The sequence below is a fragment of the Mesoplodon densirostris genome, chromosome 8 (assembly GCF_025265405.1).
Source record: "Mesoplodon densirostris isolate mMesDen1 chromosome 8, mMesDen1 primary haplotype, whole genome shotgun sequence".
NCBI classification, from domain to species: domain Eukaryota; kingdom Metazoa; phylum Chordata; class Mammalia; order Artiodactyla; family Ziphiidae; genus Mesoplodon; species Mesoplodon densirostris.
The window spans coordinates 57,229,749-57,373,927 of NC_082668.1; the positions used below are offsets into that span (position 1 = coordinate 57,229,749).

Sequence of the window (144,179 nt, forward strand, 5' to 3'; positions counted from 1 at the left end):
GCAAAAAAAATCATTATTTTATATTAAATTATAATTTTAACAATTGCAAGTAATACATATTCAGAGGGATATGGATAAATAAAGGCAGAGGGATACAGATAAAAGACAATAAAAACCACCCCAAACTGTATCACACAGAAATATTATTGGTTAATATTTTGATAAATATTGGGTCGGCCAAAAGGTTCGTTCAGTTTTTTCCGTGAGATGGCTCTAGTAGCACTTAGGTGTCTTTAACTTCATTCGAAACAATTTTGTTAGATTGTATGTGACAGCTGTCATATCAGCATGCATTTAAAAAAAGACTTATCAGAATTGGTGATTTTTTTTTTTTTTTTTTTTTTGGCTACGTTGGGTCTTCGTTGGTGCACATGGGCTTTCTCTAGTTGCAGCGAGTGGGGGCTACTCTTCATTGCGGTGCGCGGGCTTCTCATTGCGGTGGCTTCTCTTGTTGCAGAGCACGGACTCTAGGGCACAGGCTCAGTAGTTGTGGTGCAGGGGCTTAGTTGCTCTGCGGCATGTGGGATCTTCCTGGACCAGGGCTCAAACCTGTGTCCCCTGCATTGGCAGGCGGATTCTTAAACACTGCGCTACCAGAGAAGTCCTCACAATTGGTGAATTTTTGTGTAGCCATTTTAATATTGAAGACGGAAGAAAAAAGCAAAATTTTTGGCATATTATGCTTTATTATTTCAAGAAAGGTAAAAACGCAACTGAAACGCAAAAAAAAGATTTGTACAATATATGGAGAAGGTGTTGTGACTGATCGAACATGTCAAAAGTGGTTTGCGAAGTTTCTTGCTGGAGATTTGCTGGACGATGCGCCACGGTCGGGTAGACCAGTTGAAGTTGATAGCGCTCAAATCGAGACATTAATTGAGAACAATTTATGTTATACCACTCGGGAGATAGCTGACATACTCAGAATGTGCAAATCAAGTGTTGAAAATCATTTGCACCAGCTTGGTTATGTGAATCGCTTTGATGTTTGGGTTCCATTCAAGTTAAGTGAAAAAAACCTTCTTGACTGTATTTCTGCATGCGATTCTCTACTTAAATGTAATGAAAATTTTCCAGTTTTAAAACAAATTGTGACGGGCTATGAAAAGTGGATACTGTACAACAATGTGGAACGGAAGAGATCATGGGGCAAGTGCAATGAACCACCACCAACCACGCCAAAGGCTGGTCTTCATCCAAAGAAGGAGATGTTGTGTATATGATGGGATTGGAAGGGAGTCCTCTATTATGAGCTCCTTCCGGAAAACTTAATTCCAACAAGTTCTGCTCCCAATTAGACCAACTGAAAGCAGCACTTGACTAAAAGCATCCAGAATTAGTTAACAGAAAATGCATAATCTTCCATCAGGATAATGCAAGACCGCACGTTTCTTTGATGACCAGGCAAAAACTGTTACAGCTTAGCTGGGAAATTCTGCTTCATCCACCGTATTCACCAGACATTGCATCTTCGGATTTCCATTTATTTAGGTCTTTACAAAATTCTATTAATGGAAAAAATTTCAATTCTGTAGAAGACTGTAAAAGGCACCTGGAACAGTTCTTTGCTCAAAAAGATAAAAAGTTTTGGGAAGATGGAATTATGAAGTTGCCTGAAAAATGGCAGAAGGCAGTGGAACAAAAGGGTGAATACGTTGTTCAATAAAGTTCTTGGTGAAAATGAAAAATGTCTTTTATTTTTACTTAAAAACCGAAGGCACTTTTTGGCCAACCCAATATATTTCAGTATTATTTTAATGGCTATCTAGATTACTATAAAGTCCACCCATGTAGTATATTTTTACAAATTTAATTTAAATCTTTAGATAATGTTTTTGAGGAATTAATGAGTCAAAGGGGAAAGCATTTTAATACTCTTGGTATGTGTTTTCAAACTGTCCTCCAGAAAAATGATACACTCTCTCCAGCATTGTGGTAGTACCATTGCCATTTTTTCCCTCCTTGCCAATTTAATAAGAAAAAATGAGACCACATTTAGTTTTTACATGTATTCTAACGATTTTCTGGGGAACCTCACCAGCTTTCAATAAATACAGTTCAATGGATTGCACTAAATCTGGATTTCTTTGATTGTTCCATTGTGGCTTATACAAGGGTATGCTCTCCTGTTGCATTTCACACAGAGGGTGAAACTCTGAGACTACATCTTCCTCATTGTCTTAGTCCTTAGAAATGGACTCTGAGACAGAGATTTCTGTGCAGGAGATTTACGGGGGAGTGCTCTTGGGATCAATACCTAGTGGAGTTAGGGAAAGCACAACCCGGTAGAGGGAGAAATTGAACTGTGATGCAGTTGCAACAGAGACCTCAGCTGATCCCACAGATAGCCCCGGAGGTCAGATGGCCCCTCAGAGTTTTCCCACATCAAGGCAGGGGACTGGGCCTTTGACCCCAGCATCAAGCAGTCATTGGATGCAGGATGCCCTTGGGGAGGAAGTGTAACTTTAGGTGGAGCACCTTCCTTCGGTCAAGGGCAATTCCTAGAAAGGGATATGGCTGTGAGTTTTCAACAGCCAGCACTCCTGTGGCTGGTGGTGAATGAGGTCCTGAAGAGGGTGTCTGGGTGGCACATCACAGAATCCACTACAGCCCACGCTTGCACCTCTCAGATCCACTTGCTTCGTATGGTAGGTAACTCTGCATCTGGGAACAGCATCTCCAGGATCCTAGTTGGCTCTTCCTGGAGAAACAAGAGGAAGGTTAGTAGGATGAAAGACAGCCCTTGCAGCTGAAGCTGATCTTGAGGCTACAACTGATACTCATCATGACTCCTCCTCTACCACTCATTCTTGATTCCCCTCACTCTCAGCCAGCACCTTTGCTGTAGGTAGCTTACCTGGTGCAGTGACAGAGAACTTTGTACTTGAGGGACCTAAGTTTTTGGTCACCATACCTTTCTCAGGTCATGGCTAAAACTGGTTAGCAGATGTACGAGGAGAAGCCCTACTGGATTATCTGATGTCAAACATTTTCTTCTGTCCCCGCTGCCCTTCTTCCTGCCAATCAGGAATTGTGTCTACCAATATTGTGTCTCTTCCTTGTCTCCTGCTTTCTGGCATGAGGAACCTGAAGTGGCCAAACAGTTACAGTTTCTAGTTTATGGGGCTCTATTGTGTCTCCTGGTGGAAGTGCTAACTCTCTGGAATCCAGGACCCCTAGATCCACACAGTCTCATTCTGTGGGGAAGAGAGCACTAATTTCCCAGGTGGACCACTGGAAGAGATGGTGAGCAGGGCCACTCCTTACACCTCTTGTATCCCGGACCCCTGTATTCTACCTAATGGGCACCGTGCATCTTGCAGTGGTTGTTGACTTAAGGTGTATAACGTGCTGGAGGTGGTACCCCCTCCTTGTACAGTATATCCACACTGGCACCTTGGTCAAGCATTCAAAAGGTCCCTCTATCCTTCTGTAAGACTTTAAGCTTCTGGGGGCGTGCAGTATGTAATAGATCAGTGTCGGGAGCTCAGCTGAGTTGGGAAAGAGCTAAACTGTCAAGTGTCTGAGTAGCTGATTAATGAAATAAGCCAAAAATGAAAGAGCTAAACTTTTAAGCGCTTATTGCAATGGTGTAAGCAAGAGTCTAAACCCAGAGAAAGCAGATTCCTTTGTTCCTTTTCCCCCATGGAATGATGAGTGGTGGATCCGGGCAGATGTGGGGGTCATCTCATTGTTGAGGGAGCCTTGAACAAAAGGCTATGATAGTTTTAGGATCCTGAGGTGGAGGGTGGGGTCAGAGGGAAGGGCTTGGAGGGAAAAGGTCCTGGGTACTGAGTTGGAATGGGAAAAGACATCTTCAAGGTCCACCCTCCTTCCCCTCAGCCTGCCACTTCCCCCACAACCCATCTTCTATTAGGAGGTCTCAGCAAAGCTGCCTAAAGAAGACTTCTGCCCAAGGCCTCAGATAAAGAGACTTAGGAATGAAGGTGCCTGGGCTAGGGATGTAAATATGTGGAGTATGACCAGCCAAAGGGGTCTGCATCCTTGACTGCATCTCCCTTCAGAGACTGCAATGCATTCACCATGCACCAACTCTGGTGCGGGGAGGGCAGCTTTCTCTGTCAGGTAAAGCTTTTGTAACTGGGTCTGAAAAATCACCCATAGATTTTTAACCAGAAGCCAGACTCCTCAATCAGTAAATCCCATGGTATGGTGCCTAATGCTTTGTTATAAAGTGGGACTCAGTCTGAGTTTTAGTGCGGGATTTCATGTTGGTGGATCAAACTTGGTAAGCCCCTGGACTGCTACTAGATGCCATGTGGGCAGGAAAGGAAAACCCATAACCTGATGTATGCATTGAGGCAACTTAAGGTGAATTGCTGTTCTTTCCAGGGTGGAAAGGTCCAAATGTATTCAGCTTGCTAAAAGTAAAAGGTTGGTTTCCTCAAGATATGGTGCCATACTGTGGCTCAGCATTGATTTCTGTGCTGGCCTAAAGGACATTTAGCAGTGGGAGTAATTAGATCAGCCTTGGTGAGTGGAAACTAATGCTGGGCTCAAAGCCTCTCTCTGCCACCTGGTTACTCTTTCACGAGGCTATTGTGCCAGGCTTGCAATGGCTGACAACAGAGGCTGGCTGACATCAACTGGCCAAGAGATTCTGTCTACTAGTGCCTCTTGTGTGGTGGATATTCTCTAGTGGGCATTAACATGTGTTACTAAGATCTTTACATTTTGTGCGTATGCCCATAGATCTATCCATATGCTTTTTCTATAAGCCTCCTTATTGTCAAATTTCCAGTCTTTTTCCTGGTCTCTGACTAATCAGCCTAGCCATTCACTGATGCCCACAAAGGTTATGTATGGTCTTACATTGGACCACTTCTCTTTCCATACAAAATAGACAGCCAGAGGCACTGTACTGGGCGGGTTTCAAGCCTTCCAAGGCCACCCTTGAGTGGCAGTAGTGCAGCAGCAGCAGCTACTTGCCGAGTCAGCCCAGCCATGAGCCAAACATGGCCCCTTTCCTCCTCTGCCAGCTGGTCTTAAAGAAGTCTCCTTGTCCCCCATACACGGCCATAAGTTTCAGCAAGGAGAAGCACTGAAGCAACAGTGGTGATGACAAGGGACTCTGGGAGTCCTGCCTATCCGGCTTACTTGGGCTCTTTTCTATTCATGCCCAGTCTCAGACATACCAACCACTGTCTTATGATGGATTGCCTTGACCCTTATAATTTGGTGGATCTGATAGAACACATAACGGGAAGGTCCGGCTGCATGATCACTTGATGTCCTATAGTCACATGCTCTATCTCCACCAGGGCCCTGCAGCACGCCAGGGGCTGTTTACTGAATGGTGTATAGTTCTCTGCTGAAGATGGCATAGCCTTGCTTCAAAAGCTTATGGGTCTATGTTGTGATTCTCCTATTTAGGCCTCCTATAAACTCCACGTGGTACCTTTTGTCACCACTGATACTATTACAACCGCAGGTTCTACTACTTGAACCACAGCCTGGACCTGCTTAAGAGCCCTCTCCTGTTCTAGGCACCACTCAAACCTGATAGCATTCCATATAGATGGGTCAGAGCGAAGTGTGAAGTATTCTGTTCTACAGTTATTAGTTCCATGTATACTAGACTTAGAAAGTAAAAATAAATTAGGATATTATTGTTATTATTACACTTTTTGAATGTCTTATAAAAAGTGGGGCAAACATAAAAATGTTATGGAGGGGCTTCCCTGGTGGCGCAGTGGTTGAGAGTCTGCCTGTCGATGCAGGGGACACGGGTTCGTGCCCCGGTCGGGGAAGATCCCACATGCTGCGGAACGGCTGGGCCCGTGAGCCATGGCCGCTGAGCCTGCACGTCCGGAGCCTGTGCTCCGCAGCGGGAGAGGCCACAACAGTGAGAGGCCCGCGTACCGCAAAAAAAAAAAAAAAAAAAAAAAATGTTATGGAGGAAATATCTCTTTAATCTACAATCATAAAACCAGCATGGTGCATTCTGCAAGTACTGCTGTGTAAACTGTCAGGGCAAAGGGAAGGAATTCCAGGGAACAGATCTTCTTTTAGGATGCTCTTCTATGATAGGTTTCTTTCTTTCTCTTTTTTTTTTTTTTTTTTTTCTGCTGCACTGGGTCTTCGTTTCTGCACGTGGACTTTCTCTAGTTGTGGTGAGCGGGGGCTACTCTCCGTTGCAGTGCACGGGCTTCTCATTGTGGTGGCTTCTCTTGTTGCGGAGCGCGGGCTCTAGGCACGTGGGCTTCAGTAATTGTGGCACGTGGGCTTCAGTAGTTGTGGCACGTGGGCTCAGTAGTTGTGGCTCACGGGCTTAGTTGCTCCATGGCATGTGGGATCTTCCCGGATCAGGTATCGAACCTGTGTCCCCTGCACTGGCAGGCGGATTCTTAACCACTGGACCACCAGGGAAGTCCCTATGATAGGTTTCTTTAAAAACATTCAAGAAATGTTTTACTTTCTCATCACCTAAAATAAAAATTAAAAAAAGACCCAAACACACAGAACCTTCAGCATTTCGAATAATAAAGTCACACAGGCATTTTCAAAATCCATTTTGTGTATATGTTTAGCCCCAGCATGTCTGCTTTGCCTTTTTAAATATTCTAGTGACAGTAATTAGAAAACAAAAGAACTTTGGAATTAGCATTTTAATGCTTCTCACAGGTGGAAAATTCAATTACGTCTGGTTCTGAAGGAAATATTAAGTTGGATATATGGAGGCTGTGGCTAATAACCAGTCAGAGCAGCAATAAAGCTATGTGTGCATGTCTACGGTTTTCCTGCAAATTGGAACATGTTAGCTATCCCAAATTAGATCCAGTCACAGCCCAGGTGCAGGAGTCTGTAAGGGCATAAAGCATATTCTGAGTTACCCTATTTAAGAGAACGGACAACTAATCTCATTTAATTCCTAAAACTTGTCTCTGTTCAGCAATTTCTTAATATGAATTGCTGCATGATCAGCTCTTCTTTGTTAGAACAGCTTTAAAGAACACTCATACAAAGATATGTCTGGCTGAGTATGTTAAAAAAAAGTAGAGTGGTTAATTTGGAAACTTGTATAAAGATTTGACTAAATTAGAGAAGTGAATAACTATTTTGAAGCTCATATAATCCATTAATACATGTAATCCACTTATTGTTAAAAGCAGACAGGAAAAAGGCAAAGGGCTAAAAACAATGTTATGTTTATATCCTTTCAGACCTCTCTCGGAGTGCATATACATATTTGGATATGTACATATAGTTTTCCACAAACAGTGTGACGTGGTATCTAGGTTAGGGTCCTGGTGGGAAACATGGCACACTCAGGAGGAGTATGCTTGAAGAGAGTTTTGTGAAGAGGCCATAAACAAAGGTTTGGGAAGCTTTAAAGGAAACCAGGAAGGGATAGTGAAGCACCCAAGAGCCAGCAACCATAGGAAGCTATTACCCCCTTTAGGCCTGAAGGGGCAAAGAGAAGGAGCAGCAATGGGACCTGAGAAGAAGCTGTGGTTGTAGGGAGGAAGCTGTGACCTTCTGCTCCATGGAAGCTGTAGCCTTCAGGAGAGGAGAACAGCCAAGGCCAAAATGTGGCCCAGCAGAGAAGGAAAATAAATATCCTGATCTTTCTCTTCTCCCTCCACCTGATCTCTTGTTGGTGGCTTCCAATGACCAAACCCAATTAGAAGACATTGGACGGGTTACCTGGTTGATGTAGTCCATAGAAGTTGGCTTCCCTGGGCACACAGCAGAGAGGAGAAGGGGCAAATAATGTCCAGCTCACAAGAAGAGTTTTCAATGACAATGAATACACATATATGTAGTCCTAGCTTTGCATGGTTCTGATACGTATGATTTTCAGTTTCAACCATCTTGTTAAATCACACCAGTCCCCTAACAACATGGTTCAAATTTCAGTTACCTTAAAATACAAACATGATTACTAGCTCTTTAGTCCACATATCACTCCGTAAATAACAGATGTTTGTCATGATCTGTGACCAATCATGTCACTTCTTTCAAAGTTTGTCAGTGACTGATCACTGCTCATGTTATTCAGTTCATACAGAGAGCAAAGCACGGTGGTTATGTTGTCTCCTACTGATGAACCCATGTGATATTTCACAAAAATAGATAATTGAAAGTGGGAATTGTCTAACAAAAATAAAAATGTAGCAAAGAAACAGAGTAAAATTTGAATCAAACATAAATGACTTTATAGAGGAAATAAGAACATGGGAGTGTTGACACTGCCACCATTTGAGAAACTCCGGATATGCAGCTAGATGAACTTCTTGACATAAACAAAGAAAGTGGCTATGATGGAGAGGATGAAGATTTTTCAGATGAAGTGACAACAGCAAAAAACTTCACAGTAAAACAACTCTTGGAGATATTTCATGACATTGAAAGTACAAAGGGTAAGGTGTCAGAAGCTTATCTGAATTTAAGAAGTAGTATGACAATTCACCAAAACATAAGAGAGATGGCCACTCCATACTAAACAAGAAGACGGGAAACACTGTCCAAATTACTCTTAATAGATTTTTTTTTGCAAAGGACTAAAATTTTAATTCTTAATGTTTCTAATATTTTAAATTATAGTGTATAATTAAGTAAATATTAATTTTACTATTTTTTAATTTCCCTATACACTTGTAACTAACACTAAGAGAATTTTTAATGCTTGACAAATTTTTAAGGTCACAGAACAATCATATTTTCCCCCTTTGATTTTTGACATTGCTTTGCACAGTTTGGGTTTGTATGGTCATTTTTAGGGTCCTGCACAACTATGCAAAGCAAGGACTGCCCGTATTGTGCTTTTCAATGACTGATTAACATTCTATAATATGGATAAAACATTATTTAATGACCTATGAATGGAAATTTAGGTTGATAACAATTTTTTCCCACTGGTATAAACAATGCTGCTGTAAATATTCTTATAACATCTTTTTTGAGTACCTGTACTCTTAGGATAAATTCTAAGAGTGAAGGTTTACAGGGTCAAAGGCAGTGCACATTCACATTTTGATACATACGGCTGAACTGCCTTCCGGAAAGGCAGGCTGAGGGCCAGTTTACACTCCACCAACAATGCCTCAAAGTTCCCAATTCTCCATCCTGTTGCAAACAGTAAGCATGTCTTATCATCACTACCAGTTTGATATCTCACTGGTGTTTCAATTTGATTGCCAGGGAAGTTGAACATCTTTAAGAGATAAGGTTTTAAAAAGTTATCTGGAAAAAGAATTCCCTAAAGACTACATTGAAAGTAGACAGAGGATTTACTTGCTCTAGGGACATAATGACATCTTAATCTATAAAAAACAGCGGCAGCCACTAGTCCAACTTTCTGGGCAGCAATTAAGAGTCTGGCTCATTTTAATTAAGCAAGGTACAAACAAACAATGATTTGAAGAGAGAGTATACTAAAAAAATGGCAAGACTTCGCAAACTGGTGACTACCACTCTTACCTAGATGGCTTGTTTTAATTTTTTTAAATTTATTTTTTATTAAAATTTTTTTTCTTAGAAAAGGTTTCCTTTTATTTGCTTAAGGAATACTACCCATTCCAGTTCTTATGAACGCTGGCCTGAACCTCAGATGCATTTTGAAATTCAGTAGTCTTTAGGCAACAGAAATTTTTAAAATTAAGCCATTACAAACTGGAAGAAAATAAAGGCAATTTAACTGGTCTCTAGATGGAAAAATGCATTCTAGCTATAAAGTAATAGGAGATTGTATAATATATATGTACATATGTATACATATTCCTTACACACATATATATATAAGAAAATATATATCTATATATTAGACTACATAAAAATTTAAAACTCATGTCAAAATATAAACAAAATTAAATAAGTAAGTTTGTGATATTAACTCTTCGGTGTTTTTGTTGCAATATGAGAGACAACAAATATGACAAAACACTGTTCTTATCATATAACAAACCCATAAAAATCATGAAGAAAAATACTAAAATTTGAATTTAAAATACGCAAAAGACACACACACACACACAAACATCAAGAAGGAACTATAAATGTCTGTGGTGTATTTTCCAAGAAATCTTTCCCAATATGATATGGTGTCTGGTTTGTAAGGACCCACGTGAAGACTCTCTCCCAGGTCTCTGCTTTTTCTGAGCAAATTTCTCTGTGAATTGTATACTGTCCTTGTGTCCTTGTTTTCAGCAATTACTGGGAAGGTCAAAAACCATCCTTAGCATGGGTAAAAGATCTTAATACCACACAGTTTGTATATCCCTGGTTTTCCTTTCTTTTCTTTTCACCAAGTTTCTCACTTATTATTATTTTGATATATGATTTTATTTTGTAAACTACCTCAAATACATTTGGAATGACATAGGTTTTAAGTAAATCATTACATTTTACAACTTCTGCACATATTGCATAGCATCCCTCTGCAGTTTACCTTTGTAATTCTCTTGATTCTGTACACCTGAGTTGTAAACAGTCATAGGTATAAAGAGCCAGCCTCACTCCCATTGTCCCCTCCACTGCTTCCCTTTCCTAGTCCAGCTTGGGGTTCAGAATGAAAACTCAGCTGCTCCTGTTTAGTGGCACCACCTGGTGGCCAGTTTGGGGGACTCTTTCGGCTATTCTGATTCTTCCTCACAAGTAGCAGATGTCAGCTTCTAGGTGCCAGCACGAGTGCAGCTAATCCAGTCCTCCCACCAACTTTCTGGGCTGTGCATTATTATCTCCATTTACAGACAGGAAAACAAAGAGATAAAGTAACTTGTCCACAATCACAAATTGAAGAGAGGACAAAGCTAAGATTTGAATCCAAGTCAGCTAGTGTATTAGTTTTTTTCTATTACATAACAGATTATGACAAATTTAGGGACTTAAAACAACATCCACTTGTTAGCTCACCATTCTGTAGATCATAAATCTGGGGGGCTCAGATGGATGCTCTGCTTAGTGTCTCATAAGGCTGAAATCAAGATACCAACCAAGCTGGCCTCTTCTCTGAAAACCCTTGGAGAGGCATCTACCTTGAAGCTTCCCCAGGTTTTTGGAAGAAATCACTTCCTTGTGGTTATAGGAGTAAGGTCCCCATTTTCTTGCTCCCTGTCATAGATGGCTTATTTTATTTTTTATTTTTTTTTAATTTTTTGCTGTACATGGGCCTCTCACTCTTGTGGCCTCTCCCGTTGCAGAGCACAGGCTCCAGACGCGCAGGCTCAGCGGTCATGGCTCACGGGCCTAGCCACTCCGCGGCATGTGGGATCCTCCCAGACCGGGACACAAACTCGTGTCCCCTGCATCGGCAGGCGGACTCTCAACCATTGCGCCACCAGGGAAGCCCTTAGATGGCTTATTTTTAAAGAAGGCCTTTGGGTCATACTTTGGTGTTTTAACTAAATATATATATACATTTTCACATTTAAATGAATACAATACACTGTTAGAGGTGAATATAAAAGTAAAACTCCTGTGTAAAACTCCTCTTTATCCTGGGTTAATTATTAACATCTTCTTTCCTGAATTGTCAAAATTAACCAGCCAATTTATAACTAATATCAGGCACATGTCATTTTGGGGGGCAGGGGTAGGGCAAGGAATAGTGATTTTATTTGGAAAGTCTTCTCAGCAGACTGAGAAGATGGTGGACTAGTGTCCCAAAGAACGATCTTCCCTGAGTTAGAATTCAGGCTTCTTTTATACTAAAAGGGGAGGTGGTAAAGTCCTGGAGGGGATATGCTAATTTCTTCCTTCCTGCAGCCATTCACAGGCGAGCCTGGTCAGGATGTTTCCTGTGAGCCCAGCTAACCTGACGGATGAGTGCCTGGTAAGTAACATTATGTGTCCCTCTTGCAGTCAGCTGAAGTTCAGGCCCTTGTTCTCTCCTGGTTTTAAGGAGGACTTGGTCTCTGGGTTGGGAAGGATGTAAGGCTACTTCAATTGGATAGGCAGACCATACTGTAATGAGCCTGTTGGTCTATTCCTTGCTCCAACTGCTAAACACTGGGGCAACTGGTGTCACTTTGGGGAATTTTGAAGGAAAGATCCTCAGGACAAGCTGTCCTGGCAGCTGCTAGCACCTTACCCCCAAAGTTCCCCAGCCAGAGCTGGCTGGCTACGAGCAGCAAGCCTCCTGGCTGACCTGGGAGCTGAGTCCAAGCTTGCACTGCTCATTGCATGACAGGCCAATAAATCGAGAGACAAGTTGTTCTAGCAAGGAATAGCGATTTTATTTGGAAAGCCAGCAGACAGAGAAGATGGTGGACTAGTGTCCCAAAGAACCAAGCTCTGAATATGGGGCTACAGAAAGGTTAAGACCAGGTGCCTGCCCTTAGCATTAACAACAATACCTGTTTAGTGAATACAATTTATATCTTGGATCAGTAAAAGACCTTTTACCAATGTGTCTCATTTAATCCTCACAATTCTGCAAGGTAGGCATTAACTCCACAGTTCAGATGAGGAGATCTGAGACTCAGAATTATTGTCCAGCCATTTTTTGACTCCACATCGCTACACCAAATTGTTTAAAAAATCTAGTAGAAGAAACAGCAGGAATGAAGGGTAACAGGAATTTTAGAGAAAAATTAAGTGCAAATCCATGTGGTCTTGAGAGTAAGAAAATATAGTTTTCTTTTGGTTGAATACCCTGCAGTATAGTCAATTGGCTAGATCAATATGTATGTATGTATGTATGTATGTATGTATATATCTACCTATTAATTTATTTATTGGCCGAAACATCTATCTATCTATCTATCTATTTATTGGCCGAACCACACAGCATGCTGCATCTTAGTTCCCTGACCAGGGATTAAACCCGTGACCCCTGCAGTGGAAGAGTAGAGTCCTAACCACTGGACCACCAGGGAATTCCTGATAGATCAATGTTTATTATTATTTTTTTTTTATTGGGGTATAGTTGCTTTACAATGTTGTATTAGTTTCTGCTGTACAATGTAGTGAATCAGCTACATGTATACATATATCCCTTCTTTTTTTGGATTTCCTTCCTATTTAGGTCACCATAGAGCATTGAGTAGAGTTCCCTGTGCTATACAGCAGATTCTCATTAGTTATCTATTTTATACATAGTAGTGTATATATGTCAATCCCAATCTCCCAATTCATCCCACCCCCCTTTCCCCCCTTGGTGTCCATGTTTGTTCTCTATGTCTGTCTCTATTTCTGCTTTGCAAATAGGTTCATCTGTACCATTTTTCTACATTCCACATATGTGTGTTAATATATTTGTTTTTCTCTTTCTGACTTACTTCACTCTGTATGACAGTCTCTAGGTCCATCCACATCTCTACAAATGACCCAATTTCATTCCTTTTTACGGCTGAGTAATATTCCATTGTATATATGTACCACACCTTCTTTATCCATTCATCTATTGATGGACATTTAGGTTGTTGCTATTTCCTGGCTATGGAAAATACTGCTGCAATGAAAACTGGGGTACATGTTTTTTGAATTATGGTTTTCTCAGGGTATATGCCCAGTAGTGGGATTGCTGGGTCATATGGTAGTTCTATTTTTAGTTTTTTAAGGAACCTCCATACTGTTCTCCATAGTGGCTGTATCAATTTACATTCCCACCAACAGTGCAAGAGGTTTCCCTTTTCTCCACACCATCTCCAGCATTTATTGTTTGTAGATTTTTTGGTGATGGTCACTCTGACCAGTGTGAGGTGATACCTCATTGTAGTTTTGATTTGCATTTGCTAATAATTAGTGATGTTGAGCATCTTTTCATGTGCCTCTTGGCCATCTGTATGTCTTCTTTGGAAAAATGTCCACTTAGGTCTTCTGCCCATTTTTTGATTGGGTGGTTGGCTTTTTGATATTGAGCTACATGAGATATTTGTATATTTTGGAGATTAATCCTTTGTCAGTTGCTTCATTTGCAAATATTTTCTCCCATTCTGAGGGTTGTCTTTTCGTCTTGTTAATGGTTTCCTTTGCTGTGCAGAAGCTTTTAAGTTTAATTAGGTCCCATTTGTTTATTTTTGTTTTTATTTTCATTACTCTAGGAGGTGGATCAAAAAAGAACTTGCTGTTATTTATGTCAAAGAGTGTTCTTCCTATGTTTTCCTCTAAGAGTTTTATAGTGTCTGGTCTTACATTTAGGTCTTTCATCCATTTTGAGTTTATTTCTGTTTATGAGGTTAGGGAGTGTTCTAATTTCATTCTTTTACATGTTGTTGTCCAGTTTTTCCAGTACCATTTATCGAAGAGGCTGTATTTTCTCCATTGTATATTCTTGCCTCCTTTGTCATAGATTAGGTGACCATAGGTGCATGGGTTTATCTCTGGGCTTTCTGTCCTGTACCATTGATCTATATTTCTGGCTTTGTGCCAGTACCATATTGTCTTGATTACTGTAGCTTTGTAGTATAATCTGAAGTCAGGGAGCCTGATTCCTCCAGCTCCATTTTTCTTTCTCGAGATTGCTTTGGCTATTCGGGGTCTTTTGTGTTTCCATACAAATTGTGAAATTTTTTGTTCTAATTCTGTGAAAAATGCCATTGGTAATTTGATAGGGATTGCATTGAATCTATAGATTGCTTTGGGTAGTATAGTCATTTTCACAATATTGATTCTTCCAATCCAAAAACATGGTGTATCTCTCCATCTGTTTGTGTCATCTTTGACTTCTTTCATCAGTAACTTATAGTTTTCTGAGTACAGGCCTTTTGTCTCCTTAGGTAGGTTTATTCCTAGGTATTTTATTCATTTTGTTGGAATGGTAATTGGGATTGTTTCCTTAATTTGTCTTTCTGATCTTTTGTTGTTAGTGTATAGAAATGCAAGAGATTTCTGTGCATTAATTTTGTATCCTGCAAGTTTACCAAATTCATTGATTAGCTCCAGTAATTTTCTGGTGGCATCTTTAGGATTTTCTATGTATAGTATCATGTCATCTGCAAACAGTGACAGTTTTACTTCTTCTTTTCCAATTTGTATCCCTTTTATTTCTTTTTCTTCTCTGATTGCCGTGGCTAGGACTTCCAAAACTATGTTAAATAAGAGTGGTGAGAGTGGACATCCTTGTCTTGTTCCTGATCTTAGAGGAAATGCTTTCAGTTTTTCACTACTGAGAATGATGTTTGCTGTGGGTCTGTTGTATATGGCCTTTATTATGTTGAGGTAGTTTCCCTCTATGCCCACTTTCTGGAGAGTATTTAAATCATAAATGGGTGTTGAATTTTGTCAAAAGCTTTTTCTGCCTCTATTGAGGTGATCATGTGGCTTATTCTTCATCATGTTATTATGGTGTATCACATTGATTGATTTGCATATATTGAAGAATCCTTGCATCCCTGAGGTAAATCCCACTTGATCATGGTGTGTGATCCTTTTAATGTGCTGTTGGGTACTGTTTGCTAGTATTGAGGATTTTTGCATCTATGTTCATCAGTGATATTGGGCTGTAATTTTCTTTTTTGTGTGATATCTTTGCCAGGTTTTGGTATCAGGGTGATGGTGGTCTTGTAGAGCGAGTTTGGGAGTGTTCCTCCATCTGCAATTTTTTGGAAGAGTTTGAGAAGGATAGGTGTTAGCTCTTTGCTAAATGTTTGATAGAATTCACCTGTGAAGCCATCTGGTCCTGGACTTTTGTTGGAAGGTTTTAAATTACAGTTTCAGTTTCATTACTTGTGATTGATTTGTTTACATTTTGTATTTCCTTCCTGGTTCAGTCTTGGAAGGTTGTACCTTTCCAAGAATTTGTTCATTTCTTCCAGGTTGTCCATTTTATTGGCATATAGTTGCTTGTAGTAGTCTCTTATCATCCTCTGTAATTCTGTGGTGTCAGTTGTAATTTCTCCTTTTTCATTTCTAATTGTATTGATTTGAGTTCTTTCCTTTTTTTCTTGATGAGTCTGGCTAATGGTTTATCAATTTTGTTTATGTTCTCAAAGAACCACCTTTTAGTTTTATTGATCTTTGCTATTGTTTCTTTCATTTCTTTTCCACTTATTTCTGCTCTGATATTTATGATTTCTTTCCTTCTACTAACTTTGGGTTTTCTTTGTTCTTCTTTCTCTAGTTGCTTTAGGTGTAAGCTTAGATTGTTTGAGATTTTTCTTGTTTCTTGAGGTGAGACTGAATTGCTATAAACTTCCCTCTTAGAACTGCTTTTGCTGTGTCCCATAGGTTTTGGGTCGTCATGATATCATTGTCACTTGTTTCTATGTACTTTTTTATTTCCTCTTTTTTTTTCTTCAGTGATCTCTTGGTTATTTAGCAGTGCACTGTTTAGCCTCCATGTATTTGTGCTTTTTAGTTTTTTTTTCCTGTAACTGATTTCTAATCTCATAGCATTGTGGTCGGAAAAGATGCTTGATGAGATTTCAATTTTCTTAAATTTACTGAGGCTTGATTTGTGACAGAAGATGTGATCTATCCTGGAGAATGTTCCATGTGCACTTGAGAAGAAAGTGTATTCTGCTTTCAGATGGAATGTCCTATAAGTATCAATTAAATCTATCTGGTCTATTTTGTCATTTAAAGCTTGTGTTTCCTTATTAATTTTCTGTCTGGATGATCTGTCCTTTGGTGTAAGTGGGGTGTTAAAAGTCCCCCACTATTACTGTGTTACTGTTGGTTTCCCCTTTTATGGCTGTTAGCATTTGCCTTATATATTGAGGTGCTCCTATGTTGGGTGCATAAATATTTATAATTGTTATATCTTCTTGGATTGAGCCCTTGATCATTATGTAGTGCCCTTCCTTGTCTCTTGTAAAGGTCTTTATTTTAAAGTCTATTTCATTTGATAATGAGTATTGCTACTCAAGCTTTCTTTTGATTTCCATTTGCATGGAGTATCTTTTTCCATCCCCTCACTTTCAGTCTGTATGTGTCCCTAGGTCTGAAGTGGGTCTCTTATAGACAGCATATATACGGGTCTTGTTTTTGTATCCATTCAGCCTGTGTCTTTTTGGTTGGAGCATTTAATGCATTCACATTTAAGGTAATTGATATGCATGTTCCTATTACCATTTGCTTAATTGTTTTGGGTTTGTTGTTGTAGGTCTTTTTCTTCTCTTGTGTTGCCCGCCTAGAGAAGTTCCTTAAGCATTTATTATAAAGCTGGTTTGGTGGTGCTGAATTTTCTTAACTGTTGCTTGTCAGTAAAGCTTTTGATTTCTCCGTCAAATGTGAATGAGATCCTTGCTGGGTAGATTAATCTTGGTTATAGGTTTTTCCCTTTCAACACTTTAAATATATCCTTCCACTCCCTTCTGACCTGCAGAGTTTCTGCTGAAAAATCAGCTGATAATCTCATTTGGATTCCCTTGTATGTTGTTTTTTTGCTTTTCCCTTGCTGCTTTTAATATTTTTTCTTTGAATTTAACTTTTGTTACTTTGATTAATATGTCTTGGCGTGTTCCTTCTTGGGTTTATCCTGTATGGGACTCTCTGTGCTTCCTGGACTTGGGTGGCTATTTCCTTTCCCACGTTAAGGAAGTTTCGACTAATCTCTTCAAATATTTTCTCAGACCCTTTCTCTTTCTCTTCTTCTGGGATCCCTATCATTCGAGTGTTGGTGTGTTTAGTGTTGTCCCAGAAGTCTCAGACTGTCCTCTTTTTTTTTTTTCTTTATTCTGCTCCTTGGCAGTTATTTCCACCATTCTATCTTCCAGCTCACTTATTCTTTCTTGTCTCAGTTATTCTGCTATTGATTCCTTCTAGTGTATTTTTCATTTCATATATTGTGTTGGTCATCACTATTTGTTTGTTCTTTAGTTCTTTTGGGTCCTTGTTAAACATTTCTTGTATTTTCTTGATCCTTGCCTCCATTCTATTTCCGAGATGTTGGATCATCTTTACTCTCATTACTCTGAATTCTTTTTCAGGTAGGTTGCCTGTTTCCTCTTCATTTATTTGGTCTTGTAGGTTTTTACCTTGCTCTGTCGTCTGTAACATATTTTTTTGTTGTCTTTTTTTTTTTTGATGGGTGGGGCTGGGCTCCTGTCTTGCTGGTTGTTTGGCCTGAGACGTCCAGCACTAGAATTAGCAGGCAGTTGGGTGGAGCCAGGCCTTGGTGCTGAGAGGAGGACCTCTGGGAGAACTCACTCCTATTAATATTCCCTGGGCCTGAAGTTCTCTGTGAGTCCAGTGGCTTGGACTCGGTGCTCCCACCATAGCAGCCCAGGCCCGACTCCTGGCCTGGGAGTGAATATCCTGCAAGCCATGTGGCGTGGAAAGAAAAGGCGGGGGTGGGGGTGGGGGGCGTGCAGAACAATAATAAAAAATAAAATAAAATTAGAGAAATTTTAAAGATTAGAAAAAATAAAAATATGAATGAAACAACAATAAGGTAAAACAGGACTACAACAGCAAAAAAAAAAAAGCTTTTGACAAAATCCAACATCCATTTATGATAAAAACGCTGAATGAAGTGGGTAGAGAGAATATACCTCAACATAGTGCTATATATGACAAACTTACAGCCAACATCATATTCAGTGGTGAAAAAAGCATTTCCTCTAAGATCAGGAACAAGCCAAGGTTGCCCACTTTCACCAATTTTATTCAACATAGTACTGGAAGCTCTAGCCATAGCAATCAGATAAGAAAAATAAATAAAAGGAATTCAAATTAGAAGGACAGAAGTAAAACTGTCACTGTGTGCAGATGACACGATATTATATACAGAAAATCCTAAAGACACCACCAAAAAAACTATTAGAATTGAATTCAGTAAAGCTGCAAAATTAATACACCGATATCTGTTGTATTTTTACACACTAACAATTAACTATCAGAAAGAGAAATTAAGAAAACAATTCTACTTATAATTGCATAAAAAAAGAATACCCAGGAATAAATCTAACCAAGGAGGTAAAAGACCTGTACTTAGAACACTATAAGAAACTGATGAAAGAAACGGAAGATTACACAAACAAACAGAGAAATATACTGTGCTCATGGATTGGAAGAATTAATATTGTTAAAATGACCATACTTCTCAAGGAAATCCACAGAATCAGTGCAATCCCTAGCAAAAGACCAATGGCATTTTTCACAGAACTAGAACAAATAATTCTAAAATTTGTATGGAAACACAAGAGACCTGAATAGCCAAAAGAATCTTAAGAGGTGGAGTTACCATGCGTCCTGATTTCAAACTATACTACAAAGCTACATCATCAAAACAGTATGGCATTGGCAGAAAAACAGATACGCAGATCAATGGAATGAACAGAGAATTCAGAAATAAATCCACACTTACATGGTCAATTAATTTATAACAAAGGAGGCCAGAACATACAATGGGGAAAAGACAGCCTCTTCAATAAATGGTGGTCGGAAAACTAGACAGCTACATCCAAAAGAATCAAACTGAACTATTTTCTCACACCATATGCAAAAATAAACTCAAAATGGATTAAAGACTTAAATGCAAGACCTGAATCCATAACTCCTAGAAGAAAACATAGGCAGTCTGCTCTTTTACATTGACCTTAGCAATATTTTTTTGATATGTCTCCTCAGGCAAGGGAAAGAAAAATAAACAGATGGGACTACATCAAACTAAAAAGTGTTGCACAGAATAGGAAACTATTAACAAAATGGAAATGCCATCTACTGAATGGGAAAAGATATTTGCAAACAATTTATCTGATAAGGGGTTAATATCTAAAATATACAACGAACTCATATAACTCAATATCAAAAAAACAAACCCAATTAAAAAATGGGCAGAGGATCTGAATAGACATTTTTCTAAGAAAGATATACAGATGGCCAACAGACACATGGAAAGATGCTCAACATTGCTAATCATCAGGGAAATACAAATGAAAACCACAATGAGATACCTCATACCTGTCAGATGACTACTATTAAAAAGCCAACAAATAACAAGTGTTGGCAAGGATGTGGAGGAAAGGGAACCCTTGTGTACTGTTGGTAGGAATGTAAACTAATATAGCCACTATGGAAAGTATGGAGGTTCCTCAAAAAATTAAAAATAGAACTACCACAATCCAGCAATTCTACTCCTATTTTTCCAAAGAAAATAAAAATACCAATTTGAAGAGATATATGCACCTCTTTGTTTACTGCAGCATTATTTATAATAAGGAAGATATGGAAGCAACCTGCATCCATCAATAGATGAATGGATAAATAGGATTTGGTATATATATAAAATGGAATACTACTCAGCCAGAAAAAGGAATAAAATCTTGCCCTTCATGACGAGTACCTAGAAGATATTATGCTAAGTGAAATAAGTGAAAGAGAGAAAGACAAATACCATATGATTTCACTTATATGTGGAATCTAAAAAGCAAAACAAATGAACAAACAAAACAGAAACATAGACAGAACAAACTGGTGGTTGCCAGAGGTAAGAGCGGGGGAGATGAGTGAAACAGGTGAGGGAGATTAAGAGGTACAAACTTCCAGTTGTAAAGTCAGTCATGGGGATGAAATGTACAGCATCAGGATATAGTCAATAATATTATAATAACTTTTTATGGTGACAGACGGTAACTAGACTTATGTTGGTGATCATTTTGTAATGTATAAAAATATCAAGTCAGTACATTGTACATCTGAATCTAGTATTATAAGTCAATTATTAATCAAAAAGTTAAAAATTAAAATTAAAATTTTAATTAAAAAAGAAGGCTGACCCATGGGCAAGACAACTGTAATGGTCTAAATACTTCCAGATATGTCAATTATATCTCAATAAAGCTGGTAAAAAGTGAAAACAAACAAAAACCCCCAAACCTTCCAGAGCTTACAGGAGCTTCTGTGCTGAAAAATATATTCCTATCTGATCCATCTATACAGTAACATACTGTATATAACAGTCACTTAAAGGAAAAATATTTTTTAAAAGTCTTAAACATGTTTCAGCTTGAGTTAACAAAGTTTGACTTCAGAAAGTACTGTTACAATAAATAAGTTAAAGAGAAAAAGAAAAATATCTGAAATGCAGGAAGTCATGCAATACAAGAGATGGGTCTATGACAAAAGCCTCATTACAAATTTGACTCTACTCTAGCAGAACCCTTTGTGCTCCATGCAACAGCTAGACAGAACTTCCTCAGCCACTGCAAATGTCAACTGGTAACAACTTAGTACAAAAACTACTGTGCCAGGAGACAGCACCTACTCATTGTTTAAGCATTATTTTCTTCTTTCATATTATAGTCATCTTGCTCAAGATGGTCCAGTGAGTTTACATGTGATAACCCCTTCTATGTGAACACGTCAAGAAGAGACAAAAACAAAATTAGACATAGGCAAAAATATTTTGTAGTACAATGTAAAAAAAAACTGAAAGACACAAATGATGGCATAACTGTCACCAAAGAATGTATGAACAAAAACAGACATAAATGAGATAAAAACTAATTAGAAACTTTAGACGTGAAAAATATAGTCATTGAAATAAAAAAATACAACAAATGAGGTTAATTTTAGACAAGGCATATTTGAAGAATAATTAAATACATCAGAAGACAGGACCAAGGAATTCATCCATACACAGAATAGAGACAAAGATGAAAAATATGAGACAATAGCATGGTTAGAGGCCCAAATTTAGCTGTTTAGAGTTTCAAAAAAAAATGGAGAAAATGGTAAAGAAGCAGTATTTGAAGAGAGACTTGCTAAGAATTTTCCGTAATTGAAAACAGATATGGGTCCTAGACAAAAGGCACACTGAATACTGAACAAGATGAATAACTGTCAAACAGATCATAAGGAATTATTAAAATATCAAAGATAAAGAGGCAACTTAGATGCTACCAAGGAAAGAGGCCAGATTATCTACAAAGGAAAAACAACTATATGGTACTGACAGCAAACTGTTTGTAGGCAACAAGAGGATTTAATGGTGTAAAAAAAAAAAAACTTAAAGAAAGCAGAAAGAAGAAAAATGATACGAGCAGAAATTAATGAATTAAAATACAAAAAATAGAGAGGATCAATAAAATCAAATGTTAAAAATGTCAGCTGAAGAGATTTTAAAAATAGGTAATTGTCTAATAAGACAATAATTTTAAAAAGTTAGAGAGAAAAGGCACAAAAAGATGAGATTAATTTTTTTAAAAACCATGAGGGGCTTCCCTGGTGGTGCAGTGGTTGGGAGTCTGCCTGCCGATGCAGGGGACGCGGGTTTGTGCCCCGGTCGGGGAGGATCCCGCATGCCGCGGAGCGGTTGGGCCCATGAGCCATGGCCGTTGAGCCTGTGCATCCGGAGCCTGTGCTCCGCGGCGGGAGAGGCCACAACGGTGAGAGGCCCGCATACCGCAAAAAAAAACCCCAAAAACAAAAAAACCCCATGAGAATACTATGAACATTATCCCATTAAATATAAAACTCTCTCTTGGGAATTCCCTGGCGGTCAAGTGGTTAGGGCTCCGTGCTTCCACTGCAGGGGGCCTGGGTTCGATTCCTGATTGGGGGAACTAAGATCCCGCAAGCCATGTGGCCTGGCCAAAATCAAAATAAAACAAAAACAACTCTCTCTTAAACAAACTATTTCAAAAATCAGAGACTGATATGCCATAGACATCCAAACTGAAAGAGAACAACATGAAAAAGAACACAGATATAAACATAGATATAAAATCTTTAAATATAAAATTAGCAACTATTAAGTGGACTGTAAATGTTAAGAATGTATATTATAATTATTAGAGCAGTCACTAAAAAAAAATACAAATAAGTTTACTTAAAATGCCAGGAAAACTAAAGTGAAATTCTAAAACTATTGAAATAGTCATTAAAAAAAAAGACAGGAGGAGCTTCCCTGGTGGCGCAGTGGTTGAGAGTCCGCCTGCCGATGCAGGGGACATGGGTTCGTGCCCCGGCCTGGGAAGATCCCACATGCCGTGGAGCGGCTAGGCCCGTGAGCCATGGCCGCTGAGCCAGCGCATCTGGGGCTTGTGCTCCGCAACGGGAGAGGCCACAACAGTGAGAGGCCCGCGTACCGAGAAAAAAAAAAAAAAAAGACAGGAAAGGAAACATAGATGATAAAAAAAAAACAAGAGGCAAGGAGGAAACAAAAAATGGTAGATACAAATCTAACCATATAAATAACTACATTAAACCTTTTGGGATAAACTCTCCAATTAAAATGTAGATTGTTAGAATGGATAAACAAGATCCAACTATATGCTGTCTATAAGAAACATTAAATATAAAGACAGAGGTGGGCTGAAGGTAAATTATGGAAAAAGATGTACCATGTAAACAATAACCACAGGAAGATGGGAATGGCTATATTAATATCAGATAACACAGATTTCAGGAGGGAGCATTACTGGAGTTATAAAGTGGCATTTCATTAGATAAAAGGGCCAATTAATCAGGAAGACACAACAATCATATAAGTGTATATTCCTAATAACAAAGCTTCAAAATACATGAATCAAACATTTACAGAGTTACAGGGAGAAATAAGACAATTCCAAAATCATGTCTGATTTCAGCAACTGAAAGAACTAGACAAAAAACCCAGTAATACTTTTTATAAACACTCTATCACTACACTCAACAAGGACAGAATATACATTCTTTCCAAAAGCACATGGTTAGATTTACAAAGAGGTAAGATAAACTAGTACACAGAACTAGTACACTGAAAACTAAAAAAAAATATTACAAAAGGAAATTAAAGAAGACCTAAAAAAAAAATGGAATGTTTTATATTCATGGATTGGAAGACTCAATACTGTTAAGATGGCAATTTTCCCCAAACTGATCTATAGAGTCAGTGCCATACAAATCAAAACCTCAGCAGGCTTTTCTGAAGAAATTGATGATATAAAAATTTAAATGGGAAGGCACAGGACCTAGAATAGTTAAAATAATCCTGAAAAAGAAACAAGGCTGGTGGACTTAAACTCTCTGATTTCAAGATTTACTTAAAACTGCAAAAATCAGGCTTCCCTGGTGGAGCAGTGGTTGAGAGTCCGCCTGCCGATGCAGGGGACACGGGTTCGTGCCCCAGTCTGGGAAGATCCCACATGCTGCGGAGCGGCTGGGCCTGTGAGCCATGGCCGCTGAGCCTGTGCGTCCGGAGCCTGTGCTCCGCAACGGGAGAGGCCACAACAGTGAGAGGCCCGCATACCGCAAAAAAAATAAATAAATAAAAAACTGCAAAAATCATGACACTGTGGTTTTGGTGCAAGAACAGACACATAGATCAATGGAATAGAACAGAGTTTAGAAATAGACCCATATTTATATGGTTAACTCTTCCACAAAGGTGCCAAGTTAATTCAACAGGGAAAGGATAGTCTTTTCAACAAATGGTCTGGATCAACTAAATATCTACATGAAGGGGTGGGGGGGAAGAACCTTAACCCTTACAAATACTGTAGACAAAAATTAACTCGAAATGGAAAACAGATGTAAACGTTAGAGCTCAAATTACTAAAATTATAGAAGAAAACGTGACAAAAAATACACATGACGTTGGGTTAGTTAGAGATTTCTTAAACAGACCACAGGAGCACAACTATAAAATCAAAAACTTCTGCTCTTTGAAAGGAAACTAAGGAAAAAAAGAAAAGGCAAGCTTCAGACTGGGAGAAGCTAGTTGCCAAACATATCTGACAAAGCACTTATATTCAGAATATATAAAGAGCCCTTATCAAGTAGAAGACAACCCAATAAAAGAAACAAGCAAAAGATATGAAGACACTTCACCAAAGAAGATATACAAACGGCCAATAAGGACATGAAAAGATGCTCAACATCATTAATCACGAGGGAAATGAAAATTAAAGCCACAATGAGATACTACTATACAACCACTAGAATAGCTTAAGTTAAAAAGACTGACATTTCTGGGACTTCCCTGGTGGCGCAGTGGTTAAGAATCCGCCTGCCAATGCAGGAACATGGGTTTGATCCCTGGTCCAGGAAGATCTCACATGCCATGGAGCAACTAAGCCCATGTGCCACAACTACTGAGCCTGTGAGCCACAACTACTGAGCCTGCACACCGCTACTGAAGCTTGCGCAATCTAGCGCCTGCGTGCTTCAACTACTGAAGCCCGTGTACCTAGAGCCCATGCTGCACAAGAAAAGCCACCACAATGAGAAGCCTGTACACCACAACGAAGAGTAGCCCCTGCTCGCCACAACTAGAGAGAGCCCACTCACAGCAGTGAAGACCCAATGCAGCCAAAAAAAAAAAAAAAAAAAAGACTGACATTCCTAAGTGTTGGTGATGATGTGGAGCAGCTTAAACTCTCATTCACTGCTGGCAGAAATGTAAGATGCTACAGCTACTTTGGAAAATGTATGGCAGTATCTTATAAAGCTAAATATACCTTCTTATAGTTTGCAGAAATTTCACTCCTAGGTATCTACTTAATAGAAATGAAAATAGGCCTATAAAAAGACTTGCAAGCAAATGTTCATACCATCATTATTCACTACAGATGAAAAACTGGATGCTACTTATATGTATATCAACTGGTAAACAGATAAGCAACTTAAGGCATATCCATCCTATGGGATACTACTGATCAATAAAAAGAAGTACACTATTAATATATGCAACAACATGGATGAATCTCAAAAACATCATGCTTAAAGAAAGAAGTCAAACACGTAAGACTATATATTGTTCCATTTATATGAAACTCTAGAAAAGATCTTTGTTGCCAGAGGTGGCAACTATAAAGATGCACTGTGGAACTTTCTAGGGTAATGGAAATGTTCTGTAGTTTGATTAAGGTGGAGGTTACCTGACTATATAAAATTACCAAAATACATCAAACTACACACTTAAGATGAGTGAATTTTGTTGTATATATTGGCAAGTCGAATTCAGTAGTACATACACAAAATAAGACATCATAATCAAGTACTATTTATTCGAGAAAAATATCAGGAATTTGTATTACTATCATCTGTCATATTCAAAACTAAAGGAAAAAAAATTGCAGCAAGTACAGAAAAAGTATTTGACAAATTCAAGACTCATTCTTTTTTTTTTTTTTTTTTTGCAGTACGCGGGCCTCTCACTGCTGTGGCCTCTCCTGTTGCGGAGCACAGGCCCCGGTCGCGCAGGCCCAGCGGCCATGGCTCATGGGCCCAGCTGCTCTGCGGCATGCGGGATCCTCCTGGACCGGGGCACGAACCCGCGTCCCCTGAATTGGCAGGCAGACTCTCAACCACTGCGCCACCAGGAAAGCCCTCAAGACTCATTCTTAACAGAAACTCATTAACCTGATAAAGGGTACCATACACTGCAACGAAGAGTAGCCCGTGCTCACTGCAACTAGAGAAAGCCCATGTGCAGCAACGAAGACGCAACACAGCCAAAGAAAAAAAATAAATTAATAAAAGAACATGGATCCCAGCTTCAACTTTAAAAAAAAAATTAATTCAGAAACAAGAAAAGCACACCCACATCACTGCTTTTATTCAACATTCTACTGAAGGGCTTAACTAATACAATAAGTAAATACGACACAAGAATTAGACAGGAAGAGCTAAAACTCTCTTTATTTGCCAGACACTATTCTATGCCCCAGGTGTTGTTCTAAGAGTTTCATGCTTTTTAATTCCCACAGTAGTCCCATGAGATATGATTATGAAAGTTGAGGATAAGCAAGTTACCCAAGGTTACATAGCTAGTAAACAGCAAAATCAGGATCTTAACCCTAACCCTAATCCAAGCAGTATAGCCACAGAATCCATACTTTTTACTACTATGCTATCCTTCCTCGCATCTGGTTGTCCACTTTGAAAATACAAGACACTCAATAGAAACTATAGAACTAATAAGAGTTCAGGGATGTTGCTGCATAAAAAAAGTAACAAATAAAAACTGATAACCGATAGTGTTCTTATGCCTAACAATTTAAAAATGAAAGAGAAAAAAAAGGTCCCATTTCCAACAGAAAAATATGGTAAGGTTTTCTAGCATAAATAAAAAATTAAAAAGTAATTTAATTTTATTAAGTGATTTATTTTTGGCTGTGCCGTGCAGCTTGTGGGATTTTAGTTCCCTGACCAGGGATCGAATCCGGGCCCTGGGCAGTGAGAGCATGGGGTCCTAACCGCTGGACCGCCAGGGAATTCCCAATTAAAAAGTAATTTTGAAAGATACTAAAGAACATCACAATTAAAGAAAAAATACCAAAAAAGGAAGGAATATACCATGTTCACTCATTAGTAGACTGAATAGATGAAAATTCCAAGTCTTTTCAATTTATTTATAAATTCAAGGTAACTCCATCAAAATCCCAGAATACACGTATCAAATAAATCTGCAAAATAATACTAGACAATGTTTATAGAAACAAATATTTAGTTAAAATATAAAAACATGGAAAAGAGTTTTAAAAAAACCTCTGAATTGATATAGTAGTTACCACTAGGTAGGAAGGAATAGGATCAGGGTGGGTAAATGGGAAACCTTAACTGTATCCACTACTTTTTCTCTAAAAAAGAAAATAAAATATCTGAAGCAAATATGACAATGTTAAGATTTGATAAAGCCTGGTGGCAAGTATAGGGCTGTCCTTTTTATCATGCTCTAATCTGGTTGAATTGTTTGAAATACTTTATAAAAAAACAATTACATACAAAGATTACATCATTCTAAGACATTATAAACCATTTATTTTGAAAGAAGCTATAATTCTATGAACTGAGAAGAATAGCTCTAGGGCTGTTATTATTATACTATTTTGCGGCTTGGGGATTATGCAATACAGAAAAGAATAGGTATAGTTCATTTTATTCTTGGTGTAGCTTAAATGTATTTAACACTTCTGGGGTGCCTACCAAACTCAAGATACTTTGGTAGGTTATGAAAGAAAGATATAAAAATTGGGTCTCTACTCTCAAAGAGCTCATAATCTAGATGGTGAAATAAATTAACTTTAAAAAATAATGGGGAGGGCTGCCCTGGTGGCACAGTGGTTGAGAGTCTGCCTGCCAATGCAGGGGACACGGGTTCGAGCCCTGGTCTGGGAAGATCCCACACGCAGCGGAGCAATTAGGCCCATGAGCCACAATTACTGAGCCTGCGCATCTGGAGCCTGTGCTCCGCAACAAGAGAGGCCACAATAGTGAGAGGCCCATGCACCGCGATGAAGAGTGGCCTCCGCTTGCTGCAACTAGAGAAATCCCTGGCACAGAAACAAAGACCCAACACAGCCATGAATGAATGAATGAATGAATGAATGAATAAATAAAATAATGGGCAGATATTTATGATCCAAGGGTAATGTTCTACCCTTCTGACCCTCTTACTTTTTCTGTATTATTTTTCCTTTTCCTGTAGGAAATATCTGCATTACATTATTTTGTTCCTCACCATTATGTGTGGTTCACCATAAAATTAACATTAGCATCAACATATTTAAAAATCTAGAGGAAAAGTGTTTCTAACTGTAATTCTTAAACAGAAATTTCATTTTGGGAGGGAAGTGGGAGTGCATTTTAGTGACATTCACTAAATGCCAGTATCAGTTAAAAACAAAAACCGAAAATTCTGCAGTATTTTTAAAATTAAAAAAAAATTTTTTTTTTGTGGTACACGGGCCTCTCACCGTTGTGGCCTCTCCCGTTGCGGAGCACAGGCTCCGGATGCGCAGGCTCAGCGGCCATGGCTCACGGGCCTAGCCACTCCGTGGCATGTGGGATCTTCCCAGACCGGGGCACGAACCCATGTCCCCTGCATCGGCAGGTGGACTCTCAACCACTGAGCCACCAGGGAAGCCCCTCTGCAATATTTTTTACTCTATGTGAAATAAACTATAAAAGCAAGCCAAGCTTTCAGCTTTAAGAACTGTATCCTTACACCCATCTGAATTTACCTCTTGATTAATACATGTTATGCATATATCAGTTTTCATTTGCTTTTAAGCATTTACATAAACAGGATGTCTATTTTTTTCTTCTCCCAAATTATAAATGCCAAGAACCAGTTATAAAATCACACTGCCATGAAGTTACACAGAAACAACTATAATTAGCTTTAAAATTTTATTGAAATTCAGGTTTAGATTATTTAACAATTTAATATATTATATTGTATATTTTCTAACCAGTATTCTCACCTGCTTTACATGATTTCTGAGCACAATTTTTAAGAGTTGACATTTTCTGCCTAATTTTCCATGATATGCCAATTATACATTCATTAAAATCTCAGATACTCCCATAAAATTGTTCTTACCTCAATGTCAGAATTTAAAAAAATAAGACCAAATATTGAAAATGTAAGACATTAATAGTAGCCACTGCAATATAGAAAAGAAAATTTACACAATATTAACTGTTTAAAATTGCTGTTAACATTTATTGTAGTAATGTAATATATGAACGTTTAACATAACAATATGAATTTTTCATTAAAATGTTCAACCATTTCCTACTGAAGCATGTCCAAAGTTATAAAAATCTTCTCTTTTAAAGTAACCTATACTGAATTAGTCCAAAAGTAATTGTGGCACTTTGGATAAGACATTTATTTTATTGCATATTTTAAGTACCTAAGGTACAGCCTGATTAATAGCAGGTACTGGAAAGAATAAAAAGCAACTGTTTCCTTAAGGAGTAAGTCGTTTGGGATCACGGGGAAACATTGAGGTCTGACGAACATTGTGCAAGCCCAAAAACAGCATAGTCACTCGTTCCAACCCTGGAGAAAACAAAATAATCATTAATTCATTTTCTGAAAATCTCCCAGGGTCTTACCTATTGAAAACTACCAAAACAATATCACTGATCAACAAAATGCTTTTCCTTGTTAGGAAGAAAAATGACTTCTATTATTTTGAGTTTAAAATGGAATATTTTGGGTCTGATTCAGAAACAGATGATGCTGTATGTGGGAAGGACTAAATGAGATATTCTTAAGCTGTATGGATTCTGTGAAGTGTGAACTACAAAAATCTATGTAAATATCCAAAATTTATGATCTAAACAAACAAAAAATATTTTATAAGCCTATTATTATGTTTTCAAATGAGGCCAGATTTTAATTATGTAATCCAGGCTATCAGTGTAAGATGAAAGTCATAAACTTGTTCACGGAAATTTGATTCAATGGAAGTTACCAGAAATTTATTATAATTCAATACACATGAAACATGGAGGTTCCTAGCATAAAAGACTCTATAATACATTATTGTACTAAATGTTTTGAATGTAGAAGAGTCTGATTTTGACATGTGACTTAAATACTATATTACTGACAAAAATTAAGAACAAGTATCACCTAAGAAACACAGCAAAACTAGCAAATGAAACTTTTTGTGTGCAATATGATATATCTAGTTCACTGAATTTTAGCAGGCTAATACATCCCACAAAGAAGGCAAGGTCAAAGAATACTTTTATATATCAACAACTTTTAAGTTTAATATGTTTAACATCTAAAAGTAATATAAATAAAAGAATTAATATTTTTATTTCTATTCCTTACTCAAAAACATCTGCAGACGTAAATTTGAACCTTATATTATAGTAACCTAACACTAATCAAAAAAAAATCACCATATCCCATCTTCCACTCAAATATTAATTAACAAAAATAGGTAGTATTTTGATAACCATTCAAGTGTCTTTCTTCACAAGCATGATGAATATTTACATTGTCAGTTACAAAAGTTTGAAAAATATCATGCAAAATGCACATCATTCAATATTCTAAGAGAAAATAGCCATAAATTTCCCATTGAAATTTAAACTATGTATATATTCAATGTAGCATTGTTTGTAATAACAAAAGGCTGGTAATACCCTACATGCCTATCAATAGGAAGCTGGTTAACAAGATTACCATGCACCCTTTCAATGGATTCTATGTAGTGATTAAAAATGAATGAAAAAGCTCAAGTATTGATAAGGAACAACTTACAAAATATAGTAAGTGAAAAATGCAAGGTATTGAATGGTTTAGTATACTACAATTTGTATAAAAAATGTATTTTAAAAAGTGCACGTAGCTTTGCATATGTAAAGACTATCTTTGCAAAGGCAAAGAGGAAACTAGAAATAATAGTTTTCTGTAGGGAGGTGAATGTACACTCTTCTATATGCTTTGAATTTGAAATTTTTTTAAGTATATTACCTGTTTACCAAAAACCCCAAAACAAACAACAGAAAACTTAAAAGTTTTTGATACGGACATCCAAAAGTTGAGTAAGTTAAATATTTACTCATTTTCAATCACAGAGCAGCATCCACTCTAGAAGTGGTTCTAAAAGCCAATGAAATGTTACATTTCAACAAAAACATTTAGCAGCAATATGAACTAACCTGAGGGAGAGCTTTAATCTGGCCTAACCTGAATGAACTCATGGGTACAGAAAGAAAAGAGGATACTCAAAATCAAATTTTCATTTAGTCGTAACTCACTTAAAAAATTCTTATAATTCAAATTTGTATTATACTTAGCACTTATGAACTTATTTGTAAGCAATAACAATATACAGAATTTACTCTTTGGAGTCTAATGCTGAAGAAATTTTGTTAGAAATGAATGAACACTTTGACAAATGAAATCTGGGTTGGAAATATTGTCATAATACAAAGAAATATTACCAATGCCTCCACCAGCATGAGGAGGGGCTCCAAAGCGGAAGGAATCAATGTATGCCTTAATTTTCTCCAAATCTACAAAACAAACATAAAAAAAACCCCACATAATTTATCATCTTATTTAGCTTAAAAAAATTGCAAAAGCAATTACTGTACAATGAAGATTAAAACAAATGACTGTTTCTGAAAAGTCTTTAAAGGGTTTTAAAATTTACTGTTTTCAGAATATACATGGCCCTCCTCAATATATTTAAGTTGTTTACCAATTCCATGATGTAAGGCTCTCTCTGTTAGCAGCTGAGGATCATGTATTCTTTGAGCTCCTGACAGTATTTCTTCTCCTCTCATGAACATATCGTAAGAGTTGGACTGTTTCTGCAGGAAAAACAAAAAAATACCACTCAAGTGGCTATCACCCTATCACACATATGTGGAAAAACACCCTTTGTTGCATGAAGAGCAAGTCCATTTTTTCCTACAATTAATGATGGAACCTGCTCCAATAAACATGATTTGTTTCTCTAAAACAGGATTAAACTAGTGAGGGTTGAATAATAAGTTCTTCCTTGCCTCTATCAGATTTTATGTTCCCCTTCTCCCACACCTTCCAACAACAAATCAGAACATTATATCTTCTTTTAAGCAGTAGTGCTGATTCTTATTTCACTTTATCATCTGAAATTTTTTAAGTGTGATATGATTTTGAGATCACTTTTGGAACTTCAAATTATCAACAGGTGTTAGTTTTTTTAACTTTTAAAACGCCATTATTTTAAGGAAAGTAAATTGAACATCAATTTACCATAGCTCAAACAATTCCTTATCAGGTTTTAACTTCTTTCCTTGTCTTTCAATAAACCAATGGTTCTCAAAGTGTGATTCCTGGACTGGTAGCTTCAGTATTACCTTATCAGAAATACCAATTATCAAGCTCCACCCCAGACCAACTAATCAGAAAGTCTGGTGATGGGGCCCACCAATCTGTGGTTTAAAAGCCCTCCAAGTGATTCTGATGCCCACTAAAGTTGGGGAACCAGTGCAGAGGAAAAACAATGAAAAGCCACAAGACATTATTTAGATTAACTACCAGGACAGAATGTGAATTCTTAGTTCAAGATCAATAATAAAATGATTTGGTAAAGTCTTCAAATCTATTAATACTACTTGTTGTTTATATAGTGTTACTTCCTCATATATCTTTAAAAATGACATGAGGGGGCTTCCCTGGTGGCGCGGTGGTTGGGGGTCCGCCTGCCGATGCAGGGGACACGGGTTCATGCCCCGGTCCGGGAGGATCCCACATGCCGTGGAGTGGCTGGGCCCGTGAGCCATGGCCGCTGAGTCTGCACGTATGGAGCCTGTGCTCCGCAACGGGAGAGGCCACAACAGTGAGAGGCCCGCGTACCACAAAAAAAAAAAAAAAAAAAAAAAAAAAAAATGACATGAGGAACTTCCCTGGTGGCGCAGTGGTTAAGAATCCGCCTGCCAATGCAGGGGACACGGGTTCGAGCCCTGGTCTGGGAATATCCCACATGCCGCGGAGCAACTAAGCCTGTGTGCCACAACTACTGAGCACCTGCGCCACAGCTACTGAAGCCCGCGTGCCTAGAGCCCGTGTTCTGCAAAAAGAGAAGCTACCACAATGAGAAGCCCACGCAGTGCCACAGAGTACCCCCCGCTCGCTGCAACTAGAGAAAAGCCCGCGCACAGCAAAGAAGACCCAACACAGCCTCCCACAAAAATAATAATAATAAATTAAAAAAAGAAACACATGAAAATTATTTTTAATACACGTTCTGGGGACTAATTTGCTAGAATATTCAAATTTCACAGTATCATTTTGACCTGACAGAAACTAGTAGCAATACGTATAAAAACGTGTCCATCAAAATTGCAAGTTACTAATGAAAACCATTATTCCCATTGTACAACTTGACACGGTGACAATAAAGTTTTCCATCTTCCCCCAAACAGGTTATTTAAAATCAAATTACTTACAGGATTTCTTGGGTCAGGCATGGTATAGAAAGGTCTTACAGCCAATGGATATTTATCAAGAATATAAAAATCTGTATCATACTAGAAAAAGAATAAATATGATTAAAACAGATTTTTAAGAAGTTTAATGAAAGTAAAAAGAAGGCTACCATTTCAATTAACTCTTTTTTTATACATAAGTTTTGTTCTTCAAAATTACTGTACACTCTACATACAATAACTATTCTGCTTCTTTCAAGTAACACCTGTATCCTACAGTATTTTGCCATGATGTTATAAATTCTTCCAATATACTTAATTTTTAGGAGTTGTTGACTATTCGATCATAGTTCAAATATGCATTTTTCATTTTCTTTTTTTGGACATGTAATATCTTTACAATTTCTCCTCCATTGAAAATTATGCTGTGATAAACTTCTTTGATTTTCATTTTTTTGCATTGCAATTCTAGCTCATTTAGTTTTTCAGATGTATTTTATAACTATTTTTGTTAAATTATCCCAAATCTCATTGGGTTTTACAAAAACTACATTAAATCTATAAATTATTTTGGGAAAAACTGACGTATTTTACTATATTCATCTTAAAAAAACCTTGATTATTCCCCCCAATAATTTAAATTTTCACTTAGATATCTAATATTTTAGATACTAATTTGGTAGTCTTTCTTAGATGAAAACTACAATTGAAATAAATAACATTAACATGAAATTATGACACTTTTGTTAGAAAGAATATGTGACCTACATTTAGTTAAAAAAAAACCAGTCACGTTTCAAATGTTTTGATGTTAAACATTTTTCCTAAAACTGGAGCACAGAGAGAATGTCAACAGAGCTGACAAATTAGAAATGGCCCTACTGAAACATCATTTTAAAGGTATAAACTCAGTACTATGCAGTTTCACAAACAGGCTAGTTCCCCAGTCAGTTGAACAGTTTTGAATACAACCAGCAGGAGGAGCTCAAGGACTGTTTTTATTCAAATACACAATTTTCTTAATTTCTTTAAAGATCACACTAAGTTTAGCTTTTCTCTTCTTTGGAATTTTAGAAAATGAGATAGGAAAGTAGCTTTCATGTAAGAGGCATAAAGGAAATTCATTCACCCTCTAGTCCCATGAATTAGCAAGGGTAGTCAGGGAAGACCATTTCTAAATAATTTAAAATCATCTTGAGGTCCTCTCTAACTAATCTGACAGACTTAGACATCACTTTTAGAGGTACCTCAGTACAACTTATGCAAAAATCAAATACTGAGCTAATCATACCATTTGGGCAAAGCCTGTCTGAGTACTTTTTATTTTTCTAAGAATTAAAAAAAAATATTATCCCCCTTGGTTTTTATTTATTCTGGAATATTACCATTCTAGGAAGATTAGCCCAGCCCCCCTTGCAACTGTTCTCTAGTTCCAGGGTATGTTTCAAATTTATAAAAAGAAATCCAGCATGTACAAGAGTCCTTACCTTTTCCTTTACCAAACGACCCAACAGTTTTTCATTTGGTGTACTGAAAAAGAAACAGGAAATCAGATGTTTGAAGATCAAACAGCAACTTAAAAGAGTTTTAAGTTAATAAGGAACCTCTTCTATTTGAAGTTCTCAAAGGATAAAAAATTTAGCCAAAATACATAGTTGTCTATTCTGTTCCTTTTTAAAAAGGCAACTACTACTGGAAACCACTTATGAGTGCACCTGGTACAGTTAGTAGGTGCTGCTCAATAATATTTAAATAAATAGAATTTAGCAATTCACTGATTCAGAAATAACATGGATGAAGTAGTTTCCTGCAATTACAGATAATGAAAGTTTACTATACCAACACAGGCTTCTCTTGCCATTAAATGGTTCTACTTCAAAATGGTCTCTCCTTTTTTACTCTTTATCAAAGATTTATAAAACAAAAATCAGTATTTCCAAGTAAAATGTAACAGTGTATATATAAACCAATTACATTTCTATAGCCAGGACTTTGCTACTTTAAGTTCTATCCTATTTAAGAAAAATTTCCAAAATACTTACAAAAATATTATCCAACTTAAACTAATTATAGAATTTATGGTTTTCCTTAAAATGTCATCTAGCAATGTACAGGATGATTAAAACAATATATATACATATGTGTACACACACACATATATATTTGTTAAACAAATAAAGGTAAATGAAGGGTTTTGGGTGAAATATGTTTTTTTAAAAATCCTAAAAATAATAATAACCCTCTCTTCCTTCCTATATTGATATGAATTATTGTGTTGGCTTAAATATTTTAACTAAAGAACCCTTGAATAAAACGTAAGGAGACAGAAATCTCCAATCTTTATTGAACTATATAATTAATTTCAAAATTATAAATTGTTTGATCTGAATTTAGATAATACAGTTATATCAAAGATCAGTGACTTGTGTAACTTTTAGAGATCTTTAAAAGTTTCATACCCTAATCCTGTATGGGGACAGATTTAGGCTGTTGTCTATACCCTCTAACACCACTGATTTAGAAAGAGAGTTCACATATTAGATGATAAAATCACAGGCAAAAGGCCCTATACTTTCTTTAAAGCATTACAAATATGAAGCAGGGGGGAAAATGCACAAAAATGGTGTTTATAAACAAAAATATTGAAGCTTAGGCAAACCACATTAAACATAACATTTTATTTCAGATCACACATTGAACAAAACAAGCATCATACTATCAAAATTAATAAAATTGAAGTTTATCAACTGGGTGAAAAATACATCATTCATCAATATATTTATTCTTTTGTATCTTAAATCTAATTACTAAAGTTTTAAAAATCACAAAGACAAACAAACCTTAGATCTTCTTCATCTCCCATTTCAATTCCGGCTTCCCTAAGCATAGCTAATGCTTCACAATACTCTAGTCTTAAAGTTGGCTCCAAAAATTTGAATGGCTCACATGGGAACTGTTTATTCACCGTCTGAATTTCAGTTTGAAACCTATTTGTACAATGATTAAGAGTTAATAAAAATGTGTGAAATAAATATTTTCCCCACATGAGGTCACTGTGGCAATACATAAATATAAAAAATTTTTTAACCAATACTGGTGAAATAAGGAACATACAGCTTTTTTTCTTCCACACACTCGATACACATTTTCTTCGTAAACAAAGAAGCAACATTTTTAATATTTCATTGGAGTTATTATATGTGCACTGATAAGGAAAGGACAACTTGAACAGGTTCTGGGGTAGAAACATGCCCTTTCCAGCTGAACCTGCTCATTGCCACAGATCTCCTAGCTGTCCCGGGAGCCTGTACTCAAGCGGCCAGTTGACATGGACCCAAGAGCCTATATACTATTAGTTCCATGGTTCCACTGATAACAATTTTGAATTCAGAGACAACTCAAAAGGAAATGCTTTTAGAGCAAAGCTCTTTCATGTAAAATCAGCCTCAGTATAGAAATTGCCTCAGGGACTTCTAGGCTCTTCAGTAGTAGAAACAGCAGCTAAGAAAAAATATCTGGTAGGTATTGAATACCTGTTTATGTCACATAAAATCATTCTTTGAAACAGTGTATGCACCAGAAAAAAACTGTTATCAAGAAATTAAGTTAAATAAGGAAATTTAAATACTTAAAAAATATTTAACACCATTTCTTAATCTCATTTGTCATCACAGTTGCATTAAAGGATAAAAAACTTTATAATTCATATCAGCTCACATTGTTAGAAACATAAAATACCCATTTTATGAGGCATTAAAAAAATCTGACTTTTTAATACTTTAATAACACTTGTTATCATCAAGGAAGACCAAATTAATGAACACTTATCTTCCCCCATTCCCATTATGCCGTAAGTTTGTTTAGGAGAGTGCCTATTTCTTTCTCATTTTAATAATCACTATAGTATGTTTATTGTCTACCTTCTAAACAGGAGGCACAAGACAAATGTTTACTGTACTAAACTGCTGCTGTGGAAGATGGTAAGATTAAAAAGGTATATTTTTACTAAAGTATTTATGGATGAAATGATAGCTGAGGTTTGCTTCAAAATAAGAGGGCAGGGGGGAATGGGTAAAACAAAATTGGCCATGGATTGACAATGGTTGAAATTGGGTGATGAGTATATGGGGTTTCATTAGGCTAGTCTATCTACTTTTGTAAGAGATTTAGAATTTTCCATGGTTAACAGAACTGAAAAAAGTATGTTTACATTCTATGAAAACAGTAGAAATAAAAACACTACTACTTCCTGATTAGTCTTAAAATTTTAATGGAAGTAATAAACTTTAGCCATTGATTTATTCAAATCTTGATATAAGTAGGGTTAAGATGACCCCAATAATTAATTTTTAAATTGCTTTGCTTTGGATATTAACACCTATTCATGTTAATCAATGCTAATACAAAAATATGAATATCAATATTTTAACACATTATTGACCGGAGATGTATTAATACATCTTTTGTTACCTGAATGTCATTGACCAGAGACGTATCAATACGTTTTTAGAGAGTGATACAATTAACATCACCGTGCGAAGTTGTTAGAGCTTAAAACCGATCAAGGACAGCTTATGATTGTCATTATCATTCACATTTTGCTCCATTAGGTTTTTGTTCCAACCTTGTGTATATTATAAATGCAAGTTTATTACCATAAAATTTTCAAAAATGATACATCACGAAATTTTGAGTGAAAAAGAATTTTTCAGTGAATTTTATGCAGATACTTTTTCTGACTGTCCGAGCGACATATATACTAGTGTCTCAGAAGACGACAGTTCTTCAGAATGTAGTTCTGATTTAGACGATGTGAATATCAGACCAACAAAAAGACAAAAAACCTTAGTGATTGATTCTGATAAGGAAAGTGAAAATGAAACTCAAGGTGCTAGAGAATGCTCCTTTGCTGCTACAGAAGAGTGGATTGAAGACAACATTTCACGAAAATTATAACATTTTACAGATGTGTTAGATGTAACTATTAATGTAACATCCCACAAAGTGTTGGTGAAATAACAGAATTAATTTTTGGTAACAACTTTTTCAAGCTGGTCGCTTCTCAAACAAACTTGTATCGTACACAGAATGAAAAATCATATAAAAAGTCTGATAAGGCTTTAAAATGGACAGATGTAACCAATAGTGACATGATGAAGTTTCTTGGATTAATAATTTTGATGGGACAAATAAGAAAGTCACACTGGAAAGAATATTGGTCGACTGATCCCTTACTTGAAACACCTATCTTTCCAAAGATTATGACAAGAAGAAGGTTCGAACAAATAGTGACATTTCTTCACTTTAACAATAACTTGGAAACTCTACTTCCTGCAGACAGAATTTCGAAAGTTAAAACTTTTTTGGATTATTTTCTACCAAAATTTCAATTGATCTATATACCCAAACAAGAGCTATCACTTGAGGAGGCAGTGATAAAGTGGATAGGACGACTCAGATTCAAAACCTATAATCACGGAAAACTTACAAAATATGGAACTCTCGTCAGGATGGTTAGCAAAAGTGAAACTGGATATATATGCAACCTTGCGATTTACATGGGTGAAGGAAAGAAACTGCAAGAAACTATTATCGGTCCTACAATCACCTTGGTTCATGGCACCATATTTACCAAGACAATTATTAAAACAGTGTGTCCACATCTGAAATATTGTTGAAAAATAAAACCAGAGTTTGTGGGATTATAAGAGAGAATCGTGGTCTACCAAACCAATTAAAGGAGAAATCTAAAAATCTACAGGGGGAGAAATAACATTCTTATGGACGGGAGAAGTGATTCTTCTTATGGAAAGACAAGAGGCTAGTCCACAGGGTGAACAACTATTCATGATGCCTCCACAGCATCTACAGGAAAGGAAGACAGGAGGACTGGCCATCAGATAACTAAGCCCACCTGAATATTAGAGTATAATAAATATATTAAAGGAGTTATCAATCCGGTCAGTATCTGGTAAACTTCAATATCCTCTGGAAAACTCAAAAATGGTATAGGAAAGTGGGTTTCTATTTGAGTAATTGTGGTTTACTCAATGCATTTAAAATTAATTGTAGCATTAATGCACAGAATAAAATGACTTACAAGCAATTTTTGTTAGCTGTAGCTAGAGAATGGATAAGTGATCATTCTGGTGAATGTAGTGGTAGTCCTGCACCTGGTCTTTCTTGTGGCATTTCTAAAAGAGCCCCCCACAAAGATCCACCTTGTTGACTATCAGGTAAAAGCACATATTCTAGAGGAAATAATACCCACAGGACTAAAAAAAAAAATGCCCCCAGAAAGTGCAGAGTCTGCTCTTCCAGAGGAAAGTGCAGTGAAACACAGTATATTTGTAATAGATGTTCTGTTCCCCTGCACAGAGTTGACTGCTATACTGCCTATCACACTAATGAAATATTAGAATGCTTTAGTAAGACATGTACAAAGTTTTAAATAAATACATTAAGTGCAGGGCTTCCCTGGTGGCGCAGTGGTTAAGAATCTGCCTGCCAATGCAGGGGACACGAGTTTGAGCCCTGGTCCGGGAAGATCCCACATGCTGAGGAGCAACTAAGCCTGTGTGCCACAACTACTGAGTCTGCGCTCTGAGCCTGAAAGCCACAGCTACTGAAGCCTGCACGCCTAGAGCTCATGCTCCGCAGCAAGAGAAGCCACCGCAGTGAAAAGCCTGTGCACCGCAACGAAGAGTAGCCCCCACTTGCTGCAACTAGAGGAAGCCCGCGCACAGCAACAAAGACCCAACTCGGCCAAAAATAAACAAATAAATAAATAAATTTATTTAAAAAATACATTAAGTGCAAAAAAAGTTGATATTTACTCAAACGTGGGTGTTTCAATATTCACTTACATAATAAATCGCTGGCCACAGGCGTTTGTTTCTGCAAAAATCCCCGAGTCAATGATGTGTTAAAATACATTTGTATATTCTTCTGTGAGAGATAAGTACTAATGATAAACAGGAGAGGGATAGGACAAAAGCCAGATAACCCAGTTTACAACTGACATAGAAACTTAAAATTCCTAAATGCTATATAGAAGACAGAAAGAAGGCTTTTATTTCCAAGTTGCCATGTTAAGTCTACTGAGAAAGCCCAGTGATTATGGTGTCTGAATCTCTAATTTGTAAGTAGAGATTTGATTTTAATCCCAAGGGCCCAATTCATGCTTGGTCTGTTGTTACAAAAACCAAAGTGGAAATTTCATATTCCAGTATTAAGTAGCGAAGATGTCAATACCTAAAATAAACAAGTTTCACAAACCTCCTTGAATTATAAATGTAAAAAGAAAATGAGAAAAGCTCTATTCCTTCATTATAGTTTCAAAAGATATTTTGTTTTATAGGGAAACATCTGTTGTTCTGTTGACTATCTGAATGAAAGTTGCTTAAAATAAACTCTGTTGAAATGTTTCAGAGAACAAAGGTTAAAAGAAAAGGCTGGGAGGACTGGCCAAGATTGCAGAGTAGGAAGACCTGAATTCACCTCCTCCCATGGGCACACCACAACTATTTACAAAGCAACTACCGATGAGAACAACCAGAAGACTAGCAGAAGAGATCTTCTACAACCAAAGATATAAAGAGGAACCACAAAGAGACAGGTAGGAAGGGCAGAGGTGTGGCATAGTCAACAACCATACCCCCAACATAGGCAACCAACAAATGGGAGGATAATCACAACTGCAGAAATTCCCCCCAAGGAGTGAGAGGTCTGAGTCCTATATCGGGTTCCCCAGGCTGAGGATCCTGCACCAGGAAGACAAGCCCGCTAGAATGTCTGGCTTTGAAGGCCAGTGGGGCTTGCATTTGGGAGAACTGAAGCCCCAAAGGAAACAGAAAATCCACTTAAGGGTGCATGTAAAATCTCACATGCTCTGAGACCTGGGGCAGAAGTTGTAATCTGAAAGGAGACAGGGTCAGACCCACTTGCTGATCTTGGAGAGCCTCCTAAACAAGCAGAAGGCAACTGGGACTCACCCTGGGGACACAGATGTTAGCAGCAGCCTTTTTTGGAAGCTCATTCTATCGTGAGGACACTGGTGCTGGCAAGCGCCATTTTGGAATCCTCCCTCTAGCCTATTAGCGCAGGGACCAGGCCCGGCCACCAGCCAGTCAGCACTAGTCCTGGGAAGCCCCAGGCCAAGCAGCCAACCACACAAGGATAAAGCCCCATCAACCAGCAGGCCAGTAGTAGCTGTAGACCCCTTTCCTCCAAAGCCCCCAGCCACCCTAGGATCTGGTCCTGCCCACAAGAGGGCCCAGGATTGGGCCCTACCAAATAGTGGGCCAGCACCAGTCCTGGGACCTGTGCTGCCCACCAGTAACCAGCAGGCTCTGCACTAGGCAGCGCTTGGCAACCAACTGGGCTGGGGGCCAGCCAAGCCTATCAGCATGCCCACAGAAGTCAGCCCTGCCATAACAGAAGGGCCTACGCAGCTCATACCGCAGGCACCCCCTAGAGCATATCGCTCTGGTGAACAGAGGTGAGTGTGCTGCTGGGCCCTATACGATGTCTCCTACATAGGGCCACTTCTCCAAGATCAAGAAACATAATCAACCTACCTAATACATAGAAATAAAAACAGAGAATCAGGCAAAATAAGGTGATACTGGAATATTTTCAAAACAAAGGAACAAGATAAAACCCCAGAAGAAGAGCTAAGTGAAGTGGAGATAAGCAATTTACCCAATAAAGAGTTCAAGGTAGGGAATTCCCTGGTGGTGGTCCAATGGTTAGAACTTGGTGCTTTGACTGTGGGGGCCTGGGTTCAATCCCTGGTTGGGGAGTTAAGATCTCATAAGCCATGCAGCATGACAAAAAAAAAAAATCAAGGTAATGGTCATAAAGATGCTCAATTCACTTGAGAGAAGAATAGATAAACACAATGAGAAGTTTAACAGTTATTAAATATAAGAAGAACCAAACAGAGATGAAGAATATAGTAACAAATAAATACACTAGAAGGAATCAACAGTAGATTAGATGATACAGAGGAACAATTTAGTGAACTGGAAGACAAAGTAGTCTAAACCACTCAAGTTGAACAGAAAAAAAGAATTTAAAAAAATGAGGACAGTTTAAGTGACCTCTGGGACAACATCAAGCAGACTAACATTCACATTATAGGGGTGCCAGAAGGAGAAAAAAGTGGCAGAGAACGCATTTGAAGACACAATAGCAGAAAACTTCCCTAACCTTGGAAAGGAAACAGATATCCAGGTCCACGAAGTACAGAGAGTCCCAAATAAGATCAACCCAAAGAGGTCCACACCAAGTCACAGTGTAATTAGGCAAAAATTAAATACAGAGAATATTAAAATCAGCAAGGGAAAAGTAACTAGATACATACAAAGGAACTCCTATAAAACTGTCGGCTGACTTTTTAGCAGAAACTTTGTAGGCCAGAAGGGAATGGAACCATATATTTAAAGTAATTGAAGTTAATAAACCTACAATCAAGAATACTCTATCTAGGGCCTCCCTGGTGGCGCAAGTGGTTGAGAGTCCGCCTGCCGATGCAGGGGATACGGGTTCGTGCCCCGGTCTGGGAGGATCCCATATGCCGCGGAGTGGCTGGGCCCGTGAGCCATGGCCGCTGAGCCTGCGTGTCCGGAGCCTGCGCTCCGCAACGGGGGAGGCCACAACAGTGAGAGGCCCGCATACCGCAAAAAAAAAAAAAAAAAAAAAAAAAAAAAAAAAAAAAAAAAAAAAAAGAATACTCTATCTGGCAAGGGAGGCTATCATTCAAATTTAAAGGAAAGATAAAGTGTTTTACAGACAAGCAAAAGCTAAGAGTTCAGTACCACAAAACTGGCTTTGTAATAAACGTTAAAGGGACTTCTCAAATGGGGAAAGAAAGGCCACAACTAGGGAATTCTCTGGTGGTCCAGTGGTTAAGACTCCACACTTCCACTGTGGAGGCCGGGTTCAATCCCTGGTCAGGGAAGTAAGGTACCGCAAGCTGCGCAGAGCAGCCAAAAACAAACAATCAGAAGGCCACAACTAGAAATAGGAAAATTACAAAGAAAAATTCTCATTGGTAAAGGCAAATATATGGTAAAAGTAGTAGATCAACCACATATAAGGCTAGCAGGAAGGTTAAAAGACAAAAGTAGTAAAATCATCTATATCCACAATAAGTTAAGAAATACACAAAATAGGGCTTCTCTGGTGGTGCAGTGGTTGGGAGTCCACCTGCCGATGCAGGGGATGCGGGTTCGTGACGCGCGTTCGTGCCCCGGGCTGGGAGGATCCCACATGCCGTGGAGCGGCTGGGCCCATGAGCCATGGCTGCTGAGCCTGCGCATCCAGAGCCTGTGCTCCATAGCGGGAGAGGCCACAGCAGTGAGAGGCCCGCGTACCACTAAAAAATAAATAAATAAATAAAAATACACAAAATAAAAAGACATAAAATATGATGTCAAAAACATTAAATGTGGAGGAGGAGAGTAAAAACACAGGGTTATTGAAATGCATTTGAACTTGAGAGATCAACTTAAAATAATAATGTATGTACATAGGTTGCTATATATAAACCTCATGGTAACCATAAGCCAAAAATCTGTAACAGATACAGACACACAAAAGAGAAAGGAATTCATATTAACACTAAAGATAGTCATCAAATCACAGGGAAGAAGAAAGCAAAAAGAAGAACAAAATAGAAATACAAAAACAACCCAAAAGCAAGTCACAAAATGGCAGTAAAAACATACCTATCAATAATTACTTTGAATGTAAATGGACTAAATGCTCCAAACAAAAGACACAGAGTGGCTGAATGGATAAACAAGACCCACAAATATGCTGCTTCCAAGACTCACTTCACATCTAAAGATATACTCAGACTGAAAGTGAGGGGATGGAAAAAAGTATTCCATGCAAATGGAAATGAGAAGGACATTACATAATGATAAAGGGATCAATCCAACAAGAAGATCTAACAATTATAAATATATATGCATCCAACATAGGAGCACCTAAATACATAAAGCAAGTATTAACAAACATAAGGGAGAAACTGACAATAACACAAAACAGTAGGGGACTTTAACACCCCACTTACATCAGTAGACACATCACCCAGACAGAAAATCAGTAAGTAAACACTGACCTTAAATGACACATCAGACCAAATGGACTTAATAATAGATGTATATATAGAGAGAACATTCCATCCAAAAGTAGCAGAATGCACATTATTTTCAAGTACACATGGAACATTCTCCAGGATAGATCACATGGTAGGCCACAAAACAAGTCTCAATAAATTTAAGAAGATTAAATTCCTATCAAGCATTTTTTCCGACCACATGCAATGAGACTAGAAATCAACTACAAGAAAAAAACCTGCAAAAACCACTAATACATAAAGGCTAAACAATATGGTTCTCAACAACCAATGGGTTACAGAAGATATGAAAGAGGAAATAAAAAAATACCTGGAGACAAATGAAAATGAAAACACATCAATCCAAAATCTACAGAATGCAGCCAAAGTAGTTCTAAGAGGGAAGTTTATAGCGATACAAGCCTATCTCAGGAAATAAGAAAAATCTCAAACAAGCTAAACTTACACATGAAGAAATTAGAAACAAGCAAAACCCAAGGTTACTATATGGAAAAAAGTAATAATGATCAGAGTGAAAAATAAATGAATTAAGAGACTTAAAAAAAAAGGAAAGATCAATGAAATCAAGAAATGGTTCTTTGAAAAGATAAAATTGATAAAACTTTAGCCAGACTCATCAAGAAAAAAAGAGAACCCAAATCAATATCATCAGAAATGAAAAAGAAGTTACAATCGACACCACAGAAATACAAAGGATCATAAGAGATTACTATGAATAGCCATATGCCAATAAAATGAACAACCTAGAAGAAATGGACAAACTCCTAGAGATCCTATAAAATCTCCTATAAAATCTCCCAAGACTGAATCAGGAAGAAACAGAAAACATGAATGGACCAACTATGATGATATTGAATCAGTAATAAAAAAAACTCCCAACAAACAAAAGTCCAAGACCAGATGGCTACACAGGTGAATTCTATCAAACTTTTAAAGAAGAATTAACACATATATTTCTCAACCTATTCAAAAAAAATTCCAGAGGAAGAAACACTTCCAAACTCATTATATAAGGCCAGCATCACACTGACACCAAAACCAGACAAAAAAAGAAAACCATACGCCCATATCCCTGATAAACATAGATGCAAAAATCCTTAAAAACTAGCAAACTGAAGCCAACAATACATGAAAAGGATCATACATCACGATCAAGTGGGATTTATCCCAGGAATGCAAAGATGGTTCAACATCCACAAATCAATCAATGTGATACACCACACCAACAAACTGAGGAATAAAAATCATATTATCATCTCAACAGATACAGAAAACCTTCTGACAAAATTCAATATCCATTTATGATAAAAACTCTCAACAAAGTGTGTACAGAGGGAACATACCTCAACATAAGGCCATAATGACAAGCCCAAAGCTAATATCATACTCAATGGTGAAAAGCTAAAAGTATTTTCTCCAAGATCAGGAACAAGATAAAGGTGCCCACTCTTGCCACTTTAATTCAACACAGAATTGGAAGTCCTAGCCACAGCAATCAGACAAGAAAAAGATATAAAAGGAATCCAAATGGAAAGAAGTAAAACTGTCACCGGTTCAGATGACACGATACTATACATAGAAAATCCTAAAGATGACTCCAGAAAACTATTAGCACTCACCAATGAATTCAGTAAAGTTGCAGGGTACAAAATTAATATACAGAAATCTGTTGTGTTTCTATACAATAATATTTAACTATCAGAAAAAGGAATTAAGAAAACAATCCCATTTACAATTGCATTACAAAGATTAAAATATCTAGGAATAAATCTAACCAAGGAGGTAAAAGACCTGTACTCAGAATACTATAAGACACTGATGAGAGAAAGTGAAGATGATACAAACAAATGGAAAGATATACCATGTTCATGGATTGGAGGAATTAATATTGTTAAAATGACCATACTACTCTAGGCAATCTACAGATTCAATGCAATCCCTAGCAAAATAAAAGTGGCATTTTTCCACAGAACTAGAACAAATAATTCTAAAAGTTGCATGGAAACAGAAAAGACCCGAACAGCCAAAACAATCTTGAATGAAGAACAAAGCTGGAGGTATCATGCTTCCTGACTCAAACTATACTACAAAGATAGCATCATCCAAGCAGTATGGTACTGGTACAAAAACAGACACACAAATCAATGGAAGACAACAGAGAGCTCAGAAATTAACCCCAGAGAGCTCAGAAATTAACCCACACTTATATGGTCAATTAATCTACAACAAAGGAGGCAAGCGTATACAATGGGGAAAAAACAGCCTCTTCAATAAATGGTGGTGGGAAAACTGGATAGCTACTTGTCAAAGAACCAAACTGGACTTTCTCACACCATATACAAAAATAAACTCAAAATGCACTGAAGACCTAAATATAAGACCTGAAGCCATAAAAGTCCTAGAAGAAAACATAGGCATTACGTTCAATGACATTGGCCTTAGCAATATTTTTTTGGATCTGTCTCCTCAGGCAAGGGAAACAAAAGCAATAATAAACAAATGGGACTACATTAAACTAAAGCGCTTTTGCACAGTGAAGGAAACTATTAACAAAATGGAAATGCTGCCTACTGAATGGGAGAAGATATTTGCAAATGATATATCTGATAAGGGGTTGATATCCAAAATATACAAATTACTCATACAACTCAACATCAAAAAACCAAAAAACCCAATTTAAACATGGGCAGAGCATCTGAGTAGACATTTTTACAAAGAAGACACACAGATGGGCAACAGACACATGGAAAGATACTCAGTGTTGCTAATCATCAGGGAAATACAAATCGAAACTGCAATGAGATATCACCTCACACCTGTCAGAATGACTATTATCAAAAAGACAACAAATAATAAGTTCTGGTGAGAATGTGGAGGAAAGGAAACCCTTGTGTACTCTTGGTAGGAATGTAAAGTGATACAGCCATTATAGAGAACAGTATAGAGGTTCCTCAAAAAATTAAAAATAGGTACAATCCAGCAGTTCCAATTCTGGATATTTTTCAGAAGAAATAAAAACACCAATTCAAAAATATATATACACCCCTATGTTTACTCCAGCATTATGATTACAATAGCCAAGATATGGAAGCAACCTAAGTGTCCACTGACAGATGAATAAAGAAGATGTAGTGTATATATACACAGTGGAATATTACTTAGCCATAAAAGGAATGAAATCTTGTCATCTGCAACAACATGGATGAATCTAGAGGGTATTATGCTAAACGAAGTAAGTCAGACAGAGAAAGACAAATACCATATGATTTCATTTATATGGGGAATTTAAAAAACAAAAGAAATTAAGAAAGATAACAAAACAGAAACAGACGCCACAGAGAACTAGCAGACCACAGTGGAAGAAGTGGGTTTGGGGGATGACTGGAATAGGTAAGGGGGATTAAGAAGAATAAATTTCCAGTTCCAAAAAAAAAGTCATGGGGATAAAATCCACAGCATGAGGAATATAGTCAATTGTATTGTAAAAGCTTTGTATGGTGACAGATGGTAACTAGACATATCATGGCGATCATTTTGTAATGTACAGAAATATGGAATCACTGTGGTGTGCACTGGAACTAACATAGTGATGTAGGTCAATTACACCTCAATTTTTAAAAATGCATCAAAATGTTAATGGTGGTTATCTCTGGGGGGTGGGATTATGGGTAATTGTTAATCTTTATGCTTTTACTTCTAGCTGTCTGCAATAAATATGTATTGCTTGTATTAATAAAATCAGAAAGAAAACAATAAATGTCATTAGGGAAAAAAAAGGCTGTATACAATTAACTATTCATCAAAGGTACAACGCAATGAATAGAATGCCTGGAAAATACTGGTGCTATGCTACAGTATTTTTATAAGATCAATGATTAATTTCTATGTTCTTGAAATTACTCATTAGACTTGCAATGGTGTAAAAAAGTTTCAAAATATTTTTGAACTCTTTAAGTATTAATGAAACATATCCAAATACATCAACTAATAGTTAAATCAGTGGTCTTCAAATAGAAATTTCAAATACAGTCCTTTGTCAGCTATCAAAGTGCTAGATAAATCTGTTATATCCAACTTAATACTTGCAGTACTGTCACAAGTATGGCAAAAAGAAAAAAAAAAGACTCTCTTGATCCTAGTTAACCTGCTTTCCATCTTCTTTTCTTATTTTCTCTATTGTAAACATTATCACAAGTAAACAACTTTCAACGTCCTTTTGAGCGAGAAAATATCTGCCAGTTTAGAGAGTGTACCTGAAGTGAAGATTTTACATAATTCAATTTTCTGAACACCCAGAACATGCCTAATAATTTTCTATAAATGTGTCAATTCACCAGGCCCAAATAAGCTGAAAGTCCCTTCAGTATACTAGTTTCTAATCTCTACTGAGCACTCATTGTAAATATTAATTGATCTAAGAATTAACATTCCTGACACAGGCTTAATTTACACAGATTCAGTAAAGATTAGAAACTGAAAGACTAAAGGGACTCTTGACCTCTGAGTTAAGTAGTAATATTATCGTCACTTAAAACAGCAGAGGAAACTGAGGCACAGAGTTAACTTGCACAACGCCCACACAGATAATAGCAGAGTTGGGATTTGATCCCACAACCTGGATCTAGCTGAATCCAAGCTCTGAACCCCACAGTACTTCCCAAATAATAAACTGCTATAAAAGTAACACATGCTCTATTTCTGAGAAATTCAGGATGTCAATATAGAGGAAAAAACAAATATAGTTAGGCAATTCACAATCTGGTAAACTTCTCCACGAAGATTAGGTTAACTAGCTGTAGTCCCAACTGACTAGGATTCAGAAGTTAATATTTCGAGTGTGGATTTTTCCACTAATTAACTGATCAACTAACTGGCAAGTCTTTTTTTTCCTCTTCCCAATAAAAACTTAGTTTACATATTTCAGAACTGCTTTATTTTGAAGAACTTAAGCTGATTTGAAAAATTATATCCATCTAAGGCTATAAAATATATATATTTTTACCTTTCTTGAAGTCCTTTGAATATCTGTACTAAAGTGTCAGCAATTTCTTCCACAACTTCATGGTAATGGTAATTAAAAGCCATTTCAATATCCAAACCAACAAACTCAGTTAGATGTCTGTGGGTATTAGAGTCTTCAGCTCTGAATACTGTAACATTAATAAAAGAAATGCATAGTACATGTTGTTTTAAATTTTGGAGAAATTGGGATTCAAATATCAAATCCTATTTACTAGTACTCCAATGTCACTATTTTCATTATCATTATAGGGTCGGAAAAATCTTTGATAAGATATCTGTTTCAGCATTCTCATGGACGGCAAGATCATTACAAATTCCTACAGTCATGTAAAAGCTGTAACAAATGTAAATTAATAAATGAGGCTCGTGAAAATCCCAAGGGAATGCAAGATCCTGAAGTGCCTTCTCAATAATTAAAATAGATTCAATATAGTGAGTTCTCAATTTTATTAAAACTGGACTCAAGCTAAATGCAATCTGTGCAAATGAAGTAACATTATACACACTCCAGCCATTACCTCAGTCCAGTTCTTATTATCCTCACTGCACTTTCCTCCTTTCCAGCCTTCCTGACTCTAGCTCTGCTCCATTTTTCATACCACTGCAAGACTGATATTCCTATAAAACATCCTTGCTCAGTAACTTACAATGGTTCCCAAATGACTACTGTAATAAGACATAAAATGACAAAATGTCTAAAACCTTTATGCTTTCATAATTTAGTCCTACCCTGTATTTCCCATTTCTTAGTATTAACTAGTCTTATTTTTATTTTCTCCCATGCACTTTACTCATCCTGCTTCCTCTGACTAGAATGTCATCTCCATTGTCTATATCTCCCACTCTGTCCTTAGAACCTACTTCAGTATGAATTCTCTTTTATGGTGACTCTAGCAAATTCCATCTTCTCTCTTTTTTTACACTATCTACACTATATAATTAACGCCAATCTGCTGATTGTACAGCACAATCTGATTTTTTGCTGTGAAAATCACTTGATTACTCCCTGTGACTGCTCTACGAATGCATGTCTCATTCTGTCTTGGAAGCAGGGACAATGTTTATTCCCTTGTCACTCAAAGCATGGTCTGTCTGCAAATCAGCAGCATCAGCAGTACCTGGAAGCTTGTGAGAATTGCAGAATCTCAAGCCTCACCACAGACCTACTGGTCAGAATCTGCATTTTAACAAGGTCCCCAGGTGATTCATGTGCACATTAACATTTGAAAAGTACTGGCTGATTCTCCTTTTATGTACATGGAACCTAGAGCAAGGCTGTATATGCAGCAAGTGTTCAACATATAATTGTTTAATGAATTCAGAAAATTAAGAAACTTAATGATATTTTCAGTTTCTCTATTAGCAGGTATTTAATTTTTATTAAGCTATCAAAAAACTTACATATATAAAGTAATTTGGTAAGTTTTAAAGAATGAAGTAAAGCTAGTTTTTGCTTATAATTAGCTTCATAAAAGAGTTTGCTGGACTTCCCTGGTGGCGCAGTGGTTAAGAATCCGCCTGCCAATACAGGGGACGTAGGTTCAAGCCCTAGTCTGGGAAAGCCCCACATGCCGCGGAGCGGCTGGGCCCATGAGCTACAACTACTGAGCCTGCACTCTAGAGCCCGTGAGCCACAACTACTGAAGCCCATGCACCTACAGCCTGTGCTCTACAACAAAAGAAGCAACCGCAATGAGAAGCCCACATGCACTGCAATGAAGAGTAGCCCCCCTTTGCCGCAACCAGAGAAAGCCCACGCGTAGCAACAAAGACCCAATGCAGCCAATAAATAAATAAATAAATAAATAAATAAATAAATAAATAAAAGAATTTGCCACATGATTATGTGTCCATGTTTGACTTGTCACAACTATATCTTAAAAAACATGTTAATATAATCTATTAAATATGAGACATTTGTAGTAATTTCTAATGGACTTTAGCATATTATCAATACTAAGAACAGTATAAACAGTAATAGTAAAACAGAACAGCTTTGCAATAAAATCGGTAGTGAAGTAAACAGTGGCACATTTGTAAACTTACAACAGTAGTAAAGGAGCTATCAAGGACAACAAAATACATTATTTAGAATGTCTACCTAAGTACCTTGTCATTTTTACCTCCAGGTCTAGTGTTTATGTAGTCAGCATATAAAAGGATTTAAGCTTTCAAAATGTTTTTATGTAAAATGTGTTTCTAAAACCATTACTATGGTACAATTAATGAATTTTGAGAAAACTGTAACTGCCAAAAACCTTACCTGGTCCAATACAGAAAACCTTCTCAAAATCAGCACAAATACACATTTGCTTGTAGAGCTGTGGAGACTGAGCCAGGTATGCATTATTTTTAAAATATGACACAGTAAATACATTGGCTCCTCCTTCACTGGCAGCTGAAATGAAAACACGTTATAATTAACTGTAAGCTTATCAATGCAAACTTCCAGTAAAAAGTTTATACTACTGATTCAAGTACTTCACTAAAACAAAACAAAAAAACCTGGAAAATCAAGAATTGCAGAGAAACCATAATCTATATGTCTTATACCTGATTCTAAACAGTTTATATTTAGGACAGACTTACTTCTTTGGATATATATGCTCTCTTTCTGCATCAATTTCAAATCTATTAAAGCTACTCTGGAGTTGTAAAAAAATTTTTTTAAAGGAAAAAAGATGTGATATTCTTAATAATTTTCTAATTATCAATAATGTAATGTTCAATTTTTAATTTATAATTAAATTATAACATACTTTTTCTTGTTATTTAAGTAAATCTAAAAAGGTTAAATGGTTAAGAATAATTAATGTAAGTTTCTCATGTAACAATGAGAATTAATGAGATTTTCCCATCTGTAGTATTTAGTAATTTTACAATGTAGTTTATACAAAAAACAACTGCAATACCAATTAGAAAGAAACCTACATAAGGAAAGTAGTTTCTGGTGTACCTTACATTAATAAAAATACTGCCTCATGTGTTATTGCCTCATTTTATAATCATTATCACATAATGACTCCTGAAATAAGGGAATTTAGTATTACTGGTGTTAGTGATGTGTGATTGCTGCTATATAGCATAGTCTTCAAAATAGTCTCATGGCAATAAACCTCAAGGGACACTTGGGAGTCTCAAATTAAAAAACCAAAGCCAAAATGAAAACCTAATATGGGGCTTCCCTGGTGGCGCAGTGGTTGAGAGTCCGCCTGCCAATGCAGGGGACGCGGGTTTGTGCCCCAGTCCGGGAGGATCCCACGTGCCACGGAGCGGCTGGGCCCGTGGGCCATGGCCGCTGGGCCTGCGTGTCCGGAGCCTGTGCTCCGCAACGGGAGAGGCCACGGCAGTGAGAGGCCCGCGTACCGCAAAAAAAAAAAAAACAAATAAAAACAAACAAACAAACAAACAAAAAAACCTAATATGAATCAACTTGGGGGAAAGCAATTTATTTTAAAAAACTAAGAGAAATATCTTAAAGCATACCTGAGATGATTTTAGGAGTTTGGATCTCCACAAAACCCTTGTTAATTAAAGTTTCTCGGAAAAGATGGCAGATGCCAGACTGGAAACGGAAGACTGCCTGACTAGTTGACGTCTATAAGACAATAATAAAACCTAATTAAATCAATTTGACACATTAACTGAGATGGAGTATTTTCTAATCAGGCCACCTGCCTGGAAAGTTCATAGAGAAAACAATTCATTATATGAGAGAAAAGTTAGGTTACATGACAATCAATATAAGGATATATCTTGGAATTTTTCATATTATAGAAGGAGAATGCAAATTTTTCCCTTTATTTCCAACCTCTCCAGCTCTTGACTTTGCTAAACTGAGAGTCTATTAAAAAACTGGTTTGGGGCCTCCCTGGTGGCGCAGTGGTTGAGAGTCCGCCTGCCGATGCAGGGGATGCGGGTTTGTGCCCCGGTCTGGGAGGATCCCGTGTGCCGCGGAGCGGCTGGGCCCGTGAGCCATGGCCGCTGGGCCTGCGCGTCCGGAGCCTGTGCTCCGCAACGGGAGAGGCCACAACAGTGAGAGGCCCGCATACCGCAAAAAGAAAAAAAAAAAAAAACAAACAAAAAAAACAACTGGTTTGGGGTTAAATTAGATAGTAGTTTAGACATAATCTAAGGTGTGTAAAAGATTTCAAGTTACTTATGTATAGAATGTTTCCCAAAATGTAAAGTCAAAGTAGGGGTTAAAAAGATGAATGCTTACAAGGGCCAGACAAATAACAAATGGAATGAATGAATGGTACTTCCTGGGTGGTGCAGGGCACGGTAGAGAACAGAATGCTCAATATAGAGTACTAGCTAATTTTGCTATATGGGCCCAGTATTGATGGGTTCACCTCCAACTTTTTAAGAAAAGCCATCTAGATTTAATGCGAAAACCCTCCATTTTTCAATGATGGCAATGAATTTAAATTAAAAAAAAATTGGGGTCAAAGAAAAATACTCTTCAGGCCAAATTCTAGAGGCACAACCAATAACTTGTGTGAGCAAATAGCAAATACAGTAGGATGTCTAAGTACTGTGGCAAAAATTATGAAAAACCTGAGGTTTCTAGGTAGTACCAAAAGGACTTGATTATTGCTAGCCTTTTCTATATACTATAAATTAAAATGGAAAAGGTAAAAGCAGACAAAAAGCAAATAATCAGGGGAAACATGAGCGTACAATAAGGGCAGAAAGGTTGGAAAGAACTCTTAATGTGACAGTGCATTTAAGTTTTAGGTAGATTATTTAAGTAAAGGAGGATGATATGGTCAAACATTAAGAAAGAGAGATGACATTGGTTTTACTACAATGATGAAACCACTGAACTCTTTCACTTGCTACCAAACCAGAAAGGGAAACAGAAGACCTATGAGATTACTATATAAACCACCAGGGCCAACTACTTCTTTGTTATTATTATTAACTCTGTGCTCAGATCAAATTCAAAGAGTTGAGGCATTAACTACTAATCTCCACCTGGTCGTTCTAAAATGTACACATAACTTCTTTCACAATTTTGTAGTGATATTAATGGTTATGTTTTCACTTGTTGACTACCTTGTTTGAAACAGGTACTACCTGGAAGCAAGACCATTTATTAGCTTCGTGTTCCTTTGTCATTTTAACATGAAGCAAGTCAGTATCTTGTGAACTATTACTCAACTGTCCTTGTTGCCTACAATTCTTTTTAGGGGAAGGGTCAGTCAGAAAGGTAAATTACTTCTTGTATTATCATATTACATACAGGCAAATGCTGATTTTTTCTATAAACCTGAGTCAGGTATGGTATCCTTGCCCACCTTGATGTCAGCACAATCATGTCACTAAATAAACAAATGAGGCATACCCTAAGATCAATGACTCTGTTGTCTAATCTTGTATCTTGGTTAACAGTAGCTCTTCCTTCCTAAAAAAAAGATGAAAAAACAGATTTTACTAATTTTTTTAAGGACACAAACAACACTCGCAGAAGCCATGTTAATTTTAAAGTAAGAATAGGTGTGTTCACGTGTGTTCATGTTATACCCCCAAATCAAAGATCCAAGATACAAGAAGTGGAGCCAGAGAGAAGTTATTGTTAAAAGGAAGAGCTAGAAAGAAGAGAAATGAAAATGAACTGAGGTTAATGCTTTTTTTCCACCTGCTGCCCCCAAACCCCTTGATTCATTATTGGGATATCAGAATAATTAACAACTGGCACCTTCATTGATCCCTGGATTTTACCTGCTAGTTGAAGAGTGAAGGAACAGATAAAAGCTGACATAGAACAGTGGTTCTCAAAGTATGTTCAGGGCACCAGTGAAGGTACCCGATACACTTTCAGGGAGTCTGTTAAGTCAAACTTATTTTTCATAATAATACCTTTTCACTCTCATTTTTTCCTGACTATATTGAGAAAGTTTCCAAAGGCTTCATGATGTGTGCTATCACAACAGAATGAATGTAGAGGCAGATATGAAAATCTAATTGTTGTGTATTGAGCCAGATATTACCAACAATGTAGACATGTGACACAATGTCACTCTTGACCCTAAATTATTTTTTGTTTTTGAAAATACTTTTCATAAAATGTTACTGCTGTTTTTATTATTTATGTAGGAATACAGACACATAATCTAATTATATTATTTTTAATAATGTCATAAATATTAAAAATTTTGTTTTAACTTCTAATACTGTAAATATTGATAGGTATACCTACAAAAACGAAAGCTTGTGGGGTCAATTATTTTTAAGAATGTAAAGGAATCCTGAGACCAAAAAGTTTGAGAATTGTTAATGTAAGAGTACGTTTGAATAAAAATGAAGCTCAAATCAATTCATAGGTACCCTTCCTACAAAAGTAGCACATCAAGTTTTCAATGTTTTGCAAACTAAACATACAGAGGAAACACATTATTTCAAAAGTGTAATTTTCACCTCTTCTCCTTCCACCTCAGGACGAACGGCATCATCCAGCTGCAGGGGCAGGCGGGGTTCAGCTGAACTGATCACATAAATCTGAAAGTGAGAGATTACCAAAAATATCAAGAAACACACAAAACCTGTTATCTTTTGTTTAAAAAAAATCTACAGTTGACTTAACATGAGAAACAATGTTTGCATACATCTTTAACTGAAACTACTTGCTAAAATCAAAGATGGTACATGTTTTTTCACCTATAAAATGGAGATAATAATATTTCTTGTGTACATCCCTGGGTTGCTGGAATAGTCAAATGAGATAACATAGGTACAAATACTTTGTAAACTCTAAGGTGCATACCAATGTCTTAAATAAGTAATAACTGGAGTCGAGGGGTCTGGCTTAAGGCCTCTCTTTGTCACATAAAAGTTGTTGTTAGGCAAATCACTTTACCTAGCGCTTCAACAGTCTTCTGTAAAATAAGGTCTGCGGTAGGAATCAAATGGAATAATGAATAAGAAAACACTTTGCTCGTTTGAAAGAGCCATTAACAAATAAGTTATTATAATTATTAATAGCATCTGGCCATTTCTACCACTAGGACCAAAGTCAGCTCAATTCTGCTGTACCTCTCTTTCCTTTCCTCATTCGTTTTCTAAATATCCCTCACTGCTTTCTTTCATCAAGTATGTTATAGCTCATTTCCTGCTGCTCTCCTGGTTGGGAGCTGCTGTAGAAGGTGTTCCTTTATGGTGTTAAAATCCCTAACTCACACTAACTGCACATTTTAGTGCTAAAAAGCAGTTAGGGGGATTCCCTGGTGGTGCAGTGGTTGAGAGACCGCCTGCCGATGCAGGGGACATGGGTTCGGGCCCCAGTCCAGGAAGATCCCACATGCCGCGGAGTGGCTGGGCCCGTGGGCCATGGCCGCTGAGCCTGCGCGTCCAGAGCCTGTGCTCCGCAACGGGAGAGGCCACAACAGTGAGAGGCCCGCGTACCGCAAAAAAAGAAAAAAAAAAAAAGCAGTTAGGTCATAAAGAATGAGCTTGGGATTTTTTAGCCACTCTTAAAAAAACATGTTACCCTATTAGTTATTCCCAACTATGCCTGGAAAACCTGCTAAAGCGCAAGAGGGAAATAGACCTTATTTAGTTAATTCCAGAAAGGAAATTATATTCTTCCAGTTGGTAAATCACATTTAGCATTCAGCTCAGACACTTGAAGAAAAAGTATCAGAAGGATACTCCAGTCCTCTTCATAGCATTAAAATAGAATTATCTGTCACCACCCCCTATACCCAAGTTGTCATGCTTCCCTTTGATGAGTTAACAGAAACTTGATCTCCAATGCAAAGTTGGAGAACTGGACAGCTACCTCTTTCATTTTTCTAACTACTAGAAATTCATCATCTCCTTCATTAGGTCGTGAGCACTTTCATCCCCAGAACTTCACATAGTGCTTGGCACAAAGTATATACTCAGTAACTGCTGGCTGAATAAATAAATGATAAAAGAGAGTCACTGCTTATTACAAAATTCTATTTCGTATACAATATTTTATGCTTTGTGAGATACTTTATAATTATTTTTATTCAGGCAAAATATGTGGGTAAGCTCTTTAGGCTTTATATTTAACGTTTATTAAGGTTAAACCAAACACTAGATAATTAGAATTTTCTTTTTTTTGTGGTACGCGGGCCTCTCCTGTTGCGGAGCACAGGCTCTGGACGTGCAGGCCCAGGGGCCATGGCTCATGGGCCTAGCCGCTCCGCGGCATGTGGGATCTTCCCGGACTGGGGCACGAACCCGTGTCCCCTGCATCGGCAGGCGGACTCTCAACCACTGCGCCACCAGGGAAGCCCCTAATTAGAATATTTTAAAAATACATTTACTTGCTCTACTCACTAAAATCTTATTTATTCAAGTGTTGAAAAACATGTTATTCGAAGATAGGGTTTTTTGGGTTTTTTTTTTTGGTCAGCACACCTTTAGGTCAGTTTGCCTTTACTAGGTTGCAGACTTCATGGAGGGGTTAGTTTGAAATAAGACTTACACAAAGAGAACAAAGTAATTTGGCAAGTTAGGTCGGTAAAAAATGCAAGATTTTCTAAGTCTTGAAGAGCTCCGTGACAGTCAATTTCAATTAAATACAACCTTACTCCCAAATTACTGTGTATGGATGAATCTGCCTTTCTGCATCTGTCTGTCTGTTCTATCCCATATATGTGTGCGTACTCATGCGCACGCCTACACACACACACACACACACAAACACACACACACACAGGGGTAAGGATGGGAAAGGACTACTCTGTAAAAGAAATTCAATGATGAATATTGTAGACATAAACTAGACCTGGATCTGAGACTGCAGGTTCAAAATTGCAGGATTATTTCAATAGTATTAAATACATGCGAGTTCACTTACAAGATTTTAAAAGTCAATGATGGTAAGCATTTTTAGTTTTTATGTCTAAGAAAATGATGTGGGATAAATCTTGTATGAAAAAGTTATTGCTGGAATGTAAGTCCAATATAGTATTGTCTCTTGACTTCTTTATACTGTAAAATAGTAGAAATACAATGATTATAAGGAAATATAATGATTAAGAGTTAGTATAACTAATCAGCCTTCAGAAGTACATCATTAAAAGAAAGTTCACAGCAAAATAGGTTCATAATAGTGAATAAAGCTTTTTAGATGTGTTTTATCCTTTTCCATATGTGACTATGGTAGATGTACCATGTCAACAAGGTTGGGCAAGCCTGCTGGATGAGGAGAGGCCACAGGGAGATGTCCCAGAAATATCAGTGACCCCAGGTAATGTCATGTGGTGCAGATGAGCCATCCCAGATAGGCTGACCTCATTCCCAAATTGCACAGAATCATGAGCAAATAAATGTTTTTGTTGTTTTAAGTCGCTAAGTATTGAGGTGGTTTGTTATATAACAAAAGCTAACTGAGTCAGTAATCAATTTATAAATCTCAATATTTTACATCCACTCTAATTATTAAGAACATATAGGGATTTCCCTGGTGGTACAGTGATTAAGAATCCTCCTGCCAATGCAGGGGACACGGGTTCGAGCCCTGGTCCAGGAAGATCCCACATGCTGTGGAGCAACTAAGCCCGTGTGCCACAACTACTGAGCCTGCGCTCTAGAGCCCGCAAGCCACAACTACTGAGCCCACGTGCCACAACCACTGAAGCCTGCACGCCTAGACTAGAGCCCGTGCTCCACAACAAGAGAAGCCCCCGCAATGAGAAGCCCGTGTACTGTAATGAAGAATAGCCCCCGCTCACTGCAACTAGAGAAAGCCTGTGCACAGCAACGAAGACCCAATGCAGCCAAAAATTAAAAAAGAACATATAGACTTGATGTATCTAGTGATAAGAACTAGTTCATCTATTTCTGTATACAATTTTATATTTTGAAAAAAATTACCTTTTGAACATGTAACTCTACATCTTGCTGCGTACAGCTTCCAATTTTCTGATTCACTTTTCTCACAACACCTTCCACATCTATGATGCTCTCTTTGTTAATGCTGTCGAAAGAAAAAAATGTCCAACTTTAATCATCTCATCAGAGGTGTCAGAATTCATTTGATGTTGCAACAGTAAAGCTGAATATATTAAACTCTTCTTTAACATAGTAAGCCACTTGAGATAAAGCCAGTCTCTTTAACCTATTTACAATAAGCTACTATGTAGCACACCTTGTGAGATTTCTTGAGGAGATGATTTTCCAGATTCCATAATTTAGTTACTATATATAAAATACTCTAGACATCAGGGGTAACAGGACCAGGACTGAACTGTGAAAAAGTCTTTCAATTATTATTTTATTTTATTTTTATTTTAATATTTATTTATTTTATTTGGCTGCGCCGGGTCATAGTTGCAGCACGCAGGACCTTCATTGCCATGTGTGGGATCTAAGTTGTGGCATGTAGATTCTTAGTCGCGGCGTGCATGCGGGATCTAGTTCCCTGACCGGGGAACGAACCCAGGCCCCCTGCATTGGGAGCTTGGAGTCTTAACTGCTGGACCACCAGGGAAGTCCTCAATTATTTATTAAAGAACATTTCCCTGCCTATAGTTGAAATTTACTAAGATCAGCATTTCCTATAAGGAGAAACACTGGCTTCAGTAAATGCAATTACTGGTATGTAATGGAATTAAATAATAGAAGGTCAACTGAAAAGATTTCAAGGTAATAAGAGGACATTAGGGTGCTGCGATTAAATCCTCATTGCCTATAGTTTCTGAGTACACACTGTCATTGGATTTGTGACAGATAGCCTATTGGAATGTGTAATTCTATTTAAGGATATCTATATGAAGCTTAATATATACTAAGAATAAAATAAATGCATCTCCTGACCAGTTTAATTTTATAACAAACTTGAATTTTGAACACCAGACACTCAAATTCTGAGATAATTATTTGTGTCATAGTACATTTGTGGAAAAGGATAAGATTTAACTTTCAGATCTTGGAGACTGATGTCGGTATGATGGCAGCTCAATTGGCCAAAGGCAATTCCCCGTGTAAAACTATTAATTAAAACTTGCAGGGACTTCCCTGGTGGCACAGTGGTTAAGAATCCACCTGCCAATGCAGAGGACACGGGTTGGAGCCCTGGTCTGGGAAGTCCCACATGCCACGGAGCAACTAAGCCCGTGTGCCACAAATACTGAGTCTGCGTGCCACGACTAATGAAGCTCATGCACCTAGAACCTGGACTCTGCAACAAGAGAAGCCAGCGCACCGCAACGAAGACCCAATGCAGCCATAAATAAACAAACAAACAAATAAATAAATTTATTAAAAAAAAAACTCTCAGGTGGTAACTGGAGCTGTAGAAGTGAGTTGAAAAGAGAAGGAAGGAAGAAAAATGCCAAAGTGACAACTGGGAAAGAGTGGATTTCCTGCGGCAGCTGGCATAACAGAAAGGGCAAAAATGGATTAGGAAAATCTGTCCTGGACTCCCTGTTTACCTGCTATCATAAGCCCCAGTTAACTTTTGTGTTATGGTCTCATGGCTCAAGTCCCTACTTAAAATCCTGCAAGATGGATGACCAGAATCTAAACAAAGCAAAGCAACAAGATATAACTTTCCTAAGAAAAAGTCTATTCATTCTGATAAGGAACTGGGTCCTTAGTAGTTGTGGTGTGATTTGACAAGATTCCAGAAATCTAACAATACTTATTTTACACAGGAGAACACTACAATCCACTTCAACAAACATTTGGGTTGGAAAAGGATCATAATGAAGATAATAGGTGAAAAATGGTGAACTAAGACAGAAAAATTTTCACTTTGCTACACTGCCTGGAGTTCTATAACCTCTGTTACCAACTACCTTAAAAAAAAATCAACAGTACACATACTTCTTGCACTCTCATAAATCTTCTGCACTAGACCTATCACCTAATATCTAGCTAAAAATCTTGTGTACTGAAGAAACTCAAAATTTATTATGGTAAAAGAGGTGGTTGGTGAACTAAAATAAGACTCCTCTGAGACATGAGGGGATCAAGGGCTTCAGTTTATTGATAAAAGGGCCTTCTAATACTGGGAATCTGGGGTCATTGAATCTTTCTTCAATATGACTGCCACCTACCATTGCTTCATCTGTTTGCATGGGTAAGCTTGATACCTGAGTATATAATTCAGACCTTGTGAGAATTCTGCTGCTTATCTCACATGTTTCTATGAGGAAGGTTTTCTCTTCCTTACTAATCAGTGTATTGCTTCATGGAGTAACCTGACCTGCCCCTACTAGAGCCCCACCCTGAGACGGTCCGGCTATGTCCCTGACTCACCTGGTTCTCTTACCTCACCCCCTTGGAATCCCTAGTAAGAGGAAGTTACTAGGAAGTTTTTTTCAAGCCGACTTCACGTTAAACATATCTACTCTTAAGGATTGAGCACTAAGCGAGTGTCCTTCCAAAAAGAAGCTGGAATGTGGTCAAATATACTGCCCAAGGCTAGCTGACAAGTCCAATCGAAGAAAACAAAATTTTCTTTTCTTCCTCTCTCAAAAGTAACCAGATGATGCCTTTTATCCAGAACCTGAAACTTGAAACTAAGACTACCTTTAGTTCATTAATTCAATATTATGTGCTAAAATACTTGATCAACTAGACTAGAAAACTACCACTAGTTTAAACATTGTTTCCAGTACTAAACAACTCACAAAAGAACTTCTGAAAACCTGACATACTTCTAAGCTAGGGCCAAAGCTAAACTTCTGCTATCACAAATTGTTCTACTGCATAAAGAAGGTGGGATTAACTAGATATAGAAGATTCCTATAATTAATTTTTTTGCCCTTCTGATCTCAGTATTTTTCCGTATTATTTCTAGCAGCTATATACTATTAATAGAATAGCAGACTTAGATCTTGGTAAAATAATTTAGTTCTAATATCTCTATCTCTATATCCTCATCTATATCTGTCTATCCCTATTGTTGATGTGAATGAATTCAGAAGCAAAAAACATTAAAACAAAATTAAAAAGAGTCAAATTTATGAAAAAGGGTCAGACTAGAACTTGTTAGTTCAAACTAGTAAAAGATTATGCAGGCTTTATGTGTATGTGTGTGTATAATCAGACTCAATTCAAGAGGTATTGGAATACTTGAATAAGCTAACTGCCAATAGAAGGATAAAATTCCACTTTGTAGAAAAAGTCTAACATGATTTTAACTGACACTGTGTGTTAAGATGGCTTAATACTATATTGTATATAGACTACAGGTTGACTGCTGCCATAAAAAGATCCTATTAAAGTCTGCTTTACATTTTGAAACTAATATGTCACTACGTCTTGTTATGTCTAACAGGCAACTAAAAGCCTTCAGTTTTTATAGATGATATGGCAGGAAATAAAAAACAAATCCATGGTGGAAGCTCCTGGGAGCTTCCTGGGAACTACTTTATAGTAGGAGAAATGGATGAAGTAAATTAAAAATATCTTTTCAAGAGCTGAGTCAGCTATTTTTATTATTACCAACACCTCCCAAAACACACTGTCACAGCGTTTTTTTATACCTCTTTCATTTTCCAACCACCCTTTTACCCCCTGCATATAAGGAACCACTCTACAAATAAAATTAGTAGAGCCTTGATATTAAAAATGCCTTAATAAGCACAAAAGATTTTATGTCATCTATTAGGAACTGTCAACCGTTCAATTTCATTTGTTTACTTTGAACATAAACTGCATTTAGGAAAAAAAATTGTAAAAATCTCCATTCTTTATATAAAGTAAATTATAAAAATATTTTGAGTGGGCTATCAAGTTTGTGGGCTTTTTCAATTTTTAAACAAATGATATAATGTATGAATTACTGAAGCAATTATAAAACACACAACTTGGGGCTTCCCTGGTGGCACAGTGGTTAAGAATCTGCCTGCCAATGCAGGGGACACGGGTTCGAGCCCTGGTCTGGGAAGATCCCACATGTCGCGGAGCAACTAGGCCCGTGAGCCACAACTACTGAGCCTGCGCGTCTGGAACCTGTGCTCCGCAACAAGAGAGGCTGCGACAGTGAGAGGCCTGCGCACGGCGACGAACAGTGGCCCCCGCTCGTCGCATCTAGAGAAAGCCCTCGCACAGAAACGAAGACCCAACACAGCCCAAAATAAATAAAATAAATTAAAAAAAACAACATAAAAACCCCATGCAACTTGGGGAAAAAAACAAACAGTACTCGGTAATCTGAAGGAATAAAATGCCATCTTTCCAACATGAGTGCCATACGGTTTACTATTTAGGGCCTCCCTAATAACCACAGGGATACTTCCGTTATCTGTAGTTCTATCAATCTTGATTGTAAGTTTTCATGTCTATATTACGTAAGAAGCAACAAACTAAAAAAAATGTGTTGGAACGATTAGAAGTAGGCACAACTGTTATATTAAGTAACAGCTGACTGCTGAAGAATATATATTAAAAAACAAAGCAAGGGCTTCCCTGGTGGTGCACTGGTTGAGAGTCCGCCTGCCGATGCAGGGGACACAGGTTCGTGCCCCGGTCCAGGAAGATCCCACATGCCGTGGAGCGGCTGGGCCCGTGAGCTATGGCCGCAGAGCCTGCGCGTCCGGAGCCTGTGCTCCGCAACGGGAGAGGCCACAACAGTGAGAGGCCCGCGTACCGCAAAAAACAAAAACAAAAACAAAAACAAACAAAAAAACCCAAAGCAAAACAAACAAAAACATGAAAGTGGCAAACAACACATTATAATCTAGCACAGTAATAGACATTCACAATAGTGGCCTTGTGCCATTAAGGAAAAGGAAGAATGTAAAAAAACAGGCTTCAAAGAGTCTGTTAAAGTTGTCAAAATAGTTTCAGTACTTGAAGGAAGTAAGCTTCACAGTCTAAAATAATGCACTACTGCATACTACCTTATTCTTTAATGTTGTATATCATCACATACACACTGCAAACCTACAGTGGGTATTATGCATTGTAAAGAGATTTAAAAAAAACAGATACACAAAATTTGACTATGAAACATTAGGGTTGATTTCTTATCAAATTCAGCAGAATTTATCCATTTCTTATCAAATACAGCAGAATTTATCCAAAACTGGCCTCTTCAAATGGACTACTCAAGGTAAGGACGTAGGGGTTATAAACACATTTCAAAATCAGCACTGCCTAAAACAATCTTAAAACAACTTATCTGGAATTACTTCTTGGTTTTGTCACACAAATCAGTTTTTGGGGGGCAAATCTCACTTATACCTATTGTTTACTATCCTTCAGAAATGCTGAAGATCATGACAGAACTCTAGGTGGGAGAGAAGAAGAGACTTAAAAAAAAAAACCCCAAAACGAAATGGATGGCATCAGAGGTCCAAGAAAGTAACATGTTTCAAAAAGGAGAGAATACTTAAATATATAAACTATAGGGTTAATAGACAGACATTAACCTCACATATAGGCTTAATAATAATAGCTATAGTTAATATATCAACTATAGGGTTGAGCAGCTATCTACATTTTTGATAATCTGATTTACTTTACCAGTAAAAAAAAATGGGGAGTATGCACCTCAATATGTATATATTTTATTTATTTTAAAATTATATACATGTAATACTAAATGTAAATATTAGCTTTAGGCAAATATAAACTTGGAGATTCATAATTAGCAATAGGAAATCCATACTTCACAGTTTTCCTGATAACGTCTATCTAGCTAGGGGAGTAATGAAATCTTGTCAGATCTGACTGGATTATCATTAAAACACCACCACCACCACCACCACCACCATTTCATAATATGGCTGATACGAAGATCCCACACGGTGTCAGGGTTAGCATTTTCTTGTTGTGCATATGTTTTAAGTTTTACCTTCATTCTATAGTCTCTTGGTAGAAATCCTCTGTCCATTTTCTGAGGGTCAGTCTGTTATTTTAATAAATATAAATAAATATAATCCCCCCAAACCAGTCAGCCAGGCACAGTAAACTTCAATTGGCTACAATATGCAGAAAGTGAACCAGAGGGTTGGGGTACCAGTGTTAGCACCTTTGTGTTACTGGAATCCTGCAGTCTTCCTTGAGAGACCTTACATGCTATAAGTGACATGTGACCTTCTGAAATGCAATCCAAGTGATAGGCCCAGTGTTTATCTATAAATTAACTATTAGAAAAACTCAAAATTTTTCTTACACTTTCAGATCAAAAAGGAAGGAAGGAAAGGAAAGAAACAAGTTTAATTATTTTCTTTCCTTCAGTGGGTAATCTTGAGCAAATCACACTTTGGAGAACACTGGGATAGGGCATAAGAATCACAATGACTGAGAAAAGGCTGTTGGTGAGGGTAGCTGATTTATAGGTGAAAAGGAATTTAACAGTATGGGACTCTAGTCAAAGAGGTCACCATCTTGCATACAAATGGTGGAGAAATAGATCTGGGAAAGAAGTACTTCATCTATTTTGTTGTCACTGGGTCTCAGAGGGAGGTTCTGACTCTGACAAGTCCTCTTGGAGAACAAAGAATAATCACCCCCAATTCACACTACCCCTCACCAGTGAGGAATGGAAAATGGCAAGGTTTGCTCTTATATATATATATATATATTTTAAGAAGATGTTGGGGGTAGGAGTTTATTAATTAATTTATTTATTTTTGCTGTGTTGGGTCTTCATTTCTGTGCTAGGGCTTTCTCTAGTTGTGGCAAGCGGGGGCCACTCTTCATCGTGGTGTGCGGGTCTCTCTTGTTGTGGAGCACAGGCTCCAGACGTGCAGGCTCAGTAGTTGTGGCTCACGGGCCTAGTTGCTCTGCGGCATGTGGGATCCTCCCAGACCAGGGCTAGAACCCGTGTCCCCTGTATTAGCAGGCAGATTCTCAGCCACTGCGCCACCAGGGAAGCCCCTGCTCTTATATCTTTTTTTTTTTTTTTTTTTTTTTTTTTTTTTTTTTTTTTTTGCGGTATGTGGGCCTCTCACTGTTGTGGCCTCCCCCGTTGCGGAGCACAGGCTCCGGATGCGCAGGCCCAGCGGCCATGGCTCACGGGCCCAGCCGCTCCGCGGCATATGGGATCCTCCCAGACCGGGGCACGAACCCGTATCCCCTGCACCGGCAGGCGGACTCTTAACCACTGCGCCACCAGGGAGGCCCTCTTATATCTTTAAGTTATTTCTTAAACAGTGTTTTCTAAACATTATTTCAAAAACTTATTTTTTTATTGTAAAAGAATATACTTTTCTATTGTTAACAATTCCAATGTTAAATAACGTGTAAATTTAAAATTTTAAGTTCCCCATCATATACCCAACCCCTTCTTCCTATAATCATTGTTTACTATACTCCTCCATATTTTTTTCATTTGCAAAAAATATGGAATGCATCATAAATTTTGTGTCATTCTTCTACATTAGTTTTGTTCATGTTCTCCATATTTAAGGTTGAAGAAGCAGTTTTATTTTTACAGCTGAAATGAAACTGATCTTAATATATACAAATACCTAAAGTATTATTATTCCCATGTCACTCTGGCAATTTCCTTTTATGTTCCAGTTCCTGTGTGAAGGTAGGTGCTACTAACAATTTATAGTTGAAAAAACTGAGACTCTGAAAGGTCAAGTAATTATCCCGAGATCACACAGCTAGTAAGATCATGTACTGAATACTGCACTCGACAGTTCTGTTACAGACTTACAAATTAGCACCAAATTTTAAATACTCCAGAATGCAACATCAGCTCACTTTGAAATAATGCATTCTCATTTTTAGAAGCTCATGAGCTGCCAGATTCCTTTATAGCTTATGTGAAAGAAACTGAAAATAATAGGCCCTTCATAAATAGTTTTCAAAATGCCCAAGAATCATACTGCCTTCTCCGGTAACGCTGATGTATCTTGATGTTCTGTTGTTGCCAGCCTCAACATATATACATCAGAATCTTTGTATAAAAGAGAACAAAGTTATTACTTAAAGTTATATTTAGCTTAGAAGAATTAATCCCATAAACTAGGAATTTTTTTTTTTTAAACTAGGAACTTTTGACACCAGATTTTAGACCTACTTTTTTTTTTTTTTTTTGCGGTACGCAGGCCTGTCACTGTTGTGGCCTCTCCCGTTGAGGAGCACAGGCTCCAGACGCGCAGGTTCAGCTGCCATGGTTCACGGGCCTAGCCACTCCGTGGCATGTGGGATCTTCCCGGACCAGGGCACGAACCCGTGTCCCCTGCATCGGCAGGCGGACTCTCAACCACTGCACCACCAGGGAAGCCCTAGACCTACTTTTAAAGCACATATTTATCAAAGTTTTCAATACAAATGTTGAACTGGACAGGGCCAATATAGGAGTTCTGTTTCTGATCCAATAGATAAGTACCTCATTCCAACAAAGAGGTATAAACTATCTAGGTACAGTTGTTCAAAGAGCTGCAATCCAGAACACTATAATAACCTCGCCTATGTTCACCAACTTATCCACATGATGCTCAAGGGGTACCCAAATGCTCACCACCCTCTGGGCCTCAACTGTGGATGATATATACATATACTTCCATCATAGGACCTGTAACATGCCTCTGCATGCAGTTGTTTGTTTATTTTTGTCCTGTCCCCAAATTAAGTTCCTTATGTGATATACAGAGTCACTGAATACCCGAGCCTAGCAGAGTGTCTAGACTGGAGCAGGTGCTAATAAAAGTTTTCTAAATCAATGAACCTTCTTCTGAGAATTATTTTGATATTTACAGTTCTAAAAATTAACATACAAACTGAAAATTTAACCTACCAAGTAAGTAAAATAGTTATTTTCAGGTGAAAGATCTAGAAAGGAAAGAAAATAAACTTGTATGTAGCTAGGTGACTCATTAGAGAATGAGAAATATACTTGTGACTCACAAGCTACCAATAAATAACCTAACCACAATGACTAATATGAAGAAAAATAAAATAAAATACATACATATACAAATGATAGCCTGAGTAAGCCTTTTATTCAGAATCCGAACATCGCTATGCTAGGGGTGGGAGGTGTTACATAAGCATGAAGAGCAAAATTCAGTTTTTAACACCTGCTCTTCAAATGAACTGTAGCCTTTTACACACTTTAATTTTAAACTTAAAAACCTGCGTTTACATTCACTATAGTGAATACAGTTTACATTCACCTATAGTCCTTAATAGCAGTCAATACAAAAAGGCCTACAGGGCCACCTTTAAAAAAACTTGTCTTGGGCTTCCCTGGTGGCACAGTGGTTGAGAGTCTGCCTGCCGATGCAGGGGACACAGGTTCGTGCCCCAGTCCAAGAGGATCCCACATGCTGCAGAGTGGCTGGGCCCGTGAGCCATGGCTGCTGAGCCTGCGCGTCTGGAGCCTGTGCTCCGCAACGGGAGAGGCCACAACAGTGAGAGGCCTGTGTACCGCAAAAAAAAAAACAACACTTGTCTTTTCAAGGCTCAACCATAACTAACACAAACTACTCTGCTCATTATTTTTAAATGGCACTAAATAAACAATAATTTTAAAAGGAAAAAAGGGATGACTTCTTGCCTCAGCTCAAACACCAGCTACTAAACATTAGAACATTAATGTCAACGTAAGATGGGGATCCAGAAACACTGGCCTGGATAGGTATCCCATCTTCCTGCTTCCAGACAAATTTCATTTAAAGACCTCAAACCATTTCAGATACACAATTAAGAATCCATTCTTAAAGATCTCTAGGGAATGAGATGTGCCAACCTTCCCATGTAACTCATTTAGTTGTTTCATTTCTGTATGCATTTAACCATGAGAAGATTGATCTTTCCAACAAACTGATTACAATAATGTGTTGAAGAGTCCTGTGGCACTTAAATCCAATTAGTGAGTCAACTTTTCGGATTAGTATTTTGATGAATTGGATATTCCTAGGAAAGATAATTTGGGGAAAATTGACCCCATATTAAGCTTTAATGTAGCTCTTAAGTAAAATACTAAAAAGCTAGAAACTGCTAGTGGTACAATCTAGTCAGTAAGGGAAAGATAAACACCTAAGATTTAATATCTAAAGTAAATGCTAAGATAGTTATCTATTTAAGATATTAAAAGTGACCTCACAGTTTGCCTCTTAAATGATTAGGAAACCCCAGCTGGAACTATCTGATTTCATATTTTTAATAGTGGAGTCCTTGCTTTTTTCCACCTGGTATATGGCCAGAGGGAATAGAGTTAAATGTAGGGCCTCATGGAATTAACATATAAATACCATCATTTCTCCCACTTTCTTGTGTAGGAGTTCACATGTTTTAAATGTCCAGTCTCTTTGGGTTGCCCTTCAAGACGGAAATACCTTGAGAAAAAATAAACAGTCCTTAGGCACTCCCCTAGCACTAAAGATAATTACAAGCATTTAATATAAAAAAAGATCTAAGACAGTGTGAAAATTAAATGAGGATTAGAAATGGCCTTTTCCTCATGAACGTATTTCTAGCTATGCTGTTTTCTAAACCAAAGATTCTAGCATAATGGTTAGTTGGCTTACTAAGTAAACTGCTAGCCTCCCAAAGTGAATGTGTTACTAAATATTCATTTGAATTATCTCATGTTTCACTGATCCTCAAATTTCTAAAGTAAGATAAAAACGTCTATAAGTAAGAATTTTTGCTTTACTTAATAAGTAATAGAAGCCACTAGGCATTTATATGTTGCTGTTCATATGCTGTTTTTAATCATAATAGAAGGCTGATAATATATTAAGCAATGAAACTCACAGAATTTTCCAAATTTTTATTTTCTTATTATAATTATACTCAGAAACTAAGGGATAAAGAGGAATGAGATCCTGAAAAGTTCAGTGAAACAATGAAAAGAGGTGACCTATAAACCTCTATTTTCATTACAAAAGTGGAATATATTCTACTGGGCCCAGCTGAGGAATAAAAATCAACTGTTCTGCCACAAATACACAATACACTCTTTAAGCTTGGTGTCAGATTATGGGATCAAGAGTATACGGGGCAGGGAGTTAGTAGGGCATCTGCAGGGAAAAAGAAACAAAGAGACAGAGAACAGTGGATAAGGATGCAGTGAGAGTAGCTGTAGGAATGGAACTGGCGTTGTGTGAAGTCAAAAGGGACAGAAAAAAACTAGGAGAAAATGGGGAGATTGATAAAAAAAACTACAAGTCTTGATGAGGTCCAACAGAAGATTAGGAGGCATTAGAGGTAGAAAGGTGGAAATTATGGTTAGAGAGAATGGCTACTGGAGTTTAAAATGAAATTCTAAGGGGCAAAATCCAAGCTGTGGCCACAGGAGTGAGCTGTCAAAGTGAAGCAATGGTGAAGACAGGGGAGGAAAAAGTAAGGAATTTTAAGGCCAACTTGTTCCATATAGTCACTTGAGAACATTTAGAATGAGAGGATTACTCGGAATAGGAGGAGCAGAATCCTATCAGCCAGAAAAATAAAATGGTTTCAGTAAAACAACCTATTTCAATCTTTGGGCTTTTCATGAACTCAAAAGGTTGGAACTTCTCTCCAATTTACTCAACATAGTAAGCAAGTTTAGGAGATACTACAACTGTCTATCCAAATCCCTCTCCCCTTCTTCATTGCTAACAGAACCCCACCCCTGTTCAGTATCCACACTTTCCCTGGCCAAGTGCTCTAAGGGAAGGTGAGCCCATCCAGCTCCAGAGAGTGAGTTGTGTTTAGTCCCAGCCCATCCTGGGAATTTACTCCAGATTGATGGTGTCTTTTCCACAGAATTTCTAAAACTAGAAACTCTGAAGTCATTTTCCACCTCTTTCTTTTCCTCACCTCCACACATAAGCAGTCAGCAAACAGATAAGACTCTTATATTTGGACCCACTCACTGCGTAAGCATCATTATCTCTTTTAAGAGTATAGTTTTGCTTTAACACTTGTTTTGAAAATGTGAATTAATTCCAACACAATTGATATATTAGGTAGCAATCTGAGCATAATGAGAATTTTGTGTTTGCCTATACCAGATTTCACCTGTGAGAAACACTGGGACAATGCAGACAACTGTACTCAGGTGAACTTAGCCACACAGGAATACATAAAACACACACACCTCAAACATCTACCTGGGTTACAAGCCACACCCATCCTCACCTGGGGTCCCACTTTCCTTCCAATTTCAGACAGCCTTCCTTGTACCACTTGATAATAATTTCCAAGCTGCAACTCTTCTGATACCCACTTCCACTCAGAAACAGTATGTCTTTGTAAAGATAAAGTGAGAGATTTATTGTATTCATGTATTTCTCCACCATTCAATATGTATAAAACTATTCTATGTTTTTAATAAAATTAGGTTCTTTTTATAAAACTATGTCGCTGATGAAGGTTGTTTTTGTTTTTGGCTGCACCGGGATCTTGGTTCCCCGACCAGGGATCAAACCCATGTCACCTGAATTGGGAGCGCAGAGTCTTAACCACTGGACCGCCAGGTAAGTCCCTGAAGTTTTTGACTGTTGTGCTATTTACCTATTTTCTGCATAAACCTTAAGGTTTTTATTTCATACTTTTGCATAGCACAGTATTTTTTTTTTTTTTTTTTTTTTTTTTTGCGGTATGCGGGCCTCTCACTGTTGTGGCCTCCCCCGTTGCGGAGCACAGGCTCCGGACGCGCAGGCTCCGGACGCGCAGGCTCAGCGGCCATGGCTCACGGGCCCAGCCGCTCCGCGGCATATGGGATCCTCCCAGACCGGGGCACGAACCCGTATCCCCTGCATCGGCAGGCGGACTCTCAACCACTTGCGCCACCAGGGAGGCCCCACAGTATTTTTTAGGAATGCATTTATTACAATAACAGAACTGACTGAATATTAGCACCACTCTACAAAAAGTTAACCCAAAAGGACACCCATACCTCAATGTCTAAGATCTCCTCCTTTGCTGACAACAGAGCAATTCTAGCAGACAGAAGTTTAGTTTGTACAAGTGTGTTACAAAGAGCGTGATATGTTAAGGAACAGCATCAGTTATCCATACAGCCAAGCTCTTTCATTTCCTTCCTGAGTCCAGAATCTTGGTAAAGGATAAATTCCTATTTTAAATTCTGAGTGTGGTCTTATTTCCACATCACTTGCATACACCACACAGCTGCTTTGTTGACTGACTTTGTGTTTTACTTCTCACAGCAAGAGTGATAAGAATATGTATAAGATGTGTTGTGTGGCAGTGCTGATGATGATAAGGAAAAGGCAACAGATTAAGCAAAAGAAGATGTAAATTTGCCTAGTGAGTTTTAGGTTTCATATTTATAATTATAGCTATCAAATATTTTTATATTAAAATTATTCAAGAAAAATAACTGTCTTTGCAAACATGAAACTCTCTACTTTCTAACTACCTTCCCTCCACCCCACTGTTTTTATTGCATGCTTTTTAACAATGGGGTGATTCCTTAGGAAGGCAACTACTGCTTTATGCTAGAGGAGACAAGCTCATTAGCATTACTGATGGTTAGAAAAACATTTCATTCTTTCTTTGGAACTGTTTTTAGCATCAATTTATGACAAAACAAAAATCTTTTTTTATTACTTTATGATCAGCTATACTTTTTAAAACCAAAATTATTATTTTTCACCAGTTTTCATTCTCAATAACTTGGGGACAGTATTTAAAAGTCATTATCACCCTCAAGAAAAAAAATAGCTATCTACTCCTTGAGGATATATACCAGAATAAACTGCACACTCTAGAAAAGATACTTTTGAGGCAAAAAGCAACAGGGTTTCCCTTTCCCAGTCACCAACATATTTCAATGACATTAAGGTTGTATTCTAAGTGAGCTACATATAATGTGGAGGGCTTTGAACTAATATCCTTATATAATCTTAGAGAGACAGGATGACACAGAAGCATGAGCCTAGAGTCAAAGAGACCTTAGTATTTTAAGTATCAACGTTCTTATCTGTAAAAAATGAATAGACAAGAAAAAAAAAAAAAAGACAAAATGGTATCCACACGTCACAGTACTGCTATGAGGACCAAGGGGGAAAATGCAAGTATGGCACTCTGCAGCTCCATACTTAGTATACAGTAATAGTTAGCTATTATTGCTGCTACTGTTATAATCAAATCTGTTATTTCCCCTGTACATGAGATAGGGAAGCTACTGGTGACCACTGCACTGAACCTTTACTGGGGTGCACCCCCTAAATATAAAAATTCATGGTAGATACTGGAAAGCTTGGCAAGATAAAGTAAGGGCAATCATCATACTAAATTTTAATTGTAGATTAAGTTTCTTAAATATTAAAAATAATATTTCACATGCAATAAAAGTCCAAGTGTAGGTGTGTATGGGGGAGCTTTTTTCCATGGCCTTTCATTTAAAAAATATAAGGCACCTGCTACAGGGGTCACTGAAGAGTACCCCATCATAATTTATATAATCTACTCAATATACACAAGATAATGATGGAAGGTTAGCAGCATACCCTTTGTATGAATAGTGGTTTTTACCTTTTATTTTACATTGTTTTAGGCACCACAGTTTTAAGCCCCTCAAAGTGCTTTTTTATACTAGATTGTCACAATAAATGCCTAAAATATGTAAGAAATCCTATTCTATATTGATATATGCTGACTGTTATTATTATTATTATTATTATTTTTTTTTTCTTTTTGCGGTACGCGGGCCTCTCACTGTTGTGGCCTCTCCCGTTGCGGAGCACAGGCTCCGGACGCGCAGGCCCAGCGGCCATGGCTCATGGGCCCAGCCGCTCCGCGGCATACGGGATCCTCCCGGACCGGGGCACGAACCCGTATCCCCTGCATCGGCAGGCGGACTCTTAACCACTGCGCCACCAGGGAGGCCCCTGACTGTTATTATTAATAGTACAGATAAACTTGAGAGTTGGTGAAAGCTAGGTGATGACCAAAATTATAATTTTAGGTGGTCAATAGCTCATATATTTCAAAATGATTTCCATTTGATTCTTATTTACCCCCTTCTCCTCTCCCCCTCAAAAATGAATAATGGTGAAAAAGACATATTCTAAGCTTTTCTTTCTCATATTTACATATTCTAATAGCAACAAAAACTATTAAAATTTAAACACTTACAGAAACTTGAGTATTAAAGGTTTTCAGCAAAACTGGCAACAAATTTATTAGCTTTCTGGTTATCAGCAATAATTTGTTGAATCTTACTGTACTCAATGAGAAATGTGCTCCCTAGATCTACATAGCTACCCATATTCAAATTAATAATTTTAAAATCCTAGGCAAGGTATAATAAAAGATTAGTTGAAAAGAGGACAGGCTATAAAGTTGCTACATACTAGTTTTTCAAGTAACGTACCAACATAAAATGCTTTGATGATATAAACTAACAATTCATTGAGGCAAAGAACTCAAAATGCCCAAACATGAGAAACCATATATTTGCCAGTTAAATCAAAACAGCACCCAAAAAACATCAATTGTGTAAATATTTTTTGAAATAATAAACTACCTTTTCACAATAAAAATCTGTATTCCAATTCCAAGACAGGCACAGACTTGGTTTATATGTCAAGTAACTTCTTTCAATTACAGTGAATTAGTGCCACATCCAATCTCAGACTTTAATATTTCCCAGGCAAGTAGAAATAAAAATGGTCAAAGAAGGGTCTTAGCTGTAAAGAATGAAGTAAGACTAACATACAGTAAACAATTTATGAAGTCATGTGCCTAGTCAGTGAGGAGCCGAGTCTCTGGGCCACTCTTACACTCCATTGCCCATTGGCACGTTGTAGAAATTAAAGGTTTAAATCATCCTAGTAGTTCTATGATGACTTATTTTGTGAACTCAGTTTTCTTCACGAAAACCCCAAGAATTTTAAGGTCAAAATAAGCTTGGTAAGAATTAAGCACAACTAAATATGGCATAGATCAGTGGCCTCTCTTGGCAATATCAGGGACTCTCAGTAAACACTTAATTTAGTTTTATCATGTTACTTAAATACCTATAAGTATAAAACTAGTAGAAATAAATGCCTTATGGTTATAGCCCTTAACTTGAAATCAAAGCGAATTTTTACAGTCTTTTTTTTTTTTCTGGGCCATGCTGCTCAGCTTGTGGGATCTTAGTCCCCAGACCAGGGATTGAACCCGGGCCCATGGCAGTGAAAGTGTGGAGTCCTAACCAATGGACAGCCAGGGAACTCTCCTCAAACCGAATTTTTTTTTTTTTTTTTGCGGTACTCGGGCCTCTCACTGCTGTGGCCTCTCCCATTGCGGAGCACAGGCTCCGGACGCGCAGGCTCAGCGGCCATGGCTCACGGGCCCAGCCGCTCCGCGGCATGTGGGATCTTCCCGGACCGGGGCACGAACCCATGTCCCCTGCATCGGCAGGCAGACTCTCAACCACTGCGCCACCAGGGAAGCCCCTCTCAAAGCGAATTTTTAAAGAAAATTGAAACAAATATTAAAAACAACAAAATTCAAATTAACAATATTAATTTAAGGTTTGTTAAAACTAAATTGCTGACATTTGGTTTACTATATAAAGCTGTAGCCTCATATCCAGTTCTAGATTTAATTTTCTGTATTTTTATTTTAATACTAGTAATATGAAGAATGCTTGTTCATAATTCCATAAAACATTAACTTTGAAGTTGACTCAGGATAATTAGGCCTCATAATTAACCAAAGTTCTGCAAAGAGCAACCAAGAATGACAATTTAAATAAAATATCAGTTGATAATTTTATAAAACTATCTTATTCCAGTGAAAGTTAATAATGTAGTATTGTTAATTGAAATTTGAATCAAATGGGTATCTAATCTGATAAATACTAGAACTGGAAATAGAAACATTTTTCCTTGTATGGAAACTATTGTACTATTAGTTATATGCTGCCCCTATACAGATGAAAATAGGATTCAATAAATATGCTTGAGTGGCACAGGCTTTTAAAGTTCATAATACTTCTTAACTACCAAGTACCACCTAGTAACCCAACTTGTCAGCATGTCACTATTCAAACTACAGTGAAATCTTCATTTGTATAGAACATGGATATCATCGGCTTCAGTTGGCATGAACACAATTTACACAGCAGTTCTCTGCTGTAAGTTAGCCTATAAAATGACATGGCATAGTATCCTTATGTAACTTTAAGATAATCACCAAAATGTACACTAAAATTTAAAAAAATATAGGAAAATTCCAATCTCCCAAGAACACATTTGTGGATCCCAGAGAAATGAAAAGAGAAACCAATCAGTGAGGATCATGAAGAACATGGGCTTAATAAGCTAAGTGACAAAGAATGAGGATTTAATGAATAAAACTAAAGCCTTTAAAATAAGAAGTAAAATTAGAAAAGAGGTCATTGTAGACATGGAGAGACTGTCCAAGTATGGACTTTTTAGGAATAGGATTTTGAAGGATGAAGAAAAAAACCAACACATGTTTTTCCTAAAAGTTCTGAAAGTTCTTTAGAATTTATATTACAATTTCACTTGATTTATTATTATTTATAAATAGAGCAGGTAATTTTCAAAGTAAAATTTTTCTGTTCTTGATCTTCTTCTTTAAAAATTGGTACTTTGAATATAAGATCATACTACTGCCTTTCTATCAGAAAGGACGTGTGCTTTAGACTTGTTACCAAGGAAGATCAGGATTTCTGAACTACCCTAGAAGTATAGCAAAATCACATAAAGACAAGCTGACTGACATACCAGGAGCAATAAATCATGTTCCTAAGAAAATTATCTTATCAACCAGCCACAAAAATTAAAAACTTGGGCTTCCCTGGTGGCGCAGTGGTTGGGAGTCCGCCTGCCGATGCAGGGGACACGGGTTCGTGCCCCGGTCCACGAAGATCCCACATGCCGCGGAGCGGCTGGGCCCATGAGCCATGGCCGCTGAGCCTGCACGTCCGGAGCCTGTGCTCCGCAACAGGAGAGGCCACAACAGTGAGAGGCCCCCATACCGCAAAAAAAAAAAAAAAAAAAAAAAAAAAAAAAAAAATTAAAAACTCATCATTTTTCACCATAGAGAGTCATGAGAATTTTCCTTTTTCACAAGGTAGCAAAAACTATTAACACATTTATTGTTAATAACTCAGGATAGATACCTTAACATATGAGTAGTGCCAAAAGTTAAATAATTGTAACTTAAGTTCCACACGTTAAACCTATTGTATAAAATTGGGTCCATTCGCCTGTATATAACCAGTCAAAGGCTTTATAATATGCAACAGCTCTATTATGAAACCATCTTTTCCCACACATTACTAATTATATAAAGTCCAGTTTTTTAAATGGACTAAAAATAGCTATATGTTCTTTGCTTTAAAAAAGAAATCAAAGTCACAACTTAATTGTTAAATCTGAATTAAGATTAAAATCAGATCTCAGGAATCCCCCGGCAGTCCAGTGGTTAGGACTCGGCTCTTTCACTGCCGGGGGCTGGGTTCAATCCCTCGTTGGGGAGCTAAGATCCCGCAAGCCAAGTGACGCAGCCAAAAACAAAAACAAAACAGAAAGATTAAAATCAGATCTAGATCTTGATTGAGTTCCATCCACTTCAAGATTATGAAATCCAGGTTAAATTATCTAAATTCTTCCCTTATTCTAAAAAAAAGATCACGCATACACTATCCCTTTTAGATGAAAGCCTTTCTTTAACATATATTATAAGGGCATTAGTGAACTAAGTTCTGTGTGCAAGTATCTTTTCCAGCTGGTAAGCTTTGGTTGACATCTGATATGGTCAGCTGCTGTCAGTCAAGTCCCAGGAGTTTCTGAGAAGATCCAAAATAAGAAATAACTATTTGTGGACTACTTTAACGTGTCTGCCTCTAGAGATATCAAACGAATTGACTGTTCTCTTGATAGTAGAATGCCTCTTAGTGATTAAGGGTAAATGGGATTTCCAAAAGACTTTCACACTATAATCCTTTAAGAATGTAATACTGAGGTTATAATGCAGTTTAACAAAAAATATACTCTATATGAAACTATCAGCTTCATATATTAGTTTTCAGAACCAATTTAATATATAAAAGACAGAAGCCATAAAGTTTGTTGACTCGAAGTTGACTTTTCCCCAGTATTTTCCAGTATATTAAATATAATTTAGCATATATGTCTGTGGTTTTCAGGGGCTATCTGTGTAGACAAAGTTTATTTCTAGGGACCACATTTACTATGTCCCACTTCATAGGATACAGATTGACCTGAAAAGGCTAGGTGACAAATGCACCCCACAAGCATATACCCTTAAGGACTAGGTATTAAAACAGCAAACCTAATCACCAAATGATACAGGTAGAAGAGATGAAAGTGACAGTCTCTGGGCAGAAGGACTGGGAGATAGGGAGAGGTAGGGCTAGTGGTACTGAGACCTCTGAGCACATCAGTAAATTGATGTAATTAATGGCACTGGAGTCTTTAAACCAGAGGGCAGGTATTGCTATGATACAATAAAACTAAATTGGATAAATAAATCTGTTAACCAAAACCAGTTGCTAAGCATCCATTATATGTAAACCACTGTGCTGAGGGAGTCAGGGAAGGCTCAACCATAAATTAAGATATTAAATTAGATCAGTTTTTAGTCTCCTTCTAGTTCTAAAATTGATAATTCTATCTATATTAACTAATCTCTGAAAGCATTTATATATATATATAAAAAGAACAGAGATAAAAATCAATAGAAAATAGGGAGGGTGGGAGGGAGATGAAAGATGGAGGAGATACAGAGATATATGTATACGTATAGCTGATTCACTTTGTGATACAGCAGAAACTAACACACCATTGTAAAGCAATTATACTCCAATAAAGATGTTAAAAAAAATCAATAGAAAAAATGTAACATTTACTCAACTGAATTTCTTTTAAAAAATATTTATGCCTATGAAGTACTCTACTACTTAAAACTGTCCATTTTTCTGAGTCTTCTTTCATCATTATCATGGAAATAAAATTTCAATTAAATTGAGAAAAACATGCAAACAAAACTAGCCACATCACCAACTCTTATTACCTTAGAGCTCCAGCAGGCACAACCACTACACTATCTCTGTATCCTGCCCCTTGTAAATTGAACAAAACAATGAGCTTCTATAGGAACCCTGAGCCAGACAATAATACTTTTATGGGGGAAAAAAAGCAAACTTTACTTTTTTTTTTTTTAAACCTTTTTGGTGTCAAAGTTAAAAGCTGTAACATGTTAGCGCATTTGTTTTACTTCTTCAGGATCGAATCATTTGCAAAATCACATTCTTTTATTTTAAACACTTCAATTATTTAGTTAGAAAACTTGTTGCTTAATATGCAAATCTCAAACTAGGGGAGGGAGGGAGGAAATGAAGCTCAACAAACACAACAAAATAAAGTTGCTTTGCAGTGTTGACGCTGCCAGGCTTTTTGTAACTCTACTTCAAAGTAAATGTGACTTGTCTGTAGAGAATGCTGCTTCAGCAGTTCCAAATGAATTTCAAGTCTGTGCTCCATATTTTCTCTTTTATAAGTTTAATGTATTCAGCAACACTGAACTGACAATTTAAATAACTACATTTTTAAACAAAGGAAGCGTTGATGTTAATGCATGAAAATGGTCCAAAGCCCTGGGAGCCCCGGTTCCCACCACTGTTTATTCTGACAACAGGATATAATTGCTTACTTACTTGGCAGCAAATTTAACCATCTGCTTGCTTGCGTGGTCTCCCACGGCTGCAAGAGCCTGGACATTAAACTGCTGCTGACGTAGGACTAAGAAGCACTGCTTCCCTGAAGAAGACAGAAAGTACGTAAGTGTATTAAGGACATGCTACTTCAGGTTTTACAAAGAAGAAAAATGGTTCTCTACTTTATAATGGGGCCCAAATTTACTATCCCCAACAGGGACACACACATAGGTATCTGGCTTTGACAGCCAAAATTCCCATACTCAGCTGACAAGGTTTAAAGAAACCCAAGTTTCTCCTACGCTTTTAAAATGCTTGTTATGAGGACGTAGGCAAAGCATCAATTTCAAAAAATATTATCAACCAAGCAAATTATTTTGTCATTGTATGGACTTATTAAACAAATTTCAAGTAACTTCAGATCACTTTCAACATTCATTCAATAGCTAGTATATTCTACAGGCAGAGGTACTATGCTAACCATCATAAGAGCCTTAATGATGCAACCATAAAAGTACTAATAAAGTGCTTAGTCACAAGAACATAAACATTCTATGAGGGTGGTTCATTTTATTTCCTACCAAAGTACATTTCAAAGAGCATTTAGAATAACAGGCTAGCTTATTTCCTGTTCTATTTTTCTCATTTTTCCTTTATCGTCTTCCTAATTCTTCATCCTTTATAATAGTTCCACTTTTTTTTTTTACTCCAAGCAGTTTTTTTTTTTTTAATTTTTAAAAAAATTTTATGTTTTTGGCTGCATTGGGTCTTCGTTGCTGCGCAGGGGCTTTCTCTAGTTGCAGCAAGCGGGGGCTACTCTTCGTTGCGGTGTGCGGGCTTCTCATTGTGGTGGCTTCTCTTGTGCAGCACGGGCTCTAGGCACGCGGGCTTCAGTAGTTGTGGCACATGGGCTTAGTAGTTGTGGCTCGCGGGCTCTAGAGTGCAGGCTCAGTAGTTGTGGCACACAGGCTTAGTTGCTCCACAGCATGTGGGATCTTCCCATACCAGGGCTCGAACCCGTGTCCCCTGCACTGGCAGGCGGATTCTTAACCACTGCACCACCAGGGAAGCCCTACTCCAAGTAGTTTACTTTGTCTATAAAAGATCATTTTCTTTATGCCCTATAACCAGTTTTATTTCTACATAATACTGGGCCTCTTGACTCCCTCTCCTTTCATAAGCAAGTGTTATTCCTTATTCTTAACCTTTTGAAAAATAATATTCATAACAGATCCAGTCACTCACCATCTTTGTGATAGGTCTTTTCTCCAAAGTAGATCCTTTTTAAAAGTCTCTGATCAAGTTTTAGGAAACTACTTCCTCATAAAACAAGTTAAATCTTTTCCAGACCACTTTTTTCATCAGATTGTCTTTCAAAACGCCAAAGCTTTTGTTGTTTAAACTGAGAATTATTTTTACACTGAGAATTAGCTTTACCTCCCCTGGTCCCACCAAAAAAAAAGCAAAAACATAAGTAAACTTATAGTTAATACTTTCAACATACAGTTTTTTTTTTTTTTTTTTTTTTGCGGTATGCGGGCCTCTCACTGTTGTGGCCTCCCCCGCTGCGGAGCACAGGCTCCGGACGCGCAGGCTCAGCGGCCATGGCTCACGGGCCCAGCCGCTCCGCGGCATATGGGATCCTCCCAGACCGGGGCACGAACCCGTATCCCCTGCATCGGCAGGCGGACTCTCAACCACTTGCGCCACCAGGGAGGCCCTCAACATACAGTTTTGAAATGCAAATCTGACAGCAATTGTGAGGTTAAAAAGAGGTTGCAAACAGAGTGCCAAGATAGACACAACCTATGGATTTCTGAGTCATATATGACTGACATATTTTTACCACTAAATAGATTTTATTTTCCCTTTCCTTTGGAGTATGATCCAGTCGCTAAGTAAAACCTTAAAAAAAAAAAGTTACATGAACTGAACAAGTTCAAAGGGATTTTAAGATGCTGAATGGATAGAGAAATCTGCAAATGAATCAAATGACATTATCCCAAGAACTACTGAAACCACAGCCAGATATTAGCCCATTTAGAACAGAATGTTAGCATGAAATGGAAGGTAACGTGCATGATTTAGTAAGTACTTTAGCTGCTCTAATAGTGCAGACAGAGGAAGCACTGACCTGGCTGCACTACAAAGCAATCTTGTGATGAACTCCAGTCTACACAAAGACCTTGAGAAAGAATGGAGGGCTCTATAGTACTTATAAAGGGTGAGCACAGGAAAATATCTTTAGGTCAGCACTAAGGGGTGACATTTAGTGTAAGGGTTTGGTAAAGAGTAAAATCTTTTTAATCAAAAGACAGAGGATCATATCCTATCATTTCCTATGAAGGGGCCTATTGGAAAATATTAAACTAATTATGTCTCAGTTCTTCATCTGCAAAATGGGAGAAAATAACAGTATATTACTCATGGAGTTTTCTTGAGTTTTCATTTATAATCTTCAAGATTATATAAGTAATAAGTTTAGAGTTGTGACAGATACCCAATTAATGTTAACTGTGAATTAATGTTATTAATTAATATTAATCGTTATTACTATTACTAATAGCACCACTGCCACTGCCACCTACTTATCTGAGGACTGATGACCATTTCTGTTTCACAGCTGGATTACTATGTCCAAAAACTATGGTGGGTGCTGGGAACACAAAGTAAATATTTGTGACACTCATGATAGACTATAATGTGAAAATAGTGATAAAGCCATACAAAGAGTACAATCATAACTTTGTGTAAGAAGGATATTAAAATTGACTGTGTAAGAAAAAACCATCAAAATGTGAAGTTGATGGTATAGGAAGAAAAACACCAAAATGTGGCTACTAATGGATGGGGAAATCACAGGGAATTATTCTGTTCTTTGTATTTTCTGAAAATTCTACAATAACCGTGTACTACTTTCCGAATCAGAAAAACTATTTTTTAAGAGAACAATACAATCAAAGAGGTAGGTACAAAAGAAACGTAAGGGTTGAAAGAAAATCGCAGCCATGTTCCAGATTCAACACAAGCAGTAAGTAGAACCTGGGAAGTTCAAGAGGCTAAACATAGAAGCAAATGCACTCCTAAGATCTGACACGCCTGCTAGGGAAAAGAAATCATGAAATCAATGGTTATGGGTAAAGTTAAGAATGTTCACTGTTCTCTTTTAATGTTTAATGTGTTTATTATATGTAATTCTAAAAATTAAACCTTATTTTTTTAAAAAGCCAATAGATGGGAGGAAAAGGGTGGAGAGGTGAGACCGATACCATCAGCATATTATATTATAAACCTACAGTAAGTAAAAATGTACAGAAACAGCCAGATTAATGCAGCATAAGAAAGTGAGAACAGACCCTATTAAAGCAAAGAGGTTCTAATTCTAGATGGAATTCAGGAGATAAACTAAAAAACTGAGTAAAAACTAGAACTGAATATCAAACTGTACAATAGAAAAGGGGAGGACTTTCTAAGTTTCAAAATTATAGAACAGCTGTAGAGCAAAAAAAACACTCTGGGAAAAATAATTGCTGAATGACACATAACCTATATGAGTTAATATCTTTAATACATAAAGATCTTAAAGATGTATGAGTAAAGAACACTGAGATCCCAATAGATAAATGGGTAATGGACTAGAACAAATACTCTGAAAGAAAAAGAAAAAAACCTAGTAAGTAAACATAAGGAGAAAAATATTACTGGAAACGAAAGTAATGCAAGTTGAATCAAACAATGATGATGACACATTATACCGCTCATACTAGTAAAGATTTAAAAATATACAATATCATACAATGCTTGGGAGAATTAAGTGAAAACCGTTCCTTCATAACTTGTTGATAACAAGGTAAACTTGTACAATGCTTTCAGAGATCAATTTGGCAGTGGGCATTAAAAATGGGCTTAAAATGTTCTCTGATTCAAGAAATACATTTCTTAGAATATATGTTAAGGAAATTAAGTATGGAAAGTCTTAGTGACAAAGATGTTCATAAAAGCACTATTTAAATAAAAGAACTGAGGTTCTATTATCACTCCTTATTTATGTAGTCTTCACTACTGCAACAGATCTACATGTGACTCTAATGCTATGGTCCCAAGTTTTCCGTGTTCAAAGCACTTCTAAATACTAGAACCTTGAGATTTCCCTGGTGGCACAGTGATTAAGAATCTGCCTGCCAATGCAGGGGACATGGGTTCGAGCCCTGGTCCGGCAAGACGCCGTGGAGCAACTTAAGCCCGTATGCCACAACTACTGAGCCTGTGCTCTAGATAGAGCCAGTGCTCCGCAACAAGAGAAGCCACCGCAGTGAGTAGCCCCCGCTCACCACAACTAGAGAAAGCCTGTGCGCAGCAATGAAGATCCAACGCAGCCAAAAATAAATAAATTTATTAAGAATAAATAAATAAATACTAGAACCTCGATGGTACACTCAGGAAGATTTTTAAAAGACTTAAAAAATCAGTACTGGTTTCCTGGTAAACAGAGCTGTCCACTCAGAGTACCTCTATCAAGTATTTTTGACACCAAGTTCTTGAAAGGTGTTAGTAAACAAAATTGTTCTTTCTTTGTCTCTGGTCGGTGATACACTGCAATACATGATCTGCTTGGTTCAATGTCTTGCAAGGCATTTTCTTACAGACATTGGTGAGAGATAACAAGGGGCAATATGTATGTATGTGTGTGTGTGTGTGAGATCCCTTTTATGTAAATTTAAAAAACAAACGATATGCTCATATTTGTAAATGCACTTTTTTCCTGAAAGAATACACAAGAAACAACAGTGGCTATTTTGGGGGGAAACAGATTGTGATCTGACAGAGGAGCTAGATTTGTGAGACTTCTATTTGTCCTCTTTTTTTTAAAATTAAAGCATAGTTGATTTACAACACTGTATTAATTTCAGGTGTACAGCAAACTGATTCAGTTATATGTATATATTTTCAGATTATTTTCCATTATAGGTTATATACAAGATATTGACTATTGTTTCCTGTGTTATACAGTAAATTCTTGTTGTTTATCTATTTTATATATAGTAGTGTGTATCTGTTAATCCCATGCTCCTAATTTATCCTTCCTCTCATTTCCCCTTTGGTAACTGTTAAGTTTGTTTTCTATGTCTGTGAGTCTGTTTCTGTTTTGTAAATAAATTCATTTGTATTATTTTTTAGATTCCACATATAAGTGATATATTTGTCTTTCTCTGTCTAACTTCACTTAGTATGATAACCTCTAGGCCCATCCATGTTGCTGCAAATGGCAATACTTTATTCTTTTTTATAGCCGAGTACTATTTCATTGTGTGCGTGTGTGTGTGTGTGTGTGTGTGTGTATGTATTGATATATATATATATATGTGTGTATGGCACATCTTCTTTATCCATTCATCTGTTGATGGACACTTACGTTGCTTCCATGTCTTGGTTACTGTAAACAGTGCTGCTATGAACATTGGGGTGCATGTATCTTTACGAATTAATTTTCGTCTTTTCTGGATATATGCCCAGGAGTGGGATTGCTGGATCATATTGTAGCTCTATTTTTCATTTTATATCTTTCTATACTATAGGAAGTTAATTTTTACTATAGCCATATATTGTTTTTTATTCTAAGAAGCAATTATGTAATTTCTCAGTTTAGCAGAGAGTTCTCACTGCTTAAGTTAGTAAAGGAACTTTATAAGACACATTAATCAACTGCTACATATTATTCATCTTTCTTCATGGAACTCCCCAATCAGGAGAGAGTTTATAGAAAAGAAATGAAACTCAGTGTTCAAAACAGCTGAATGAATTCACTGCTTTTAGGTATTTTAAATTTAAATCCTTAGCAGTTAAAAATTTGTGTTGCATTTTGAGTCAGGTTTTTAAAGAGGCAGTTTACTTCTTAAATTTATGCAAGAGGTCTCTTTTATAAAAATGTAAAGTTGGAAACCTTCCTTTACAGCACCAGGTGCAATCTTTTATTTCTAAGCAGAAGAACAAACATGGTAGGTTGCCAGGACAGAAAAGTTTAATCTCATCTCCATTTTGGTGATGGCTCAGTAAGGAAGTAAGCCTTGGTGGGAGAACTAGTTATCAAAGATGTGAGGCAATCTTGTTTTCCTCTCTTCCTATTGTCTTTTAGCTTGCCAAGCTCCTGAATTTATTATTTAGATAATGTACCTTCACTTCCTAATAACCAAGATTAACATTTTCCTTCATCGCTTATGTTAATCCGTTATGGAATAAACAGCACAGACCTCAATGTTTTAAAGTAGTTTCCATTTGTTATTTTCCCTGAAATATTCTTGTATGGCTATAAGTTGATGTTCTGACCTTTGGTATTAAAAATCCTAAACTATCTGACTACCTAAATAAAGTAGCTATTTTGGAAGTATATGTTAAGTTTTTAGGAAGAATAATATTGAAATAGAATTATCTTGTGCCAATGACTTCCATGTAGTATGTATAAAATTTGAAAGGAACCGTAGATATTTCAATTACTTTTTCAATATGCTCATAAGCTTTCACAATTGAAAGAAACTAATGTTAAGTGTATCATTAAGAGTTAAAAATTTCTCCTTGTTCCTATATAAAACTCTTGATTTTAGGGGTGTGAAGCATAAACCTATTGTAAGAAATCTGATTTTTAATCTTTAAAAATGTGTAAAACACTGCCCTTAATTTGAGGAGAAATATACAGGTATTTGTTATATAAACAGACTACTAGGTTTTGGTTTTTTTGCTTAACAGGATTCTAGTTGTCATACTTCTGACACTATGATTTTGACACTTTCATTTCCTTATTCATGGTTTTTTCAGAACTTTGCTTTACCTGAAACTGCCAACATAGGTTGTCTGTCCAAGTCCAATTTTAATGTGATACTACTTCTGGAGTTAGAACACATGAATGATTCCAAATAAACCATATTTATTGGTATAATTTTTTCCATGTAAGGAAGAAGGGAGTAGCAGCAATCAGGGTTCTGCAAATTCAAAGATTTTATTCATTTTTTCAGATAATCTTCTTTGGCAGAAATAAAAAACATTGACAATCATTACTGGCAAGAATGTGGAGAGAGTGGTACTGTCACATACTTGTGGGAGTATCACTGAGTATAGCTTTTTTGGAGGGTAATCTGGTATTGGAAAATTTCAATATGCGTATGCCCACCCTTCAACCCAGCAATTTCACTTCTAGATATCTATCCTAGAGAAATACTGCCTTATGTAGATCTATAACTAATATCATGGAAGTTATCTCCAAGAAACACTGTTAATTGAAAATAAAGAAAGTTGCAGAACAACATGTAAAAATACAGTATCATCTACATAAAATAAGACGAAACACACACAAAACAAAAAACCTGTATGTATTTGTGTGTGTGTGTGCACGTATGTGCATTAAAAAGAAAGATTTTTGGAAAGACAATGAACAAATTATTAAGAATTAATAGAAAAGGCTGGGGCAAAAGATAGGCAGTAGAGAAGAAAAAGGAATATAATTTCTGTACTCTTTGAAAAATTCATGTGAAAATACTTTGTATTACTTGGGTAACTTACAACTTAAACACACATACACATACATACAAACTTAAAAACAAAGTAGGATTTTCCAAGTAAAAATTATGAAAACCAGACTAATGCAAAATTCCAAAAAAACATATTATTGAAACTTAGCTAAAAGAATACTACCCATACCTTTACAAAATTCAGTTTATTCCAAGAATCCAAAAATGGTTCAACGTTAAGAAACTCTTAATAGTAGTGATCCTGAGAGTAAGATATATATGTATAAAATGTTGGAATTTAAAAAATAATGGGCCTGTATTAATTCTATAATAAATATTTTAAAACACAAAGTAAGAAATGCTGTACCGCAGAATGTATTAAATACTACAGAAGTACTTAACTCTGCTAGGGAGACAGAAGGTGTCCTAAAAAGCTTCTGAATTCTTTTCATATTCCACCAGTTACTATGAGAATTTGGGCAAGGAGCTTTATCATTCTGAGCCTTAGTCTCCTCATTTATAAAGTGGAATAACAGTGCCTATTCTGCCTACTTCACAAATTTGTAGGGATGATCAAGTGTGAAAAACTGCGTGAAAAGTATAAAGTTATAAACCAATATAAGTGTCACTAATACTTTCAGACAATTTGGAACACTAGGCTAGGACAATTTTCCATAAGGAACTGAGGTTTGTCTAAACTCCCCTAATATTTCTTCTTTGTTGTTAATGCTAAATTCTTAGTATTGTCCAGGAGAACTTTCTACAATGATAAAAATATTTTGTGGGCTTCCCTGGTGGCGCAGTGGTTGAGGGTCTGCCTGCTGATGCAGGGGACACGGGTTCGTGCCCCGGTCCAGGAGGATCCCACATGCCACGGAGTGGCTGGGCCTGTGAGCCATGGCCGCTGAGCCTGCTCGTCCGGAGCCTGTGCTCCGCAACAGGAGAGGCCACAGCAGTGAGAGGCCCGCGTACCGCAAAATAAAAAAAATTTTGTATTTGTCCCGTCTGTCCAATACGGGAGCCACTAGCACTCAAAATACAGCTGGTGACTGAGCTATAGAATTTTCATTTTAATTTAAAGAGCTAAATGTAGCCAGTGAGTACCAGACAACCCAGTCTTAGCCTTATCTTTCTTCTACCTCTCTCCCTATCTAAATATTACAAATGTAAGAATATTAACAAATGAAAAACTTCTCAAAAACACTCTTTACTTCAAAAAATTAAACTTTTGAGAGGTGCTAGAAAAGTACCTTAGAGTCTTAGATTTCATCTGAGTTTTAAGGCTAAATTGTTTTTAAGGATGTCTTATAAGAACCTAAAATTAACTAACCATGGACTAATACTTTACAGTGATTTAAGAAGGAAAACAGGTGTTTTTGTTTTGTTTTTAAAGATTTACTTTGATCTGTGAGAAATTTGCAAAACAAAAAATTCAATGATTACCAAAAAAGCTGTAATCATTTAATCAGTCTTACCTTTAGCTCTGCTTGTATGAACCCTTGCACGCACCCAAACAACTTCATCAGCTTTTTGTACTGTCAAGTCACTAATTCGAACCAAAACTCGATCTGCAGCAAATAAATGAAACAATCTTGTAATTCAGAATTTACAAAGAGATCAAGATCAAAATTATTTTGATTTGATAGCTAGCACAGTACTTGGTATTATCTTAAATGATTCTCAATATCTAGCAACACTTTTTTCTTTTGCTTTTCTTTTTAATTGGTTTATAACGTTGGTTTATAACATTACGTAAGTTTCATGTTTATAACATTGTATTTCAACATCTATACACACTACAGCATGCTCACCACCAAAAGTTTACTTTCCATCCATTACAATACAGTTGACCCTGTTACCCATTTCACCCTCCCCCCATGCCCCTTCCCCTCTGGTAACCACTACTCTGCTCTCTTTATCTATGTGTTTGTTGTTTGGTTTGGTTTGTTCATTTATTTATTTATTTACTTACTTTTACATTCCAAATATGAGTGAAATCATACAGTATTTGTCTTTCTCTGTCTGACTTATTTCACTTAGCATTATACCCTTAAGGTCCATCCATGTTGTTGCAAATGGCAAGATTTCATCTTTTTTTAATGGCTGAGTAGTACTCCATTAAATATATAGACCACATCTTTTGTATCTATTAATCTGTTGATAGGCACCTAGGTTGTTTTCGTATTTTGGCTATTGTAAATAATGCTGCAGTGAACAAAAGGGTGCACGTATATTTTCAAATTAGTGTTTTCATATTGTTCGGATAAATACCCAGAAGTGGAACTGCTGGATCATATGGTAGTTCAATTCTTAATTTTCTGAGGAACCTCCATACTACTTTCCATAGTGGCTGCACCAATTTACATTCCTACTCACATTTTATGAGGGTTAACACCTTCTCTCACCTTCCATATGTAGTCTGCCTCAAGTTTTATGAATTGTACATCTTAAATATATCTCTAAAATCTATCCAATTCTCTTTCATCTTCACTGCCACCATTCCAAAGCAAAGTACTATTATATCTTGCCTAAACTATAGCAAAAGCCTTCTAACTAGCAATCCCCTGACCCCCTAATTCAGTCTACATTGGTGTCAGAGATAATTTCAAAATGCAAATCTCCTGAACACTTCAATGACTTATAAAGCCAAATACAGCCTGTGTTGAACTGCCTGTGCCTAAGTGGACGTGGTATTTTGGTTGCCTGCCATAGTGTGTAAGTCAGCTAGTCACATGGGGGAATTCTCTGCCAGGCCTGGACAGGCATAGTACCCCGTCCCCAGGACACACTGACTCATCCAGAGAAGGGCATGTTACTCAAACTGAGCTAATCAAAGTCCTTCTCTGGTACTTAATATACAGATAATGGGAATGAATCTGTCTTCCCTGGGGTCGCTGAGCTGAGATAGTGTAGGCCCAGGGCTGCAGCCACCATCTTTCCTACTACGTGAATTTGCAGGATGAGAAAATAAGGTCAACAGCCTAATGGATGCAAAGCCAAGAAGCAGAAACAGAAAGCCCCATAGATAATGCTCAAACCTCTAAATCCTATCATGCCTCATGCCATCTCACACTTTGTTTCCTACAGGTATGTGAACCAATAAATTCCCCTTCTGGCTATTGGTGAACCCCAACAATTATGCCCCCAATGCTAATAACAAAGTACTACATCTATCTAGCATTCCCCAAACAGGAAAACTGTGAAAAAATTATGATGTGAAGATAGTGATACAAGGCAGTCATGATCCAGAAATGATTCTATTATTGTTCTAAATATGCAATAATTTGAATATTAAAGAAAAAAATCTAAGTATTAATTTAAAATATTTTAATAGAAATGATACTACAACATCATGAATGATAAAAGATCTCTATTCTCAAGGGTTATGTTGCCTAATTGTAACCAAATTTGTCAGTATGACATGTAGTAAATCCTAGTTACTATAATATTAAAAATACCTTTATGGGGGATATTATAACGAAATCAAATTATAAATATAGTTTACCTACTTTGTCTAAATGTATTTATAACTTGTCTCTTGAAGTAAAGATGTAGCTTAGAGAGACCCTGATTTACAGGAGAAGACCATAGATCTCATCGCCAGAAGCAAAGAGAATGAATGAGAAATTTTGAAGCATTAGGCATCACAAGAGGATTTCTGCAAAACTCTGTCCATTGACTTTATGAGTTAAGCCAACTTCCAAGTCTGCTGTGTAAATTCAGACAAAACAAAGTGTGAAAGAGAAAAGACAGACAAAGCAATTTTAAAAGACATCTGAAAATGCCAAGATTGAAAAAGCAAACGACTTACTAGGCAATCAAAACTCAAAACCAAACAAAACAGAATAACATAAGTCTAAAAGAATAGACTTATAAATCAGCGTCACGATTATGGTAATTTTAACAGTACTTTGGAAAAGAAAGAGTAATGGCCCTTCTTTCATGTGTCATTCCAATTAATTAGCATAGGGGTTCTCAACCTTTAACATATCCACACATACCTGAGGCGCATGTCACACTCCCACCAGTATGAGTGGCCGAGGCAAAGATCAGTGGCAGTAGGGTTTCAGTTTAAAAAACTACTACCTCCTCCACGGTTAAGTCACTGGTATTAGAATGAAAGAATGTGGAGAAATGGAAGCAGACAGGAAAGAAAACTTTGCTGAACAATGTATTATGATTTTAACAGAGGTAAAACCAAGGATAGAATTTTACTGTTATTTAATGTAATCAGATTATGTAGGTAGTTTATCCTCCTTTTGGTGGGGAGAGCTTGTAACTGGAAGACACTAAGTAGTCTGGATTTGCTAGCTAAATAGGAATAGTAATCATGGCAAAGGGTGACTGGGGCTTACGTAAGAGGCAAATGCCAATAAGATTTTTTTGCGTTAGAGATCAAGGAAGTCCAGTTCAGGAAGACAGTTAAGCCGAAAAAGAGTCTCATATGACCCTCCTTGCTTGTTCTGGCAGTGGTAGTCCTCTCCTACATTGCTTGTATCCCATTTTATACTCAATTACTTTACTTCACTATCTTTATCTTTTGAAATGGTTTATTCTTAGCAACCTATTTTGCCCTTTCACTGCACACTTTTCCAACAAAGTTGGGAAGGAAAAGTGATTTTGTGATCACGCAATAAATTAAATCCAAAAATAACAATTAAATTTGACTTGGGGTATATTATTTTCAAAGCATAAAATTCACAGGCAGACATCTAAATTAGAAGTACTTAGTGCTTCCAATGGGCCAGAGCTTAAAGGTCTGCAGTTGTACCAAAGTTTGAAAGAGATAATTTGGGGTGTCTAACAAAAGAAAAATGATTGCTAAATAGTTGAGTAGGATAACTTTGTTGAAATTGCATATATAAAATAGAAACAAAAGACAAATGTTTACAAATAGAAAACCTACAGGTCTGAGAGAAACAATTAACAAGTCAATTTCAAAGAAATATAATAAAGTCAAGGAGGAAAGTAAAGGAGGTAGCTTCACAAAGCATGCAAAAAAGGTTGCATACGATGAAGGCAGCTACTATTAACTATCTTTTATCTCCTAGGCCAGAGTCAAATCTTTTACATGACCACCTAGGAATACCTTTGTAATATACTTTACTATTTAAAATATACTAATTTAACGTATTTTCTTCCTTAACAAGATTAGGGACCCTAAATTGACAATGTCCGTGCAGGGTTATGGCATATGCTTGCCATTTAAGCTTTTCAGAACTATGCCTTCAGTTATGTCAACCTTACTTAAAACTTCATAAAGAACTTTCCTGGAATTAAAAAGAAAAAAAAACTTTTTTTATCACATAACTACTAACCTGGTTTTTCTTGTGATTGTATCATTGAAGATACTCCATATCTTTCTTTTGCATAATCCTACAAAAAAAACATTTTTACATTATGACTTTTTATTTAAACACTAATAGCATAGTAAACACAGAAATACAAATAACAGAAAAAGATGAATTCATTTAAACGTTCAGGACCATTTTATCAATTCAGAGTAGCAGTTTTAAAGTGTGCAAATCTGTCATATCATTTACATATGCAGTCCGCAGACCCAGCTTCTGGTTAATTTGTTTTGGAGATCACCACTCCTGGATCGATATACCGTACAAAATAGCACTCTCAAATAAAATTTACACACATGTACAACATATCTTAACTACTTTCTTCAAAAAGGAGATTAAACTACTTCAAAGCAGAGTTATAAATTTCCTCTGTGAAGGTAGAAGGATGAGGTACCACAGTTTTATTAACTTCCTATTACAGGAAGAGATGTTCAAAGAGAACCAACATTTAGGGGTAAGCTTTCTGAGTACCAGATGTCCAGTTTTTAGAAATCAGAGATGCTGGATATAAGCTAACTACAACTTTCCTTTTGTAAAACATCATAAAAAAAATTCACCAGCTTCCTGTTTCTAAAAACCATCTTCATGATATCAGGTTGTAAGTGGTTCAACACTGACAGTATGACACCAAAATTCTTGTTACAGATTTTAACTCAGGAACAGGAAAAAGGAGACCTAGAGTTCAGACTATTATTAACAAACTATACTTATTAAATTGGTAAGTGGCCTTTATTTTAATCTCACTTTATCTAGAAAATGATCTCTTAAGATCCTTCTAGCTATGAACTGACATAACTCTGCCACAATGTCTACCTTATACATAGACCTACACTATCTGCAAAGGTGGTTTATATAACTAATCAGATCAAGAATACACAAAAATGGTTTCCTTAAAATTTACAAGTTAACTTAGGATGTGGATGAAACAATTAGTTTCTGTCACTACAGCTATTTGTTGGAATCCTCTCCTTTAGATTTGGAGGATATTAGATTTTGTGTTTATACCAAAACAAACCAGACAACATGTTAAGGTGTTTAATGAACAGTTTTTTCATTTTTTTTGAGAAATAAAAAAAATACACCTTAAAGACGAAGATAACTCCAGCCCTAACAGAAATATACAGTCACACAATGTAGCAGGAGGGCAGCATAAATAGGTTACAGCACGTGAACAGAAAAAAGGGGGTCGCTTATTAGTACTGTTCATATTTCAGCACCCCTTATTCCATCTAATGTTCTTAAAATGACCTTACGCAGTTTACCACAAATTCATATTTCCTCAAAAGAAAAATAAGGAGCCAGGTAGGGATCTCAATTTCACTAAGAGCACACATAACTTGTAGAATGGTTTCAAACTTTAATTTCCAAAAAGCACTGAAGGACCACAGGGGGGGTCACATCATCTCAAAGACTTCAAACGCATTCTCTGCAAACTTCCCTACCTACGTCACTTGGGTTACTTAGGGAAAGAAAGAAAATAAAAATGACAAGTGTTCTTTAAAGCTGTCACATGGAAAATGGTCATTAAACATGCTGGCAGATCGTTTTACGAAGTACTGTCATTACTTGAAAAACATTAGGAACACGAGGGCAGAGCAAAAATCGATTCCTAGTGGACATTAAAAATTTCCGGGGAAGAGATGGATTACGAGAAGGACGTGCCTAACCCAGGGAGGTTAAATGTCACCCCGCCGCTCCTACTTCCGGGGCAGTTGGTACTTCACGGCGCCCCCCGACCCCCCAGTCCCGGGACACGCTTCCTGTAGGCCAGGTCTCCCAGGCACCCCAGTGAGAAATGCGATCCGGAGTGGGTCTGGCCACGCTGCTCGGACAAGGGCCCTGGAGGCCCGGTGAGGGCTCTGGGCGCCCGGATCCCAGGCTCGCGGCCTGCACGCAAAGTGCCGACAGGGATCCAGAGGCTAGGGCCCCGCTCACCATACTCCCTCCCTCAGCGCGGTCTGGCCCAGGGGTCTGTCCTCCCAGGCCCAAGGAAGGAGGAAACCCACTTCCGCCGCGTCCATGATCTCCCGCGGCTTCTCCTGACTCTTGCGGCAGGCGCTGGCGCTGGGCATCTGGGCAACTGGACTACGCAGCGAACGCCGCCCTCCCTCGCAGGCTTCCGTAGGGCAGGCCAAAGGGGATTCTCCCTCCCGTAGAGTCAGAACCCTCCCTGCCCTCCTGTTACGGCACACGCACTCGGACTCCGCGTGGAGGGTCGGCTCCGGAAAGATCGCGAGAACCGCAGTTCTCTCGAGATCCCGGAGTGCTGTAAAGCGGACGGCTGCGCGCCAACGTCTCTCTTCTTTCCCCGCCCCTACGGGTGTTTGCTTGGAGTTAGAGGGAATCCCCGGGAATTATAGTCTCGCGGGATTGACTCTGAGGGAACGGGTCCCAGCGTACCAGTAGGCGCGCCCTTGTACGCCTTCACTCTTCAGCCCTGTCACACCTGTGAAGTCTACTGTGTTGTCTTTCAGCCCTATTATTTACTCCTCCCCGCTTTAAGAGCGGCTTGTTCACTCAAACATCCACCCATGCTCAGAACTCGACTTTTCCTCCCTTGAACTTCTCCGCCTTCAAGACTCCCCAGTGACAGTGTAGCTGCCTGGACTCATGGCAGACCTCTTCGCAAAAAGCTGCTATGTACCGGGACACAGGAGTGCTGAGTTATAGGCAGTTGGCTTGCTAAGGTAGGTTTGGGTACTGGTACCCAAGTGATAGTGAGGTGTAAACACAATGGCGGAAACCCACACGTAATTGCTCTGATTGCCTGGACCTGTTGCCCTGTTAGAGGCGATGCAAAATGTTGGTTGTCCAATGGATGAATCTCCCCAAGTTAGGCTTTAAAAAAAAATAGCCATCCATGAGCCTCTTATTGCAACTGAAAGTAATTTGGGGGCTTGGTTAAATACTATTTCCTCTGCTATACTTCTTTGCACTTTGTCAAGTTTTAACTATACTAGTAGTCTTAGCCTGGCACAAAGCGGCACAGTTTATACTTGTTCAGGAGTGCAGATAGACCCTAGTGCAAATGAAAGGGCTCTGGAGGCTACTGCATTCAGGTCCTGGGATACAATAGTGAGAAGACAGGCATGGTCCCTGCACTCGTGTAGCTTATCATCTAATTGCAGGTATGAAGTAGAGGTACCAAGTGCTATGAAAGTTTCTTTTAGGGCATTCACCTCAGGCTTCTCTGAGGAAGTGATACTTCATCTAAACTCTAAAGTAGGAGTAGGGGTCAGCCAAATGAAGAGGGGCCTAAAGAATATTTAAGCCAGAGGGAGTTAGGGAGAGAAAGGCCATGGCTCAGTTTTGGATGTAGTGCATATGAGATGCCCTTGAGACCTTCAAGGGGAGAATATCCAGGTGACCTCTGGCTTTGTGGGATCTGGAGCATAGAAGAGAGGTCTGGGTTCCAGATAAAGATGGGCAAGACACTGGCGGGTAGGTGGTAGTTGAAGCCCTGGACTAGGAAAGAGAATGTTCTAAGAAGAGAGTGTTAACATTGTCAACTGCTGCCTAGACCTCAAGTAGGATGATGACTGAAAAATAGTTGTTGGATTTAGCAACACAGAGGTCATTGGTGTTCTTAGTAAAAACACTTCATGGTGAAGTGATGGGGTCAGAATGTGATGAAAAGTGAGTGAAAGTGAAGAAATAAAAGTAAAAGGATTATAGCAAACCTTTATATAGTGCTTACTGTGTGCCAAGCACTGTTGTCGGTGTTTCACATATATCAATACTAACTCATTTAATGCTTACACCAGAGAGATGATATTATAATCTTTTTGCATATGGGGAAATTGAGGCAGAGGGAGGTGAAGTAACTTGCCCATGGTCGCAGAGCCATTAAACGATGTGTTTCAAATCAAGTAGCGTGGTGCAGGATCCATGTTCTTAACCACTATACCTCACTGCTTTTCCTCTCTTCAGGAGATAATGAGAAGATTGGATGAGAGGGGAAGGAAAAATATAGGTTGTAGCTAATGGGGAATAAGTCAAGTGAAGCTTTTTGAAAGAGAAGACTTGAGTGCATTTAAAAACTAATGGTGGGGGGGGGCTTCCCTGGTGGCGCAGTGGTTGAGAGTCCACCTGCCGATTCAGGGGACACGGGTTCGTGTCCCGGTCTGGGAAGATCCCACATGCCGCAGAGCGGCTGGGCCCGTGAGCCATGGCCACTGAGCCTGCGCGTCCGGAGCCTGTGCTCCGCAAGGGGAGAGGCAGGCCACAACGGTGAGAGGCCCGCGTACCGCAAAAAACAAACAAACAAACAAAACTAATGGGGGGACTTCCCTGGAGGTCCAGTGGTTAGGACCTCTCCTTCCAATGCAGGGGGGGTGGGTTCAATCCCTGGTCAGGGAGCTAGGATCCCACATGCCTCGGGGCCAAAACAAAAACAAAAACAAAAAACAAAACGTAAAACAGAAGCAATATCGTAACAAATTCAATAAAGACTTTAAAAATGGTCCACATCAAAAAAAATCTTAAAAAAAAAAACTAATGGGAAGGATTCATGAAAAAGTAGACGAATATGCAAGAGAGAAGGATTGAGAGATGGTGTACTTTTTTTTTTTCATTTTTTTTTTTTTTTTTTTTTTTGCGGTATGCGGGCCTCTCACTGCTGTGGCCTCCCCCGTCGCGGAGCACAGGCTCCGGACGCGCAGGCTCCGGACGCGCAGGCTCAGCGGCCATGGCTCACGGGCCCAGCCGCTCCGCGGCACATGGGATCCTCCCAGACCGGGGCACGAACCCGTATCCCCTGCATCGGCAGGCGGACTCTCAACCACTTGCGCCACCAGGGAGGCCCTTTTTTTTTTTTTTTATAAGGGAGAGATAGGATTCAAAACGTAGGAGGTGGGACAAGGGGAGGAGGGACGCTTCCTCTATCACAACTGGAGGTGAGGATAGGATATTGTAGGTACTTGTTTTTAGGAAAATGAGAGAACTCCCATGTGATGACTTTTGTTTTCCCTGGAGGAGGCTAAGTTATGAATGTTGGGGTTAGGGGTTCGAGGGGAGGGAGAAAAGGGAGATTGGTGATTTGAGGAGAATGGGAAAGGTTAGAATCGTCCTGGAGGTTGTTTGGTATTTGGTATTATTTCTGGGCATTGTAAGGACCCATTTAGGAAAAATCCATGAACTGGTAATGGAACTGAGACTTCTGCATTAGCACATGGCTGGCATGGTACAGTCACAAAGAGGCAGACAGTTACTTCAGTCAGTGTGGGGATTTTGGTGCTGGCACTGCTCAGCAGAAGGGAGCCCAGAAGAGATCTGCCCCGAGTAGCCATACAAATGCCATTCATATTCCAGGCAAATGAGAAGGAAATTTTTACCTGTAGGTTTTTGAAAGACCAACATTGGGCATATCATTTATTCTTAAATCAGGATGGAGGAAAGGACAGAGATGCAAATAGTTGAATGTGGCTATGCAGATAGATAGGTGGCCCTGAAATTTGGGGAGTGAAGTTTAAAGAAGAGGAGTAAATTTTATTCCCCTTTTAATTGGTCAGCGATTATTTATAAGCATGTACTTTGTGCCAACCATTGTGCCAGGTTCTGGCAATAAAAAGATAAATTAGGATCCTGGTTCTCAATAATACATATTCCACTTAGTAAGACAGTGTGTAACGAATGATAAATGTGAAAATCGTTGTAATATTGGTAAGTATGTGCATTCCCAGAAAGATCCCTAAGACTCACTTTGAGTGGGCCAGTTAAGGGCACATGTCCACTACTGACCTAATCCTTATGGTCAGGGAAATGGAATGTTCTGATTGGTTTAGCCTAGGTAGAATTTTCCCTGGAGCTTGGGACAGAGTTAGCTTTACTGGAATCATGTGGAAACCACTGTCAGAAGCTATGGGACAGGGAAATGGATCCTGGAAAGGCAACTACAAATGTCCACTGCAAAGGCCAAGAAGATCTGGGCTTTGGGCAGATAAGCAGATTCTAAGGGCAAGCCTCCTCTTATCTGGTCAGGATTGCTTGGACATGCTGTGTTAGTTACTAACAGACTGATGCCCAAATCTCAGCAACTTAAAACAAAACCTATTTATTGCTCATGTTATGTCTGTAGTAGGTTAGCAAAGGGGCTGTGCTCCTGTAGTCACTTAGGGATCTAGGTTGATAGATGCTCCGTCTTGACACATGCTTCCGTGATCACAGAGGCAGGTAAAAGAGAACCTAGCTCTTAAAGTGTCTGCCTGAAGGTGACATATTTCACATTCTACTCCTATTTCATTGGCCACACAAGTCCCATGGCCATTCTTGAGTTCAACAGGGCAGGATAATTTACTCATTCCTCAGGGAGCAGCGCTGAATCTTTGTGATCAAGGAAACATTCTATCATACTCATGAGATTCCAACATAGAAGGAGGTCTATGAAGCTGTTCCATCTTGGGATTTTTTTTTAAAGCTTTTATTCCCTCAATTAGGTATAGTCCTAATATATGAACTGATGGTCAGAAATTTGAGTAAAAATCCCATATAGTGTCCCTTAGCTAGGGTAGGAATCTTAACTTTCCATCTTTCCATTGCCTGTGAAGCCTCTACGTGAACTTCTTCCTTACTTTGATTCCCTTACCTTGATAGATTATTCTTATTTAGGACCTAGCCCTGGGGCAATACTCTTGCTTCTGACTCTCCTTCCTGACGGTGATGGGAGCGAAAAATTTGCCAGATCAGTGGCCACATACCATGAGGTCTTGTGAATCTGCTCTAGTGAAGATACAACTGCAACTAAAGCTACGACTTGGTTGAATTTGCAGTAGTCAACTATCAACCTCCTGGATTGGTCTGCTTTTTGCCAGAGCCAGACTGGTGAAAACAGGAATATGATGGGGACTGTCAGCTATCAGGTCTTCAAGGGTTGCACTCAGAGACTGCCATTCCCCCTGGGGATGTGATACTCTTTATGATTGACTGTCCTAGCTGGGGACAGGGGAAGCAGACTGAAGAGTTTTCCTATTAGCTTTCTGCAATATGATACCCTTAACCCACAGGCCAAGGAGGTGTAAGGGAACAGTTCTGCCTTGTCACCTGACCTCCTTGCAGGTATCCAAATAAGCCACATAGGCAAGGGCTGACTTGAAGTGCAGCTAATCTGTCTTGGAAAAACACCTTGTGATCCTCCTATAACGGAAGGGGATGAGAAGCCGTCTCCCACTGGCTTCCCTGTCTCCTCTGGGAGGCTGTCTGATCAAGTATGGAACTTTCAGCCACCCGCCTCTCACCAGTGGAGCTACACAATTTAAAACTGCATAGCTGAAGTCCAGCCTCCTCAGCAACAGGGTGTCCCATGAGTCACGTTGCAGTCATCTGGTCCCTTTTGTTTCAGTGTTATCCTTTTTTGGTGTGTAGGACAAGGATCAAGCTGGGGTGGCACCTTTGGCTATTCTTTTTACTGTAAGTAAGTAGCAAACTGTTTAAATCTAAAAGTGGTTGTCATACCTTTACTGAGCAAATCAGTCAGGGTTTGAACTTGGCCTTGCTTGTCTTGTGTGTTCCTGTGTTGTCAGGAACCAGCGTGGGCTTCTGCCAGCTACCAAATGTGTCCATTCCGAACTATGCACTTAGGGACCAGGAAAATGACTATGGGACCCATGGACCCATTCTAGGTGTTGCTGTTAAAAGGTTTCAAGCACCATTGTGATTCCTAATCCTTTGTATGTGATGCTTTTTCCCCTGGGAAAAAGAAGTTTGCAGGATATCTGCTATGTAAATTACCACTGGTCCTTTGCTTTGTTCCTAATTCTCTGGAATTTCACAATGTATACCATCCTGTGGGTCTAAATTCAACATTGTGCTGGACACTCAGCGGGCTTTTCAATCTGAAAAGTCACTTAGTTCTGGGGCATTTTCTTGAATATTTTCTTTGATGATTCTCTCCCTTTCATTTCCTCTCTGCTCTCTTTCTTGACTTCTTATTATTCAAATATTGACCTTTTTGAGCTGGTCATCTTATTTTCTTATCATTTCTCTCCCTTTTCCATCTCCTTGCCTTTTTGAACTGCTTTTGGGGAGCTTTCTTCAGCTTTATCTTCTAATCTTTCAGTTGAGATTTTCTCATTTCTGCCATCATGTATATAATTTCCCCAAGTACCATTTTGTTCTCTGAAATTGTTTTAAAAGAATAGAATCCTGATCTTTTTACATGAATGCAATATCTCATCTTTCTGAGCATATTAATAAGGTGATTTTGGGGGGTAAGTTTTAAAGTATTCTCTCTGCATAGCCCATTTCTTATAAATTGCTTTTTGTTTGTTTTTGGTCTCTATCTTCCATGTTAGAGACCCACGTTAGCTGTCTGGTGAATCCTTATTTATTTTAATTTGTATGTCCTGTATATTGTGATGTTTTAACATCCATCCATTCATTCACTCATTTGTTTATGGGTGACTCTTTGATTGTCAGCTCACGTTAAAAGTGGGGACTAGGGGCTTCCCTGGTGGCGCAGTGGTTGAGAGGCCGCCTGCCGATGCAGGGGACATGGGTTCATGCCCTGGTCCGGGAACACCCCACATGACACGGAGCGGCTGGGCCCGTGAACCATGGCTGCTGAGCCTGTGCGTCCGGAGCCTGTGCTCCACAACGGGAGAGGCCACAACTGAGAGGCCCGCGTACCGCAAAAAAAAAAAAAAAGTGGGGACTAGAAAGCTAATTAGCTCAGAGCATTTGACTGGGGTTTGCCAATTTCAGGTTTTACTGTGTAATGATCTGGTTGGGCCATTTGATCGGGGACCCTAGGTGTCAGTATCTTTAGATCTTTCCCCCTCACTGGTCAGATTGTTCAGGGTAAAACTCTTCTAATCTCCTGCCTGAAGAGTAAAGGTCTGCCAATGTTCTGGGAATATTCAGCATTCAACATGCATGTGGTCACTGAATACCCCTAGTTTTGGTGCAGCACCCAGTTCCTAAAGTCCAAGGATCTACTCTTTCACCCTCTCTAGAGAATACATCATGTCAGAGTAGAAGAGAACTGTTGCCAAAAGAGTGGAGTAAGCAGGGATATAGGAATCATACTTCTCATGTAGTTTTCCTTATTGTAACTTCTCCTCCCCACCTCCATTTGCAGAGGTAGTTGGTGCTGCTTGTCCTGAATCTTCTGAGGTTTCTTTGATATAAATTCGGTTGATTCTCAGCTATCCTGACTACTACCTTAGGATTCAGCTTTTCACATCTGCAAAGTTGGTTACCACTGCTCTGTCTGCTCTCCAGCTTCCTGAGTTTTGGGGGCATGGTTTCCCCTTCTGTTTTCTCATCCTTTTGATTCTAGTTTCTGTAGGACTAGGGGCAGGAACAAAACTGGATCTGCCATCTTAGCACAGAAGTCATTTTTCACATTTTATTTTATAAACTCAATGCATATAAGACTTTTAGCCGATGACTAATATTCATTCGTTCTCTCAACAAATAGTTATTGAGTGCCAACTATGTGCTAGGCATTAGTCTAGGCATTTGGGATACATCAGGGAACAAAGTAATATAAAGATCCCAGGTTTTGTAGGTCTTACCTTTTAGAGGGGAGAGGCAGACAATAAAAAATAATTATAAAAAGTAAGTTCTGTAACATGTTAGAAAGTGATAATAAGAAAGAAAGAGGAGCTTCCCTGGTGGCACAGTGGTTAAGAATCTCCCTGCCAACTCAGTGGACATGGGTTTGAGCCCTGACCCGGGAAGATACCACATGCTGCGGAGCAACTAAGCCCGTGTGCCACAACTACTGAGCCTAGAGCCCATGAGCCACAATTACTGAGCCTGCGTGCCACAACTACTGAAGCCCGCGCGCCTAGAGCCCGTGCTCCACAATGAGAAGCCACTGCAATGAGAAGCCCGCGCACCGCAACAAAGAGTAGCCCCCGCTCGCTGCAGCTAGAGAAAGCCTGTGCACGGCAACGAAGACCTAACACAGCCAAAAATAAATAAATAAAAAATAAATTGCTCTTCCGGGTAAGATGGCGGAAGAGTAAGACGCGGAGATCACCTTCCTCCCCACAGATACACCAGAAATACAGCTACACGTGGAACAACTCCTACAGAACACCTACTGAACGCTGGCAGAAGACCCCAGACCTCCCAAAAGGCAAGAAACTCCCCACATACCTGGGTAGGGCAAAGCAGAGAGATTCCCGCACAGAGGAGCGGTGCCGAGCGGCACTCACCAGCCCGAGAGGCTTGTCTGCGCCCCCGCCGGGGTGGGCGGCGCTGGAGCTGAGGCTCGGGCTTCGGTCAGAGCGCAGGGAGAGGACTGGGGCTGGCGGCGAGAACTCAGCCTGAAGGGGGCTAATGTGCCACAGCTAGCCGGGAGGGAGTCCGGGAAAACTCTAGAGCTGCCGAAGAGGCAGGAGACTTTTTCTTCCCTCTTGGTTTCCTGGTGCGCGAGGAGAGGGGATTAAGAGCGCCGCGTAAAGGAGCTCCAGAGAAGGGCGCGAGTTGCGGCTGAAAGCGCGGAGCCCAGAGACGGGCGTGGGACGCTGGGGCTGCTGCTGCCGCCGCCAAGAAGCCTGTGTGCGAGCGCAGGTCACTGTCCACACCGCCCTTCCGGGAGCCTGTGCAGCCTGCCACTGCCGGGGTCCCGGGATCCAGGGGCGGCTTCCCTGAGAGAACGCACGGCGCGCCTCGGGCTGGTGCAACGTCACGCCGACCTCTGCCGCTGCAGGCTCGCCCCGCACTCCGTGCCCCTCCCTCCCGCCCGGCCTGAGTGAGCCAGAGTCCCCGAAGAGGCTGCTCCTTTAACCCTGTCCTGTCTGAGCGAAGAACAGACGCCCTCCGGCGACCTACACGCAGAGGCGGGGCCAAATCCAAAGCTGAGACCCAGGAGCTGTGAGAACAAAGAAGAGAAAGGGAAACCTCTCCCAGCAGCCTCAGAAGCAGCGGATTAAAGCTCCACAATCAACTTGATGTACCCTGCATCTGTGGAATACATGAATAGACAACAAATCATCCCAAATTGAGGAGCCAGGAGTCAGTGCTGTGCCTCTGAGGTGGGAGAGCGAACTTCAGGACACTGGTCCACAAGAGACCTCCCAGCTCCACATAATATCAAACGGCGAAAATCTTCCAGAGATCTCCATCTCAACACCAGCACCCAGCTTCACTCAACGACCAGCAAGCTACAGTGCTGGACACCCTATGCCAAACAACTAGCAAGACAGGAACACAACGCCACCCATTAGCAGAGAGGCTGCCTCAAATCATAAAAAGTCCGCAAACACCCCAAAACACACCACCAGACGTGGACCTGCCCACCAGAAAGACAAGATCCAGCCTCATCCACCAGAACACAGGCAGTAGTCCCCTCCACCAAGAAGCCTACACAACCCACTAAACCAACCTTAGCCACTGGGGACAGACACCAAAAACAACGGGAACTACGAACCTGCAGCCTGCAAAAAGGAGACCCCAAACACAGTAACATAAGCAAAATGAGAAGACAGAAAAACACACAGCAGGAGAAGGAGCAAGATAAAAACCCACCAGACCTAACAAATGAAGAGGTAATAGGCAGTCTATCTGAAAAAGAATTCAGAATAATGATGGTAAAGATGATCCAAAATCTTGGAAATAGAATAGACAAAATGCAAGAAACAGTTAACAAGGACCTAGAAGAACTAAAGATGAATCAAGCATCGATTAAAAACACAATAAATGAAATAAAAAATACTCTAGATGGGATCAATAGCAGAATAACTGAGGCAGAAGAACGGATAAGTGAGGTGGAAGATAAAATAGTGGAAATAACTGCTGCACAGCAAAATAAAGAAAAAAGAATGAAAAGAACAGAGGACAGTCTCAGAGACCTCTGGGACAACATTAAACGCACCAACATTCGAATTATAGGGGTTCCAGAAGAAGAAGAGAAAAAGAAAGGAACTGAGAAAATATTTGAAGAGATTATAGTTGAAAACTTCCCTAATATGGGAAAGGAAATAGTTAATCAAGTCCAGGAGGCACAGAGAGTCCCATACAGAATAAATCCAAGGAGAAATACACCAAGACACATATTAATCAAACTGTCAAAAATTAAACACAAAGAAATCATATTAAAAGCAGCAAGGCAAAAACAACAATTAACACACAAGGGAATCCCCATCAGGATAACAGCTGATCTCTCAGCAGAAACTCTACAAGCCAGAAGGGAGTGGCAGGACATACTTAAAGTGATGAAGGAGAAAAAACTGCATCCAAGATTACTCTACCCAGCAAGGATCTCATTCAGATTTGATGGAGAAATTAAAACGTTTACAGACAAGCAAAAGCTGAGAGAGTTCAGCACCACCAAACCAGCTTTACAACAAATGCTAAAGGAACTTCTCTAGGCAAGAAACACAACAGAAGGAAAAGAACTACAATAACGAACCCAAAACAATTAAGAAAATGGGAATAGGAACATACATATCAATAATTACCTTAAATGTAAATGGACTAAATGCTCCCACCAAAAGACACAGACTGGCTGAATGGATACAAAAACAAGACCCATATATATGCTGTCTACAAGAGACCCACTTCAGACCTAGAGACACATACAGACTGAAAGTAAGGGGATGGAAAAAGATATTCCATGCAAATGGAAACCAAAAGAAAGCTGGAGTAGCAATTCTCATATCAGACAAAATAGACTTTAAAATAAAGACTACTAGAAGAGACAAAGAAGGACACTACATAATGATCAAGGGATCAATCCAAGAAGAAGATTTAACAATTTTAAATATTTATGCACCAAACATAGGAGCACCTCAATACATAAGGCAAATACTAACAGCCATAAAAGGAGAAATCGACAGTAACACAATCATAGTAGGGGACTTTAACACCCCACTTTCACCAATGGACAGGTCATCCAAAATGAAAATAAATAAGGAAACACAAGCTTTAAATGATACATTAAACAAGATGGACTTAATTGATATTTATAGGACATTCCATCCAAAAACAACAGAATACACATTTTTCTCAAGTGCTCATGGAACATTCTCCAGGATAGATCATATCTTGGGTCACAAGTCAAGCCTTGGTAAATTTAAGAAAATTGAAATTGTATCAAGTATCTTTTCCGACCACAATGCTATGAGACTAGATATCAATTACAGGAAAAGAGCTGTAAAACATACAAACACATGGAGGCTAAACAATACACTACTTAATAACGAAGTGATCACTGAAGAAATCAAAGAGGAAATTAAAAAATACCTAGAAACAAATGACAATGGAGACACGACGACCCAAAACCTATGGGATGCAGCAAAAGCAGTTCTAAGAGGGAAGTTTATGGCAATACAATCCCACCTTAAGAAACAGGAAATATCTCGAATAAACAACCTAACCTTGCACCTAAAGCAATTAGAGAAAGAAGAACAAAAACATCCCAAAGTTAGCAGAAGGAAAGAAATCATAAAAATCAGATCAGAAATAAATGAAAAAGAAATGAAGGAAAGGATAGCAAAGATCAATAAAACTAAAAGCTGGTTCTTTGAGAAGATAAACAAAATTGATAAACCATTAGCCAGACTCATCAAGAAAAAAAGGGAGAAGACTCAAATCAATAGAATTAGAAATGAAAAAGGAGAAGTAACAACTGACACTGCAGAAATACAAAAGATCATGAGAGATTACTATAAGCAACTCTATGCCAATAAAATGGACAACCTGGAAGAAATGGACAAATTCTTAGAAATGCACAACCTGCCAAGACTGAATCAGGAAGAAATAGAAAATATGAACAGACCAATCACAAGCACTGAAATTGAAACTGTGATTAAAAATCTTCCAACAAACAAAAGCCCAGGACCAGATGGCTTCACAGGCGAATTCTATCAAGCATTTATAGAAGAGCTAACACCTATCCTTCTGAAACTCTTCCAAAATATAGCAGAGGGAGGAACACTCCCAAACTCATTCTACGAGGCCACCATCACCTTGATACCAAAACCAGACAAGGATGTCACAAAGAAAGAAAACTACAGGCCAATATCACTGATGAACATAGATGCAAAAATCCTCAACAAAATACTAGCAAACAGAATCCAACAGCACATTAAAAGGATCATACACCATGATCAAGTGGGGTTTATTCCAGGAATGCAAGGATTCTTCAATATACGCAAATCAATCAATGTGATACACCATATTAACAAACTGAAGGAGAAAAACCATATGATCATCTCAATAGATGCAGAGAAAGCTTTTGACAAAATTCAACACCCATTTATGATAAAAACCCTGCAGAAAGTAGGCATAGAGGGAACTTTCCTCAACATAATAAAGGGTATATATGACAAACCCACAGCCAGCATCGTCCTCAATGGTGAAAAACTGAAACCATTTCCACTAAGATCAGGAACAAGACAAGGTTGCCCACTCTCACCACTCTTATTCCACATAGTTTTGGAAGTTTTAGCCACAGCAATCAGAGAAGAAAAGGAAATAAAAGGAATCCAAATGGGAAAAGAAGAAGTAAAGCTGTCACTGTTTGCAGATGACATGATACTATACATAGAGAATCCTAAAGATGCTACCAGAAAACTACTAGAGCTAATCAATGAATTTGGTAAAGTTGCAGGATACAAAATTAATGCACAGAAATCTCTGGCATTCCTATATACTAATGATGAAAAATCTGAAAGTGAAATCAAGGAAACACTCCCATTTACCTTTGCAACAAAAAGAATAAAATATCTAGGAATAAACCTACCTAAGGAGACAAAAGACCTGTATGCAGAAAATTATAAGACACTGATGAAAGAAATTAAAGATGATACAAATAGATGGAGAGATGTACCATGTTCTTGGATTGGAAGAATCAACATTGTGAAAATGACTCTACTACCCAAAGCAATCTACAGATTCAATGCAATACCTATCAAACTACCAATGGCATTTTTCACAGAACTAGAACAAAAAATTTCACAATTTGTATGGAAACACAAAAGACCCCGAATAGCCAAAGCAATCTTGAGAACGAAAAACGGAGCTGGAGGAATCAGGCTCCCTGACTTCAGACTATACTACAAAGCTACAGTAATCAAGACAGTATGGTACTGGCACAAAAACAGAAAGATAGATCAATGGAACAGGATAGAAAGCCCAGAGATAAACCCACGGACATATGGTCACCTTATCTTTGATAAAGGAGGCAGGAATGTACAGTGGAGAAAGGACAGTCTCTTCAATAAGTGGTGCTGGGAAAACTGGACAGGGACATGTAAAAGTATGAGATTAGATCACTCCCTAACACCATACACAAAAATTAGCTCAAAATGGATTAAAGACCTAAATGTAAGGCCAGACACTATCAAACTCCTAGAGGAAAACATAGGCAGAACACTCTATGACATAAATCACAGCAAGATCCTTTTTGACCCACCTCCTAGAGAAATGGAAATAAAGACAAAAATAAACACATGGGACCTAATGAAACTTAAAAGCTTTTGCACAGCAAAGGAAACCATAAACAAGACGAAAAGACAACCCTCAGAATGGGAGAAAATATTTGCAAATGAAGCAACTGACAAAGGATTAATCTCCAAAATTTATAAGCAGCTCATGCAGCTCAATAGCAAAAAAACAAACAACCCAATCCAAAAATGGGCAGAAGACCTAAATAGACATTTCTCCACAGAAGATATACAGACAGCCAACAAACACATGAAAGGATGCTCAACATCTTTACTCATTAGAGAAATGCAAATCAAAACTACAATGAGATATCATCTCACACCAGTCAGAATGGCCATCATCAAAAAATCTAGAAACAATAAATGCTGGAGAGGGTGTGGAAAAAAGGGAACACTCTTGCACTGCTGGTGGGAATGTGAATTGGTACAGCCACTATGGAGAACGGTATGGAGGTTCCTTAAAAAACTACAAATAGAACTACCATATGACCCAGCAATCCCACTACTGGGCATATACCCTGAGAAAACCATAATTCAAAAAGAGACATGTACCAAAATGTTCATAGCAGCCCTATTTACAATAGCCCGGAGATGGAAACAACCTAAGTGTCCATCATCGGATGAATGGATAAAGAAGATGTGGCACATATATACAATGGAATATTACTCAGCCATAAAAAGAAATGAAATTGAGCTATTTGTAATGAGGTGGATGGACCTAGAGTCTGTCATACAGAGTGAAGTAAGTCAGAAAGAGAAAGACAAATACTGTATGCTGACACATATATATGGAATTTAAGAAAAAAATGTCATCAAGAACATAGGGGTAAGACAGGAATAAAGACACAGACCTACTAGAGCATGGACTTGAGGATATGGGGAGGGGGAAGGGTAAGCTGTGACAAAGCGAAAGAGCGGCATGGACATATATACACTACCAAACGTAAGGTAGATGGCTAGTGGGAAGCAGCCGCATAGCACAGGGAGATCAGCTCGGTTCTTTGTGACCTACTGGAGGGGTGGGATAGGGAGGGTGGGAGGGAGACGCAAAAGGGAGGGGATATGGGAACATATGTATATGTATAACTGATTAAATTTGTAAAATAAAAAAAAAATAAATAAATTAAAAGAAAGAAAAAGTAGAGAAGGTAAGGAAAATGGGAGTGCCGAGGGGTGGGAGGATGGGGTGGGTTGCAATATTAAATATGGTGGTCAGGGTAGGCTTCATTGAGAAAGTGACATTTGAAGATTTGAAGGCAATGAGAGATGTGGCCATGAACATATCTGGGGAAAGAGCATTCTAAGCACGGAAACAGCCAGTGGGATTTAAGGTAAGAGGAACAATGCCAGTGTTCTATACAACAGAGTAATGTCTTCAGGGCCTCTGAAGTGTGGCCTAAATGACTCCAGTTTGCTAAGCTGTTTTTAAAAATTGTGATTAAAAAACCACAGAATGTAAAATTTACCCTCTAAACCTTTTGAAAGTGTACTGTTCACTAGTGTTAACTGTATTCACATTGTTGCATAATGGATCTGTAGAACTTTTTCATCTTGTAAAACTGAAACTCTACGCTCATCAAAAAACAACTCACCATTTCCCCCTCCCCAATTCCCTGGAAACCATCCTGCTAGTCTCTGTTTTCATGATTTTAACTATTAATATTTTAGGTGTTTCATATAAGTGGAATCATGCAATATTTGTCCTTTTGTGAATTGCCAAGCTTTTTGAGTTCTTGTATTGCAAATTTATTCTGGCTCCAGCCTTGCTGTCCTTCTTTCTGCTATTACTTCTCTCATGACTACATGTAATTCAAATGTTAGCACCCTTCTTTCCCACCTGAATCAGATAGGATGCCTTTAGCTGCAAGGAAGAGAAACCTGACTCAGGCTCGTTTCCAACGGTAAGGAACATATTGCTCATACAGTACAGAGTTTAGAGAAAGGGAGAGCTCAGGTTTGGTTGATCCAGCCATTCAGCAATGTCATCAAGGACTGAGCAGTTCTTTCTTTTTCTCAGTTCTGCAGGTCTCATCCTTAGCCTGGTGGCAGGATGGCTGCAGCTAATTCAGGCATCACATCCAGTCACGACAGCATCGGATTTTGTTCTCTCTTAAACACAGAAACGTTTCCTCAAAATCCCTGCGTGAAACTTTTCTTCACATCTAATTGGCCAAAATTAGAGTACATGCCTGAACCAGTTACTGGAATGGATTGGGAGTGTTGCCTCCGTGGAAGCACATGGATAGATGGGAGAGAGATGGATACTAAACAAAATCAGATTCTGTTAGAAAGGAGGAAGGGGAGAATGCATGCTGAGTAGACAGCTGTCATATTGTGACAGAGTAAGAAATATATATTTGATCTTCATCTTTGGTTCCTGGCACAGAACTACTAATATCCTTGGAATTTCCTGAGTGATAGAGGTGATCTGAATGTCTTTTGTTATTCATAGCAAGCCCCTTTCAACCACACCTGAGTGTATGTTAATGAGGTGATTGGTGGCTGAAAGCCCCTAGGTAGTTCCAGGATGGGGGCTGGTTGCCAGGGGAACCAACATGGTGATTAGAGGGTTGGAACTTCCAGCCTCACCTTCACCCCCCATCCCCGACCTCTGGGGAGGGGAGAGGGTCTGGGGATTGAGTTAATCACCAACCGCCAGTGATTTAATCAATCATGCCTACTAATGGAACCTCCATAAAAATCCTAAATTGAAGGGGTCTGGATAGCTTCAGGGTTGGTGAACACATCCATGTGCCAGGAGGGTGGTGCAACCCAACTCCATGGGGACAGAAGCGCCTGTGCTCAGGATCCTTCTGGACTTTGCCCTATGTACCGCTTCATCTGGTTCTGTTCAATTGGATCCTTTATAATATCCTTTGTAATAAAACAGTAATAGTAAGTAAAATGCTTCCCTGAGTTCTGTGAGCCATTACAGCAAATTATCAGAACTGAGGAGGAGTGGGGGGGGGGTTCCCTGGTGGCGCAGTGGTTAGGAATCCACCTGCCAATGCAGGGGACACGGGTTCAAGCCCTGGTCTGGGAAGATCCCACATGCTGCAGAGCAGCTAAGCCTGTGCACCACAACTACTGAGCCTGCGCTCTAGAGCCCGAGAGGCACAACTACTGAGCCCGTGTGCCACAACTACTGAAGCCCACATGCCTAGAGCCCGTGCTCCATAACAAGAGAAGCTACCACAGTGAGAAGCCCACGCACCGCAACGAAGAGTAGCCCCTGCTCACTGCAACTAGAGGTAAAAAAAAAGCCTGCATGCAGCAATGAAGACCAATGCAGCCAAAATAATAATAATAATAAAATTAAAAATATATAAAATATGAAGGGTAATTTAAAAAACAAAAACAAAAACTGAGGAGGGGGTCATAGAAACCACTGATTTGTAGCCATGAGACAGAAGTGTGGGTAATCTGGGAACCCACTACTTACAACTGGTATCTGAAGTAGGAGGCAGCCTTGTGGAACTGAGCCCTTAATTTGTGCTAACTCCAGATAGTGTCAAAATTGAATTGAATTACAGGACACCCAACTGGTGTCTTCAGGAAGTTGCTTGGTATGACAAACCCATACATTTGGTGTCAGAAGTGTTGTGAATAGGAACAGATCATAGTAGTAATAGTACAGCCAATAGTATCCACTACACCAGCTGTGTGATTTGAGGAAAGTCATTTAACATCTCTAATTCTCAGTTTTCTCCAGAAAATGAGGATAATGGTATTTCTCTCACATGAGGTTTTACTTCTTCTTTTCCAATTTGTATTCCTTTTATTTCTTTTTCTTCTCTGATTGCCGTGGCTAGGACTTCCAAGACTATGTTGAATAACAGTGGTGAGAGTGGACATTCTTGTCTTGTTCCTGATCTGAGAGGAAATGGTTTCAGTTTTTCACCATTGAGAACGATGTTGGCTGTGGGTTTGTCATATATACCCTTTATTTTGTTGAGGTAGATTCCCTCTATGCCTACTTTCTGGAGAGCTTTTATCATAAATGGGTGTTGAATTTTGTCAAAAGATTTTTCTGCATATATTGAGATTATCATATGGTTTTTACCCTTCAATTTGTTAATATGGTGTATCACATTGATTGATTTGCATATATTGAAGAATCCTTGCATTCCTGGGGTAAACCCCACTTGATCATGGTGTATGATCCTTTTAATGTGCTGTTGGATTCTGTTTGCTAGTATTTTGTTGAGGATTTTTGCCTCTATGTTCATCAGTGATATTGGCCTATAGCTTTCTTTCTCTGTGATGTCTTTGTCTGGTTTTGGTATCAGGGTGATGGTGGCCTTATAGAATGAGTTTGGGAGTGTTCCTCCCTCTGCTATATTTTGGAAGAGTTTGAGAAGGATAGGTGTTAGTTCTTCTCTAAATGTTTGATAGAATTCGCCTGTGAAGCCATCTGGTCCTGGGCTTTTGTTTGTTGGAAGATTTTTTATCACAGTTTCAATTTCAGTGCTTGTGATTGGTCTGTTCATATTTTCTATTTCTTCCTGATTCAGTCTTGGCAGGTTGTGCTTTTCTAAGAATTTGTCCATTTCCTCCAGGTTGTCCATTTTATTGGCATATATTTGCTTGTAGTAATCTCTCATGACCCTTTGTATTTCTGAAGTGTCAGTTGTTACTCCTTTTTCATTTCTAATTCTGTTGATTTGAGTCTTCTCCCTTTTTTTCTTGATGAGTCTGGCTAATGGTTTATCAATTTTGTTTATCTTCTCAAAGGACCAGCTTTTAGTTTTATTCATCTTTGCTATTGTTACCTTCATATCTTTTTCATTTAATTCTGATCTGCTTTTTATGATTTCTTTCCTTTTACTGACTTTGGGTATTTTTGTTCTTCTTTCTTTAATTGCTTTAGGTGTAAGGTTAGGTCATTTATTTGAGATGTTTCTTGTTTCTTGAGGTAGGATTGTATTGCTATAAGCTTCCCTCTTAGAACTGCTTTTGCTGCATCCCATTGGTTTTGTGTCATCATGTTTTCATTGTCATTTGTTTTTTTTTCATTGTCATGTCATTTTTTTGATTTCCTCTTTGATTTTTTTCAGTGATCTCTTGGTTATTTAGTAATGTATTATTTAGCCCCCATGTGTTTGTATTTTTTACAGTTTTTTTCCTGTAATTGATATCTAGTCTCATAGCATTATAGTTAGAAAAGATACTTAATATGATTTCAATTTTCTTAAATTTACCAAGGCTTGATTTGTGACCCAAGATATGGTCTATCCTGGAGAATGTTCCATGAGCACTGGAGAAGAAAGTGTATTCTGTTGTTTTTGGATGGAATGTCCTATAAATGTCAATTAAGTCCATCTTGTTTAATATGTCATTTAAAGCTTGTGTTTCCTTATTTATTTTCATTTTGGATGATCTGTCCATTGGTGAAAGTGGGGTTTTAAAGTCCCCTACTATGAATGTGTTACTGTCGATTTCCCCTTTTATGGCTGTTAACATTTGCCTTATGCATTGAGGTGCTCCTATGTTGGGTGCATAAATATTTACAGTTGTTATATCTTCTTCTTGGATTGATCCCTTGATCATTATGTAGTGTTCTTCTTTGTCTCTTGTAATAACTTTATTTTGAAGTCTATTTTGTCTGATATGAGAATTGCTACTCCAGCTTTCTTTTGACTTCCATTTGCATGGAATATCTTTTTCCATCCCTTCACTTTCAGTCTGTATGTGTCCCTATGTCTGAAGTGGGTCTCTTGTAGACAGCATATATACGGGTCTTGTTTTTGTATCCATTCAGCCAGTCTATGTCTTTTGGTTGGAGCATTTAATCCATTTACATTAAGGTAGTTATTGGTAATGTGTGTTCCTGTTACCATTTTCTTAATTGTTTTGGGTTTGTTATTGTAGGTCTTTTCCTTCTCTTGTGTTTCTTGCCTAGAGAAGTTCCTTTAGTGTTTGTTGTAAAGCTGGTTTGGTGGTGCTGAATTCTCTTAGCTTTTGCTTATCTGTGAAGGTTTTAATTTCTCTGTCAAATCTGAATGAGATCCTTGCTGGGTAGAGTAATCTTGGTTGTAGATTTTTCCCTTTTATCACTTTAAATATGTCCTGCCACTCCCTTCTGGCTTGCATAGTTTCTGCTGAAAGATCAGCTGTTAACCTTATGGGGATTCCCTTTATGTTATTTGTTGCTTTTCCCTTGCTGCTTTTAATATATTTTCTTTGTATTTAATTTTTGATAGTTCGATTAATACGTGTCTTGGCATGTTTCTCTTTGCGTTTATCCTGTATGGGACTCTCTGTGCTTCCTGGACTTGATTGACTATTTCCATTCCCATGTTAGGGAAATTTTCAACTATAATCTCTTCATATATTTTCTCAGGCCCTTTCTTGTTCTCTTTTTCTTCTGGGACCCCTATAATTTGAATGTTGGTGCGTTTAATGTTGTCCCAGAGGTCTCTGAAACTGTCCTCAATTCTTTTCATTCTTTTTTCTTCATTCTGCTCCCTGGCAGTTATTTCCAACATTTTATCTTCCAGCTCACTTATCCTTTCTTCTGCCTCAGTTATTCTGCTATTGATTCCTTCTAGAGTATTTTAATTTCAGTTATTGTGTTGTTCATCACTTTGTTTGCTCTTTAGTTCTTTTAGATCGTTGTTAAATGTTTCTTGTATTTTCTCCATTCTGTTTCTGAGATTTTGGATCACCTTTATTATGATTACTCTAAATTCTTTTTCAGGTAGTTTGCCTATTTCATCTTCATTTATTTGGTCTTGAAGGTTTTTACCTTGCTCCTTCCTCTGTAACATATTTTTTTGTCGTTTCATTGTTTTTTTTTTTTTTAATGGGTGAGGCTGTATTCCTGTCTTACTGGTTGTTTGGCCTGAGGCGTCAAGCACTGGAGTTTGCAGGCAGTTGGATAGAGCCAGGTCTTGGTGCTGAGATTAGGACCTCTGGGAGGCCTCAGTCCAATTAATATTCCCTGGGGTCTGAGGTTCTCTGCTAGTCCAGTGGTTGGGACTCAGAGCTCCCACCACAGGAGCTCAGACCCGACCTCTGGCCTGGGAACCAAGATCCCGCAAGCCAGTTACTGGGGGGTTCCTCCCATCCTCTTAGGTGTCTGTGGTCCCCCACCAGTGCCTGGTAGGTGCCCTAGTTGTGCGGAGACACGAATTCCATGTCCTCCTAGTCCGCTGTCTTCTAAAGTTTTGTTTTTTAAGCCACCCAGTTTGTGGTCCTTTGTTTTGTCAGCCCAAGCTAACTAATATACTTGGGAACTTGTTAGATACATAAAGTCTCTGGCCCTATCTCAGACCTTCTAATATCAGAAACTCTGAGGATGGAGGTCAGCACTCTGTTTTTTTTAGATGTTGGGGTTAGGAGTTTATTAATTAATTAATTAATTTTTGCTGTGTTGGGTCTTCGTTACTGTGCGAGGGCTTTCTCTAGTTGTGGCAAGCGGGGGCCACTCTTCATCGCGGTGCGTGGGCCTCTCAGTCTCGTGGCCTCTCTTGTTGCGGAGCACAGGCTCCAGACACGCAGGCTCAGTAGTTGTGGCTCACGGGCCTAGTTGCTCTGCGGCATGTGGGATCCTCCCAGACCTGGGCTCGAACTCCTGTCCCCTTCATGAGCAGGCAGATTCTCAACCACTGCACCACCAGGGAAGCCCTGAATCTCATTTTAAATGGTTGGGTTTGGAAAAAGAAACTAGCCAAGCTTATTAGAATTATTTGTAGAGTGAGGACCTGAACACCGCCTTGAGTAAAACTGAATACTCCCACCCCTAGTTTGGTTGCTTGAAACCCTTTTTTTTCTTACTTACTGGTTTATGATTATGATGTGAAAAACATAGATGGTGCCAAGTTCTTTGGAGTTTATGCAAATAATACATAGCACACATTGTTATGTTGCTCTTCATCCTCTGTGAAGGTCCATTGTCATCAATTTTATATCCTGTTCCCATGAGAACTTTACCTTTTTCTCTTCTTTGCATTCTGTTCTTGATGGATTGTCTAGTCTCTCACTTAGACAACTTATCCTCTTTCCCTGATGGCCCATTTAAAACTACCTTCTATTAAAAAAAATTTTTTTTTCCATTGAGGCATCTAGGTACACGTTTCCCTTGTTTTTCATTTGTCTTCTGAGTTGAGTCCAATTGTTTTACAGTGTGCAGCTGTCACTAGATACTAATGATATTTTCACTGGGTGAGTTGCATTTCCCCACCTTGTTTCTGTATATTTGATCGTCTTCTGTATTTTATGTGAGTTGTAAATACACTGGGTAGAAACAACTCAATAAATGACAAACAGTAAAATGAATAATAAAAAGTTATAGTCCCATATAAAGAGAATGAGTGGGAGCCCTTTCCCAGATAGAAGTAAGCCAGGGATATCAGTACGTTCTGAAAATGCTGGCTAGCTGCTACTTTGCCTTAAAATATTCTTTCAGCCACAAACTTATTTTTATAATCTTCCCCTGCAATACACAATTCACTTTCCCTTCTATTTTCCTTCTTAATCACTCTAGGAAACATAGCCATTCATTTATCGTCTGGGCCCCAATTCTTGGTGCCATTCCTTATTGCTTTCTCTTCTCCCCAACATTGAAAAATCTACCAAAATCTTTCTGCTGTTGCCTTTTCCACATTATCCATTATCAAATTATCTCAAAGACCAGACTTTGTACAATTGTGGGGAACTGGAGAGTTCAGGGTAAATAATAATTCATTTGGCTAGATTATCTCCAGTCTATTTTGTAATTCCATGTTTGACTGTAGCAATATCCAGAAATTCTATAAAGGCCTTAAACTCCCTCCCTGCAATAAAGTGAAATGTAAAATACAAAGCAAATATAAAATATATTGCAGTTTTAAAAGGACTGTACATGAGGTAGGAGGTGGGGAAACAATCAAATTCTCAGTAATAGCAATTATAGAATTCTCGTGGGCCTCTTGCTCTTTGTTCCTGTTCATTATTCAGGTGCCCTTGTTTTCTGCTTTGTTCACTTTAACATAATACAGTTTTTCACTGTAAGTTCACTGTTGTCACTATTCAGGGAGCATGTGGTTTTATCATCTACCTCTTCTTTAAGTAAAATATTTTTTCTTTTAAAAATGTTCTTCACTGATAATTATGCTTTCTAGCCTAATGTCCTTTATCTATTCCCATTAATGTTTCTGAATATGACTTTAGACCCAAAGGAACTTTAAGTAGCTTATAAACAAGTTACACTAAATTAAAACACTTAATTCCATTTACTTCTCCTTTCAATGGGTAACTCTGATCCAAACTCAGACTGAGCTTCCTAATTGAGTCACTCAATCCAAATGTTGTTAAGAAAATCTAGTTCCTATTCCCTGAGCTGTGGTAGGTCCTGTTTCTGAAGATGGCAGCGACAATATCTCTTATCCCGTATGTTCTTTTGCAGTGTGACTGTGCTACTTACTCCCTTATGAAGAAGTAGAGGTTATTTTCACTCCCTGTGAATCTAGACTGGCCAGTGATTTATTCTGACCAATAGGATACAGCAGAAATGATGCTGTGCAACCTCCAAGGCTGGGCCTTAAGAAATCTGCAGGTTCTGCCTTCATGTCTTGGAATGTTCTTTCTTGGAACCAGCTGCCATGCTGTGAGGAAGCCCAAGAAGCCATGAGAAGAGGCTTCCTGGCGGAAAACCAAAGACATTGACCAACAACCCTTGCTGAGTTCCCAGTTGGGATGTGAATGAGGTCATTTTGGACATTCCAGACATCTCAGGACCCTAGCCAACACTCTGAACTAGAACTGCCTGATCAACCCTTAGAAACATGAGAAATAATAAATTGTTGCTTTTTTAAACCACTGTATTTTTGGGTGGTTTGTAATACAGCAGTACCTAACTGGACCACTGGGGCTCTAACCACCTTGTTTTGAGGCCTTGCACCAAGTTCATTTGCTTACCTCACCACCTTCAGACCTCTGCAAGAAGTATAACTTACTTTCTGGGTCTTCACTATCTCCTTTTGGCTCTATGGACAAAATAGTTCACCCTTCATTGATTATGAAAATGGCCAAATGATAATCATAATAGTCATAGCACTTTTTGAATACTTATCTTGTGCCAGGAACTGTCTTAAGTATAATATATTTATTAATATATTTAACCTCCAGAAACCTTTTTCATCTGGGTGCTATTATTATCTCCATTTTACAGATGGGAAAAGCAAGACACAGAGAGGTGAAGTAAGTTGTACAAAGTCCAACAGCAAGTGATGGAATCACCAGCAGAACCCAAGCATCAGATTCCAGAGCCACGTACTTAGCCACTGTGATATACTGCCTCCCACAAATGATGCCTCAAGCTCATCAGGTTATCCCTAAAGTGACTTAGGTGAGTGGAGTTTCTTTCACTGATGTTACTTGATCCTTGTACTTTAATTAAGAAAGTCCTTTCAGGCTTTGATTATCTCACTCACTTATACTAGACTCTGGGCTGTGCCCCATGCTGCCACTTACACTTGGAAAAGCGTAATGTTAGAAAAGTCTAAATGCTTGACTATTTCTACATTCGCAGTTCAGGGTAGGATAGCCTATTTGCTCAGTTTTCACAGGTTCCTCATCCCCATGTGGCCACTAGAGAGGGCAGCAGAGTGACAGGCAGGCAGCGACCCTGAGGAGATGGCAGAGAAGCAGAGCTGGCAGGGAGGACCTAGGTGGTGCCGGCGTGGGGCTGAGCTCTTTACAGTCGGATGGGGAGAGCCACATGGGAGTGCAGCACAGAGTCCTTCAGCACCCTTCAGAGTGAAGGAGGGAACAGCTACTTCTTCTTATAACAGAGGCCAGGGGCAGCCAAAGCTGTGCCAGCCAGACTTAAAGTGGGAAGAAGCTTCTGAGTTTCTTATGTGACTGCAGCCTTAGGATGAGCTCCCAGTGCCACTTTCCAACTGGACGACCACCTTCAGGTTCCTCCTAGGCAGCCATTCTAGAGATGGCACTGTGAGGAAGGGGTGTGGTTTTGCTTCAAGTAGCCTTAAAGTCCTTCTCCTCCCTGTCTGCCTGATAACTGCCTCAAGAACTCTGAAGGAAATAAAAAAGCTAATTATAAAATTGGGTAGGTCTGTGATCTCATGCCATGTTCAGAGGAAGGCCTTTGGAGACAGTTTCTGGAGGCAGAGCCTCATCTCTGCTGCTTAATTGCTGTGTGGCTTTGGGAAAGTTGCTTTCTTCTCTGAGCATCAATGTCCTTAGCTGTAGAATGGATTAGTGATATTTACCTTGTGTGGTTGTTGTGAGGAATAAATAAGTCCTATAGGCAAAGTTCTTGGTTTCATGTATACCAAGCAACCATCAGGGTACCTATTATTTCCATACACCATATATACGGACATCTAAATAACCATGAACTACCATGCGGCCTTAGAATGGAGTATAAGCTGCAAAGATTGGAGCTGGTGTTTCATGCTCTGCTATACAGTGTTCACTCAGGAAAAAGACAACTGCCACAGTTTATTTTAGAAAATTGGTTATGAAATGTATGGTTATGAAACTAACTTCTATAAGTTTAAAAAGTATCTCAGTCTCGATCACATGTTCTTAATCTAAGGTTTCCTGGTCTCCAAGAGTCCATGAACCCCTTGAAATGGTATGCATTTCATGTGTGTCTACACGTATGTGCACTTCTGCGGGGGAAATGATTCATAATTATCAACAGACTCTCAGAAGGGTCCGTGCTTAGACAAAAGACTAAAAAACTCTAATATAGGAACAGCCTTTTAAATCTTTTCCTCTACTGAAAGTAACTTGGAGGGCTTCCCGGACTTAAGACAAAGCAGGCACAGCTCTGGAAAGCACTGGAAATGGATCCCGTCTTTCAGCCAGTCTCTTTTCCCCAGTGTGTCCCTAACAGAGTGGGAGGCTGGCTGTTCCCGCTGCCACAGGTAATGCCGTAAAGACAGGACCATGTGGATGAAGAGGTGTTGCCTTCTGTAATTAGAGCTGACAAAGACCAAGGCTAACCTCAGCTGCACCTTCTGTCTCTGGGAAGTCACTTATGGAGTAGATCCATAATGAGGATTTGCTACCTGAAATGCAATTCTCAAGATGACAAATATCTAAATTATGTCCCCAGACATACCTGACGCAAAGCCCTAAGGGCTGAGGCCCACAAGGGGTGTGTGTGGTATTCTTCATTTAGTGGGGATTAATAAATCCCCGATATCACTCAGAATCTCAGAAGGGGTAGGTGTCCAAGAGGCACTTTTGGCTTCTGCAATGAGGCCTGACAGCCCGTGCACTGGGCTCTGTAATTTATGCCTCCGACACAGAATCCACACAAAGCAGAGATGGCCACATCAGCATTTTGGGATTTAAGGCCAGCTCCTCTTATGTGCAGACCCTCTCCCCTAAACTGTAAGGATGATTCTGCTAATTGATAACACTTTTTTTTAATACAGAAAGTGTCAACATTTTACTATTAAGTTTAATGTTTGCTCGTTTCTTGTAATATGTCCTAATTTTCAAAAAAATTTTATTGGAGTTGACTTACAATGTTGTGTTAGTTTCAGGTGTACAGCAAAGTGATTCAGTTATATATATATATATATATATATATATATATATATGGCTGAATATATATATATTCTTTTTCAGATTCTTTTCTATTATAGGTTATTACAAGATATTGAGTATAGTTCCCTGATTCTACTTTAGTTTTTAAAGAAAATAATTGTTGGTGTATAAAGTAAATGAAAATACAGTCCTGGGGGAGGGGATTTAAAGTAATTTAAGAGTTCAATGGATGATGACTAATTTTGCAATTGTTATTATTAAATCTCTTTAATTAACAGATAATCCATGAATTATGGAGTATGCAACAGACTATGTTAGGGAAACATTTTTTGATCTGTGTAAATAAGTTGAAATAAATAGTGGGTGCACCTGTTCCTAGTGTGTCCGGGGAATATATGAAACTCTGGCACAGGATAAATGTCTGTTGGTGTCAGTGTGACAATAACAAAACAAAGCTGGCACTGGGGTCAGGAAGTCTTTGGTGGGCAGGGAGCTACCATCTGCAACCAGAGCCCAGTACGGCTGTGTGTTCTGATGCCCATCAACCAGGAAAGGGAATCTAAGGTTTCCAAATGATTTTCCCCTTTCACAAAGCTGTTGTAGAATAAAATACAAATCCTTCCAGAATGTTCCTAGCTTTCCTTCCTTTAGGAAGTTTTCGGTCAATGGGAAACAAAGCCTTATTCAAAGGATTAAAGCCATAGTCATTCTATTGTTTACAGCTTCAATAATGTGGCTTTCCTTCCATGGACAAAATTTTCAATTCACAAATCATCTAAAAAACAGGAAATTTGGGGGAAACACGTGCTTATGATAACAAGAGATCTATCGTATGAGATAGAAGTTTACGCAAAGAGGCATCCGATTTTATTTAAGATTTTTTTTTTACTGTGCTGTACTTCTGTATGCATTCGAGGAAGATTATTCCTTAAAAGAAAAAGCCATATGGTTTATAACATAAAACCACTCAGTTCCCGTGCCTGCGGGAGAGCGGGAGCGGTGGGGAAGAGGGGAAGCATTCTGACTGTTATTTCCAAGGCTACACAGCAGGCAGTCCTGTAGAGGCAACAGGCATCTTCAGTGCCCTCTTCTCCCTGCTGTCCTTAGTCCTCTGCTTCCCCTCTCACCCAGGCCAAGTCCTGGGTCCTTTCCAAGCGGACGGAGGGAGAAGGGCTGGCAACATTGGTTAGCAGGGTTGGAGAGAATGTGGCAGGCAGCTGTGAGCTCTGGCTGTGGGCAGTAGTCACAGGGAGCTGCAGAACATTGCAGAGGCAGTGGAAACCATCACTACTTTTGCAAGCAGCGGGATAGCAGGGCTGTTGGGGGCCTAGGATGGAGCAGCAGCACTCAACCTGGGCAAACTCATTCTGGAAATCTATTCTAGCTGCTTCTAAATAAACTACCAAGAGAATCAGTATTTTATCTAGATCCTTTATTTTGGTGACAGTCTTTTAAACTTTTTATCTGTACACAGTAGATCCTTCTGAATAATTTTTAGTGTCTGGAATTCCCCAACATCATGATTTTTTCCTCAGTTCCCCATCTTCTACCATTCCCTTTAACTTTCATCCATACTCCCAGGGAAAATACCACTTCTCCCTCAATGAAGGATGACAGAACCTATTTATTTCATAACATTTTCTTCTGTGCTCTTGCTATGCAAAGTGCGGTCTGGATTCCAGCAGCAGTAGCAGCAGCAGCTAGCTTGGTAGAAATGCAGACTCTTAGGCCCTACCCTATGACTACTGAGTCAGAGTCTGCATTTAAGGGGCTCTTCAGTGATTTGCATGCAGATTAAAATTTGGGAAGGGCTGGTGTGTATCACACTACAGACCTGACTCATAATTCATGCCACCAAGGCCTGAAGGATCCTGCATTCTCTAGTCCGCCTGCTTCTCCAGTCTCCTCCCACTTTACTGATCATTCACTAGCTCTGGCCTCTGAGCTTTGGCACCCACTGTTCCCTCTGCCTGGAGTGCTCTTGCCCCCTCTTAGTATGTGGTTAACTCCTTTATTTCATTGCCGTGTCAGCTTAAATGTTACTTCCTTAAAGGAGGCTTCCCCAGCTACTCTATATGAAGTAACACCCTCAACCCAGCCACTCTCTATCCCATTACCCTGTTTTATATTTTTATTGGCCCTTATTGTTATCTGGAATCATTTTATTAATTCATCTTTGGGTCTGTTTTGTTGAGGGTTGTATTTTCAGTGCCTAAAACAACGCCTGGCACATCAAAGGTGTTCAGTAAATATTTACTTATTTTATTTTAATTTATTTTTTTTTAAATCTTATTTTTTGGCTGTGCCACGTGGCTTACGGGATCTTACTTTCCCGACCAGGGATCGAACCCGGGCCCTGGCAGTGGAAGTGCCGAGTCCTAACCACTGGACTGCCAGGGAATTCCCCTAAATATTTATTAATGAATAAAGTTTTGGGGATCATGAACAGTGAGCACCTATGCCCAGACAATTCTAAGGTAAGAGGAGGAAGCCTCCGAACGAACTCAACAGCTATGTTTTTGAGTTCCAGATCACTGGTTCTCAAATCTGGTCCCCGGACCAGCAGTATCAGCATCCCCCTGGGAACTTGATAGAAAGACAGATTCTAAGGCCCCACCCCAGACATACTGAATCAGAAACCCTGATTCAGCAACTTAAAATTAAATTGTTAAATCCAGCAATCTGTCTTAACAAGGCCTCCAGGTGATTCTGATGCACCGCCCCAGAAAATACCAACATCTTACCTGTATAGAGAACCTGCAATGTTCAAAGCCCTTTCACATATATCACCATATTTCTGGACTTCAATAAAGCCCTGAGAAGTAGACAAGGCAGGTGTCATTGCCATTTTATAGATTTTATAGGTGAGGAAACTGAGCCCTAAGAAATGATTCCATTTGCCTATGGTTTTATCAGAATCATCTGGGGAACTTGTTAAAATTGCAGATAACCTGGGCTGTACCCCAGGCCTACTGAATGAGAATCACTGGGGCTGAGGCTCTGAAATCCCAAATTAAAAAATGAAAAAAACTTCCTAGGAGAATCTGAAACTCCTAATAGTTTGATAACCGATTATGCTAGAGAATAGAGGAATGGGAGTTAGAAAACACAGCCCCTCATTTCTAATGTGCTGCTGTTATAGAGGCTTGAGAAGAGTAATTACAAATGGTTAGTCTTTAGTGAAAATAGTTAAACCAATGTTCAATAATTATGTCACTTTTATTAGACCCTAACTCTATTTGCTACCCTTATAAGCTAGGGAGAATCAAATCCAATGACAATGGGCTGTTTTTGGTATATGATTTAGTTGTGATTATTATGGAATTAGCTAAATGGACCATCAATTAAGGTTTGGTGGGGTTTTGTTAGTTTGAGATGCAGGAATTAAACAGTAATTCTTTTCTGCTGAGGGTGTTGTAAGATCTATGACCTGTTTGGTGTGCTCCTGCAGGCCTTTACCAACTGCTCTGCTTCCTTCCCTTTGCTTACATCTCCTAACTAAGAAGAAAATTTTAGAAAAAGAACAGTTTTCAAGCCCAAAGCTACAGCTGTTTAAGCAATCTTCTTCAACCTCAGACATCATTTATTTATCTGGCTAGCCTAGAAAAGATGAACTTCTCCAAATTGTCAGGTAACTCCCAAATCTTTCTCTCCTGCCCAACCAACTCCACAAACTCCAGACTCCTAAATTCAACTGCATGTGGAGTAATTCTGTTCTGAATGTCCTGCCAGGTAACTCCCAAATCTTTCTCTCCTGCCCAACCAACTCCACAAACTCCAGACTCTTAAATTCAACTGCATGTGGAATAATTCTGTTCTGAATCTCCTGCAGACTCCTCAGACTTGGAGTGTCCAAAACCAAATTCATTACCATGTCACCCATTCTTCCTCCTGGACACAGTCTATGTCCCAGCCAAAAATCTTAAGCATTGCCTCTGGATCTTCCTTGAAGGAAGGGAACATGTCTTATTAACATTTGAATCACCACCTTGTGGCACAGAACCTGGTCAGTCAGACAAACAAACATACATTCAATGAATACCCGGCTAGATTTCTGGATTCCAAACATGGCTGAGGGTAAGAGGAACTAAAATGTATTGAGCAACTATTATGTGTAAAGAGCTTTTAACACCCATTATTTATCTAGTTTTTATTTTTTATTTATTTTTTAATTTTTAATTTTTTTTTGCGGTACACAGGCCTCTTACTGTTGTGGCCTCTCCCGTTGCAGAGCACAGGCTCTGGACGCGCAGGCTCAGTGGCCATGGCTCACGGGTCCAGCCGCTCCGCGGCATGTGGGATCTTCCCGGACCAGGGCACGAACCCGTGTCCCCTGCATCGGCAGGCGGACTCTCAACCACTGCGCCACCAGGGAAACCCTCTATCTAGTTTTTAAAGATAATACTTTGAAGTAAATGTTATTCTAATTATGTACATGTTGAAACTCAAGTCTCTAAGCAATTAAATTACTTGCTTGAGGTCTCAGTTAGTAAATGATAGTGCTTGGAGTTGAATTCAGGCTTTTCTAACTCCAAATTCTATGTTCTTCTACCTATCCCATGTGGTCCCTAGAGTTACCCTAGCATAAGCCATAGGTTTTAGAATGACTTCTCACTCTTTGTTTGCAAAATGTTAAAACATTTATCTCTGAAGAGTAGTGGTGATATCATGTGTGGTAGGTAGTCTCCAAAGATGGTCCCCAATGAGCCCTGCCTCCTGGTATCCATGCCCTTTTATAATCCACCTCCCATGTATCTAGGCTGGTCCTGTGTAGCCAATAACATGTAGCAGAAGTTGGTTCATAAGAAGCCTCACAATGTCCACCTGAAATATTTGTTCGGGGGGGAAGCCAGCTGCCATGTAAGAGATCTGACTCCCTGGAACCACCAAGTTGTGAGAAGCCCAGCCTATCCTCATGGAGAGAAAGAGATGTTTGACCAGCCCCAGCTTTCCCTGCCATCTCAGTTCAGGTACCAGACGTGTGAGTAAAGAAGCCTTCTTAGGTGTCCAGCCCCGGTCACCATCTGATGACAACAGCACCAAACACCCCAAGTGGGAACTGCCTAGAGGAGTCAAGCGTTGTTCTCTCTCACGGAACCATGACAGATAATAGTACATTGTTCTTTGAAGCCACTCAGTTTTGTGGTGGTTTGTTATGCAGTGATAGGAAACTAGAACACCATGACCTTTTTTTTTAAAGAAAATAACTTAATATTTATAAGCACGGCTTTGTAAGCTTTTTTTTGTTGTTTTCCTTTATAGACTACACTCTGTAATATAAGTAGATTTCTAGCTCAGTTCTTAACAAGGTTTATGACCTTGAGCAAGTCTCTTTATAGTAATGTCACGGAGCTTCACATGCCTCAGTTCTAAAATGAAGGGTTGGACTAGTTAATCACTAAAGTCCATTCTAGTTCCAAAACTGTATCATTCCCTTCAATCTGTCAGAGAACAATCGAATCTTCATCTGACAAGTTTTTAACTTGCAGTAAAATTTTATAGGCATAAGAATTTTCAGCGAAGCAATGAAGGCCAGGGAAGTACTGACTCAGCACAATGCCGTCTGTTAGCAGGAAAAAAAAAAAGTCAGGAGCTACTATAAATCTGATCCTTTCAATCCTTCTCCCCGAAGCAAAATTCAAAAATATGATTATCTGTGACAAAAGACTTGAAAGCGAATTCTTTCAACACCTCCGCACACCGCCCCCCCAGCTGAGAAATCTGTTACTCAAGTCTGCGAGTGACTTCAGGACCTTTGGCAGAATACTCAGTGTTGCAGAGTTGAATCAGTCTCCGGAAGATCTTTGCGCACAAATGCTAAGTTTAGGGCCAGTGAACGAGGTGATTCCTAGAGGAAATAAACTCTCGCCTGAGAACAACAGCTGAAGTAAAATCCCATAAGCCAGGAAAACAGCCACACAATCACAGTAACAGGTGGTCGGTTTCAAAACACATTTCAAGGTCCGACTCTCTCGGCACCTGCTCTAGAACCACAGACGGCGGCGTAACTCTGTCTGGGTCTGAGTTAGGTCAGCCCTGCCATGCTAGGAGGAAGATTAACTACCTTTATTAGTTGAGCTGAGTCATGGTAGGTTAGATGACTGCCTCTCTGTGGTAGTAACTCTTCTATTCCCTGCCAGAAAGGCAGAGGGAATGAGAGAATTTGGGAACCAGAAGGGAACTTGGAGATTAAGTAGTTCAACCCCCTTGATAGCTGAGCAAAGTGAAGCCAAGACAGTGAAGTAGAAACTAGCTTAAGGTCACACGACCTGTGGAAGCAGAACATCCCTACGCCAACCTCTCCGCCCCAAGTTTTGTTATGAAAAATTTCAAACACACAGCAAAGTTGGAAGAATTTTTACAGGGAATACCCGTATATCCATTACCTAGATTCTACCGTTACCATTTTATTAAGCTTGTTTATCATGTATCTCTTCATCTATCCATCCCTCTATCATCCTACCTTATTTTTTGGATGCATTTTAAAGTCAACTGCAGACAGCTATACTCTTCCCTTAAATCAGCATTATGCTTTATCATTATTTGTCTCATTATTTGATACCCCAATTTTATACACATTATGGAACCAGAAAAAATTACCAAAAAAATCACTGGACACAATAAATGTAAATTAGCATCAGCTAGCCTGAAAGGGAACCTGGCTTCTTAACTCCAAGGCCCTTGAGCATTCTTATTAGAAGCAAATTCAGAGAAGGCAAAAATATTGGTCAATGCACAGCACTGCTTATGCTGTTCCCTTTACCTGGAATCCCTATCTTTCCCCTTCCTGTTGAAATCTTCCCCATTTTCCCGAGAATGATCTCAGACGTCTACAAGTTAACACAACCTACCGTTAGACATGTATTCCTATTTTAGGAAAAAAAGTTATTCAAATCTGAAATGCCACCTCCTTCCCAAAGCCTTTCCTGAACTCTGAGTTTTAATCTTTCTAATTTGAGTGCTCACAGGCCTGCCTTGGCACTTTCCCTACTTCATTCTACCCTGTTACAATTTAATGTGTATTTGTTTATCGATCACTACTACTGCCACTGCTACTGCCACCACTATTACCACTACTACTCTTGTGGTTAATTCCTCTTTGTAAGGGACTGTACCTTAAGACATTTCTGTATCTTCTGCAGTTCCTTGCATAGAGTCATCATTGAATGTTAAGTAACTTCAAATTTCAAATCAACAAAATTATGTTTGGGCAGCTTTGTGAAGCTCAGCTCTTGAGGACCTCCTGTATCAGAGCCACCTGAGAGACTTGTTTAATGTGAAGGTTTCTGGACCTCCTACCCTCAGAAATGCTGATTCAGTAGGTTCGGGGTGGGGTCCAGGAAGCTACAACTTCAGCAAGTGCCTCCCAGTGATTTCAGTGTGGGCAGCACAAGGATTGTACTTGGAGAAATCTGCTCACAGATCCAAATAACCAATCTTATTTTATGTCAGGCCTGTAATCATTTTTTTTTTTTTTTTTGCGGTACGCGGGCCTCTCACTGCTGTGGCCTCTCCCGTTGTGGAGCACAGGCTCCGGACGTGCAGGCTCAGCGGCCATGGCTCACGGGCCCAGCTGTTCCACGTCATGTGGGATCTTCCCGAACCGGGGCATGAACCCGCATCCCCTGCATCGGCAGGTGGACTCTCAACCACTGCGCCACCAGGGAAGCCCAGGCTTGTAATCATTTTAAAACCAGTAAACCAAATCTGCCTATCCCTTTTTTTTTTTTTATAAATGTGTCACATTTATTTATTTATTTATTTGTTATCTTTGGCTGTGTTGGGTCTTCGTTTCTGTGTGAGAGCTTTCTCTAGTTGTGGCGAGTGGGGTCCACTCTTCATCACAGTGTGCAGGCCTCTCACTGTTGTGGCCTCTCCTGTTGCGGAGCACAGGCTCCAGACGCGCAGGCTCAGTAGTTGTGGCTCACAGGTCCAGTTGCTCCGTGGCATGTGGGATCTTCCCAGACCAGGGCTCGAACCCGCATCCCCTGCATTAGCAGGCAGACTCTCAACCACTGCGCCACCAGGGAAGCCCCTGCCTATCCCTTTGATGGATCCCAGATAAAGGTGTGGCAAAGAAGGTGCCTGCCACCGTGGAGTGTGACAGTCAAGGCATCACCCCTCACCACATCATGTGCTGACAGTCACCACTTCTGCTGTTGCCACTCGCCCCCAAGTTTCCCTTTGTCACTTCCCTTAGCCATCACCAACTGCCACTACCCCTCGGGCCGCTCCCCCTCCGAGGCTGAGTCAGATCCATTGTGGAGCCCTTGAGGAAGCACATGGGGAAGCACATTTTGGAAGACAGGTTGAGGACGTTCTCATTCTACATTCACATGCCAAGTCTGGGAGCAAATGAACACCTACTTCTGACCCTGGCTTCTTGAGGAGCTCTGCAGACCTGGTTAGAAAGTTGGGCCCGTGGCTTGAATTTCCTTCTGCGTTTGATTTTACAATGAGTGGAAACTGAAGTTGAGTAACAGATCTCTTGCCCAAGCATTGAGGGCCACCACAAAGCATAGAGCAATGGGACAGGAGCTGGATGAGATGTGGTTGCTTCCCTCCTTCAGGCCAAGTGTTTCTCTGTAAGGAATGTCATCTGCAGTCATTTCCACTGTCAGGTCTTACAGAGTGTTTTTCACATGTGCCGAAAATAATACTAAGATAAACTGTCGACCAGAGAGTTGTTTCATAAAGCATAACTTGAAGCTTTGAGTTGAATATTCTTGAAGTCAATTTCCCTAAGACATTCACGACATTGTCATTTTTAGTTCAACATATTTCTCTATTGTGGTGGTTCCCAAACAGGCATCAGATTCACCTGGAGGGCTGGACCTCACTCACAGAGTTTCTGATTCTCTAGGTCTGGGGAGGAACTGAGAATTTGCATTTCTAACAAGTTGCAGGATGATGCTGATGCTGCCATCCTGAGACCAAGCTTTGAGAAGCACTGCTCTGAGAGAAAACAAAATGGTCCTACGGATTAGACCTCTTGCCGATCTGCCTGCCTGCCTTCTTGTATCACAATGGCTTATAGCAGTGATTCTCAGCCCTAGCTGTCCATTACAATTACCTGTGAAAACTTTAAAACATAGGGTCTTGGTAGGATGACCAAATGAATCCACAGCTCTGGCATGGGGCCTGGGTAATTTTGAAAAAGATCCCGAGGTTACCGTGATGGAAATCCAGGGTTGAGAACCACAGGCATGTAGCAAACTCTGTCTCTATTCTGTGTTCACATATGATTCTCTTTTGACATATATTTATTGACCACCCTGTATATACCATAGAAAATGATAAAGTGTCAGAGAAATGGTCCCTGACATCAAGCAGAGATAGATCACATACCCAGACATTTAAACAGAAAACTGGTGTGTGGCGAGTGCCAATTAGAAGAATAAACCATTACCGAAAACAGAAGGCTGGATGATTCAAGGTAAATCAGTGCTGCAGTGGAGCCTCACATTGTTTGTGATAAGTTATGTATGCCTTTGCCACCCAGGAAACATATCCCTTTGGTGGGGGAAATTGCTCATTTACTGGTTCATTGAGGATGCTCCATCTGATTCACCATGGTAGGCGTGATTGAACCATGGAAATGATGGAACATTAAATCAATAACTGGTCAGCTGGCAACTATTCCTTTGCTAAGTATGCTATTAAGATTCCCTTTCAGAAACCCTGTGCTCAACAGAGGTGAATCTTTTCAGTGGAAAAATAAAACATACATTGTTTAGAAACTAATTCAATATTCCTTAAATATGTAAAATAATCTGAATTTATTTGTGAATCAAAAGATAAGTACCTTAAAAATATGTATGTACTTACATCCACTGGAATACAGAATAATTCAGTGATTCAGTTACAGCTGACCCACAAAGGGGAAAGTTTCTAGAAAGGAGAAAATATCCTCCTCAGGTGTTACTTATGTGTTAAAGGCATTGTTTAATTCATTGTGCTATTTAATTTGGTTATATCTTTTTTGAGATTTTTTGTGTGTGTGGAGGAGTTTTTCCAAGAATAAGAGATCCCAGTGATGACAAAAGAAAATTGTTTTCAAGAAAAGGAAATACTTTCTAAGCTGTTACATTTATTTCCATTTGAAAATAGTGGAGGCAGATTTTAGGCATTGTGGAAGAACCTGAATATGACAAAGTAACTTGCTCTCAAGGAAGCTTATAACCTAGTAGAAGGGAAAGATAAGTACCTATTTGAAGCAAAATATGAATATCATACATGCCTTTAGAGAAGAATAAATTTGAATGAGGCTTCAAAGAGCTGGAAGCAAAGGAGGTCAAGGTTCAAAGAGCCTAAGATAAGGCGTACAACTGGGGCCGTGGTGCAGTGCATTATTTCATGGCCAATTTTCAAAGGCCAGCTGTTCACAGTCAGATGAAGACAGAAGATGAGGGTAGATGCAATCAATGTGAAAATCAGGGCGCCCTCCCTTATTTTCCAGGCAGTGTAGTTTCGAGATCAATAAGTTTTACAATCTCATTTTAAGAAGCAAAATGAAAATGAATCTGATGCATTCTTTTTAGTTTACTTCTTGCTAATAAAATCCAATTTAAAGGATTTTATATGTTGGCTATGTGGCCACTAATATTTGGTAAAAATATTTAGCCTCATTAGTGATTAAAAAGATGAAAATTTGAACAGTAATATAATAACTGTTTTTGGCTTATCAAATTGATAAAAATTTTAAATGGCTCCCAAGTGTTGGGGAGGATGGCAGGAACAGGCCTTTTCCTTCTGCCTGTGAAGTACTTCTTGGTTCATCATAGCTGGAGGACAGTCCATGTGCTACAGCTCATCAATACTTCTAGGAATATATTCTAAGGAAACAGTACAGATATGTGCAAATACTCATGTACCAAAATATTCCTCAGTGCTTTGTTTACTATTGGAAAGAACCAGTAAAGAAATAAATGCCCCTGAACAGGGTAATATATATAAAAGATATTGCATTATATTAGGAAGGAAATAGTGGTGGTCCACTCACCTGGAAACCTAGAAGCCATGGTCTGGAAAAAATCTTCCTGAGTGTAAGTTGGTCTCCCTGAGGTCAATCCCTTTCCCTTCATTTCCTCCTCTTCCGATATTCTGTACACCTGCCAAACAGGGCCACTTGCTTTTTGTGCCCCGAACTGACCCTGTATACTTTCTTGCCTCCCTGCCATTGCTCATGCCTTTCATGCTGTCTGAGGACCTTTCCTTAATCTCTGAGGTTTCACATGTTGAAGACTCAGTTTTGTAAGCCACCTTACGTGATGTTACAATGATGTTCTCCTACATCACTCAGATGGAGGATTTATTCCCTTCTCTGTACCCTCATGGTAATTTGGTTATCTTGCTATAGGTGGCCCCTCTTACCCTCTCTCCTGTATTAGAATGATCTGAATATAAATTTTATTTTCCCCATTAGATTTCGAACAGCTTGAGGACAGGGGCCAGTCTTCTTCAGATTTATATCCCCCATAGTTATAAAGCATGGTGGGTATGGTTGTTGAATGAATGACTAAGTGAGTGAGTGAATGCAGAAGTGCACTTGGAGCTGATTCTAATGATCTCCACAGGCATGGAATGAACTTGGCAAGTGCAAAAGATGCTCTTTGGTGCCTCCCTTTTGTGTGGCAGGGGGCTGATGTCTTCCATCTGAGCCACGTTGATGAGAATAGTAAAGACCAGGACTGAAAGGAAAGGTCTGAGAGGGGAGTCAAGGATGATGAAGCAAACTGCAATCTCCCACCCATCCTCACAATACCCTCCTGCCCCCCATTTAGTGGAAGAAGGGGAATCGATGAAGACTTTTGCAAAGGAAAGTAAGCACTTCTGATCAGTTATCAGTTCCTTTACCATCCCCAATAACATCTGTTTTAATCAGCAGGTCTTAAAGACAGTACATTTGCAACAAAATGAAGTGATGAGGATTATCCAGATAATTGAGGGGAAAAATAAAAATAAAATATTTTCAGTGGGAGAAAAAGGAATTTGAGTTTTAGTGATGCACATTTATTTATACATTCCCAGACTCAATAGATAGCATAAATGCCATTCATGTTGATGGTGAAAATGCCTTGACACTGTCATTGAGGAAGTTAATAAGCTGAGCAGCTGAACTACTGTTCAAAATAGTCAAAATTAAGTCTTGCTAAGGCATTTTCTGTCCCCACCTGGTACAACCCATACCTACATGTTATATTGTATTAATACTTACCAATACACCTGCTGGCTTTTGTGGGCCTTCAGGAAATGCCTTTACTTCCTGAAGAATGCAACAAACTACAACCCAAAACACCACTGCAGTCAGCTGACACCAAACTGTGAACTGTGGTTCCCTTTGTGTCAAGGGTTAGGTACTTGGGTGATTAGTATTTGCTGGTTATGCTACAGCCAAATTCACAAAAGAAATTCTTATATAAAAAAAGTCTATTTTAAAAAATTATTTTATTTACTTATTTGGTTGCACCGGGTCTTAGTTGTGTCAGGTGGGCTCCTTAGTTGCAGCAGGTGGGCTCCTTAGTTGTGGCTCACTGGCTCCTTAGTTGTGGCTTGCCGGCTCCTTAGTTGTGGCATGTGAACTCTTAGTTGCGGCATGCATGTGGGATCTAGCTCCCTGACCAGGGATCGAACCCTGGCCCCCTGCAGTGGGAGCATGGAGTCTTAACCACTGCACCACCAGGGAAGTCCCCAAAAATTCTTATAAATATGGAGAATCCATGTAGTATGGATTCTACTGTATAGGTATGTATGAATCCATGCATGTGTATATGTATGTATTTATAGTTTGGGGGGGATCATTACTCTTTTTTTTTTTTAACTTCCTAGTGTGGCAAAATTAAGCCTCACTGAATTATTTTTATCAGTAAACAACAACAAAAACTACCTTTCACCAAACAAAGGTCCTCTCCCTCTGCCAAGTAGCAGTGATTTACAGACCTAACATGTGAGCAAATGGGAAATACTATATTTCCAGACTTGGGTAATGAATAACCTCTGAGGGCTTGAACTTTTCTCCGTTCCCACAGACTGCATCCACAGAGCAGTGCTCTTGCCCTGAAAGGAAGGATTTGCCCGGTTTGGAAGGAAGTGGAATAAATAGAACTGGAAGTGGCAAGGTCACCTTTAATATCCTATGAACTGCCTCTTAACAAGCTTCACAATTGCTTTGTTTCTTCCTCCCGCAGTACTATAAACAGGCAAAGTCGAAGCAAACTCTTAGAGCACGCACGGTGTGCGGAGGAAGCTCCCAGAGCCATGAGGAAGGGGAGGCTGCAGGCTGCACAGGGCCCATCCCACACGCCAGGGTTACAATTGTATTATGGTGTGGTGGCCAGAAGGGAAAACTGCTTGTTTTTAAAGGAAGGGGTTATATTGTCCTAAATTCCTGTGTATAAAATATAGGACAAACAAGTTACAGTGGGAATATTTAATTGGACTATATGGAATGTATGTCATATTTGCCTTTCATTTGGCATTTTCCTACTAACTTTAAGTATCACATGGTAGTTGCATAAATACAAACATGTTATTTTAAAAATCCCTCTCCTGAGGACCCTGTTCAGTTGGCATTCCAAACACAGTGCAAGCTCTTTACTGGCATCCTGCTTCACAGAGAAATTTTTCTTCTTTTTCAAGCTCCTTCAGGCACATGCATACCTCTGTCTCGGCTGTTTCCCAGCACTTCTTTTTGAATGTCTGCCTCCTGAGGGGAGGGGAGAAAATCTAGGAGGTATGGAAAAGGCCCTAACAAGGTTGGGATGCCAGAGGGTTCCAACCCTGGTTGGGTTCCAGACAGGACTGGAATTTCAGTGAACTGGCTTTCAGTAATTCTTAGATAGTCCAATATATGTCATCTTAGAAGACCAATTATGTGGGCAGCACTGCCATTATCAGAACAGAACAGAATGATTCAGACTGGGCTTCGAGTCTAAGAGAGGGAGGCTCACATGGCTTAAATGCAGCTGGTCAAAGGGAGCATGAACCAACCCAAAGCGAGCTGGTACTTTGTAAATTGTTACTTACCCCTCTATGTGGACTCTCCACATTTGGCAAAGTTGTCCAGGAAAACCTCTTCCCTCATATTTTGAAAGTGCCGTAGAGCTATGAACTGTTATGATTTCAGAAAATTGTGATTAAAGGGATATAAGAAAGATACAGTAAAAGTCTCTAAGGGGTAGAAAGAGAAGCCCAAAGGGCAATCTCTGTCTAATCTGAATTTTGACTACTTCTTTACAATTCCAAGATCAGATGAGTTCTTGGCATTGCATATAATGGGTCAGAGCTGAGTTGTTGTGAAAACTGCTAGATGGAGCTAGAGCTGTTACATGGCCAAATACTTTGATCTGTGGATAGCACTAAATATATAGAGATCCTGATCTCTGGTAGGGTTCTTAAATTAAGTGTCTGGGGAGAAGACATTGAGGCACTAGTCCAGAAATTCTAACAGCTGTGCTCTACTAAAATGCTATGCTAGAATGGACCTGACCAGGCTAATCATCCTCTCAAGTGCCTCCTGCACGGTAATGGCTAGGAGACTTTTTCTCCTCGCCTGTAGGGGGGTGGGGTGGGGGATGAGCTCTTTGTCCTCTGACCACCTGGAACAGCATGGCTGATTTGCTTTGTCTAGCAAATAAGAATCCTCACAACATATTCAACTGTGAGGTTGGGTGCATGCACATGCACACACACACACACACACGCCCGCTCACATTCACTTTATACGTTCACCTTTTTCACCTTTTCTAAAATATGAAAGTGGTGAATCCAGATTGAAACTCGCCATGCTCTTTAGTCAGACATTCCCTTTCCTCCCAGGACAGCAGAACCTCATCCAAATGTGTTAGTTGTGCAGTTGTGCTGTTATTTCTTTCCAGGTGACAGAATAGCCACACATATTATGATGATGAAACCCAGTTTTATTTTTTCTTTTCCCTTGTAGGTCTTTTCCCTTGTAGGTCCCTTGTAGATCTGTCTGACACCATCTACTCTTTGGACAGAAAGTCCCCCAAGTCTGAACTATGAGATTGTGTGAGCCCTGCTCCCTGTTCATTAAGACTGCCCCCTCTGAAATGGAATTGATGAGTTTTCAGTGGCCATTTGTAGCATTTGAGATCCATAGGTATCAGGGTTTGATGCATGGCCCTCATCTCCGTGGGCTCCTGTGCAGTGATTCTCATCTGTCTTGGTTAGAAAGTGAATTAATCTTGACCTTGGCCCCTGGGGTGTGGTTCTCTGTCCTCTCACACATCTTCAACTCACTTCTTTATCAGAAGCACTTCTTGTTTCAGGCCCAGGCTCCCCTAATTTCAATCAAATCTAACCTTTTGTCTTTCAATTACATTGCTCTGATTTTAAACAAAACCTGTGTTTCTAGTATTATATATTATATTTCTAGGAAGTTCTCATTCTGAGTTATAATTTAATTATATGGATCATTAAAGCTTTGAAGGATGCTAAAGGGCAGAAAGGAATTAACAAAATGAAAGTTATTATTAGGAATTACGAATCACTTAGCATTTCAACATCACACGTCGGATGTGGGCATTTTGTTGAAAGAGACAGTGACAGTGCAGAAGACCTACGATAGAAACATGCTTCCAACTTGAATTCTATTGTTACAGCACACATAGGAGATTATCAATTATATTTTATATTAATAAGGTAATAGATTTAGAAATGTTACTAGCAGAAAACTTGATGTATTAGTCAGAACTGCACCACCTCCGGCCAACCACTCAACTGGATTTATTTCATCCATACTTTCTTTGGATGTAAATGAAATTGATGTTTCACAATGAAAGTAGAATTGCTGGATATTCTTGTTTATGCCTTTGGTGGGCTGAAGAGTTAAACCACGGTGATAGCACTGTTGGTTAGGAAGGTAATGAAAACTCCAGGCAGTTTAGGATCACTCTTATTAGCAAGCATTAGCTAAAAGCTAGATTTAGGAAGAAATTATTTTAAGAATGTTAAAATTAGGAAGTTAAATTGAATACTTATCCAAGTATTAAAAGTATTCGAACCATGCCATGCCGCAGAAGGTTAATAGTGAAACATTGTATGACTACACTACTATTTCTACCAAATTTCATTGGGTTTACATATTCAATTTTTGTGCCTTGAAAATACTGCTTGTTTGAAATCAGGGAGAGAAAAATGTTTCAGGTACACAGAAAGTAGACAAGGCTGGAAAATCACAGATAAGTGGTTAGTTATTCACGCCGGGTTTAAAGCTGTCAGGTTCTGCTGACAGGCCATGCAGAGCAAATGAGAGAAAGAGAACAGTTTCTAATACGAACATTTACCACTGCTGCGCCACCCCCCAGCCATTCCCACTCAATGTGCCCTCATTTGATAGGCCCCCTTCACCCAGGCCACTGCAGGGAGGGGTGCCGAACAGTGAGGAGAGTACACTGACCACTCTCTGGCCTTCACACTGGCCATCAGTTCCATTTGATATGGCTGTAAATTGATATGGCTATATTTTTGAAAACAGTGGGGATTATGGAGATGGTTCATGCTGAGTTGCAAGCCGTTGGCAGTGCTTTGCAAGGAATGACCAAGTTCTGTGATAACATATCCACAGAGATGAAAGAATATGGATAGATGTAACAACATAGAAAAGCACCCTCAGCTTGTCCTGTAGATTTTGTACCATCCAGGCATGTAAGGGGGAGAAAGAAGATAAACTGTGGTGGTGGGAAAACATGCAGACAGGGAGAAGTAGAGAAAGAAAAGAATTTGGGAGGTGCCAGTAAAAAAGAGCAGAAGAGGGAAGCACAACCAAACACCAAAGAGTAAGTGGAATTGCTGTCAGAAGAGATTTTCCTTTGAGTAAAACACTGAGGTACCTTCTAAGTATAAAAGAAATAAGAAAAGAGAAACAAACAAACAAAAACATATTGAGAGGTGCAGTTATCCAAAAACAGAGGCGGAAGGTAGAAAGAGGCAAAGTGTGTAAAAACTGTAGCGAGTAACTTTTAATGTAGTAGAAGGTTTATTTTATTTCTTATAACTTATCCCCTAAAAAAGATACCTGCTTTATCAGTTCAGTGACCAAGGAGCTAATTATAGATAGCTACCTCAGAGAAGACTTGAAGTAAAGGGCATCTTCCCTTTTAGAACTTAACTGGTCTAATCACGTTATTTAAAGATTGCTCCAGAGTGCATAAACTCCCCTAAATTCCAAATTCTGTTAAACTACTTCGAGGAACTGAGAGTTATATTTTTATGTAATCCACACACCAGCGTAATTTGTGGAGCCCTGGAAGGGAAATGTGAGTTCTGATGGTATCTCAGCTTGAAACACACGAAGCAGAACCTGAGGTCACACTCATAACCTATCAGGAATTAGAGGAAGTGATTCCACTTGAAAGACCCTAATGCATGTCAAGACTGGAGGAGATAGGTCCCTCTCCAGAGTGGGGAGAAAGGGAGAATAAAGATGGAGAGATGACCAAGAGAGAAAACAGTTACATGCATTGTGCCTGGGGAAGTGATTATCCTGTTGTGTCCTAAATTCTGAATCTGGATGTCATTGATAACCTGTTCAGGCTTCCTCTGAATCCATTAAACCATTGAAGCCTCTGCTCAGTTCCTGCACCAAGCTCACAGCATAGGTTAATATGTGTTTTTATTGGATTGGGATCTATGTGGCTATCAAGGCTGAAAAGAGCAAGCTGAGGGAAGGTGAGACTGACTTCAGGCTGACTCTAACCCCTGGAGAGCACTGGGCTGCATCTGCCACATAGACCTTCCCAGGAAATTCTTCATCAGCAGCAAGTGCTTGCTTTTGGTTATTACTTTGAAGAGCACAGGCTGGGTTTAGAACTAGTTGTCCCTCCTCTTCTTCCTTAGATACTGTGCATACCTCTCTGATCACGTCTCATGGCTTATTAGAAGGTGGTTACCCAAGTACTTAATTAAGAGTATGGAGATAGACCACCTGTGTTCACATACAGGTCCACCCTGTACTAGATGTGTGATCTTGTGCAAGTTACTTAACCTCTCTGAGCCTCAGTTTCCACATATACAGAATGGAGACAGTCATAATATCTACCTCCTAGAATTGTTGGAATCAATAAATTAGTAGTATAACATTTTTTAGAACACTGACTAAAATGTTAGCCATTAATGTTATTATAAATCTGTTTTTTCTACTAGAATATAAGGTCCTAAAAGGCAGGGCAAATTTGTATATCCAACCCCTAGCATAATAGAATATTCAGTGTTTATTGAATGTTACAGGGTAGCTTAGGTAGATTTGGTTTTAGAGATATGATCCATATTTACTATTCATTCACTTAGTCACTCAACAAATGTTTCTTGAACTTCTACTAGGTGCCAGGGATCTTGCTAAGTGTTGGGTGAACCAGAGGGGGGAAGGTCTCTGCCCTTGGGGAGTTCAGTGGTGGAAACTATCATAAAAGAATAAACACAAAAATAAATTTGTAAATTTATCTTAAGTGCTTTGAAGGAAAAGACTAGAGAGCTATGAAAGAGAAGAACCTTTTGTTGTCTTCAAGGCCCTGATCTGCAATACAGTGGGAAAAATACCAGAAGATGGAAAAATATGTGTATATAGTGTTAATAAATATGGGTGATCAAGGTAGAGACATCTGTGTAACTGATCTTTTGCTGGTTCTTCTTATGCTTTGTCTTAATCAACACATAATGCTCTCTGATGTCCATGCCTGGTTAGCTCATTTGGTTAGCTAATGAGGTCAAGGTCAGAGGCCAGCGTGGGTCAGTGAGCTTTTCTCCGTTCTGTGGCCAGATTGCACTCTTAACCTTAGTCATCTTTCAAAAGTGTGTATTTGGTCACAGGAAGGCTGTGTCAAGAGAATGTGGGTAGAGGAGTCCTAAAACTGCCTCAAATGCAAGCCTCACCAATAGTAGATCTCTTGGCATTTTCTTATACTACGGATAGCATGCTGTATTTTATTGTTCTCTGACACTAGCGAGGGTCTAGTCCCATTATTGACAGATGTAGCCAATAATTTCTACAACTTTTTTCCCAGAAAACTGCCCTTTCAAAATAAGCAAACCACTTTTAAACATCACTTCTACTGGATGGGTGCTGTAGACTAGAGCAGTGCTTCTCCACTGGTCATAAGAATCACCTGGGTTATTGATAAAATGCAGATTCTGGTGCAGTCGGTCTGGGTGGCACTTGAGATTCTGCATTTCTATCAAGCTCTTAGGTGATGCTGTTGCTGCTGATCCATGGATCACACTGTGAAGAGCATGGGGCTAAACAGGCAGGAATCAAAGCTAAGTCTAGATTTTAAAAGTACGGCAAATACTAAACACAGTGAGCTTGACCACTGGTACAATTTGTTGGAACTGTTTACTGTTGAAGGCACTTCATTGTTTACAGATAAGTTCTCCCCAAACAATGTTTCCTTTCAGCTTTTTTTTTTTTTTTTCCCCAGTGTGTTCTAATTTCCTGGGGCGGGGGGTGGGGTTAAATATAAGAAAGAATTCAAAATTCTTCGTTTTAGACAATATATTTATATAAATATGCAGACCTCAAAGGGCTGGAGCTGGGGCTAATTCCATGTTATGCAACATAAAATGCCTTTGAAACACACACAAAGCCTTTTATTTTATGGAGGAGACTTTAGTTCCATCTTCAACTTACTCCACCATATGTGACAAGTGTAGTGAAAATCTTTTGTGTATTCTGTATTTATTTTTGGTAATAAAAGGAGACAGCTCTTTTTTCCCACTGCCCAGAAGAGGTCTATTCCCCTGCTGACATTTCAGAATTCCCATTGATACTAAGATGATTGTGAGCATGGGACTGCCAAAGAAACTGCTTCTCTGAGGAAATTTCCATGGGTGTGAAATCATGGGAATCAAAATTAATGGGAAAGTCCCTCCAAACTTGTGAAAATTGCCAGGATTCTTATAGGAAAAGAGCCTAGAAATACCATGATTATCTCCTTTACCATTTGGTGAGATGCATTTCTGTTAACCTTGGAGAAAACGGTCAAGATCTGCTCAGTGCCAAATGCTTCATTTGTTTTTTTCAGATGCTTTGGGTGGATATACATTTGTAAAATTTGAATGTTTATACCTTAGATTATTTAATCCAGCCTCAGTGTTGAACAGGCAAGGACACCAAGTACAGAGGAACTAAATGACCTTTCTAAGGTGTTACATCCAAGCTAGAGGCAGAGCCCAAGTCTCCTGGTCCTTTCATTTGCGCCTCCCTGCCTTGGTGTCTTCAGATAGTCCCAAGGGCAGAAACTCTAGGGCCCAAGGCCCTAGGCACACTGATCTGAAGAAAATAGTCCCAAGGACACACTGATTTGAAGAAAAGTTTAGGATTTGCACATACCCCAGTTCCTCAGTTTATTTAAGCAGTCAACCAATAAATATTCAATTAGCTTCTACTCTGTGCCCAGGACTGCTTTGCACAATGTAAAGCAATTTAATATTTATTTATTCGCTCAGATTTTCTGTCAGTAAACTACTCTGAGGTGAGTTCAGCACTGTGAGTTGCTGAGTTAACTCTTGAAACCCACTCGAGAGCTCTTGATTATAACAAACTTCGGCAAATTTGAAAGCTCCATCACTTTTTACTCCTTCGTCTCATATCCCCCACATAAATCAGTGGCTAAGATTCTTTCCCAAGTGCCTCTTACATCACTTCTTTCCTTTCTTCATCTACTTGTCTTGAAGGCCCTGTTACACAACTGCCACCTCTAGTCTGTGGTTGAGGCTTGGGCCCGAGACCCCTCCTCCCAGAGCTCCTTCATACCCCTGACATCCCTATTCTTTTTTTCTTCAAAACATGCTTATCCTATATTTGTTCTCCTGAATTTGCTAGGTAACTGAAGCGAGTTTACTCCATCACCTTGGTTTCCTTCTTACAGTCTTTGACTTAGATTCTTCCAAACTTCTCCTACCCAGTGACCTTGATTGCCTCATTTTCTCCCTCCTATTTGTCCTGCACATAGCTACTAAATCCAGGTTTCTAAAGTGTGGTCATCTGTATGAGTGACTGTATTGCCTGGAACCATACCTGAAACACTGCAGGCAATTAATAAGTGCCGCCGTCTTCTTTTTCTGGAGAAACAAGTACCTCATAATTCTTTATATTTCCATGTATGTAAAATGGGGAGAATAATAGTACCAATAACTTCATAGGGCTGTTGTAAAAATTTAGCTATTATTATTACTAAGAAAAATTCCAAACTATGAATAGTTAATTTTATTGTCTTCTATCAATTGGTATCATTTCATGTATGCTAGTTTCATTTTTTTCAAACCAAATAATAAATAACTGGAGGGAAAAACAATGCTTTGCCTTTTGGAACTGCCCTCACCCCCCACTCAGTTGGCATGGATTTGTGATCCTCGTGGGTGTCAGCAGTAGTGTTCAGTGGCTTCATACCCATGCAGGCTACTGGCCAGGGTCCATGCTCATTGCTAGGGCATCTGTTCTGATGGGTCAGTGCTTGTGCCACATCAGTTGACAAATAGTTGCACATCATCCCTGCTTGATTAACTAATGGTAGCTGAAGTTTGACATGATCCAACTGAAAAAGTTAAAATATATTAAAGACATACAGGCTTTTGCTCTCTCCCTTCCACCCCCATAATATGAATTCTGTATTAAAAGTAAGTTGTAGGGCTTCCCTGGTGGCGCAGTGGTTGAGAGTCGGCCTGCCAATGCAGGGGACATGGGTTCGTGCCCTGGTCCAGGAAGATCCCACATGCCATGGAGCGGCTGGGCCCGTGAGCCATGGCCACTGAGCCTGTGCATCCAGAGCCTGTGCTCCGCAACGGGAGAGGCCACAACAGTGAGAGGCCCGCGTACCGCAAAAAAAAAAAAAAAAGAAAAGTAAGTTGTAACTGTATAGGTTGAATCCCTCTCATGACTTACCTTATTTCGTTGTGCCTGGGTCTTAGCAAAATATTATGGGGAAGGGAGTGGGAATAATGAGAGAAACACGAAGATGTCAGGAGGGTGCAGGTGCAAGCTACATCTGGATCCCCACACTGTCATTAACCAGTGTGCTGAGATTTAGGACAAGTGCCTGCCTCCACTCCTGGCCTGGGAAGGTGCTGTGGGAGGGACCCGCACTTGAGAGCCCTAGCTGAACGACAGGCATTTCACACAGTAGTATAAAAAAAAGCCGGAAAGGTTAGCATTACCTTCACGCACTTCTCCCTCAGCAACTAAGAGTTGGTATTAAATAGCTAATGGGATGCACTTTGTCCATCTTACACTGTTGAAGAAAAATAAATTCATATCTTGGAATGTTCTTCCTTTGGAGGAGACCCCTTCCAGCTTTTACATGCAATTGCTTCTAAGCGTGACTTAAAATTTCTCTTCCCCATTCACCACCGAATTTTGGATCGGGGAATAGAGGCAGTGAATTAAACGTAACTCTCTTCAGACTGTAGCACAGGGGAGCGTTGGCAAATCCCAAGGACTCAGCACTGACTTCAGCCTCTGAAGTTTGGAGAGTTTGGCAGACAGCAGAGAAAAGCTCCCTTCATCTCTTAAATTGAGTGCCATGGCAACAGCAGCCTCAAAAACTTGAGAGAGAGGAGTGGGGGCGGGGGGAGATGGTTGAGAAAGAGATAAGAAAAGAGGACCAAATAGGCCTGGGATTTTTATATGCGACGCTTAACTTGAGAGAGAAGGAAGTGAGTGGTGAGGAATGCCCAAGAACGCCGCTGGAGTGATGTCATGCCAGCCAAAAGGCAAAGGAGAGCCTGGCCGCCAGCTGAAAGGAACAAAGGCGGTCGGTGGGCGGATGTGGCGAAGGGAGGGAGGGAGACAACTCGCCCACGCTTGCGAAGCGCTTCAGCCTGCGAGTGACAGGCGTGGAGTTCTGGCATCGGGAGGGGACGCATCTCAGCCCACAAAGGCTGTGGTCCAAAGAATGGCCTGGCGCGTAATTTAATGCAGGCCCCGTGACTATACTGGAGTTGTAGTCTTTTGTGTTCGCTACAACAATGGAGAAGGAGAAATCAGGCCACAGGCTCGCGGCGCAGACGGGGTAGTGCGGATGTGTCTCGGGCCTGGCGGCAACGTGTGCTGCCATTCTGGCCGTTGCCCGGCAACCGGACGCCGCCCGACTGTGCCTGCGGAGCCCATTGAAAGACCCGGCAGCCGGGTGAAAGGGAGAGGCGCGCTGTTCACAGGCCAGGCTTGTGGAAGAGGAAACAAAGGACAGG

At 39.0% G+C, this 144,179-nt stretch overlaps 1 protein-coding gene across 1 annotated transcript; it reads right to left on the reverse strand.

The window, feature by feature from the left end:
- Nucleotides 1-28,951: 28,951 nt before the first annotated feature.
- DARS1 (aspartyl-tRNA synthetase 1) lies at nt 28,952-95,265 on the reverse strand. The gene is made up of 16 exons (XM_060106111.1): nt 95,082-95,265; nt 93,043-93,100; nt 89,200-89,292; nt 80,226-80,328; nt 59,531-59,633; nt 56,099-56,179; nt 55,026-55,085; nt 53,162-53,273; nt 51,939-52,073; nt 49,656-49,803; nt 36,345-36,491; nt 34,992-35,034; nt 33,526-33,606; nt 31,791-31,902; nt 31,531-31,602; nt 28,952-29,623 (listed from the first exon to the last, which is right to left on the reverse strand). Exons 1-16 carry the CDS (start codon nt 95,145-95,147, stop codon nt 29,532-29,534), a joined length of 1,506 nt encoding a protein of 501 aa, XP_059962094.1. The 5' UTR covers nt 95,148-95,265; the 3' UTR covers nt 28,952-29,531.
- Nucleotides 95,266-144,179: the final 48,914 nt, after the last annotated feature.

Bases quoted from the DNA above. Each gene is read 5' to 3' on its own strand.
- DARS1 (XM_060106111.1), bottom strand. From the start codon at position 95,147: ATGCCCAGCGCCAGCGCCTGCCGCAAGAGTCAGGAGAAGCCGCGGGAG. The intron at 93,101-95,081 runs GTGGGTTTCCTC...TTTTTTTTGTAG, and splicing joins AGATCATGGACGCGGCGGAA to GATTATGCAAAAGAAAGATA. The intron at 55,086-56,098 runs GTGAAAATTACA...TCTTTTTTTTAG, and splicing joins CTGAGGTGGAAGGAGAAGAG to GAAGGAAGAGCTACTGTTAA.